This window comes from Musca vetustissima, unplaced genomic scaffold, assembly GCF_032173495.1.
Source record: "Musca vetustissima isolate MV318-11 ecotype Yass unplaced genomic scaffold, APGP_CSIRO_Mvet_v1 utg109025, whole genome shotgun sequence".
Taxonomy (NCBI): Eukaryota; Metazoa; Arthropoda; class Insecta; order Diptera; family Muscidae; genus Musca; species Musca vetustissima.
In genome coordinates, this window is record NW_026876482.1 from 8,189 (window position 1) to 152,367 (window position 144,179).

Sequence of the window (144,179 nt, forward strand, 5' to 3'; positions counted from 1 at the left end):
AACAAAAAACTAAGGGAACTGATGAGGATCAGTGGCGTGATCCGAAACTATAGTCTTTCCTGCCTTTCCCCTCGGCAATCAATGCCATACATTCCCCACTAATAAATAGTTGTTTTTTATAAAAGCAAATGGTATCCCAAATAAACCGCCAACACTACTGAAGTACTGAATTAAGTGTAAAATGATGTTGCTAAGCTGCGTAAAAAGATCCATAGCAAGGCCGAATGACACAACGTACTGAAGTAATATAAATTAGTCTCTGGCAATTTTCCCTGAAATCGGTTCAGATATAGATATATAACAAAACCGCGTCGTCTGTTGGGATACATATGTAGAATATACCCAAAGTGGTGAAGGGTATCATATAGTCGGCCCAGCCCGACTTTACTACTTTCCTTACTGGTTAAAATATGAGGAGGGGTCTCGTATGCCTCCTTTTTTAGAAATATTCGAAAACCACTTTAAAATAATTTTTCCTCCTCGACTGGGACTAGGACCCGTTCCCCTCAGTTTATAGTCTGGCACACTACCACCCCAAACTTAAATTTAGAAGCATTTAAATTAATTTACTTATTAAAGAAAGGAACGTTCACAATATAAGCCATATCTGCTTGTCTCACCACACAATAAATAGATTTTCGGAACCATGATATATCCCCGGAGTCTAAAACGGCCTTTGAACATTTCCCCTAAACTATATTTCCAATATTCTGATAATCTATTTTATTTTCCAACATGCGGCCACAGACAAACTTCTTGGCTTTGATTACCAGTTTTCTGTCCTGGGAAGCACATAATATTAAACGCAGATACACGTCTCTGAATGAACTGGCCAGAGGATATATCTTTTATTTTTTGACATTCAAGAGCCAGACAGATAAATAAGCTGTCTGTCAGATACACTGATGTTGAGCTTTGGCATCTGGGGTAATTTGTGAAATGAGGGAAAGATATTTTCGGTAAAAAAATTGTTTTCGTCGAGTCGATTAATAAGGTCGCGTCGAATAGTGCTAATAAATTAAAGAAATACACAATGATGGACAAAGACATTTGAAAGGTTTTTACAGTTGACAAAATGTCCGTGTGTGTCATCGAAGATGAGCCCAATTCAAAGAAAGTGGTTTGTGGAAGAAACACTTCGAAACTAATGGTCGCCCGTTACTTCGTCAGAACTGCTTTTGTGGCAACTGATACATCACAATGTCTTTGCCTAAAGTTTTCGAAGGAGTTCGAAAGTAGCAGTCCCTAACATATCGGCTCAAACCAGCGCCTTTTTGGCCGGACAAAAAAAAATTGATGTATAATCCGCCGTAAAACCCTGATTGGGTCATTGGGTACAAATGACTTATTTTTATTCCACCACATCAATGTCACAAAATAGAAAGTGCGCCATTTTTTGGTCCATCCATTCCTCGGAATATTATACATATACATTCTTGCACCGCCGATTTCAAGGCATTCTTCTGATTTAAGAAGTTCAATAGGTCCACCCCATCCACCAAGCTTTGAGAGGTCCGGGAAAGTTTTTTTTTACTTCGGAGGACCGCCTCACATATGTATATTTAGAATTTTTTCTTCCTCATTGCTCCTGTCCTACAAAGATTTACATTTTTGTGCATTCGAATACAAAGAAGGAGAATTGTATTGTTCTTGGTCTCAGATCTAGATCAAAACTCCTTTGAATTTATTACTTTCACTCTATAACGTACAACTGGCGCCCAACATATAGATGAACACTTAATCCATCAAACAGAGTCGGAGAATAATATTTTCCAAGTCGATGGTTCTACCGCATCCACCATGCCTCGAGTGGTCAGGGCAAAAGTTCCTACATCGGCAACTGGTATTTCTGAGATTTCGCTCAGAAATCTTCATGTTACAGAAAGTTTTTTACTGTTACAGAAAGTTTTTTACAGAAACCTTCATGTTACAGAAAGTTTTTTACTGCTATAGACAGCCTCAGATACGCCTAGATTTTTTTCTTCCTCAAATAAGTGCTGCATTGATCCTGTCCTACAATGATTTAAATTTTTGTGCGTCCGAATACTAAGAAGGAGAATTGTATTGTTCTTGGTCCCAGATCTAGACCAAAACTCCTTTGAGTTGATTGACCTCACTCTATAACGTACAACTGGCGCCCAACATATAACTGAGCACTTAACCCATTGAAAATAGTCGGAAAATAATATTTTCAAAGATTTCAAAATTTGTTTATAGAGCCACCACCCACGATGGGAAGCACATTGTTACCTGCATGAATTTTGTATTTCAATGTACGAATGGCGCCCAACCTTTGTTATACTAGCGACATAAAAACTCGCAGATTTGCAGATCAATATTTTTTTACCTTCTGTGGGTTCATTTGTTGTTGCCGTATTTAATATGTCCCCATTTAATTTCCTAATGTAAACCCTTTCCTTTTAACTGTAACCCAACATTGTATTATTTCCAAATGACTATGTAAAATATGTATTTTTTATTTAAAAAAATTTAACTATTTTATTTTCTAATGAAAAAAGTCATCCGATATTCGATTTGAAATGACGAAATAGCGTAAAGTTGTACTAAAATTCGTATGTAAGACAAAGCAAACAGAACGAAGAAATAAATCTTCTGGATATAGATAATATAAACAAAATAGGATTAGAATAAATTAGAATAAAACGCCCTTTAATATTAGGTTAATATACTAATAATTAGATGTTGTAAAATACACTATGATGAAAAAAACAAACGTTTTCCAGTACCAAGTACTCCTGCAAAAAATACTTCTAATAGTTATTCTATTTTTTCTAAAATTTATATTGAATTACGATTATTGAGGTGATTTGTGGAAAGGAGAGGTGATCTGTAGGAGGTTGATATCACTTTCACTGAGCGAGCAAAATATTTATTTTTTTTTTAATTTTACTACGATTGCCAACAATTTGAAGATTCTGGCATTAGTGAAAAATATAAGGCACCATTAACTTTTGTTATTGACCTAAAAACTTTACTATCCTCTACTCACGGTGGATCCCGTGTCTCATACGGCACCTAAACGGTGCGAATGGCTTAAAACGGCAACCTCACTCGTTGGTGATCCTAAAACAACTGAGCATGTTGAGAAAGTAGTGGGCGACGTCCTACGTAAAAATAAATCCCAAATGGTTGACAAAGAATATGTTTTTTCGACTTTCCTTCATAAATCGGAAAATATTACCAAGTGTCTTTGGGCGTGATCTGCAGAACCTCACCTCACAACTACCTGAGTTGAATATGGACTCACATAATATATTAGTATCTCTGCTCACCCAGTGAAAATGATGCGCATTCGTGTTACAGACCATGATTATGTCAGCAATGCCAGCCATATCACCAAAACTTTACTATTCTACACTCTCAGTCGGTCGGGTACCTCTTACGTCAGAGAAATGGAAGATGTAAACACAGTTTTTCGTTGTGCTCTGTCGAGACTCACCTCATTATTGCTAAAATTGGAGAGAAAGGGTTTAAATTAGCTTACCTTCTCTCCGGTGAAACCCATATAGTACTTGCAGCTTTATTCAGTTATCACATTCTTGTTCTAGTATGGATACTAGATTAGTGAGATATAGATTTTTGTGAAAGAGAGGATGAGGAGATGTTCAGATGCATTCTTACAATGAAGCAGATTAATTTGCATCACGTTTGGCGCTTGCTCCAAACGGACTCATAATTTGCCATAGATTAGTGAGATGTCGATTTTTGTGAAGGAGGGGATGAGGAGAAGTTCAGATGCAGTCTTACAATGGAGCAGGTTAATTTGCATCACTTTTGGCGCTTGCTCTAAACGGACGCATATATTGTAAACCACTTGTCCCTGAAAAACTTTACGACAGTACTGTCATCCTTTGTGAAGACCATGCCAACCTATTCGAAGACTATCTTTAAGAGGGGCCTACGATTCGAAATGACCCTAGTCTTACTCGACTACCATCTGTCACCTCAACCCAGTTTGTAAAAACAGTAGTCCAGTCCCATACGAAGAAGTGCAATCGATAACGAATCGGTTGTAATGCAACTCCACAACGAACCTAAACTCTACTCGCGATTCGATGCTCTCCGAAGGACCAACACCAATCGCCAGGCTAGATCCGCAAACCTATGGTCTGACACCCATGCTGCCGAAACTTTTGGCCAGTTTCATAGTCCAACCTAATATTATTAGAACCCCAAACAGTTCAACACTGATCACCCACAGACTATAGCCTCTGCCCAGCTTCATAGCCAAAGTTACTACCATTAAAACTAATATTTGACATCCTATTCACAGACTCATGTTGCGAAAGAGGTTTTCAGCAGCTTTAGATGTCGACACTATTATTGCGAATTCATTCAGCTTCGCGTTCGTCTCTTGGTTCATTATATGGGACCGTGGACAGTTCGTGGATTATTGGCAGTGGGCTTTTTATCCGAATGAATTCGTTTCGTTGGCCGCCATTCCAGAAGCTTTTTTACGAGCTCTCCTTCTGGACGATCTAGACACTCCGTTGTCTTTCTCTGCAATAGTAAATGGTACCTCGCTTATTTCTTTATCCGAAGAATCTCTGTAATGCTCTGGTTTGAGTAGAGATCCCTAACATCATTTTCCCAGCCGTTCCCGGGGTAATTATAGTCAGAAGCTTTGCGTTCGTCATTTTGTTCATTGTTTGGGACCACTGAAGAGTTCGAGGATTATTAGCAGTGGTGGACAAGCCATTGCCTTCCTCTACAATAGTTAATGGTACCTCGGTTCTTTCTCCATCCGAAGATCTCTGTAAGGCTGTGGTTTGAGTAGAAATCCCTAACTCCATTTTCCCAGCCGTGCCCAGGGTACTCATAATCATCTCCCCGATCCCTCTTAATGTCTCTCACAATATTATGCATGCAACTTCTGTAAACTTCAGAAGGTACTTGAGATTCTGCTTGATAAAAAAACGAAAGTGATGGTATCCCGTTAGACAAACTGGTTACAGAAATTAGTCGCCTTCCGTTATAATTGTTTTATCGAATTTGCACGGCAACCTCGTGCAACACTCTAACTTTAGGGAGGCTAAGACATGATCTAAGACATTATATGGAATTGCTTATTTAGGAACGCAAATTCCGCCTCTATGATTTTGGGTCATTTTGTCATTTGGTCCGAGACTCTCCCAAAACCCACTGATTATCAGCGACTACATTTTGGAACCAGCGGATTTTGTTGGGCTTTCCACTATACGCAATCTGTAGCCGCGTTCGATTGCATTTAGTTCGGCGAATTCTCAGAATATCAAGTTGACCCTGTCAACTGTACATAATGGTTATTACCAACACAAATTTGCAAATTTGTAATAACTCCTGATGCCCCAACATAAATCGTCTACATTTCCAGTAGTCATATTAGTGGGATAAGTCCTCATCAATAATTACTTAGCAGACTTGAGACATGTGTTCCATAAGCCGGACTTAAAAAAGATTTCTAGGCAAATTGGTCTCGCGCCTGGAAGAAAGACTATGTTTCGATATGTTATCTTCTGCTTGATCTTTCCATCGAATTAGCAACCTTCTGCGTGAACCATCAGTAGGCTCGTTTTTTATGCCTTTTGAGCTGGCATCTTCATTCATTCTATACGTCTGACTATGTCGATGTCCGAGTATAGTTGGTACTCGTTGTTCATTCGATGGTCATAACCACAACCCGTACATAATTCTGCTTGCGCAGGTACCCATGCTTCAGATCCATACCAGTTCGGGTAGTATCTGCCTATTGTAGAGTGTGAGTTCGAATTATTAAATCGAACCACTCCAAATCACCTCCAATAATCTCATTAAAACAATTGGCACCTTCATATAAAAATAGCTAATTACTAATAAAAATAACAACAACAAAAACCAACAACACACTCTATCTGTATCTCTGTACCTTCATAATGAAACCTTATTATAAAAAACACACAGCTAGTAAATATAAATTTAACTAAACGACGAATAGACAAATTTAGATTACAAAACAAATAACTTTAAATTCCCCCTAAAAATAGCTAAGAATTTTATATAATAAATTAAATACATAAATTATTTTATAAGAACAAAAAAACGAAAACATAGTTTTTAAGAAATTGTTAAGTTTTTAGTTAAAAAAACAAAAACTATATTTCATAACTTTTTTAAAAAGAGAAAACTCACACTGTCTTTATACACAACTACCACACAAAAACACGAACTTCTAAAGTTAATTTATAAAAAAAAGAAAAACAAAAAATAGGAATGAAAATAATATTTCAATTTCCAAATAATTCTGTTAATAATTTGTAGTTTTAATTTAAATATTTAAATACATAAAAAACTTCCCCTAGGCTAATCCCAAAACATAGGGTGATTGCAACATCTAAACATTGTATAGGTAATTTTGCAACACCCTGTAAAGAAATAAAATATTAAAAATAATTAAAAAAAAATAACAAATACGTATATAATTGTGTATTGTATTTTAAATAATGTAATGTAATTAATATGTTATTTATATATATAGTATATATATATTATATACATATTTATGTAATCTAATCAATAATGACAAAATAAATATTTATGTAGATTCCATATTAAAATAAAATTAAGTAATTCTCATGAAAATAAACCATTAAACATAATTACATAAAAAAATAAAACTTATCATTAAGATATTTAATATCTGAACATGTAAAATCGTAAAAAAAAACTGATAAACAAAAAATATTAAGAAATAGTTAATAATGAAAAACAAAATAACAAATTTAAAAAAATATAGAAAAAAAAAACAAAATAAAATTCAATCCAAAAATGTATTGCATTTTTATGGCAATTTTTTTTGTAATTTGTAAAGAAGCAACAAATTGAAGAACAACAGAACAAAACCCCCATAGGTGGTAATTCCACCCCGAAAAAAAAAAAAACATTTGGAGCAGATTTTTTAGTAATAAATTTTAGATAATTTAATATAAAAAACTAAATAAATAAAGAATACAACCAACCAACAGACACACTTACTTATATATACATATGTATTTACTGATACTTCCACACACAAAATACAACACACGGCAACTTTTTTCTTTTCTTTTATGAAAAAACCCCTTTTTATGAAGAAAAACAAAACGTTAGCTCCTTAATTTTACAAGACAACACTGTGTGTACAAAATGTTTACACAAAAATCATTCTATTCAAGAAGACATGGTAAAAACTCACGATTCTAAAAGATAACCCATAATTTGGCTTTCTATAGATCTGCCATCATTCGATGGCGCCCAACATAGGATATCTCTAGAAAATAAAATCATTGCAATTTCTACAATATTTTCAACAATCTTTGTTCATATCCAGCCAATCAACGCACTATAAAAAATCCATTGCAGAAATAGTTCTCACATAATCGATAATCCACAATCTGCCTATTTGCTATCAACAGGTGGCGCCCAACATAGATCGCCTCAAAAAAATAAATTAATTGCAAAAATAAAATTCTTTTTCCCCAGATCTGCAATCACTAATGGCGATCAACACTAGGAAGCTATCAAAAATAAATTCTTCGCAAAAAATATTTTTCACATCGAAGTTCTTGTGAGGAAAATTTATTCAAATTTTTTTATTATTCAATGGAATTGTTTTCGAAAAGATAATCCATTAAACTCCAATTTCAATTATCTACCTCTCCACAGATCTGGCGCCCAATAAAGGACGTCTCTAAAAAACGTTGGAAAAATACAATAAATTTTCCCAATTCGATTATACAATGTTGTCCATATTCTTCCAATCTAAGGATATTCTATCAACTAATGGCGCCCAACATTAGGAGGCTCTCTAAAAAAATACATTTCAAAAATAGTTCTCATATCGTTTGCATAAACTTCGACGTGCTGCAAAAATTTCAAATAAAAGTCCAATTCCAATTATTTAGCTATCCACAGATCTGCTATTAACCTATGGCACCCAACAAAATTATGCAATATTGTCCAAATTCTTCTAATCTACGAATCTGCAAACAACTAATGGCGCCCAACACAAGAAGGCTCTCTTGAAGAAATAGATTGCAAAAATAGTTCTCATACCGTTTGCATAAATTCCGACGTTCTGTAAAACTACTACCAACAAATGGCGCCCAACATCATAAGGCTCTCTAAAAGAATTGCATTTCAAAATTAGTTTTCATATCGTTTGCATAAACTTCGACGTGCTGCAAAAATTTCGGATTTGACCGAATCTTAGTAATCTTTTTTCAAAGGACATATTGAAAAATAGAATTTTGATATCCTTGTACACACAGTTTTACATAATTTGTTAAATTAATTTATTATCAGCAACATTTTTTTCAGACGAAAATATTTAAATTTTTATTATTGAAATCGAAAACTTTAAAAAATATGTTCAATGCAGGTGTCATGGATCACATTTGCCTTTCCCGCCTATCCCGCTTTTCTACTTTTTCCCACCCTAATGCAATCGATTTTGTTTAGATTTTTGATATTGTTCTTCTGTTTTTTAATGTTTTTTACAAGATATAACAAATAATCTAATTTGTAAAACACTTAAAAACCACAAAAAATAAAATAATAGACAAACAACCACAACAATTTCTACATAGTTAAATAAAATAATAAATTTTTTGAGAACGAACGAAAAAAACAACCAAGAACTCTATACAAACGAACACACAGAAACCCCAATATATCTAATAATGCAACAAATGGTAAAATGTAAAAGATTATTTAAAAAAAGAAATGAATACCAGTCAAGAAAATATATAAAATTTAAATAAAATATTTAGTGAATGACGAAAGAAAACAAAACAAAAAATGAAAAACAAATTAAACTTAACATGTAAAAATTTATGAAATAAAAAATTTCAAAAATATTACAAAAATTGTATTTTAATTCAATTGGTAATTCAGTAAGTGTGTATTTAAATTATTTAAATCATCCCAAACCAAGGCTGTTGTACTGGGTTGTCCATTTCGCCGTTTCAAAAATAAACGTAAATAAAACACATACAAAATATAAAGTTTGAACATTGACATTATGTGTGAAGCACTACATCATTTAAATGTCCTCCACGCGAATTTTGGTAGGCATTGATTCTTTCTTTCTCAGCCATAACATGAAAGTTTGTTCTGAAGTGCTCAAGAATTATAGGTTTATCTGTATAATTAGGTATTTCGCGTAGGCCTATAAAAAGTCTAAAGTCAGTTAATATTACCACGACGAAATATTACGCAGCCATGAAATGTCTCTTGCAATAAAGCCATATTCGCTAGAGCTGTGTGGCATATAGCAAAGTCTTGTAATATTATTCAGTTTTTGCGTGAGCTGGGCTTTATATCGATGTAGGCGTAGATCTAAATGCAAAATACGCCATAATGTGTCATAAGACAATCCTAATTCCTGAGAACGGCGAATCGTCAACACTTTCAATTACAATAGCGAAATTTTCAGCGGAATGAACGAAGCGGTGGTGCTCAGGCCTTACAATATTTGTAACCGCTCCAGTGTCTTTAAATTTCTTCACAATCCCATTGTGTGTCTAGATTTTCGGTTTACATTTTTCTCTTTTAATAGTAAAACATATTTATATATTGGCCTAGCCGAACTTTTAATACCTTCTATCATGAGGTAAACATTCAAAATTCCTAAATTCGGTCGGGATTACCAGGAGAACCAAACTACAGAGACTCAGGTAGTTTTTGATAGGCAGACTCACGTAGAACCCAAAATACAAAATATAACCAATTTGGCTGAAAACCGTGCCCAAAATCCCTAAACACCAAATATTGGTATCATCTGATTAAGTTTAATACTCTCCCACTATTATTTCTAGGTGTTTCAAACTCTCAATGTCATCAGGATAGTTCATAGAGAACTTCCTAATGAGTTTGAGGTTCCTCTTGATTAACAGGAACTCCTTCCCCGTGATGGAGTCGCTGTCCCGTCCGATGTATCGTTTACAGTAGTTAACTGATCTTCGATACATTTTCTTGGCAGCGATCTCCTTGGCATCGGCTTGTCTAGCAGATACTGGTACTGATGAGTCATCCATCTTAACGTTGGGATTATCATCAGTGGCAGCATCTGTTTCGACAGCCAACTGCCTGAGTAGTCTCGCGACATCACTGCAGGCCGTGGAGATCGAGTCCAGATCCTCAATCTCGCCATGGTTTAGTTCCCCAGTCAGCAACTGGGAGGACCCTCCTTGCTTCAGAGGAGACACCATGGTTGCTACTGTGTTTATCACTGAAGTTTCCATGATGTCATCCTCGTCCGACAAGGGCGAGTCGTCCCAGAGCTGATTAGGGATGCTCTCCTGACTAAGACGGAAGGAGCCGATTTCCTCTAGAAGATTGAGGAGAAGATCCGACTGCCTCTCCAGGCTTGCATTAACGTCGTCGAGAGTAGGACAGGTGGCTAAAGAAAGGTCCAGGGGGATGACTTGGGTCGTCAACACTTGAGGGGGTTCATTGATATCACCAGCTACACCAACATCAGTTGAAAAATCGCATAAATTGTTTTTTTTTTTTTTTTTTGGGGGGTGAGGTTATTAAACGATGGCTCCATAGAAGTGCTGTGAGTGAGGGTTTGAGTTCGACCATGGCATAGCCTCTTAACATGGTAAGGACTTGGCAACTAAGCCTGAAAAAATTGTTGAGGCGCCCAGATATCAACAAGGCTCCGTTCTAATACAGTCGGGACCCTGACTGCAAACCTTGGAACGCTGATAGGCACGAGGTCGCATGACAACCCAGCGTTAGGGGAGACACTTTAAGAAGGTAGTGTCCCAGACCTTTGAGATGGATATAAAAAGGGGCGCCATTCTCGCCTTGTCGGCTCAGGGATCATAAGCACTCGGTCATTTCCTCCGAGAGTCTCCCCCTGAACCCGCTGATTGTCCGCGACTGTTTATTTGTTATTCAAAGTTACCTAACGAAAGGTGATGGGCTTCCCACTATCCGCAACCTGTGGACGCGTCTGTTAGCATTCAGCTCTGCGGAGCCTACGGGGAGCAGAGCTTATGAAAAAACCTTGATTTTAGTCGTTTTCAATTGACACACAAGAAAATAAAATCCTTACATATTTGGGTAATACGGACATTTAACAAACCCTATAATGGTGAGAAGGTGGGTATTTAAGTACGCAACGCACTGAATTTAGGTACGGGCCTCATATATCAATTTCAAATATAATAAAAAAATTCCATAAAATTTATATATTTCGATTGGCATATTTTCAATAAATTAAACAAAATATACAGCTGAATATTGCTCTCAAGATTGGCTGCTTGTTTCAACTTACAACTACCTTGAATAATTATGCCATGGCAAAGAGGTCAAAATACAGTTTTTTTTTTTTTTGAACCACTATATTCTTTTAAATTTATGTTTGCTGGGTCATTAGCGAATATTTGTAATTTTAGTACCATTTAGTTCCATTGTTCTCTTATAGTACCTATTTCCACAACTACATCCATATCTCAACACTACTCATCACATCAATTCTGATCCCAACAGAAATCTGGCTATATACTAATTTTGGTACCATTTATTACCTTTCGACTCTTGTAGTACTTATTTCAAAACTAATCCCAATTTTCATTATTCGCGTTCTATAGGTTCACCCAAATCTTAATTTTACCAAATTTAGTACCATTTAGAACACATTAATGCAAATTCAATAGAAATCATATTTTCCAATTTCAATTCCAGCCCGATCGCTTCACCGAAATATAATTGTACCAAATATAGCAGAATTTAGAGTACATTACATAGCATGAATTTCTAAAACACCCTACATATCCCAATCTTACACTCCAATAGTAATTTTAAATCCAAATTTCAAGATTTCAGCTCTATCGGTTCGCCCAAAATACAAATTTTACCAACAACATTAATACGAATTTCTAAAACTTCATACAACCAAACAGCGATCATAACTCCAAAATTCTGGATTCCCGCTCCATCGGCTGACCCTATCCATTTCTCCAAATTTAAATTGTACCAAATTTAGAACATTTTAGTACTATTCGAAAATTTAAGATGGCACATATCTGTAAAATTTCAAATTAACACAAAAGTAAGCTGACTTGCCTCTTATTATAGTATATGTGTTAAATCGCTGAAAACTGGGTTTTTTGTATAGTTCCACGCCATGTTATTTCAATTGCTTTTTGATCACTTATAACAGCTTTAATTGCTAATTTAACAAATTTCTCTTCCCCCAACACGATTTATTAATATTTTCTGTAAAAAGAAATTGTATTTAGAACGGTGGCAGAAATTATTATAAAAGTTATATATTATTACCAATTGATCCCGAACTTCATCTTCTTTTAGAAGTTTTGCATCAAAATTTCTAAAATCGTCGAAAACATAAAATGGCAGCTATGGCAACAATTGCAATTATTTTTCTAAGGAAGTGGGCATTATGGAATGTCTTATCTCATTCTTTAGAGTAATTAATTGCTCCGTAAGTGATTTAATTAACATCTGTGTGGCCATTTGATTTTTGTTAGTTTCCTATCCCTAGTCCCCATAGATCCTTCGATTTGCACGAAATTTGGCACAACGTACTAAATTAAGTCTAGAATGATATGTGCTAAGTTTCGTGAAAATCGGTTCAGATTTAGATATAGCTCCCATATATATATTTTCGCCCGATTTTAGGTAAATTGTCCACTAAAGTCCCTGGAAATCTTTTGATTTGCACGAATTTTGGCATAGTGTACTGAATTAAGTCTAGAATGATGTGTGAAAAGTTTTGAGAAAATCGGTTCAGATTTAGATATAGCTCCCATACACAGCTTCGCCCGACTTTAGGTAAATAGTCCGCTAAAGTCCTTGGAAATCTTTTGACTTGCACGAAATTTGGCACAGAGTTATGAGTAAGATCGAGAATGATGTCTGCCAAGTTTTGTGAAAATCGATTCAGATTTTGATATAGCTCCCATATGTATTTTCATCCGATTTAAGGTAATTGGTGCACCAAAGACCCTATATATCTTTCGATTTGCACGAATTTTGGTATAGGGTACTGAATTAAGTCTAGAATGATGTTGCTAAGCTTCGTGAAAGGATCCATAGCTAGGCCGATTGACACAACGTACTGATGTTATATAAATTAGTCTCTGGCAAGTTTCCCTGAAATCGGTTCAGATATAGATTTATAACAAAACGCGTCGTCTGTTAGGATACATATGTTAAATATACCCAAAGTTGTGAAGGGTATCATATAGTCGGCCCAGTCCGACTTTAGTACTTTCCTTACTGGTTAAACATAAAAATGATTATTAATCAATTTGGCCGTTTTATGTACAGATAATCGCCGGCAGCGGCTTTTAAAAAATTATATAATTAAATTAATTAATCTATCTTCTATATATATATATAAAAAAATGGAGCAAGAAAAATGTATACTATCGCATCAATTGGGAACGGCTGGACGGATTTGACTCAAAATTTCTTCCATTTGTCGGTAATTACAGTGCTAAGGTTTTTATGAATGAAAAATTTGAGAAAAATCCGCGAAAATCTTGCAAAAATTATTTTATAGAAACGGCTGGACCGATTTGACTTAAATTTTCTGTTAGTGGCCTGTAATTGAAGTGGAAAGGTTTTAATGAATGGACATTTTGAAAAAAAATCAGCGAAAATGTTGCAAAATATATTTTGGAAGATATGAGCATTTCCACACATTTTATATCGAACCTTTATGATTTCATCTCTTCGTAGTTCTTTTTGGACATATTTTGGGCGAAAATGGACAGCGTATAACTTTATGTAATTATTAATTATGGAAAATTCTCAAAATATGTCAATTTTCTTCAATTGGATTTTCATTACCTTGAAAAAACTATTGTATATAAATTTATATTTTCATTAAAGTTAAATTTAATAATAAGAAATCGAAAAGAGAGAGTGAGATTCATCGCTATCATTCTTTGCTCACGTTTTCCATAAAATCAAGATTTATTTTGTTTGAAAATATAAGTTATGTTATGTGAAGAAATTTGCATGTTATGTATAGGTTGTGAAATTTTTCTCAAATAAAACACAGTAAGACATGGTAAAGTAAAGATTCAGCGGTTCCATTATGTGTAGCCTATACCAAAAACTATCTTACCCTATAGAGAATACCGAATAAAAGGCAATTAAATTGATATTTTGTTACTACTTTCCAAGTACTTTAGGATAATAATGCTTAAAAGCGCACAATAATTAAACAATAATAATAATTTTTTTTGTATGTTTTAATAAAAATGAAAACGTCTCAACAAAATACGAAGGTATTATTGAATATTTTCTTATATTCGGGAAGAATGCATTTAAATTCGAATCCTACATGGAGGCAAATCCTGTTTTTGTCTAACTTATATTTGCCTTTATGGTTCCTCAAATGTATTTTTAAAGATGTGAATAATGTTTCATTGTGTATTGACTGGACCGACTTCACTCACGTTTTCCTTCGGCTGTTTGTAATTGCACTGGGAAGGTTTATACGAAGAATAGGTTGAGAAAAACATCAAAAAGTCGGGAAATTGGAATAATCGAAAGTTGTGTTAGTTACATTGTTTATAACTCAAGAACTCTACACCGATTTTGACGATTCAAAGGACTTATAAATCGTATGTGGTCAGAATAGGAAAATATGAAAACTGATTGTGAGATTCCGCCAAAACAAATGTATTAAGTAATATTTACGATTACCCAATTTTGCTATCGAGCTTTAATGTTTAAATAAAAACAAAAACTTATTATTTCTTAAGATAATTTCAAAACTTATAATTTCTTAAAATATGTGTATGTTATAATACTAATAATGCTATCGTTAACATCGACGAAAGTAATGGTATTAGTATTCCCGACAGACATTTTAAGTTTTGTCTTATTTTACAATGTTTCCTTTTTTGGCCGACAACTTGAAGTTTGGATGTTTACTTATGTAACCTTAAACAATAACTTATTCAAATGTTAAATTAAAATCAAGTTATTAAAAAAGTGAGGATATAACAAATCCGATTACAACCTTTCACGATTTAGAGTTAAGATATAAAACAGGCATTTACAATTAAAATAAGGTATACGGCGTCAACATTGGCCAAACTTTTCCCCTTAACTGTCAGAAACTATATATAGAATATATAGCAAATATATACAAATCTATAACGGTAATCTGAAAACTAATTATCAATTTGTTTAAAAATTAAATAAACCTATAACTGAGCAAAAACCACTAATTTTCTATGCCAAATCTAAAATTTTTCGAGTTATATACTGATTTCAATATAAAAATCAAAAGGTCAGTTGGACATGAACAAAACTATATTGTAATTAAGGGACAAATAAGAAAATGTATAAAAACGTTGGAGCAATAACAAAACATGATCTTAAAAATAATAAACTGTTATGTGCTTGGGCCTGCATTGGGTACCAGTTAATACTTTTTATTGACATATACATAGTGGCAAATGTTTTTTACCAATCTTATATTGATGCAATATTGATAAGCCAAAACAATGTTTGCCGGGTCAGCTAGAGTTCGGTGTAGAGTTCTTGAGTTATAAACAATGTAACTAACACAACTTTCGATTATTCCGATTTCCCGACTTTTTGATGTTTTTCTCAACATTTTCTTCGTAAAAACCTTCCCAGTGCAATTACAAACAGCCGAAGGAAAACGTGAGTGATGTCGATCCAGTCAATACACAATGAAACATTATTCACATCTTTAAAAATACATTTGAGAAACCATAAAGACAAATATAAGTTATACAAAAACAGGATTTGCCTCCATGAAGGATTCGAATTTAAATGCATTCTTCCCGAATATAAGAAAATGTTCAATAATACCTTCGTATTTTGTTGAGACGTTTTCATTTTTACTAAAACATAAAAACATATGTCTATGTATATTCCCGGAGTTGTTTCCTATTAAGGACACGATCAAGTTTCGATCAGTGGCCCAGATATCACATGGGATATGTGGTGTATTTATATGTTCAAAACAATTTGTTTAATTATTGTGCGCTTTTAAGCATCATTATCCTAAAGTACTTGGAAAGTAGTAAAAAAAATAACAATTTAATTGCCTTTTATTCGGTATTCTCTATAGGGTAAGATAGTTTTTGGTATAGGCTACACATAATGGAACCGCTGAATCTTTACTTTACCATGTCTTACTGTGTTTTATTTGAGAAAAATTTCACAACCTATACATAACATGCAAGTTTCTTCACATAACATAACTTATATTTTCAAACAAAATAAATCTTGATTTTATGGAAAACGTGAGCAAAGAATGATAGCGATGAATCTCACTCTCTCTTTTCGATTTCTTATTATTAAATTTAACTTTAATGAAAATATAAATTTATATACAATAGTTTTTTCAAGGTAATGAAAATCCAATTGAAGAAAATTGACATATTTTGAGAATTTTCCATAATTAATAATTACATAAAGTTATACGCTGTCCATTTTCGCCCAAAATATGTCCAAAAAGAACTACGAAGAGATCAAATCATAAAGGTTCGATATAAAATGTGTGGAAATGCTCATATCTTTCAAAATATATTTTGCAACATTTTCGCTGATTTTTTTTTTTCAAAATGTCCATTCATTAAAACCTTTCCACTTCAATTACAGGCCACTAACAGAAAATTTAAGTCAAATCGGTTCAGCCGTTTCTATAAAATATTTTTTGCAAGATTTTCGCGGATTTTTCTCAAATTTTTCTTTCATAAAAACCTTCCCACTATAATTACCGACAAATGGAAGAAATTTTGAGTCAAATCGGTCCAGCTGTTCTATCGATGCGATAGTATACATTTTTCTTGCTCCATTTATATATATATATAGATTATTTGTGACCATTATTGAATTTAAGGGAAAGCTGTCAGTAATACGTTTCCGCATCTTTCTATATTATTTGATACAGCAATCAAAAATGTTTCAGGCCGAAGATTGTTTATAATGAAAATTCAGTAATATCCAAAAATTTTTATTCAATGACAAATATTTATACAACGACGAAGCTATCGAATTTCCATCGTCTTTCATTTAAGTAAGTAGTTACTACAGACGATAGAAATTGGATAACAATTCATTTGTTATTGTAAAATTACGAAGTATCACCCTTTTACAAAAAAGAAGTGTCGAAGTAGATAATTATTTGGAGATTGAGTTAGAAACTCACTTCCAAATGCTTGCAGGGTATAAATACATGCATTCTACTTTTATGGTCGAACGAGCTAGTTGAATTTTAGGCAAGGCTGTAAAGTTCGAATTAAAAAAAAACCCCTTGGTACACCTATCCTATACTCCATCAATGACCCTCATTTTAAATTGAGTTAGTAACTCACTTCCAAATGCTTGCAGGGTATAAATACATGTATTCTACTTTTGTGGTCGAACGTCGAACGAGCTAGTTGAATTTTGGGCAAGGCTGTAAAGTTCGAATTTAAAAAAAAACCCTTGGTACACCTATCCTATACTCCATCAATGACCCTCATTTAAAATTGAAGAGTTCCAGCTCTAGCTGTCCGACAAATACAAATGGAACTACTTTTTATTACTTTTCATGCTGTTTTAGTACGAATTTCCAAAAACCCAGCCTTATCTGACACTCTCACCCCAAAATTCAAGATTCTAGCTTAAGCTGTCTAACAATACATTAGCTTTATAATATCTTAACGTCTATCCAGTTGGAGGGGTTCAGAACCCCTCGTACTTCAAAAGCATTTTTATTATTATAATTAGATTATATGATATAGCACATTGCAACAAGGATATATTATATTTAGTCTCAACCCCTATATTCCAGGTACAGACATAAATATTTTATATGAAATAAAACTCCGATCAGAATTCCGCTTGACGTGGGGTATCCCGGTTATTTCATATAGATGGTTATCATATTGTACGATGGCATATGGAATTTACATTGGAACAACAGCCAGCTTATAAATCTTATATAAACTGACAGAGAAAATTTCCGTGCGAATACTTTTTAAAATCAGTGTATTGAACTTCCTTTTATGCTATTCACAATGCATTGATAACACACAACATATCAGCTGATTTGTTGCGAAAACATTTGTTTTGCTTCTTCTGCCTTGCTCTTTCATTCGTAACACGGCACATTGACGGTGGTTTATCTTCTCCTTCATTCGTCATAGACAACGGCTTTGTCGATTTCTTCATTCCAAATTCTTTCGGTAAATAAGAAGGAGGTAATATTGGTTTCTTCCAGAAGAATTTTCTTCTTTTTCAAGAAAAAAATAATAATAGAATTTTTCCTTTTCTAGTTATAATAATTGTTAAGAAAACATATCCTGTTGAAAAATGCCTCAAGCTCGCCGAAAAGTTCCCTACAGTGGCAAAAAGAAGAAGGATCAATTGCTACAAAAGCGGCAATTGAAAGGTAAGTGGCCATTGGAATGCCGCCCCAAATCAATTTATTCTAAGTAGATATTATTGTTGTTGTATTTTATAGGCTCGCAAAAATATTTGCGTACACGCAGCGATGATGGTGAAACTACGGAGGACAATGAATTAACCGTACGCAAATTAATGATGCGTTCCCAAGGATCCGGTGGTGGGGGTAATCGCAACGCCAATCGTTACAATTTGTGTTTCTACCAGGAATCGAAAAAAGAAATGGAACGTTTGAAGTTGGAGGGACTGAAACCCTATGCTCCTGCCACACCAAAGCAGCGGGAAATCGATGCTAGTTTTTATGATGGTTATGATTTTCCAATAAGACCCGAATGGAATTATGATATGGATAAGGCCACATTGGATCGCAATGAAAATAAATATTTTAGGGTGGGTAAAAATGAAAAGGGAAAACAATTGTTGTTTGGGAATTCATAAATTTCGGGGTTTTTAGGAATATGTTGAGCATTTGCAGAAAAGACAAAAGGAGGAGAACAAGGAATTGTCCTTGTTTGAACTGAATTTGGAAACATGGCGCCAATTGTGGCGGGTATTGGAACTATCAGATATATTACTGATTATTGTTGATGTTCGTTATTCGGTAAGTAGAAAGCATTGAGAATTTTTGTCAAACCGGATATATTTATTAAAGTTTACATTTGCAGACCTTAATGTTTCCACCATCCTTGTATGATTACATTGTAAATAAGATTGGTAAACATGCCATTTTGGTTTTAAACAAAGTTGATCTGGTGGCGCCTGAAGTTGTGGTGGCATGGCGTTCCTATTTCAAGGAGACATATCCCGGTTTGCCAGTTGTTATATTTGCCTCAAATCCTCAGCAATCAAAGAAAGGTAAACGATTCTATCCAATATTCACAATATTGAGGCTATTTTCTTTTAAGGAACCCAACAAAGCCGCCGTTTAAATTATAAACGTGGCATTGAAGGTGTCTACAACATCTTTAAGGAATGCCAAAAAATTGTTCAATCTGAGGTAGACCTTACCGGTTGGGAACAAAAAATTCTGGAAGATATGGAAACAGATAATGCATTTCTGGAAACCGAAAGCGACACGATAGTAGAAAAGACTTCCGACGAAGCCGAAAGTACAATGCCCCATGAGAGTGATGGTGAAAAACGTGAAAAATACTATAAAGGCATATTGACATTAGGCTGCATTGGTTTTCCTAATGTTGGGAAATCTTCCCTAATTAATGCCCTCAAGGGTCGTAAAGTGGTCAGTGTTAGCCGTACCCCGGGTCATACAAAACATTTCCAAACAATATTCCTCACGAATTTGGTACGTCTTTGTGATTGTCCTGGTTTGGTATTCCCCTCATCAACATCGAAATATTTACAAGTCTTGCTGGGCAGTTTTCCCATATCCCAGCTGCAAGTACCCTATCGTTCCATCCAGTTAATGGCTGAACATTTGGATTTACCGAAAATATTAAAAATTCATTTACCCGAAGATTATGATGAATGGTCACCGGTGGCCATTTCTGATGCATGGGCATTTAAACGTGGTTTCATAGTAGCCAAATCGGCAAGACCGGATCGCTATCGTGCAGCTAATCACCTTTTAAGGTCCTGTGTTGCAGGCCAATTACAATTGATCTTACAATTCTATCCACCCAAATTCAATGATCAAAAAGAAATGTGGCTTCAACATCCCGATGTGGAAGAGGTTAAGAAATATCAAAATCTACCCAAAACTGAAAATGAAAAAGAAGAAGATATACAAGATAATGAGGATACATCTTCGGTTAATTCGGAAAGTAAGTCCATATTCTTACAATTTCTCTTAATTATTTTTATTTAATTTAAAAACATTTCATTTCACTACAGGTGCATACGAAACCGATGAAAATAGTTCATCCAATGATGAAACAAATGCCGATGAAGATGATGAAGCTGCTGAAAATGCCTATCTTGCTGGTCAGGCCTCTACATCTCGTAATGCTTTTGCCTTACTCGAAGATGATTAGAGAAAAAGAACGTAAAACAAAAATTGATTTGGATTTGTTTTAAGAAAATGGTCAATGATACCCAGTATTTCTGTAGTCCATGTGGATTGCATTTTTTCACAGTAGGAAGCATTGGCTTCTTTTAGTAATCTTCGTTATCATAATCGTCCTCTTCATCTGTTGGATATTGATCTACATATTCAACCATATCATCCAAAGAAAGTAGCAAGTGTATGGCTCTGCAAAAAGAAAAAGAAACAAAAGCGAAGCGAATTTTTATACGTCAAAATATTTAACAAGGAAAAAACAAATATGTATGTAAAATTGTTATTGATTAACAATATATCTGAAAAATAATAATAAACACTACATTTTATATATGCAAAATAATTCTGCAGAAGCCCTTTATACGAGTCTCCCATTGGGTTTCTTTCCAAAGAACATCTATTAATTAAATACCTACAAAAGATCTATAAAAATAAATACTCCAGAGATCTATAAAAAGGGGAAACTTAAGGGAACCGATTTTAATTTTTCAAGATTTTCAATGGGCTGGTAAATCAATACCAACGCTTGTTAAGGTTTGTAACTTTGCACATATATAATTGAAGATTTTAAAGAGAAGAAAAATAATTTACAAAAAAATTTTGTTATTGTTTTGTTGTTGTTTTTTTTTTTTTGTAATTAAAGAAAAGTCCTTATTTTTGATGGCGGGCATGATAACTCCTCACTGGAACATCGAAATCAGAAAATTACAACGGTGTTAGAAAGAGTACATGTCTGGCTCTCGTATGAACTAGGATTATTGACTTCGCTCTAAAATTAACAAAATGGTAAACCTTTGAAAAATTATTTTTGGAAAATCGCCGATTTTTACCAAAAACCAAGTTAAAAATAAAGAAGATCTTCACTGACGTTGCAAACGTTGCAAAATTTGGAACCGATTGGATTATTAGTTTTGGAGTTATCGTGCCCGCCATTCGCAAAAAAATGTTTAGAGAAAAACGCGTTTAAAGTTTGAGAAGCCCTTCAGCCGTCACTTGATGCTGACACAATAAATCGGCTATATCTTCGAGAGTTCTTGAGATTTTCACTTGAAATTTTGTAGAGACATTCTTTAATCAGTGTAGATTCGAATTATATCAACAAAAATTTTGACCCCGAAAATGGGGGGGTCCCCTTAAATGATTTCTATATATAGACGTCCCTTCAAAGACATATATCTGTACAAAGTATCCAGTAATTACAATAACATGCAGAAATAACGCCGACTTTTTTCTTTTACTTACTTTATCAACTGTTCGTCACTGCTATTCGGTTCTATGGGCGAGGGATGCATAGCCTTTTTCCTTAACAAAACACCAAGGAGTTGTCGCAACTTTAATATCACATGAGAAGATTCGCGATCGCATTTGAAACTATAAAACAATCATGAGAAAAATCAAAATCTGATATAGAAAAATCTTTACTCACAAATAAATATCTGCCACACTTATATAAGGTTCACGTGGTGACAATTCACCCTGTTTAACACCATCACCAAATATCAGCAAAGCCATGGGAAACACCATTGTGGCATCTAACAGATATACTTTTGACGTCCGTTGTTTTTGGAAATAAACAAAGTAACTATAAAAGAAAGAACTTTAGAAATGTATTTAAAATAGAGAAAAAATTCGGCTTACTTCGCATCAAAAGATCCTTCACCACTGTTTACCGATGACGGATGAAAATTGACTTTACGATCCACGGGTGTTGACATACTGTGTATGGCATGGACATGGCGACCAACACGTTTCACCTTTCTATGCCGGCGAGGAAAGATAATTACTATTACAATAACAATTTTAAATATTCCCCTTACCTTAAAAATGCCAAATTTGGATATAGACCTGATGCAATAATTGCTCGAAGCAAGGGAATATTTTCCGAATTAGTATTGGAAATTCGGGCACAACAGTCGGCCGATTCCAAAAAGCTATTTGGAAGAATAACAATTTAGATTAGAAGTTCAAAGGTTTCCATTACAACTCTCCCCATTTTACTACACTTTCTTTCAAGAAAATGCTCAATATTGGTATTTAAAATTTAATGTAATTCACCTTACCTTGAATTTCTTAAAAGTTCAGCAAATTGTTTCTTCATATTTTCAATTTGTGTCACGGTCGATTTACTTAAAAAGTTATTATAGCAATAATTCGAATCTCGTCCTTGCTGTGAGGCAATACGATAGCCTTTGATGACATTGTGAATCAATAGGTGATCACTTTTGGAATTTTCAGCCAATTCCCGTTTTATATTATCCACCTTTTTCTCCAAACCCAATGGTGTATAAAAGGGACTTTTGAAAGATATTCCAGCAGCGGCAGATGTAATGGGATCCAAACAACGAAATAAGGCAGCCATTAAAATCATTTTACCCATTTGTGGATCAATAGGTAAACGGGCTAAATGTAAACCCAAGGGTGTTAAATTCGATTCATTGTCTAGGGCATCTATACTATAATATTATACAAAAATATGTTACTGGAAACTTAAAGAAGTTTTAGAACGTTTACCATTTCAAAAGTCTTAAGCCATGGTTAATTGCCCGAATGTCGGGAACATTTATCAATGTCTTTAGAAAATCGTACGGTTCCTTAATGTGCAGTAGCTTCAAATGCAATATTATCGATTCCAATTTGGTTCGCAAAATCTCCGGCAATGGAATCTCACTCATCGATTTCTCGCGTACTCTATAATAGAAATAGAAAATCCGAAATTTATTAAAATCTAAAATAATTGATGGTTCCGCATTACCTTGTATATAAATTATAACACACGCCCGGTTGAACACGACCAGCACGACCCTTACGTTGTTTCGAATTAGCCAAACTAACCCAATCTTCTTGCAGTGTTTGGATATTTTGTTCGATATCATAATCATTGACTTTGGTACGTCCTGTATTTATAACATAGACCACATCTTCAATGGTCACGGATGTTTCAGCCAAAATTGTGGATAAAATTACCTTACGTATACCCGGTGCCGGGGGTTCAAAAACATTTCTTTGATTGACCGTTGGCATCATCGAATGCAAGGGATATATTTGTATCGTCTCAGCCAAACGTTGATGCCGTGGATTCGATGGCCTCTGCAGTTGATCATTTAATTTCGAAATGCGTTCATAACCTGGTAGGAAAACTAATATAGCCCCTGGCGGCTTATTTTCACATATATAAAATATTAAATATTCTAGAAAATTTAAATTAGCACATCCTTCAGAATCTGAATAACGTCGTAATGTGTCAATAACTTGTCTATCGTATTTATCCTTCATTGTCGAGACATACGAATCAATCATATGGGTGTATTGAAAATTCTTTTCCGATACTTGTTTTTCATGTTTTCGCCTCGGGTTATGGCCCCTCTGGGGTTTGCCCGATGCCAAGCAGTCATTTTGAAAATTTGTATAACCTGTTTCTTGTAATATATCTTCTAAATATAGAACATCTACCGGGAATAGGGTACCATGTATATACAACGTATGACAATTATTAAAATATTCACAAAAGGTTTGCTCCGATACGGTGGCACTCATTAAAATCACTTTCAGATCTGGACGATATGGTAAAATCTGAAAAGGTAACAAGTGGGGAGTTTAAAAAATGAGAGGTGAGTAATATGGGATTTTTTTAATATTACAATTTTTAAAAGACCCATTAGTAGATCCGTTTCAACACTACGTTCATGTATTTCATCCAATATAATTGTGGTTAAATCACTCATCAGTGGATCTGTTTGCATCTTCTGCAGCAAAATACCAGTGGTGCAGTATAAAATGGAACCATTTTCACGTGGCATGCGACTTAAAAGAGATAAAATAAAATTAATTTATATTAAAGACGGTCAAAAATACATCAAGGTCAAATTGTATAAAAAATTGTTAACATCTTGAGGAGAAAAAGAACAATTTTCTCTTATAAGGAGGAACTTTAACCCGGATCTGCATAATTATACTAATTACCACTCGATACCACAGATCATTTCTTATTAAAAATGTCTTGAAACACCGTTTTCATTTAATCAGTAAAAACCAAATACACACCTTTCCAAACGAATTTGATAGCCTACCGAACTTCCCAACGATTCATGACGTTCATATGCCACACGTTCGGCCACCGATATCGCTGATATCCTTCTCGGTTGGGTGCATACAATGCGACATGTGTTACCTTTATTTGCCGCAATAAGTTCGTCCAATATCAGCTGAGGTATTTGTGTTGTTTTACCACAACCCGTACTGCCCACAACCAAAACTACTTGATTTTCTCGTATCGATTTTAAAATATTTTCCGACTGTTGCATGGCCGGAAGTTTTTGGCGCATTTTTAATTTCTTTAGATATTCTTCATTGTCATTTTTACTTTCCAATTCCAATTTAAGGCGCTGACTATGTTCCACATTAGATTCGGGTTTTAAATCAAAATTTGCCTTAGCCTTTTCCAAGAATTCTTCAAAGCTAACATGAAGTAAATTGTGAAAATGTTCCTGGAATTGATGACAAACTTGTTCATCTTGATTTTGTTGTTCAAATGCTTCCAAACATTTATGAACTTGACTTAGAACACCTGGTGGTATGTCCACAGAGGGATTAAGACGTATGGCCCCGGTACGTTGTTCCTCATCTTTTTTCCGCATGCTTAAATTGCGATAATACATGCCGATTTCGCGGCCACTTAGACCAGGTGGTCGACCGCCACCACCGCGGCCATGACCACCATATCCGCTTGCACCATCAACGTCTCCACCATGGCCATGACCACTATAGCCGCCTCCATAACCACCACCTCCTCCACGACGGCCACGACCGTGACCACGGTTGCGATTCATTTTCTGTCCTGGTATAAATGTATGGGAGCGAATGGGGGAGATTTGTATTATTTACGAACAGCTGAGTAAAGAAAACAAAAAGTAGGGTTGCCATGTATACTTTACTTTACGGATATGACAACGTGTATAGATTCGAGAAAAATTGTGAACAAAATCGCCCACTGAATTTGGAATTCTTATAGTTTACTTTTTTTCTACAAGAACCCATGGTACCATCCAAGAACCTATGAGATATACTGCAGAATTTTATAATTAAAATATCTTACGATATCCTACGATATGCATTCTTCTTCTTTTTCTTCATGTTGAAGCTAGTAAAAGGCGAATATTTCAAAATCGCGCACAGAGTACCAAATAAAAGAGAAAGTTTTGGAACGGAACATTTCTATATACCATTTTTACTCGATCGATTTCTCGAGTATAAAGTTTACAAGGAGATTTTGTGTTGGTTTGTCTTCTCATAAATTTGGTTGGACGTTTTACTAGCTTTGTAGGCAATACAGGGACAATCCTCGAATAAAAATTTGCCAAATTTGTATTCTTTTCGATACCAGAACGGAACTTCAGAATACTCAATACAAGGCCTATGATTTGAATGGAAGGCTTCACTTCAAAAGTACTTTTTCGTACGTTTTGTTCTCATATCTCTGTTACAATATTTTCCAACCCTGTTAAGATTTACGAACAACTGCCAAAACAAAATTTTGCAAAATAGCTGCGGAGCTGTGGAGGAAGAATAAAAAACAATTCATTTGTCAATCCAAAACTCAAAACGATCCCATCGATTTCATTACACATTGGAGCTTCAAACTCGAAAATAATGGATCATAATTCATACCAGGATCAAATGTCACCGCCCTCTTGTTCCTTTTCAAATCCATTTCCCAGATATTTCAATAATAACAACAACAATCGTAGTCGCGCCACAAGTGTTTGTTCTTCATCTCTGGAGGTGATGGATGGAAACTATTTAAATAATTGGTTATTGAAATCGGAACTTTTGGAAAAGAATAAATGTGATGAATTTCAAGAAATATTCGCATTACGTCGTCAGCTGCCGGCTATTCAGCGATGTCGTGAAATTTTGCAAGCCATACGACACCATCAAGTGGTCTTATTGGTTGGCGGGCAATTATGTGGCAAAACTACTCAAATACCACAAATGGTATTGGACGATTATATATTCAATAATTGTGGAACTGAATGTCGTATTGCGTGTGTCCAAACAAGAAAACCCAACGCTGTTGCGGCGGCCGAACATGTTGCATACGAACGTTTAGAATCGTTGGGAAATTCAATTGGTCTACAAGTTGCTGGGGAAATGTAAGTGTTTAAACAATGATTGATTGGATAGGGGTGTGTGTTTTTAGCAATAGTAGCGGGTAGAAATGAATTGGTTCTGAAATTTGGATATCAGGTGGATTCATCAATTTCGTATGAATAATTTAGTAAAAGAATATAAAAAATGTAAGCATTGAAGCAAATTGATGTGATCAACATCGGATTAATCTGACTATGTACGATTATTTTAGTCAACTCCACAACATTCCACTAAAAGACATCTGATCTGATTCCTATTTAAATATTCCTCTCTCTTGAGTTTACGACGTGAGATCCCCCAACAGATGCTTTTGAGTGATGTATATCCAAATTAACATGTTGTAGTTTAATGTTGAAATAACAATTTAATCGATTGGTCGACTGAGAACCTCGTCGGACAAGTTCATTCCTCCTGATATTATATCCAGGAATCTAACAAGAATTATAGAATTGAAATATAATATGCAAAGCAAATCTACGATCATTTATCCCTTTTATCCGTATTGGATGAAATTTGGCCAAATTTCGAATTTTTGTTTGGCCAAAGGACGAATGAAAATTTATATGTAACTCCCATATATATTTTAATCCGATTTTATGTAAATGGTGTCCTTATATATCTTTCGATTTGTACGAAATTTGGCATAGCGTACTGAGTTATGCTTACAATGACATATGTTAAGTTTCGTGAAAATCGGTTCAGATTTAGATATAGCTCCCATAAATAGTTTCGTCGGATTTTATGTGAATGATGCACCAAACTCACATTATCTGTCCGATTGAGACAAAATTTTGCACAGCGCACTGAATTAAATCCACACTTATATATGCGATTTTTTTTTTAATCGGTTCAGATTTAGATATAGCTGCATATATAGTTTCATCCGATTTTATGTAAATGGTGCAACATAGTCCCAAGTTTTGTCCGATTGAGACAAAATTTTACACAGATTGCTAAATTAAGAACAGATTGACGAATGTGAACTTTCTTTGTAATCGGGTCAGATTTATATATAGCTCTTATATATATTTTACGCCCGATTTTATGTAAATCGTGCACCAAAATACCAAAAGTTTGACCAATTGAGAAAAAATTTAGCATAGCGTACCAAATTAAGTGTAGAATGGCATGTGATATCTTAGCATAAAAAATAGGTAATCAAACCACATGATTCTTGTACTGCCGACCACAAACTTTTATAGTGGCAAACATAGAACTAGGTACTCTGAAACTGACATGCTATGGAACATCCAACCTTATGGATATCAAATTCTTCAATTTATTATATATTTTAGGATCATATGAGTGTGATAATCATTCTTTCTATCGTGAAAGCTATTTTCTGTAAAAACTTTCAAAAATTGTCCTATTAAACTGTATTTTTATAATGATCAATCATAAGAATATAATATATAATTTAACATTTAAATACCCAAATAAATTACTAACTACCGCTTGACTATGTTATTTTCAGCAACATGCCTCGTGAAACAGGTTACATTTTATATTGTACTGCACAAATATTAATTGGTAGATTTAAAAACGATCCATTACTAAAAAATTTCAGTTGTGTTATATTGGACGATATACACGAACAAAATCCGGAATATAATCAATTAATGGATAATTTGAGAATTGTATGTAATTCAAAAACAAAATATTCAAATTAATTAATTTTTACTTGTTTATTGTAATATACTTCATAGATTTTACCCTACCGTTCGGATTTAAAAATAATATTAATGAGTAATACTGCAGCAGAAGATACATTTTGTGATTATTTCAAAGAGTATCATGCATTTTTTATACATGCAATTACGTCACAACCATCGCCGTTATCTAGAGCATCAAGTTTAACGACAATATACGATGTTCTACAACAGAATGGTGATGATGATAACAATGATGTTATAACAATTTCGGATAACGCATCGTCAATTGTAACAAATGTTGTGCGCGTTCAAAAGAATAATTATCGGAAATCCATGGCAATTCTAAGTAAATATGATGGCATGGATATTAGTCAATTATCGAAAAGGGAACAGAGGCTAATAAATAAACATAGAAAGAGGGTGAAGCTGTTTGAAAAGATGCATCCGAATGCTCGCGATGAACTAATGTCAGATAATGGTCACGGCTCGAACATAAAATGTGCTGCCACCATTAAACAGAGAAGGCTCAGTAGTATTTGTAACAACTCGGAGTTACAAGTTGCTATTATCGATAAATCAAATCCCCATGGAAGAATTAGCAATGAAAAATGGTTCAACCTCGAGGAAATGCTCATTAAAGAAATGATTTCCAATAAGTGGTCTGAAAAAGGTATATCATTTGAAGGTGCAAATTGGTCAAGAGGTATAAAAATAATTAAATGTGGCAATAGCCAATCACTGGAATTCTTAAAAGCTAACATTTCTAAAGTTTGCCAATTTGGACAATATAATCAAATAGAGATCATACCCTATTCCAATTTGCCACCACGTATATTTGCTAAAATGTGGATTCCACCACCGGTACCACCAACTGATGCCATTCTCACCTTAATTGAAAAACAAAACCAAGGTATTGACACAACAAATTGGAAAATACTTAGTTGCAAACCATCCAAAAAAAGCTTTGGTACTGATTATCGTATGTTTATTGATGTCAATTCCTCGAAAGTTTTACAAGAATGTCAAGGTCGCATCAAATATGGTTTGAATTTTATTAGAATTATTGTAGCAAATAAACTATAAAACAACGCATAAACTAATCATAATTTTATTTGCTAACAATAGCAAATGATCTCAAAAAAGCTTCCATTTAATGAAAATGCCCAAAATGAATGAATTGAACTGAAGTGAAGCGGGCCTTCAAATTTGTTTTAATATTTTATACAGTATTTCATATACACAAAGAATTACATTTTAGTTTGGTTTTTATGTTCATATTACTTTTTTATATGTATACTATATACATATGTAAATAAATATATTGAATTTTTTCATTTATTAAAACAGTTTTTTTGTGATTATTGTGTATCAATGTCGGAGGTAATAAATAATCTGTACTTAAAAGTAAAACTATATAGCAAAGGAAAATTTGTACTGAGCGAAACTTAAATAAGTTTGAGAATCCTGCTTATAAAGTGGCTTAACTGATCTTCCATTTCATTAACAATGCGTTATATTTTTCGATTTGCATCTATCTTGAAAACATGGATTTTATCCCCAAGGCTGGGATACCGTGTCATAAATAATTGAAAGATTGTAGAACGATATTCATAACTTTTGAAAACAGTGCAAATATTACTGGAGGTTACAATAATCTTTTCAATCATCTCTAGATCCAGAAAATATCAGCATGATCAGCAGACACCGTTTTGAATGAAGTGGTTGGCCTCATTGAGATGAATTAATGGAGTTTTTCACATGAAGATAAATTAATGAAGCTTTCAACAAAGTCAACGTTGTGTAATGTTTGAAATCGTGTGTTCCGTTCGCTTCATTTTAAATTTAAAATATACGATTTTTGAAGGATGTACTCGAAGGTGTGGACCGATCTTCAAACAGGCGCACATTTGTCAGTCGACTCCAAATTGATTGATGTTTCGTACAATGATCCTCGATCGAAATAGTGGTTTCATTGGACGAAACCTTTCCACGACAGAGGGGTCTACGATCCAAAACGATCCGAGTCTTACTCGGCCAACGTCTGTTACCTCAGGCCATTGTGTAAACGCAATAGGGCTGCTACAACAACAACTATATCGAGATTTCGTTCCGACGACAATAGGATCTACGCTCCGGAACGACCCGAGTTCTACTCGGCCAGGGATTGTCAACTCAACGACAGCTGTACCAAATGAAACGAAACGTTATGTACCATCGCGAACGCTATGATAAAATACGGTACCAGCACACCAAAAGGTTGGATATTAATTTAAAATATCGCGTGGTGCGATTTTTGGTCAATGCCTAAAGGGGTCATATTCAGCCAATTTTCTACAAGTGTGGATATACATATCGGCGAATTAAATAAAGCAATTTCGGTAGTTTTTGTTTTCTATATATTTGGTCCATGTAAGATTTATATTATAATAGGCCTTGGGGCCCATGGAACTTCCTTTCAGCCATTGTGAACGACCAATTAATGTTTGACTTGTAGAAGCCGTTTATCGAACTATAAAACCCTATTATCCCATTTGGGAACAAAACAACCATTGTGAATAATATTCACGTAAGATTTTGCTTGCCGATTTCAGTTTGGAAGAATTAATTTGTTTTGAATTAAAAATATGAGAAATAAAGTTATCCAGTATTCCGTTAGGAATTTTATGCAAAGGTTCAGTAAAAACAAACCCAACTTTGGCACATGCAATGCAGTGGAAATTGGAAATGTCTCCGAGGAGAGAAATGTACCGGATCACATCCCGAAACCCGACTACTATTATAAACCAATGCCGCCCGGCTTTACATTGGGCGAACCAGAAATTAAGAACGAACAACAAATTGAATGTATGCGGAATAGTTGTAAATTGGCGGCCCAAGTTTTAAAATCGTGTACTGACATTATCCGAGTTGGTGTCACTACCGATGAAATTGACAACTTTGTTCACAATCGTATTATCTCGGCCAATGCATACCCGTCGCCGTTACGTTATGCTGGTTTTCCAAAATCCACCTGCACTTCGGTAAATAATGTGGCCTGTCATGGCATACCGGACGATCGCCCCCTCCAAGATGGTGATATTATAAATGTGGATATTACCGTCTTCCTTAATGGTTATCATGGTGATTGTTCGAAAACATTTATGGTCGGAGATGTCGATGAACGAGGACGTTATTTGGTGGAGAAAACTGAGGAGTGTTTAAATGGATGCATTCAATTGTGCCGACCAGAGGTGGAATTTAAAGCTATCGGTAGTTTTATAGCCCGATTTTGCAAACAAACTGGACTCAATACAATACCGGCATTTATCGGCCATGGTATTGGTAGTTATTTTCATGGACCACCTGAAATACTTCATTTTAAGAATAATGTTCCGGGTGTAATGAAATCCGGCATGACCTTTACAATTGAACCTATTTTGACATTGGGTGGTCCCGATATTGAAATACAGGAAGATGGCTGGACGGCCATGAGTGTTGATGGTGCAAGAAGTGCACAATTTGAACATACAATTTTAGTGACTGACGATGGCTGTGAAGTTTTAACAAAAGCTGATTAGTATTAGAAATGATGTGTTAACAGAATAATAAAAATGCGATGTGAGACAGAATTTTGTAAATTGTATTGGTTTTGAAGAGGTGAGTGTCAAACACGTAGTAAACGTTGATTGTAGATCATGAAGTTCCCTTGATCGAACCATAGTTTGTCTATTACTGTTAAAATATAGTTCCTATGTATATTCATACGTTAAACTCATTTTTTAGTTTATGAACTTTGGCGAAGTAATAACGACTTTACTTTTAAGGATGTTGGTATTTGGATTTGAAGCACATATGGGCAATATTGCCAATTTTTTAACATAGCTGAAGCGGAGGTTCACCCCTTTATAACTCGGGAACTACTTAAGTATATGAAACCAGTAAGGAAAGTAGTAAAGTCGGACGGGGCCGACTATATGATACCCTTCACCACTTTGAGTATATTCAAGAAATGAATCCTAACAGAAGTCGTATGTGTCAGTCTCGTTTCCTACTGCTGTGCCAGAAAAAAAATTGGTTCAAGAACCTCAAAACCTGGGGGCTACCAGAAAAAATTGACCACTATTTATAGTGTAGAGATGTGCTACCTAATAAGAACTCGACGTACTAAATTAAGTCAATTTGGTTGAAAAATACGATCAGAACCCCCAAAATACCAAAAATTTGGGGTACCGTTATATGGGGACTACCAGAAAAACTAGACCTATATTTATAATTTTTAGTGGTGTAATTTGGTACCCAATAAGAACCCAATGTACAAAATTTCAGAGAATTCAGTTATAAAACAAGCCCAAGAACCCGAAAATACCGAAAATGTGGGGTACCCTTATATGGGGGCTATCCGAAAAAATTGACATTTACTTTTAATTTTTGGTAAGGAGATTTGCTACCCAATGAGAACACAAAGTACCAAATTTCAGCAAATTCGGTCGAAAAATGCTATCAAAACCCCCAAAATACCGAAAATTGGGGGTAATCTTATATGGGGGCTATCCGAAAAAATGGACCTTTATTTATTATTTTTGGTAGGGATATTTGCTACCCAATAAGAACTCAATGTACCAAATTTCAGCGAATTCAGTTAAAAAATTTGGGGGTACCCTTATATGGGGGCTATCCGAAAAAATTGACCTTTGTTTATAATTTTTGGTAGAGAGATTTGCTACCCAATAAGAACTCAAAGTACCAAATTTCAGCGAATTCAGTTAAAAAACGCGCTCAAGAACCTCAAAATACCGAAAATTTTGGGGTACCCTTATATGGGAGCTATGCCTAAACGTGGACCGATTTTCTCCAATTTCAATAGGTTTCGTCCTTGGGCCAATTAAGTGACCTGTGCCAAATTTCATCCAAATCGGATCATAAATGTGACAAAAATACATGGACGGACGGACAGACGGACATGCATAAATCGACTCAGAAAGTGATTCTATGCATATTCTCAAAAGGAACCATGGGTCTATCTCGATTATTTTTGCCTGTTACAAACATATGCACAAAGACATAATACCCTGTACCACAGTGTGGTGAAGGGTATAAAAAGTGAATAGTTTTGGGTTAATTGATCTCTCGTTGCAAACTGTTCATGATATTGACCTCCAAACTTTATTTTGGTGGAAGCTGTGTCTACTTTAATGTAAAAAAATGTGTAAAAACAGGTTGAGGCGAATCAGTTTTTTTATGTTCTCCATCGATTTGTGACTAATCCACTCATTGCACGGTCTTCGTGTCAAAATAAAACTAGAAGCCAACAAAATGGGGACTACGCCCCTTATGTATCATTTTTCAAAATTTTCACTGCATCTACCTTTAAATGATGCTGAAATTTTGAAGCTCGATTTTGGGTGTTTTTTTTTTTAATTTTACTTCTAGCTTTAATACGCAAACAGGAATTTATAAAAATCGATTATAATTTGATATGTATTTTGTGTATGTAGTATGCACAGCATCAGAGTAATACTCATCCGAAGGTGAGAATTTTGTGCGATCAAATTTCTAAAAAACCTATTTTCAGTGCGACCAGCCTTTAATTATTTTTTCGGGCCAAATTTTTAGATCTGTCAACTGAATGATATGGGTACCCGCGATCAATAAGGTTATTTACGTTTCGGATGATATAAAATCTTCTTCGTGAAAATCCATCTACTAGAACGGCGGGAACTGGCCTTCCAAAAACACGAAATTTGGCAAAAAAAAATGTTTTTGAAAATATCGCGGATTTATTTGCGTTTTCTGTGGATCATTTCCGCTCAATAAATTACCTCATACGGATTTTGATCTTTTTCGAAAAGAGAACATTAAAAACTTCAGCCAAAAGAGAGATGTACCCAATTTATCTCAAAAATAGATTTTGCTGGCACATCCATGGTTCTTAATGGACCACATTATTCGCGTTTTACGATTTTTTGGGTACTTCAATGTAACGTGCGGCACATCTTAGCCGTCAAATGAAATTTCGCAAAATATACAAGGATTGGAAGATAAACTTCAGTACTTCCTGGAAACCGCATGCGCATCAAATGATTTTGAGAATTACGCGATTTACACGCAATTTATCGTGATTATTATAATATATTCATATTCTTATTTTACGGAGGAAGATATATATCAACGTTTTTCGTCAATATAATAAACGGCGTAATTTTAAGATTTTTTTCTTATGCCCAAAATTAAAACCTCGATAACTTTTGCGCGCATCAACCAAAAATTTGATCGCGAACGGTTTCGGAGTCAGAACATTTTTCTCTATATGTGTACCAAAAATCATTGATGTGCCACAAAAACAAAAAAGCTGATTTTTTGAAAATGGAATATTAAAAAATTGGCAATATTGCCCATATACATTTTTTTCTGAAATTTCTTGCATAAAATTAAAAAAATAAATATGATGACATTATTTTTTCGAACCAAAAACAAATATTTTTCCTCAATATCTTGTTTTGTTATCGCTGTGATTTAGAAACCGCTACACGGACTTGTGTGATTTTGACATCATTTGATTCATCATGGTGTTTAGATTATGTAGATATTTTTAAATTAATTTTTAGGTGTGTGTATGTAATTAATATAATGAAAATGTTGATGTAATCTGCTATATTTTTTTATTTTTCTCATATTTCGCGAATATGTGCAACTTTATCGTGATTATTATAATATATTCATATTCTTATTTTACGGAGGAAGATATATATCAACGTTTTTCGTCAATATAATAAACGGCGTAATTTTAAGATTTTTTTCTTATGCCCAAAATTAAAACCTCGATAACTTTTGCGCCCATCAACCAAAAATTTGATCGCGAACGGTTTCGGAGTCAGAACATTTTTCTCTATATGTGTACCAAAAATCATTGATGTGCCACAAAAACAAAAAAGCTGATTTTTTGAAAATGGAATATTAAAAAATTGGCAATATTGCCCATATACATTTATTTATTTTTTACTTAACGTTACGATACACTTTTGTGCAACGGACCGAAAAGCTGTATCGGCTTCTGCTGATGGAAGCGGGATGAATCATTTCACATCATTATCGGCCGGAACTGATAACCAATTACAAATTAAGATCAGGATAGTGTAGCCGCCTCAATCCGTATTGGGCCCGAATTGACAGCGCGGTACCAAACACATGCCCTGCATGTGGACTTGGACCTCACGATACGCTGCATCACTTTAACTGTCCTGCTAAACCCACTTAACTATCTCCGGAATCTCTTTGGACGCAGCCGTTATAGATTGCAACCTTCCTGAACCTGGAAACAGAGGAGTCAGAACCAGAATAATTAAAATACAACAAACATGTAGACAGAGGCTACAACAACAACACCATAAAGTGCCAAAACAAGAGAAGCCATGCACAAAAAAATATATAGAAGAGGTATCAGTCCCATACAGCCAGCATTTGTCTCCGAAGTATTCAACGGAAGGAAGTGTGAAGGAAGTTACACTGAGACATCAAAAATGACTTAATTTAGATCACATCAGTCGGAACCTGAGATTTTGTGTAGTAGAAAGCCTGCGTTCTGTTCAATGGCTTCGATTTCAAAGAAACCTAATATGATATATGTATTTGGTAACTTCACCGTCAATGGGAATAACGCCTTCCTCTATTAGAAGCAACAACAACAATACTGAAAGGGACACAGTGGGACACCATTTGATATTTAAGATATTCGATAATCGATATTTAAGAAGTTGGAGGAAAGAATCCGACCGAGAGAGGAAGTTTATCCCACTTCAAAGAGGTCAACGGTTACGCACGTATTGACGACTTTATAAAGAAATCAAGCAAAAACCTTCAACAATGCGGAGTTGGAAATCTCGACCGATTTAAAATTTTGTTGTGAAGCCACCTCAAATAGAAATGACACCAATCTCCAGAAGAGACAACAAGTGAAACTATACTGATGTAGTAGGTAAATATATCGATGTTTTAAATAAAGAAAAATATGGCTGGCGTAAAAGGAACAAAAAGGGTCAATAAAAAATTCGAAAGTTTTCTCTAAATAAAAATCTCTGTAATCTGGCTCTTTTAATATACCCTGACGAATGTCAGGTTGCAGTAAATGACAAATCTCATTCCGAAGGAAAGGTCAGTCGTTAATTCTCTCTGACGATGTTGATTATAGATACTTCATATTTGAAAATAACGTCCAATAGGATCACCAGCGTCACCTATTATTTCTGATAATTACTATAGGAGTAATTGGCCACTTCTGGGAAATATGTCGACGAAACCGAGACAATAACTAAGTACGTTGATGATATGCTTTGTATAATGTATGCCCAAATATGTCGGTTATCATTCAAATCGTGATGGTAACCAATGCTTGACAACATGCTCTCAGACAACATTCCAAGCTGGGAGTCCGATGTGAGTGGACTTTAACCTCTAGACGGTCTGTTAGGTAAACGGCCCAAGTGCGGGGTTTTCCGACAAAAATATTCTTTATAGAACTCTTATAAGTTAAGGGAACCCCCCCCCCCCATTCTCGATTTGAATTTTTTAAGATTTTCAATGGGCTGGTAAATCAATACCAATGCTTGTTAAGGTTTGTAACTTTGCACATATATAATTGAAGATTTAAAAAAGAAGAAAAATAATTTACAAAAAATTTTTGTTATTGTTTTGTTGTTGTTTTTTGTAATTAAAGAAAAGTCCTTATTTTTGATGGCGGGCATGATAACTCCTCACTGGAACATCGGAATCCGAAAATTCCAACGGTGTTAGAAAGAGTACATGTCTGGCTCTCGTATGAACTAGGATTATTGACTTCGCTCTAAAATTAACAAAATGGTGGACCTTTGAAAAAATATTTTCAATTGGCTTTATCCTAGTTCATACGAGAGCTATACACTCCCAGAGAAACGATGCAAAATTTGGAACCGATTGGATTATTAGTTTTTGAGTTATCGTGCCCGCCATTCGCAAGAAAATGTTTAGAGAAAAACGCGTTTAAAGTTTGAGAAACCCTTTAGCCGTCACTTGATGCTGACACACTAAATCGGATATATCTTCAACAGTTCTTGAGATTTTCACTTGAAATTTTGTAGAGACATTCTTTAATCAGTGTAGATTCGAATTATTTCAACAAAAATTTTGACCCCGAGAATGGGGGGGTCCCCTTAAATGAATCTTTTCAAGCCGAAATTCTGGTAATCAATGACTCGCGACCAGTGACATATCTATTGTGAAACAGCCTTTAATTATTTAAATCACTGATTTCTCTCAGTATGAAAAGGATGAAACTAGTTGTTGGATACATAACATAATTAGATCTCTCCATTCCAAGTAGGAAATCAATCAAGTGAAATTCTGCTGCCTATGCGCGGATGATTATTTTCTTTTCAGTCTGAATACAATGGACCACTGGTCTCCGAATGAAACGACTGCAATAAATTCATTATAAACATTTGATTATATGAAGAGAATGGAGTATCGATTAAACTTTGTAAACCATAACATTTTACCAAGCCAATGTTAAATCCTACTACTTTAAAGCAGGGACAGACAGAGAACCGTTCAAAGAGAGCATGCGTGCGGAGATTTGCCTGATGCGGCTTTAAAGATCTATCGATACACTTTTTCTAGTTAGGATAAACATTTCGGAAATAAGACTCATATTTAGAGCTGATTGAGAATCCGAATTGATACAAATTTTGCAAATCGTAATAATGTAGATTAAGTCCAAATATGATATACATCGGTCCACTCTTTTAGGCGCCTCTTCCACAAACAATAATCGTTCTGAAAACGTATAAATTTCATTTGAAGCAAATGGAAAGAGTCGATTGCAAATCTTAATAAGAATTTTTATGGAAAATTAAACGAACACGCCTATAATTGTTTTATAAAACACACCTAATGTCAAATTCGTTCGCCATTGTCTACAAAATGTAGTAGTCACTATTCGTAGTTACGTTACGTTAGAAACTAATTGCTGAGTACGTTGTGGTAAACAACTATCGACCATTGTGAATGATCGTGGTGAAATTGATCACCGACTGCATAATTGTGAATGCGCCACTGTTGACATTTGAACCAAATAACAGATAATACTCAAACACGCAAGAAACACGACGGACGAGTTTTTGTTGTCGCAGAAAGAATACTAAATTAATATTGTTAACGCAAACAACGACGACGACGTAACAAGAATAAAGTTATAACAATTAAATAAAAACGAATGTAAACGAGGTATGGCAAAAATGTGATTATTACAAAAGCAATTCTGAAATTGCATATTCATAATTAATAAAAAAATTTACAAAAATCAACAAGTGGTGTTATATGTTTTAAACAAAATAACATAGCAATTATACACAAAAGTAAGCTGGCAAGCAAAGTGTGTGTGGTGTGCGAGTGTGTGGAAGAAGCAAGGAAAAAAAGCCAAAAGAATTTGCAATAATGAAACAAAATACAAACATAAAATTGTGATTTGGTGATAAATGTGAATTTGCCGATAAGAAACCGAAAAGATATTGAGTGTTGTGCTGAAACAGCGTAATTTATAATTTTAGAAAAATGTGGAAGTTTGGTGTTTAAGAACCAAGTTCAGTTTAATTTTGTTTGTTTTTGTTCAAACAAAAAAGCAGAAGAAGAAAAAAAACAGGCTGCCTGCCTATGCCAAACCAAATACAACGAGTGTTGGTGTTTGTTGATGGCTGACTGGCCGTCGAGCCTTGAGTGTGCATGCTGCTGAGTTTGTGTGTGGAGAGTAACCAAACAACAGTCGACAGTCATCACTTATGACTTTTTCTTTCCAATAATTTTTCTTTTTATTTGGTGTAGTTTTTTTTTCTGAAATACCTTGGGTAAGCTCTTTGACAGCAAAATACCAGGCATAAAGCCACAACAAATAATAATCATCAACATCATTATAAGATCTACCACTATGATTTCTTGAGAGGAGGAGAGAGAGCCAGCAACACAGATCCGATTCGTTTTGACGTTGTCATTGTTTTTGTTGTGTTTTGTCTTTTTCTCCTTCTTCTTATTGTGGTTGAAGAAGAATTCCAAGACAAGCTTATTTATTGTTACTTGTGTCATAAATTCATAAAAAGAAAACATCCATAAGAATCATCGATTTCATAGAAGAGTGAGATGAGAATAAGGAAAGACCAGGGAGAGAGAAAGAGAGCGCGCGCAAAGAAAAAAAAAAATACTGAGTATTATGCAAACAAAATCAAAAGTCAAATAAATTTGAAAAACCCAAAGGAAACAAATGTTTTTAACATATCTCCAATTTGTTATTGAAACCTAGGCCAAAAAGGTTTTTTCCTCCGACATCATCCCCCTCTGCCGTTGTTAGCCTTTTGCAAATAGCAATCAGTCCCCCATAAGATTTTTTCTGCCTTTTTTGGGTTCAATATTGCCGCAGAGTACCCTCTACTAACAAACGCGGTGACTGATCATGCATTCAACCGACCAATCGACCGGTTTTTGTGTGCAATATTCAATGTTTGATTCTTGATATTTTTGTGTCTATGACGTAAACCCTGAATTTTTAGAACAGCAATAACAACAACAACAAAATAAAATTTATTGACAAGATCAACCAAAAAAAAAGCAAGCAAGCGTTAAAAGGCCATAACACAAACAACAACAGCAACAACGGTGGGTAAAACGAACAAAAGCATCTCGTAGAGGTAAGCCAGTTAGAATCTTTGGTGGGGACTTACACACAACACAACACAAACTAAAATGTTTTCAATCTTCCTTTCCTTCTTTAGTTTGCTGGACACTATTTTCACTAGCAAATACAAATCCAAACATACACTAAGTATAAAAAGTCAGCATACCAGAAAAGGGTAAACAATTTTGCAAATTTATCACCGTATATAGATTAGAATTGAAAATATGTAGGCAAAACAAAAAAGTGATAATAACAATAATGGATCAATGGAAGTGATGGACATAACGAAGTTAGAAAAATGTGGAATTAAGTGCTGCCGAAGATGATTAAAATAATGTGCTAGTCTAAGGACCAATTGCGGATCGTTTTGATATTATTGCCATAAGTAGTTCTAGAGGTCCTGATTACAATGACATATTTTCTTTTTATATAAGAATGGCTACCAAACACAAAAAATATTCTATATAAAAGGAAATTCTGTCGCGTAGCCGATTTTGACATCCATCCATAGGTGAAAGTCTTAAATCCATTTAAAAAGGCCGTTCAGACACAGTCTATTCTATTTACAATGAGATTATGTCTCGTAGCCGATTTTGAAATCTGCCTCTATATGGGCCCAGGTGGATAATTTAGAGTGCATGACTAATAAATGCATTACATTTTTGTACTCAGGACTTCAATAACACAATTTAAATAGAATTACAAAAATAAAGAAAAAGAAGAAAAAAGTATACCGCTGTAGACCCATAGGACTACATAAGGTATTTTAGAAATGCTTAAGAACGGGCTTTTAACTTGACTTAGGTTAGGTTAGGGATGTACGATTGTTAGTAAAAACCGTTCACTCGGAGACTATTGTCGATAGTGATCATCCTTGATACCTGAAAAGAAAAGGGAAAAGAAGAGAGCCAAGAAGATGATGGTTATTTTAGCCATGGCAGATTTTTGAAGAAGCCTAGGATATGATTGGGGTCTATTTCGGAGAAGAAAGCTAGATTATCAATTTCAAATCTTCCAAACTGTTTATGTCTTCTGCCAATCAGCGATGGACATCTACAGAGGATATTTTCAATTGTTTCTAGCTCTTCTTCGTCCTCACATAGACGACAGTAATCCTCTCCACCGGAGTCCCATTTTGAAGTGATAGATCGAATCTTGCAGTGACCTGTTATGATCCCCACAATGATTTTGATCTCTATCTTATTATGTGCCAGCAGCGAAGAAGTTCTTTTGCGAAAGAATACAGGCCAGATAGATTTTGAGATTCTGTAACCAGGTTCTCTCGACCATCTGCGCCGTAGAACAATCGGATTTTGCCAATGAAATAGCCAATGGGTGGTTGCACAGACCTCTCAATCGGTAGATTGGACGACTGTGAACACCCTCGAGCAAGCTCGTCGGCTATATCGTTACTATGTCTTGGAAACCAACATAAAATAACTATCCGTAATATATCATGCAGAGCGGACTTCCAATCAAGAACTGCTTTTGAATTCTTAGTGCACGACTTCAAAGCCTTGAGGGCTATCGGCTGCTTGAAAAACGCAACAAAGATTGTTAAATTTATATGAGTTGTATATTTCTAATTCCCTATTGCAAACGCCTGCATCAGTGCCTTCCTCCATCTTTGACCCGTCTGTGAAAAATGACAGACCTGGCAGAGATAAGGGGCCAATAGTCCTACTAGGAAAATCTACTCTGATGTCATTGAAGTCTCTATGAGAGAGAACATAGTCACTAATGTGAGTAATCTACTCAAGAAATCAAAACCTGGCGTTATGTTGAGAATACTAGCGTGACCATAGTTCAGCGATTACCATTCATCCGTCTCTCGGAGCCTCAGGACACATCTAGCAGCCTGGAATTGGATATTCAAGATCACATTCATGGCTGCCTGCTGTGTGCTTCTTAGCCCTTCGGTAAACAGGAAGCGATCGCTGTGCAAATCGCTGTATTAACTTGACTTACTCTTATTTCTTTAAGTGTTCATATACTATTTTGTAGGATTTACGTCTACACCAATAATAAAACTTGGGTGTTTGGCAAAGTAGAACTAGGGCGCTGAAAACAATGACATTTTTTATATCTATATAAACGAAGTTCATATGAGATATGGACTTCTAAAATTCTGCTGCGATTCTTTGGGTATCATTTTGAAGCGGGCAAGATTCTGAATACCAACGTGTTTGCATATTTGGGTCCCGTGGCAAACTTACTTTTGCCACATTTACCTCAATTTCAAAAAATTAGAAAACCAAAATTGTAAATAAATAAATTTGACATTCCGAGGATAAAATATTGGCTTAATCTTGTGGCTAAATGTTTTAACATAACTCACAAAGAAATGAACCGCCCTTTTTTATGTTTTTCGATTGGATGGCTATTTGCCATGACATATTAGGGTCCTGGTAAATGTTCGGCCAAACCTTGAACATTTTTCTCGTATAATAAGCTGACATGACTAAAGATTCTATACAATGTCACTCTGCAGGGCTTAAATAATATTGGGAATCATCCATTTCCGGATATATCTTGAACTAGGACTTTTGATTTTGCAGATAGTGATGGACTAATAATGTTGTAATATTTACGAAAAACCTGTACGTTCTACTTTCTGTGCTACTTTTAAACTTATTTTACCAGTATTATGGGGATATTCCAGCTATATACTGCTTGTTTTCATATGACCAGTGTCTTTCAAGATCATCTTCTTTAAAAAACAAGACAATATATATGTGTGTGTGCGTTTCCTAAAATGTTTCATTGGCTCAATAACAGGAGAAGGGTTGAAATGTGCGCGCTCACACAAAACACAACCGATCATGAAACTTTGTGTTTACATGCTAAGATAAAATATTACCGACCCTACACAACGTTACGGATCCTTTTAAGAGTTTCAACAGTTTTCGTGTTTACCTTTTGTTGTTTGATTGTTTTTGTGTTTTAATTCTTCTTTTTTCTCTTTTTCATTCATTCATTCATTAATTTTTTTCTTGTGTTTCATCTTAACCGTTCTTAGTTGTATATAAAGGGCATAGGGCGTAGACCCATTAACGCCAGGCAAATAAGAATTTTCTTGTAGATGTTTCTCTTACATTATTCGTACACGGAGATACGTGTTTTTTGTATTTTTGCTTTGCTTTTATTTTGTTTTGCTTTCAGTTCGTGTTCTGTATATTATCAACTATCGCCAACAATTATAATGATAATAATTGTAACAACTACAACAATAAGAAAATAACATAAATTACTCGTCAAGGTACTTTACACTTTGGCATCTTCCAAAAGGAGGTATAGTAAAGTATGGTTATAGCAAACTAGTAGGGACCAAGCAAATAAATATAAATAAATGAATTCTGAAATTAGACAACAAAAAATTAAATCGTTATAAAAAATGTTCGTTTTATACGTAATTCGCTATAAAAGTTTGTAGCAAAATCTGCCTCGGAACCATAAAAAAAGTTCGTCATAAATCTAGAATTTTATCGAATCGATGTCAGACTATATTTCGAAATAGTGGAACAACCAAAATATAAAATGGTAGCACATATATTCATGATATACGACCTGATAGGTGTTGAGGTGCCCTTGTCGACATTATGTATGCGGAATCACATGAAATGTGTCGTTAGGAAATGTCAAAAGAACAGTCGATGTCCAGAAGGGTCAGAAGTATCTCTTTGTACCTTCCCACATACTGCTCGGGGTCGTATTGAAGAACTTGACAACTTTTCAACAGATTTGAAGAATTTTTAAGGTTTATAAATGTATCCTTGCATGTTGAAACGTTGTACTGACTCTGGTTTTGATGTTTAAGTGCCGTTTAATATACTTAATATCCATGAAGTGAAGATGGTTGCACCTCGATTTTTCTGAAGCTCTCAGAAAATCAGCATCGCCGGATGCCGTATTTGCTCCATAATTTTTAATGACCCCCTATTTAGTTTCTTTCTGCCGAATTTACATCGTCCCATGCGATCACTCTACTCTGCATTGATGGCCCTTGCACAACAACTATCTCAATTTACACTCTCTTTCCCTGACAACAGCAGCAATGTCAGCCACCCTCACTCTATTGTTTATTTTGTTTTTGTTGTTTGTTGCCGTTTGCCGGCTACCGGCACAAAAAAATGTAAACAGAGATGCAGTTCGTCGTTTTCAGATTCTCAATTGTGTAAATTGTTCTATCTATCAGTCAATGTACTTTTAAGGGGTAATGCAATTTGTACTTATCCCTCTCCCACCTCCACAACACCCGTCCTCGTCAATGTATTCATGTTTGAGTGGCATTCTGAAATATTGCATTCAAACTGTAAATTGAGATGTATTGTCTGCTAGATGTGGTGTCTAGGTTAGCTTAGTCATGGATAGTTGTCCGTCGTCGAGTTAATTTGAGTCATAGATTTATGTTGATACAACAGCTGCTAGGGCAAGATACTACTAATTATTCAATTTCTCAAATCGAAGACAAGTGCCGGTGTTCACATATATTTCGGGATTTGTTCAATGCGTCTAAATGATTGGGTTTTATATCAGAAAGCCTTATTAAGAGGTTGCTGTAGAACTACGAAATGAATTTACGATGGTGATTTTGATCATACCACAATCCGATATCGTGATATACACTCGTCCGATTATATCTCCTGTCTATTCTATAACAAAATTTATTATTAATTACATATTAGGTCTGATGTCATCAAGTTAGAATTAGCCAATCCCTAATATTAACTAGTGCGATAACTAGTAACCCGAACCTAATGGCCACTTTACATATAATCACATATTCATAATGCATTCGCAGCATAATTTCATTTGAATTACATAAATTAATAATATTAAATTTAAATTAAATAAATTTACCATTATTACGAATTGTTAAAAAGCCTCATGGAAATATCAAATAATTAAAATAAATATAAAGTGTATAAAGATTATCTGCATAAATACGGTCTTTCGCTTAGCCCCATTGAAAAGAGTAATGGTGTCAAATCACATGATCTTGGTGGCCAGTTGATATCGCCACAACGATATATTACGTGGACAGAAAATTTGTATTACAATTAAGCCATATTCGTTCATGTTGTCTGGCACCGTCTTGTTGAAACCACATATTGTCCAAGTCGTATTCCTCAATATCAGGCAATAGTCGTTTTCGTTTTCACACATTCGGACCAAAGAGCACAGCGATATAAAGTTCAGGGCTATTTGTTTATCGACCTTTAAGATTCTTGATTTTTGGAAGGTGTACATAATTTTTTTAAAGAATATTTTTTTCAATGATCCGATAGGAGGTGGATTTTTTCAAGAATATTTTTTCAAGATTAAGATTCTGCAAGCAGGGTTTCTCAGTCATCTGTTGCCGACTACCTCGCAGTAGATCGAACGGATTCTACCAATGAAATAGCCGATGAGAGGTTTCACAGATCTCTCAATCGGAAGGCTGGACGACTGTGAGCCCCCTCGAACAAGCACGTCGGCCGTTTCCCGGAGCCTAAGGGCAAACCTGGCCGCTTGGAATTTAATCAAACTGTCCAGTGGTTGGAGATTCAGGATTGCATTCAAGGCTGCCTGTGGTGATCAGAATTGAAGCTGTACTAAACCTTATTTTGTCAGCAGCATCTTTTTGTTGACCCCCTGCCACCAAACAAGGCAACCATAAGTAAGAATGGGTAGGACGGTCGTCATATAAAGCCAGTGTATTATCTCGGGTCTTAATTCCCAGCTTTTACCTATTGGGTTCTTACAAGAGTAGAGTGCCAGCAGTCCTTTCTTAGAGCGTTTCTCAAAATTCCTATTCCACGTTAGTTTGCGGTCAAGGATGGTGCCAATGTATTTTGCTTCTTCAGAAAGGTTAGAGTCACTTCTCCCAGTGATGGCAGAAGGAAACTAAGAATCTTACGTTTGCTAGTGTAGAGCACCAATTCTGTCTTAGTGTGGTTTACACCAAGACCTTTGGCATATGCCCAGCTAGACAGGGAGGAGGAAAGGGCACCTTCCAGGATGTCTGCAATTGTCATTAGAAACTTACCCCCAACCAGCAGAACTACATCATCGGCATAGTCCACAACCTTTATTATGAGATGATTGAATTTCAGAAGTATCTCATTTATCACCAGAAGCCACAAAAGGGGAGATAATACTTCTCCCTGTGGTGTGCCGCTGTTGACAGATTTCCTCACGGAACTCTCCCCTAAGGATGAGTTGATAATTCTGCTTTCCATCATTCTATCAAATCATTCCGTTAGAAGTGAGGGGATACCGGTGCTTACGAGAGCAGAATTGATGGCTTCCAGCTTCACATTGTTGAAAGCTCCCTCAATGTCGAGGAATGCTAGCCAGAGTACTCCCTATTCTTCTCGATTCAACAACCACCTCATGCAGGGATGTATTCACTGATCTGCCTTTGATGTATGCATGCTGGGAGTTGTTACGTTTACTTTGGTCAATAGTGTTCCTAATTTCTGAGACGCTGATACTACCCGTGCTGTTATATGGATCTGAAGCATGGGTACTTACGCAAGCAGATGAGGCTGCTCTTGGAGTGTTTGAGAGAAAAATTCTCCTAAAAATCTGCGTTGACAGTGAATATCGCCATCGAATGAAACATGAGTTGTACCAGCTATTCTCGGACACCGGCATTGTCAGACGTATCGAGCTGCAGCGACTACGTTGGCTAGGTCATGTAGTGAGAATAGATGAATATGCCCCAGCCAAAAAGACATAAAAAAACGTACCAGCTGATGGTTCACGCAGAAGGGAAAGACCACGAATTAGATCTAAAGATCAAGTGGAAGACAACATTGCCGAACATGGTCTTTCAATTTGAAAACTGCGCAAAAGACCGACGAGTCTGGAAATCTTTTTTTAAGCTCGGATTATGGAACGAATGTTCTGTCATAAGCCAGACAAGTAAACAAGTAAGTAATATCTTGATCCAATATGGTGTGGAATTGGTAAGGAATACCTACACAAGCGTCAAATATTCATATTTTCATCAATTAATAATTATTTTATTTGGTTGATATTTTTGGTGGTGCTTTAAATTCGAATCAATCTCTACGGATATAAAACATTATTAGATAGATTTCATGGAGGATGCCCTAAAGACAAAACTAGGGGGAAAATGATATGAATTCAGCAATAACAAATATTTGTTTTCATAAAAAAATGCAAATGATATTCCAAATAAACCGCCAATACTAATGTTCTATAACAAAATTATCTATGACAAATTTGCTGCTTCTATTTCCAACAATTGAATTACTTATTCTTAGCAGATAATATATAATATATTCTCTATAAAATCAAAACCTCAACATTAATTCAAAATGAATGAATCCATTAAGTAGTATTCTACGAATTCCAAGTCGTGTATACACATGACCCATTATGACAGTCCATTATTATTCGAATGTGATGAATCATGGAAAAAGTAAACCATCAACCAAAAAAATCTCAATTTATGATGCTGATGGTGGCTGGCTGTCTTGCCGCCTTCTGTCATACGAAAATAAAGTAAACACACACACCTTTTTTATTTTAATTTGCTGTTTTGTTTTGTGTTTTTTTTTCATAACATTTCCCTTTCTTTTTTCTATTCCTATTTCGTTTTTGACCAACTAACATTTATGGTTAAGTAGGTTTTTCTATTTTTATTTGGATCCCCTTTTTTATTATTACTACTCTTTTGTAATATATTTATGTTGTTTTGTTTTATTGTGCTTTACCTTTTGGCTTGTCGTCGTAATTCGGGCGCTCAGTTTTATTTTCGTTTCAAATACCAGCAACAGTTGTTAACAACATTTCATACAACCAGGCAAACAGCCAGCAGTCAACTAGCTTTGCCAGTTAACCCACCACCACGCAATTCAATTTTACTTTTAGAGGAGAAGCTCATTACGTATATTATTGTGAACGTGTTGTTTTTTCTAGCATTTCAATCGACAAAGAAGAAGTCTATTATAATGTTGATAATTAAAAACCAGTTATGTTCACAATTGGCCAATTGTTAATAAACTAGAAAGGATTAAGTCCAATAATACGAAATTATATTTTGTTTTTCTGTTAAATGTCAAGTCATTTAATAATTGAAAAATTGTTAAGGTGGTCATGCAGATTTTGATAAGGTGATTATATTTGGGGAAGACTCACAAAAGAATGTAAAGTAAACATTAGTTATCGTAATAGAAGGCCTTATCTTCTTTTCCAAAGGACTACCAAGTGTAATCTTCACTATATCGTTGAAGGTCGGTGATCCAGTTCGTAACTCTTCAAATATATTAGATTCTATCAACAGTCCTGAGATTTGACGATGTAGATGTCGCTATTCCTAGTAGAGACGACTGGAACCGGAGTAACCCTCCTCGGGACGATCCGGCTTTCTATATGGACGGATCCAATATGGAAGAAGGTATAGGGCTGACGTCTACTGTGAAAGGCTAGGCCTTGAGCTTACCTTGAGACGAGGGGAGAGACAATTGAGCATCTCCTGTGTCGCTGCCCAGTCCTGGCCTACACACGGCACAGACTAGTGGGTACTCACTTTCTTCTCAACAACGGAAATGCTCTAATCTACAGCATCATTAGAAACCTGAAGTGGTTGGGAAAGTGCAACCTTGACACGTAATATATGTTCTGTCCGATCTCTAAAGTCATCGATACTATCTCATACTTATCAACTATGTCTCAATATTAGATACGCATGAGAATAACACATTATAGGAATGGCAGGAGATAGCGACACCCATAGGAAAGTGACAAAACTGACGCTGCACAAAATTTAAGGTGGCGTTGTTTCTAGGCAACGATAGATGGCAGTCCCACTACCTAGGACAGGCTACAACAGAATAATTTACCGTTTCAGAACCTAAAAGAATCTACTAATTTTACAAGTTTTGCAACTTTTTACTTTGTAAACTTTTTACTTTTTTGTCCGAGTAAAAAATGGTAAACAGGAATGCCTACTTCTCATTGTCTGTTATGTGGATTTTGGCATATTTACTAGATTTTCGTTCCCGAACTTTTCAAATTATTTTGTGCACGGAGAGTGATTTTGACAAGCTTCCCTTTTACTAGCTTAAAGATTAAAAAAGTACTGGAACATACCATTAGATGAGATGTTTAACGAACGTTTTGGCCAAAAATCTCTGTTGGCTATGTTGTAAGCCAAGAGAGATTTTTGGCAAAGCTATAAATTTTTGTGGAACCTACTACCAAGAAAAGGAGTATATCGTATCTAACTCTTTTTCAACCTCAGATAGATGAGACCAAGAGTGATTTTTTGTAAAGCTATTAATTTTTGTTGGGTTCTATTCCAGAGAAAATGGCTTGTGTATCATGAAAATAAGTTATTTGGTTCCAAGTCAGGACTGTATGGCGTATGTCTAACTTATTCCATATTTTGGTCGGCCAATAAGGCGCTGTTTGAGTCGACTTGTGAAAACTGGCAATGTCATGGTGTTTGTCTTTTCTTGTTCGTTTTTCCAACTAATCGGAAAAATACAGGCAACCAAATTTGTGGGGTACCACTCAGAATTGGCCGCCCTAAACCAATTTTCAATTCCACATTTTAGACAGACAATAAGGCTCTGTTTCATCCGAAATGTGAAAGTTTGCTGCTTTGTATCGGAATCATTCGCATAGATCCATGATTTACCACCTGCGACTATCACCAAAACGGGTTTTGATCGGGGTTATGGGGACATCTGTCATTTTTGACCGACCCCGACCTTCTTCTTTGGAGGCCTAATTTTGAAATGACCTGTTAAGATCCAAACAATAAGATTAATCTCTTTCTCCACTGACGATAGGATTACATCGATCTACATAGATAGTGAGCTTTCATCGATGAATGCTCTCTGCTTCAGTAGCATCCGCTTCTCAAGCATCGATGTTGAGCTGAGCTTTTCATGACCGCCATGCCTTGAATTGGCGGGGTAAAATCTATTACCGAAGTGTCCATGGCGTCACCTTCGTCCGTCAGGGGAAGTTATCTCTAAGGTAGGTTGATTGCACTAAAGGGCACGATATCGCCTAACACCCCATTGTCATCACTTTATTTTGAAAGTAACATAACATGACCTTGTATTAATTCTTTATTTCGGGATATTCGGCAATCATTACATCTAGGCGCTCTTTTATTTTCTAGGAGACTCTCTCCAAAGAACCGCGGACTATTGCTTTTATAGTTCAAAGCTACCTAAGGATTTTTTAACTTTTCGCTATCCCAAATCTAGACGCATTCGGTAGCAATCAGCATTGTTCCCCGTAAGCGGATTAAAAAAAGTAATACTCTTTAAAAAAATTAAGATTGGCTGTATAGGTCTATGTTTTGGTATATTTCCTACAGAACCGCCCAAATTAAAGGTATTCTCTCTAGATCCACATTTCGAACATAGTTTTTTGTCATAAGAGTGGAGGGTACAACAGCTTCGACTCAGCCGAAATGTATTCAATACAATTTTGGTCATGCCTCCATAAAACACCGCCATTGAACATTTTTGGCAAATGAGTGATTTTTCTTTCCTCTTCTACGTCTACTTTGATTCGATTTTATTTATTTCCTCAATTTTGTTTTGTGACGGAATCTACGTTGTTATTATTTTTTAATTTTATTCAATACTCCAATCACACACAGAAAAGTATGTCTGGTATATTTTTTTCGTTTCTATGGCCTTTGAAATTTAATTACTTTTTCTTCTGTTTTTGCGCTTTAATGATTCATTCTTTCGTTATTGGTTTTTGTTTTTATTATTTTTTGTTTGTTTTGTTTTGTTTTTTTTTTTTGCATATAAAATTTTTATAGTTAAGAGATTATTTCATGATCGTTGTAATATTTTTCTACTACTAGTACGACTACTAGTCGTAGTATTGAATGAGTATATAAAAATCAATCTAGTCTTATCTTCTAAGTTCCACACGATGCGGCTATATAGACGTTGAGGAAAAAAAAACAAATAAACAAATGTAGTTCAAACTGATAATCAATGATTTCTTAAATGAAGCAAGCGATCGTCTGACTAATTTAATTTAAAACAATACTGCAATTCAAAGGGCGGGAAAAAGGAAAATAAAATAATTGAATAAATGGTAATTGTTTTCATTGAAAGGTTTTCAGGTCGATATTCAAACTGATTTATGGTTTAGAATTAATTTTCTTATTTCCCGATTCCATAGATATTCAGTCAAATAATAGGCTTTTCTCTTAGTGAGATTAATAGACATAATTTTATTTTTTATTAATTTTGTAATTCACAAAAATGCGAATGAAGTGCAGAGAAGAATTAGTCAATGAAATGAGCATAGTCTTGTAAATTAATATAAAATGGATATGGTTACGGCTTTACTTTGGATGTTAATGAAAACATACTCTGCCTGGCACATTCTCATTATTCGCACGTTTTTTAATCTAATCTAAGATTTGCTGGATATATGTTTATAAAGATGCTGGCGAGATTGTCTTTTTTGAGTCATCCTGTTGCATCGATGGCCCTCAACCTGACAATTTTTTGTTAGAAATCTCAAATAACTCACGATCTGTATCTACTGATGTATGAGTCAATAGATCGGTGCCCTAAAAAATTAATGTTGCAGCTTCGGCAATTCTGATTGGAGATATATCTTTTCCTTTGAGAGCTTTTGGATAGTCATTCAGAGCCACATATATTTCTTCGGAAAAACTGACTACTGAACCAATGATCTACCCACGATTAAGAAATGAACGAACAGTTTTTATGCAACCCGGCATCATAACAAAACCCAAGAAGATCTAGAATCGCAAAGAAGTTCCTGGGCGCCTCAACAAGCTTATTCAGGCTTAGCTGCCAAGTCCTTGCCATGGTAAGAGGCTATTCCATGGTCGACCTCAATCCCTCACATACAGCATGGTGTCTCCTCCGAAGCAAGGAGAGTCCTCCCAGTTGCTGACAAGGGAAGTAAACCCTAGCGAGGTTGAAGATCTGCAATCAATTTCCACGGCCTGTAGTGATGTCGCGAGATTACTCAGGCAGTTGGCTGTCGTAACTGCTAGGCAATCGATGCCAAGGAGATCGCTGCCAAGAAGATATACCGGAGAGAAGTTAACTACTGCAACCGATTCATCGGACGGGACAGCGACTCCATCACGGGAAAGGAGTTCCTTTTAATCAAGAGGAACCTCAAATTTATCTGGAAGTTCTCCAAGAACTATCCAGACGATATTGAGAGGTACTTCTTGATTGAAAGGATCCCCCGACCCAGTACTAAGATCACCACGGTAGTCCCTTCAAAGAAGGAGAAACCTGTCGGGGGTTCTAGTACACCTAGGAAACTGATGCCTGAGACTTCTAAGCCCTCAGCACCGCCCAAGGGTAAACTGAATACTGAGACGTCCCAGACACCAGCATCCACAAAGACGGAAGGTAGGGGACTGTCAAAGTCGGCCCGAAGGAGAGCCCGTAGAGAGGCATCCAATAAGACCGATAAGACACAACCACCCTTTGTCGAATTGCCAAAGCCGATAGCCAAGGCTTTGACAATTGGGCAGTTGCTAGTGGATGCACCGAAGGTAGCGAGCGCGAAGCAGGTGCCTGCATCGGCTGGGCATATCTCTGCGACGGTTGCAACCTTGGGTGCCAAATCTAGGCACAGCCCACGGCTGTCAAGAGAATGAGGTCCTCGGAGGAATAACAACCTGCTGCAAAGATACCCACGCAGTCGTCGGCTGCCCAAAGCTCGATCGATGATCGATTTGCAAAAACGAAACTTAGCATACATTATTCTTGACTTAATTCAGTACCAAAATTCGTGCAAATCGAAAGATATATAGGGATTTTGGTGCACCATTTAAGTTAAATCGGAAGAACATATATATGGGAGCTATATCTAAGTCTGAACCGATTTTTACGAAACTTAGCACACATCATTCTAAACATAGTTCAGTATGCTATGCCGAAATTCCTGCAAATCGAAAGATTTACAGGGACTTTAGTGCACCATTTACCTAAAATCGGGCGAGCTGTATCTTAATTTCAACCGATTTGCACGAAACAAATTTCGTGCAAATCGAAATATAAAAAGGGGCTTTGGTACATCATTTACCTTAAATCTGACGAAAATATATATGGGAGCTATATCTAAATCTGAACCGATTCGGATTATAAATGCGTACAGGTCGCATTTATAATCCGATTTGTTTACAATTTAATATCAACAGACAGACGGACAGATCGACTCAGAAAGTGATTGTATGCATATTCTCAAAAGGAACCAGGGGTCTATCTCGATTTCTTTTGCTTGTTACAAACATATGCACAAATACATAATACCCTGCACCACAGTGTGGGGAAGGGTATAAAAATATTGGCCTTTATTTGGTACACCAAATTCTATAGAGAATTCCAAGAGGGTATGATATCAATAGGGGTCACATTTAAATTTTACCTATATATTACATTGTAACCACATATCAGGTATTTTGGATTGAAGGCCAACGTAGCATATCTTTCTATATTTGGAATCCGCTTGTCATCACTCAAATAATATTATTAAAACAATATTTCGGCAAAAAAAAACTAATTGAAGAACATTACGAAATTACACCGACAATCCCCAATCTCATTTATGCCGCCCCCATATGAAATACATTCGTAAATCGATTACAACATATGTGTGTATGAAAATGCATTGTAAATATGTGTATATTTTTTATTACCTCATTAATCATGCGAATTAAACAACTTTCAAAAAACAAAATTTTGATTAGGTGTCGGTTGAGTCTCGTGTCTGTACATCTGGCTGTCTGTTGATCTATCAATTTGTAGTAATTGTTTGATATCGATATTTGAACACCAATCATTTTCAACAGGTGAGCTGCAGACATCAAAGAAAATGTTGTGAAAATTTGGAAAATTTTGATTGAAAAAATGTTGAAAAATAAAAAAAAAATCCGTTAAACAATGTAAAAATGCATTTTCACTTTACTAAGCTTTTTCCAATAATTGATTTGTTGACTGGATAGCTGGATATTGATGACGATCTGTAATAAGCTTTATGATGTTTATCACACCTATTTTCTGATGCCTGATTGGTTGCCGAAGTTGAATTAATTATTTGTTTATGATTGATCATCGTCTCACTGCTGCTGCAAGGCAACAACAGATGGTGATGATCATGGCGATTAGCTGTCATTATCACCGTCATCGTTTTCCTTGCAATCATGTGCTGCTGATCTGCTATTGCTGATTTTGTCTGGTTCTCCTCATGACTTACTTAAATGGAATAAAATGAATTCATCCGATGTTTATTTGTATGGATATTCGTATTTTTTCTTCTTCTTTTGTCTAATATAATTTGCACTTTTGTTTATTTTTTTATAAAAACATTTTAGCTGTTGTGGTTTTCATCAAAAAATATTCTCTCTCTCACACTTATCGCTACGATTATGATGTCATTACCATTAATTTAAGTTCTAATTATTGTTGTTGTTGCTGTTTAGATTTCTTTGAATCGACTATATTTTTAAGGTTACGTGAGGAAGAGTAGAAGGGGGATCGTTCCACGATATCTGTACGTTATATTTTCAAATTCATTATCGCTTTGTGTTTATGTTTGGTTTTGTTTATTTAGAACTACAAAGCCACAGACATTTTGGAGCAGGGTATGGCTGACAACATTTTATACGGTTCATCTATTAGTTTCAAAAATAAGGAATGGACGGACTAATAAGGTTATATAAAATAGTATCGTCGATCGATTTTGTTTTTTTTGGGTATTTTGATGACACATCTGTTTTAGACGTTGACATATGCATAATTATTTAGTGGAAGGAATATAAATCCTAATTTGGTTTATACAAGCCTTTTTTTTGCTAGAAAGCCAGAGAGGCTTGTCGATCGAAGACGAATTTGTAAGGAATCTAATGCCAATTAGATTTATACTACTTCCAATAGAAATAAATCAAATATGCATTATCAGAAGTTCCGAGAGAGGCCCGGCGATCGGTAAAGATTTTGTTCCTATATCGACTTTGATATGTAATCGTATTTTCAAACTATAATTAATATCAAGCGGACAATCTTATTTATAAGTAATAAAAATTTTAAAATGATAATAACACAAAAATATTAAGCCTTATAATATAGACGAAAAGTCAAAAATCCTGCCAACAAAAAACCAGTGAGGAAAGTAGTAAAGTCGGGCTGGACACAAAAATATATATGTGGAAGCTATATCTAAAAATGAACCGATTTCAACGAAACTTGTCGGAGATTAATATATATTAACTTCAGTTAATTGTACAAAATGTTGTGCCATCCGGACAAACTTTGAGTATTTAGTGCACAATCTACATAAAATCGGAAGAAAATATATATGGGAGATATATCTAAATCTGAATCGATGTTCAGGAAACTTTATACACTTTATCATTTTGTGCAAATCGAAAGATATATAGGGACTTTGGTGCACCATTTACATTAAATCGGATGACAATATATATTGGAGCTATATATAAATCTGAACCGATTTCCACGAAACTAAACACACAACATTATAGGCTCAATTCAGTACACTATGCAAAATTTCGTGCAAATTAAAAGATATATAGGGACTTTTTTGCGTAATTTACTTTAAATCGGACGAAGCTATATATATGGGAGCTATAAAAAAATCTGGACCGATATTCAGGAAACTGTACACACATCATTCAAGACTCAATTTAGTACGCTATGCCAATTTTAGTGCAAATCGAAAGATAAATAGGGACTTTGGTGTACCATTTACATTAAATCGGACGAAAATATATATGAGAGGTATATCTGAATCTGAACAGATTTTCACGAAACACACAGTAGGTTATACCAACTTCAGTACGTTGTGTAAAATTTTATGCGAATCGTTCATATTTTGGGTCCATTTACTGAAAATCGGACGAAACAATATATGGGAGCTATATATAAATCTCTACCGATTTTTCCCAATTTAAATAGGGTTCGTCCTTGGACCGAATAAATGAGCTGTGCTAAATTTCATCTAATTCGGATTATAAATGGGTTTACTTTGTTTACAATTTAACATGGACAGACAGACAGACAGGCGGACGGACATACATAAATTGTCAAAAGGAACCATGGGTTTATCTCGTTTCCTTTTGCGTGTTACAAGACGTTAACCCTGTACCACAGGGTTCTATTATGGTAGCTATTCATCTGCATATAGACAACTGTGTGAGAGGTATTATAACTATAAAAGAATATGAGAAGGGGTAAGAGGCCACACCTACCAATACAATATGGCTGAAGGTAATAAGTTAACATTTCCAATAATAGGGCATACACTTAATCCAGTGAAAAGGCCTCTTATGCGAGAAGTAATGTTAGAATCTCCTATCGCGAGATTTTGTCTCCGTAAGCTACTTGGAATACTGTTTCCTTCTGTCTTTTCTCTTTACATCCAATAGGTCTCTTATTTCATGAATAGTATCATTTTCCATAAATTGGCTTTTAAGGCTTTCATATGCTGGGAAATGTTTCAAAGTTTCGTTGTATTTTCAACATTCTCTGCATCTTCTGCCAGGTACCCTATTTCTTGTAAATGCGTCTGCACACTGAGATCTCCTGTGAGAGAACCTGTCACTCTGCTAACATCCGTTTATTAAGCGGAGAGGGGATAAAACAATGCAAATCATTCGAAATATTTTTTTGCCAATGACAAAAAAATTCCGGGAGAAATAACTATTCCAAACACATTTTGGATTTTTTTTATAATAAATTTTGAATTATAGTTAGGGATTTTCAGAAGAATTTCAATATTTTTGTAACCAAAGTGATTTATTTTAACCCCAAAATGCCAATAATTCTTCCGTTCTTCAGTCCAAAATTGAAACGGTATTTTTTCTGTGCATGGCTTTCTCTCTTCCATGTGGTGGATATTCAAATGATTTTCAAGCACACATTTCCCCTCTAAGAGGAAATGCTAGTCGCCCGTATTGTTTTTCACGTCAGTTCTTTGCTGGTTTTTTCCACTATAATTTATTTGAATTTTTTATCGGCCAATTCCGTTTTGTTTATATTTACAGTTTAGATGGGTGGTGAGGAGGGAAGTTTGATGGTTGGTAATGCACCGGTGAGCGAGAGCACACTTCTTTTTTTTTTGTTTTGGAATATTAATTCCACCGAATAGCCAAGCTAGTCGGGTTGGGTATTAATTCATTGGTTCCGAATAAGGCACTGTGTTTTGTGTTGCAACACACATGTGGTAAATTGTAATTATGTGCATTAAATTTGTTATGCTCTTATAATTGTATTGTTGTTGTTTTTGGTGTTTGTTGCTGCAATATCGTTCCATTCTACCACATCTAATAAGTCGAGCTAATGTTATTTATTGCAGTAATATTAATATGTAATTTAATAAAAACTATAAGCATTTTTGTTGTTGTAAACACAAAAATTATATTTAACAAGAAGAAAAGACGAGAAACGCAAGGTAATATCGACCATGGTGTTTAGGGGGGGTGTTTATCAGCAGCTCATAACCGCTTAACCACCCACCTCAACCATTGAAAGGCCGCAAGGTAGGTAGTGTTGTAATTTTGTGGAAATCTTTGAAGTTGGTGGAAGGTCAGCCAGAAGACTGACTAGTGGAAGTTTTTTCAATCTTGAGAAGATCTGGGTAAGATTTTTTAATATTTAGAAGGCCCTGAAGATTCGAGGAAGAATTTATATTGACAGAAAGGTAATGTAAGTCGTACATCTGTAGAAGACTATTAAATATCTTATATATAAGGCCTACTATATTCCGGAAACATGGTGATATCATCTGAAATTAGAAGAATCGTCTAACAAAATAAGAACCCTGAGATATTGAACATTTTCTCCGAAAAGATTCAAGGTTTCCAATCTATATACAACCTCGGAAGGTCTTCTTCCAATTGAAGGCCCATCAAAGGTGTTATATCTAAGTTGGTTGGACGGGAATAAGAGATATTAGAACGATCGAAAAGAAGACCGGCAAATGTATCTCTATAGAGAACACAAAGAATATTTTTTTTCTATAGAAGAGCTGTGCTACCTTACACAAGTTAACATTAGCTATACTACCCGGGAAAAGTTTTTTATACATATACAAGTCCCCAGGAAGCTATTTGTTCTACAGAAGATCTGGGGAATGTCTTCCGTTTGTTGAGAACCTTGAAAAATATATACACAACTTTGGAAAGGTGTTCTAAATATAGTAGAATATGAGAAGTGAAACGAAGCCTACACCTCTTAGCTATATAATACTTGTGGAGGGACTTCTAGCTGCAGAAGACACGGGACGGTGTTCTAAATATAGACGGTCCTTCTATAGATATTGTGACTGTAGGACCTATTAACTACGTCTGTAGAGAACCTTGAAAAATACATACACAACTTTGGAAAGGTGTTCTAAATATAGTAGAATATGGGAAGTGTTACGAAGCCTACACCTCTTACCTATATAATACTTGTGGAGGGACTTCTAGCTGCAGAAGACACGGGACGGTCCTTCTATAGATATTGTGACTGTAGGACCTATTAACTATATAGAGAACCTATAGATCCGGATCCGAGTTCTATGGAGGGCCCTTTTAATCCTTTGGAAGGCCATTTAATATACCAATAAGGCATTTGGAGGAGTTTCTACTATCATTGGCGGATCTTCTTAAGACCTCTACAAGGATCTCCAAAAACTTTGCGCTGCCTTCAAGACCTTTGTTGGAGTTTCTAAGACTTTTTATATAATTGAGACCTTTAATCGTTAGAATATTTTTCTAAGACTTTGGGAAGGTATCTTATGTCCTTGGAATGGTCCATTAAGACCTTTATATTGCCATCTAGGGATTTTGGCTGGTTTTTGAAAACTTTTGAAGACCTTTGACCTTTGGTGGAGTTTCTAAGACTTTTTTTATATAATTGGGACCTTTAATCGTTATAACATCTTTCTAAGACTTTGGGAAGGTATCTTATGTCCTTGGAATGGTCCCTAAAGACATTTAGATTGCCTTCTAGGGATTTTGGCTGGTTTTTGAAAACTTTTGAAAGATTTTCTAAAACTTTTGGAAGGTCTTTTAGGGGCTTTGGAAGGTACTTGAAGTACTTTTGAAGAACTTTTAAGAAATTAGGAATTCCTTCTCAGACAATTGAAGGGTTTTTAACCCAATTAAATTATTCGGAAGGTGTTCAAATACTTTTGGAATTTTTTTTACGATCTTTGGAAGATGGTTAAGACATTGGAATGATCTTCTATGTACCCTTTATAAGGTATTTCAAAGTCTTTACATGTCTTTGGCTGGGTTTTTTTGACCTTTACAAACTCATCCTAACCTTTTGAAAGTTTTAAAGGCTTTGAAAAAGTTTCGAAGACCATTGGTAGGTAATTCAATCCCATTTAAGATCTTCTAAAACGTTTGGAATGATTTCCAACACATTTGGCGGGCCTTCAAAAACCTTTAGGAGTTTTCTAAGGACTTTGGGGAGCCTACTAAAGCCTTTGGATCTAAGAGCTTTGAATCCAAAGCCTTTTAATACCTTTGAAGATTTTTAAGACATTTCGAAGTTCTTCTTAGACATTTGAAAACCTTATTAACTTTTTGAAGATGTTCAAAGATATTGAGAAGCCTTTCCAAGACCTTTAGAATATATTTTAGGATCATTGGAAGGATTTGTATTAACTTTGACGTTCTTTTACGATATTTTCTAATTTGGATTTTGGAAGGTCTTGAAAATCTTTGGAAGATATTTAAATGTCTTCTAATACTTTTTACGTTTATTTATGACGTCTTATTCGAATATCTTCTAAACCCTTTGGATGGATTTCTCAGACCTTTAAAATTCTTTTAAAAATTCTGGAAGGTTTTCTCAAATCTTTGGAAGTTCTTTTCAGATGTTTGCAAGGGCTTATAAGATCATTATTATTTTTAAATCCCGGAAAGTTAGTCTAAGTAGTTTGGAATGTTTTCGAATATCTTTGGAAGTCCTCAGACTTTTTTTATTTTTTAGCAACCCTTGGAAGATCTTATTACCTAAAAAATTTAGCCTTCATAGGTCTATGACTTTGCCCGTCCACCAATTTCGTTTGTTATCCAAGGTTCGTCTCTGCCGAACTTGAACTTTTTCCTAAAATGTTTACTTCAGATTAATTTTTACACTCATGATTCGATTTGTTGCTTCTATATCTCCAAAAAAATCCCCTATGTGGTTTTGTTACACAGCTGATAAGGCAACTCTGTATTCTGGATGTAAACAAAGATTTGTTCATTCTCGCATATGGCTGTTGTAGATTTTTTTGCATTCGCTGCTCCATAACACCGCAAACGCTCATTCGCTCTGTCAGTCAGTTCCAGATGCCCGTCATAGTAAAACAGCGGAATATAAGAATTGTGATAAAAGAGAAATGAAACATAAATTGCTGCAACAGGGCATTGGTTCAATGTTTACGTAAAGAAATAATGAATGAACAGTGGCAGGGTATAGGTCCTGACCGGCTGGCTGCCATTCAAAATAAACAACAAACTTGGGAGTTCCTTCTACTCCTACCAGTAACAAAAAGGAAATTACGGAGGGAACTTTGGTGTAAAAAAAAAAAAAAACAAATAAAATGTCAAAAACGTATGACGGCGACTAGACAACGACGACGAATATGGCTGTTGGCTAATATCTATCAGCTGTGAATTTTCGCCACTACAACCCACACTCACACTCCCATCCACGCAAGCCAGTCATAATAAATAATAAAATTTGCCGGCCAGGATTTACGCCTAATCACGAAAAATTAAATTCAATAAAAATAAATTATTAAACTATTTAGTTAAAGAATCCAAAAAAAAATTAATTTAAAAAAAAATTATGCACATTTTTGCTTTTAGAATGTCCAAAAATGACAAAAATAAATCGGGCGGCGGCCTCTTGGAAAGTTGGTTTGGCCGCCCAAAAGCCAAAGGCAATAACTACAGTACGGGCACATTATCGGGACGACCCACATCGGCAGATGGTGATGCTGCCTTCGATATACAAGAGTTGGAAAAGACAGTACGGGCACTAAGCGACTCCGAAGTGGATGCAAAATTTATGGAAATTTTAGAAGATATGAACATACCCAAGGACAAACGGGGTCCGCTTTTGGCGAAATCGTTAACCGAGCGACAGAAAATGATTTTTATGCATTTGAAAGGTAAGTTTCGAAGTTTTAGTTTTCCGCTTATTTTTTATTTTTATTTTTATCATATCTCTTGCATATAACGTTGATGTGATGTTCCAACATTCCATAGATAAGATTATATGAATTCTATTTATATTTCGTCACTTCGTTGCTGAAAATAATTATTCTCCGGTTTCATTTACGTTTAGGCGCTTAAAGAAGTAAATTAAAATGGAAGTGCATGATTCATTATTCGTTCATTTATGGAAATACCATTACAGTGGAGATTTGTTTAACCATAAAGGTCATGAATGTTTGTATTTACAATTATGTGTAGCGTTTTTAAATTACAACCAGATTGGGTGTGTAAGACCACGTGATCATCTACATTAATAGGCGATGAACAGGAATTCTGCTCATAACATAACAATATTTTTGGAGAATTTTTAAATTTAAGCGGCTTTAACAAAAAAAAAAAAAAAATAATAATAATAATAATAAGATAAATAAAGAAAATAAAACAAGCTAAAAACACAGTCCGCGAAAAGAATTAAAATTTCATAAAGTATCTGGTCCGTTATTATAAACTTCATAAGGATCTACACCCAGTGGAAAAAAGTATACGATAATAATACATCAATGATTTTTGGTATATATGTAGGGAAAAATGTTCTGATTCGGAATCCGTTGGCGATCAAACTATTGGTTGATACATATAATAATATGTAGATAGTATAATAACCGTGAAAAAGTTGCACATTTTCGCGAAACATGCGAAAAATAATAAAAATATAGGAGAGAAATATAGGGAAAAATAAATCCATTAGTTCTTCGGCAGATGGCTGTACTGATAGATTTCTCGTAAAGCGTCGATCAAACAGTTTCAGATTTATGCTCGTTGGAAGGGTGATATTTCGCAGTAAAAAATTATTTTGCTTTTTTTATTTGGTGCATTCAATTGTGAGTTATTCAGGAAGTGAACAAAAAGAAAATTCGGTACATTTTACAGTTTTTCTTTGACAAAAAAAAAAAAAAAAGAATGCAAGCCAAGCGCTAAAATGGTGAATGGTGTTTATTGTTCCGATACTGTAACAGCCTATTATGTGCAATTTTGGTTTCGTATATTCCGTTCAGGAATTTTTGGTTGTTGAAAATGTCGATAAAATCGGATAAATGATCGAAGTTGACTAGAATGTTGGCAGTCGTAACATCGCCCAGGAGCTAAAAATCGACATAAAACTGTTTTAAACCATTTACAATTCACCAGAAAATATAGTCCGGACTTGGCACCAAGCGATTATCATATTGTTCTTCCATTGCAAAATTTCTTTAATGATAAAAAAATTGGTATTTAGAGAGAATTGTGAAAATCGACTACTAGAGTTTTTTTTGCAAATAGAGAGCAGGATTTCTATGAGAGGGGTATTATGAAGTTACATTTAAAATGGCAACAAATCACACAACAAAACGGTGCATATTTGGCCCAAATCGGAAATTCCGAATCATGTTAAATAAATTCCTATTGTTCATATAAAAATATTGTTGTTAATGTTTTTTTTTTTCATCTATATATAGCTATTTCAACACTGTCCATCAAGAACCATGGATTTAGTAATTCACATTATTTTTGTGATAAATTGGGTACATCTCTCTTTTTGTTGAAGTTTTTAAAGTTCTATTTTCGCAAAAGTTCAAAATCCGTATTAGGTCTTTTATTGAAACTAAAATGATTCACAGAAAAAGTTTTAAATCCGCGATATTTTCAAAAACACTATTTTGCCAAATTTCGTGTTTTGGCAGACCAGTTCCCGCCGTTCTAGTAAATGGAAGAAGATTTGATTTTATCCGGAACGTAAAAAATCTTATCGCGGGTACCCAATGATATACAAATTTTGCCGGAAAAATAAGTTTTTTTAGAATAGCACAAAATTTTCACTTTTGGATGAATGTTACTGTGAAGCTGTGTATTACATACGAGAAAAGTTTATCAAATTACTCAGATTCCCTAGTACAACAATCCTGTAATTGATTTTTGGAAATTCCAGATTGCGCCTGAAACTAGAAGGTAATTTCAAATCGAAGGTAAAATCAAAATCGAGCTTAAAAATGCCAGCATCGTTTAAAGGTAGATGCAGATAAATTTTCGAAAAGCGATATATAAGGGACGTTGTACTCATTGTGTATGCTTCTACTTTTAATTTAAGACGAATGCCGTGAAATGAATGGCTTAGTCACAAATCGAGAAAAAAACATAAAAACCTGGGTTGCTACACCCTGTTTTTCACATTTTTTACGTTTGTTCCCACGCCTACCACACCCACCCCTGCCGACCGATTCGCAAGGAGCACGTACACCCCAAAGACCGAACTAAGATGAATGATTCAAAATACGTTCTTTTCGTTTTGGATTCATTTTACGAATGAATTTATCACGATAAATTCTTTACCAAATGATTGTTCGCACACACATAACAAATGAGTGAGAACACACAACAACGATCCTTCGTTTCTTTTATCGGTTGAAATTCTTTGTGACATTCGCTCACGAATGAAAACAAACAGTCGCGAATGCTCGCGAATTTTCAAAACAGCAACAAGGATAACAACAAACGTTCGCGAATTCAATAGTTGTTGGGCATGTGTTTTGTTATTCCACACATGCTCAACCCTTTCTGCTACACACACATTCATTCGCTGGGTGTGTTTACTTTTTTATGATATTTTTGTTAGTTGCGGTTTTGAACAGCGCCCGCTAGCATTACCAACTTTTGCATCCCTGTGCTCAACCCTTTCTGCTACACACACATTCATTCGCTGGGTGTGTTTACTTGTTTATGATATTTTTGTTAGTGCGGTTTTGAACAGCGCCCGCTAGCATTCGCGAACATTTGTTTTTTTTTCTTTTTCAAAAGAATGCTCTTCAGCAACAAAGGCTCGCGAAAGAACAAATCGAAGACGATTGCAGCGAAATTTTATCATTCGTGAATTTTTCGTACAATGCGAACATTCGCGAGAGATTGCAAATGCCAGTTCATTCATTGTAACTTTATTATTCGTGATAAATTGAAATCATTCGAATTCTCGCCGTGAGCATTAGTGAGAAAGGACGTATTTTAATCATTCTCCGCACCCTGGTCATGGCTCATCATTTTTATTCTAAAATATGTAATTATGTATTATTTTACGCAAAATTAAAATGATCGGTTTTATTTTAAAATCATACTTTTGTGGTTATTGAATGGAACTCAATAAACTTGCCACATTATTCGTTATCAAATCTATGAAAAAAGTGAATTTTTAATGAATAGAAAATATATTTTAATTTTTCAAGATTTTCAATGGGCTGGTAAATGAATACAAATGCTTGTTAAGGTTTGCAACTTTGCACATATATATTTGAAGATTTAAAAGAGAAGAAAAATAATTTACAAAAAATTTTTGTTATTGTTTTGTTGTTGTTTTTTGTAATTAAAGAGAAGTCCTTATTTTTGATGGCGGGCATGATAACTCCTCACTGGAACATCGGAATCCGAAAATTACAACGGTGTTAGAATTATATCAACAAAAATTTTGACCCCGAGAATAGGGGGGGTCCCCTTAAAAGACAATTTCATCCATAGAAGAATATTTAGAAAGTAGAATTTCTAATATTATCTTACGAAAATTAAACCCATCTCCATTTCGTTCATAACTCACGCTGTTTTATCTTTTACTCGATAAACCGTTAGCTATTTTTTATTTTGTCAATTGGCATTGAAATTTATTTTAAAAAGTTGTTTATTTATATTTAAAAAAAAATGAATGTGTGTGGTTAAAGCAAACAAAATTTTTGATAAGAATATCACATCCAGAGTTTGTTCGAGTAGAAGAGCAGTGGCGGAGGTGGTGTTGTTCGTGCAATAAACACATGTGGGATTTTAAAAACCTCTGTCTGTCCACTCAAATCATGTGCTATGCTGTCGTTGCTACTACTTCATAGAACAAACACTTAACATAAATATGATTTTCGAAATTGTATATCTAAAAAAACGGCCATGACTTAGGTGTTAGGTATGTGGTGTCAAACAAATTTTGTGTTTATTTATTTTTTAACTTGAATTTTATGTGCATATAAATTATGTATGTATGCCGCGGGGAAATGTTATATTGTCTAGAGGTCATTTGTCGCAAAAAATTTTTGTTTTTTTTTGTCTTTTAAATAATCGTATGGTCTATGCTAAGTATTTCAATTAATTTGTATAGCACAATTATTTAGCTCAAGTTTTTATATAAGTATGGATAAAAAATCAATCGTAAAACACAGTTGAACGTTTTTCTAGAAAGCGCTGATTTGTGAAGTCCATGATGATGGACCTTTCGGCCACTGTGAGTCTCAAAGGACCTTTGATATACTATTAGAAAAATTGTTTCGATTTTTCGTTTTCTCCCTTCGATTTTAGGTATTTTAAATTTTCGCCGCACCCTTTTCCATTTTTTAAGTTTACATATTACATATTTCCTGTCTAGACAATTTGTTTGTTTCTGGTTACCTGTCGGAAGTCATGATCATTCCGACTTATGCAAAAGTTTCATTAAGTTTCGTTAAAATTCTTAAAAATAGAAAAAAGTGAATTCCAATTGTCAATAAAAAAATATTTTTTGTGGAAATGGTCTGTCAATCAAACTAAGAAACATATTCATATGTACAATGACGAAACTGGCACAACGATTCCAATGGTAGGAAATTTGTTCAAACACTATTCACCAGTACAAATGCTTGGACGGTCTATTGAGGTCAATGCACCAGGAAATGTCGAACGCAAAGTAAATTGCGTTGTATGGAGCCCTGGAGTTCCTTACTATAACAAATTCATGCTTAGAACTCAGCTGGTCCTAATTTTTTTTTTATAAAATTCTTGCAAATGCATGCAAATTCATAATAATGAAGAAATCTTGGGAATATATGTTTTAGTGACTGTACCAAATCCGTTTCAGCCAATTTTTAGACTTTTTTTTAAATGTCAGTCCGTCCGTCTTACTGCTGCACACGATAACATTCGAAGGGTGTAACTAATTTGGTGCAAATTGTGCACATCGTAATATTTCAATTCAATTCAAATTATTTTCGTATAAGAGAATAAAGCCCAAAGGGCCATGAGCGATAAAAAAACAACAACAAAATTTAGACTACTCCAAAAGCTTAAAACTAACAGGGGTCAGAACCCTGCACTTCAAAACATTTGTTTATACCCTCCACCATAGTATGGAGGGTATATTAATTTTGTTTTTCCGTTTGTAGCTCATCGAAATATTCATTTTCGACCCTATGAAGTATATTTATTCTTGATCAGGGTAAAATTCTAAGACGATCTAGCCATGTCCGTCCGTCTGTTGTAATAACTCTATCTTCTGAAGGAATTGAGATAGGGTGCTAAAATTTTGCATAGTCTTTTGTGTGCAGGTCAAGATTGAAGATAGGCTATATCGGTCCACGTTTAGTCATAGCTCCCATATATGGGTACACCCCAAATTTATTTTTTTGGGGTGCTTGAGCACGTTTTTCAACTGAATTCGCTGAAATTTGGTACATTGAGTTGTTATTGGGTACCAAATTTCCCCACTAAAATTTATAAATATATGTCCAATTTTTCTGGTTTTTTTTGTGGTTTAAGTTTATTTTTCGACTGAGTTAGCTGTAATTTACTTTGAGTTCATATTGGGTAGCAAATTTCTCCGCAAAAATTATATAGTTCCATTTTTTCGGTTAGCCCCATGTAAGGTACCATCGAATTTTCGGTATTTTGGGGTTCTTGAGCGCTGTAATTTGATATTTTGTCGTCGTATATGGTAAAAAATCTCCCTACTAAAAATTATTAGTATTCGCAACCTTTTGGGGTGGTCCCCCTATAACCCCTTGTTTTATATTAAAATGGTTAGCTGATTTGTTCCGTGTGTTGGGGTTGTCCCCATATAAGCGTATTCTAACATAGTAGAGGGGATAAGACGATTTAGCCATCTGTTGTAATCATTCCGTCTTCTAAGGATATCGTGATAAAAAACTCGAACCTGACGATAATGAAATATATAGGCCAGTCTATAGGCATCTCCCCCATATAATGATACCTCCAGAAAAAAAGAATTGGCATACAAAACTAAAATATTGGGTTCGCAGTTGCCATATATCGGTCCTTATTTAGGCATAGCCCTTATATAATGATAACCCCAAATATTCGCTAATCCCTACACACTGTAATCAACATTGGTCCCCCTTTAGGCATAGCCCCATATAACTTTGCTATCTTAATTGCAGTTCTTTTAGGATTTTATGCTCTACCAGTATCAGTCCATGTTTTGTGGTTTCCAGATTTTAGGAAAACCCCATTAAAAATTGCTGAAATTTGTATTTTTTGTACATAATTGTTTTGTAGAATTATTGGTATGTTTCCCATATTTTTGGTATGTTTCCTATAAAATTCCTGATAAAATTTCTTCACTGATTTTTTATTCGGTAAAAGAAAACAAATATTGAAACCTCATTTATTTCTACAATTGGAATGCATTATTCAATTAAATTTATTTTTATATATAAAATGAATATTCGGTTCCAAATATGGATTTCCCATTTTTTCGAATTTCAAAACGAATATCCGTTATATTATAGATACTAAAAGCGAACAACAAATCACAAACATTTCTAATATGTGGAAGGAAAACAAAAATAATTAATAATTTTTTACGTGATGTCTGTCTTCTACCTGTCACTTTGTCGTTAAACATCTTCCTAATAATATTAGTCGCCTCTGTGTTAGATAAGTGGTAAAACGACATTGTGTGTGAGTGTGTGTGGGGGTAAAGTAAATAAAAAAAATATTTATTAAAAACACTACAAAAAATGCAATAAAAATTAAAATAATGCCAAAACGTTAATAGAATACTAAGTGGGAAATATTTGTTTTTATATATATATTTTATTTTTTGCTATGCCAGTTTCTTTTGTCTCTGTCATTTTGTCATTGCATTTATTATTATATATTGTTCACAAAGTGAATGGACAAACGCAAAAATAATATAAACAATTATTATTTTTTATATTTATTATTTATATTAACTGCTGTTCTTTTTGTTATTTGGAGATGACATTTTTTCTTTATATTTGCTATTCGAATTTTGTGAGGTGTGAATTAACTTAATTTGGAACAAGGCGATAAAAACTCACACAAATTGAAAAATACTTGACGACGACATTTATTTATCAGCAATTAATTTTAGAACAATGTTTTCATGGCGATTTTTAACGACTTTATTACTGGCAATGACATCGTCGTAACAAGGTGAATTGCGTATGGCGGATGGACAAGAAAGAAAACAATATTTTATTGCTGTCAGCCACCAATTATGATAAAATAAATATTTTGTAAGAAAGTTATGATTAATTTATTACTTTCAGTAATTCGTACATACATAAATAATACGAAATAATTTTTCACAGCCCATGAAATCACTGCACACCTAAATGAATACCTAAAACTATATCCTTTGAATGCGACGAAATTCGAAGTACAGCAGGAATATTCTTCCCTTATTCACATCCCATCCCAAATTTTCTTTACCATTACACCCCAATATATATGTGTATATATGCTCACATTGATTATCCAATGGAATATGTAAAACATATGTTTGCCGTTACCGCAGCACGACGCTTCATACAAAATGATACCGCCATTTTCAATGACCTTGACTTTTTATCGCCCAAAAATAAAGAAAACAAAACAACAATGTTTTGTATTTTTAAACATTCAACACACGAGAAAGAGAAATAAACATTAAATAAAAGAGCAATTTTCAAAACTGAAAGAAATACAATGAGAATTTAGTTCATTCAATAAACGAGAGAAAGTCATAAGTTTCATTATGACGGATGAAACGTGCTAATTCTATAAATATTTTTTATTCAAATGATGTGTTTTTCTCCTTTCTGCAAATTTGGATTGGGTATTCGTACGGACAAAACAAAAACGTGAACTACGTTGTATTAGGAAAAAATATTTCTATTATGACCATATTTGAAATAGAACAGTGCATATTTGGTAGAATAAATTTTTCGAATTAGACACACACAACACAGTTCATATTTGTGTGAGTAATATAACTACAGTGAATCTAAAAGTATTCCATTTACTTAGACTTGTATGCATAGAAAAAAGTTTTTGAATTAACCCTTTGAGCCCCGAATTTTTTCCCGTAATCATAGAACAATTTGCTGTTCACAGATTTAATGCAACTATCCTAGATATGATATGGACAAAATTTGACATCGCTACATCCTTGATTTCGGGAGATACAGTACTTTCTTTCTGAAAAATAAAAGCCCAATTTCTAGAAAACCAAATGCAAAATGGACGAAAAAATCATTTTATAGTATTCTCTATATTCTGTTTTAAAAGAATTAAAAATAATTCTGATGGCAGAATTTGTACATTTCGAATACGAAGCGATTTAAATAATTTGGACTGTATACACAAATTAGTACTGTACACATTTTTGACCTCTTCTCTATATTAAAAAGCTTATAACTTTACGAAAAATTTGAATTTTTTAGATTTTTCTTGTGATATGTATCGTCCATAATCAGGACTTGACATATGAAATCCAAAGAATATATATCTACTAGCAGCATTTTAAATATAAGCTCTAAAACATTTTGTTGCCTGTGGGCAACATTGGGCCACAAAGGGTTAAAATCGTGGTTTTTCATTTTTTTTTTAAATTTTGTATTTTGTAAGACATTTACATTTGTGACAAACAAACTTGTCCATTCCAAACATGCTGAACTGAATTTCATGCAAACGTACTTGGGTCTAAACCCGTTTTTAGAATATAGGCATTCAAAACTAAATTTTCTAAAAATTAACAATACACATTTAAAACAAGTAAAAAGATCGCACTCCGTGGGATGCATTCAAAATTTCTTAAGTCTATCGGGATATTTATATGGGGAATATGTTATGAAAACTATACCCTTGACCACACTGTAGTACAGGGTATTATGTCTTTGTGCATATGTTTGTAACAGCCAAAAGACACGAAATAGACACATGGTTCCTTTCAAGAATATGCATAGAATCACTTTCTGAGTCGATTTATGCATGTCCGTCCATTCGTCCGTCGGTTGATTTGAAGTTGTAAACAAAGTGCAGGTCGCATTTATAATCCGGTACTGCTCATTTGTTTGGCCCAAAGACAAATTTTATTGAGATTGGTGAAAATCGGTTCAGATTTGTATATAGCTCCCACATATATTTTCGTCCGATTTAGTGTAAATTGTGAACCAATGTCCCTATATATCTTTCGATTTGCACGAAATTTGGCATAGCGTACTGCATTAAGTCTCGGATATTATGTGCTAAGTTTCGTTAAAATTGATTCAGTTTTAGATATAGCTCCCAAATATAGTTTCGTCCGATTTTTGAACGAATTTCGGTATAGCGTACTGAATTAAGTCTAGACTGATGTGTGCTAAGTTTCTTGATAATCAGTTCAGATTTACATATACCTCTTATATATATTTTCGTCCGATTTGAAGTATATGGTGCACTAAAGATCCATAGCTAGGCCGATTGACACAATGTACTGAAGTTAATGTAAGTTACTTCCATATATAATTTTGATCTATTGATGTTAATTGTACGCCAAATAATCAATGGGTGTCTGCTTGATATTAAATTTTAAACAGTGCAGCATGCCAAATAGTGTGTGTCAAATTTGCTTTTAATCGATTTACAAAATTTACATATAGATAAAGATCACATATATCATATCACATATATATATATATATATATATATATATATTTCATCTCACGTGAATGTTTCTTTGAACAAACGACGTCTGTTAGGATACATATGTTGAATTTTACCATTGATAAATCAAATTAGAGCGAATTCGGTTGAAAAGTATGTCTAAACCCCCCAAAATATCGAATAATTAGAGAGATTTCCTACTCAATGAGAATCCAAAATATAAAAATACAGCTAATTTGGTTAAAGCATGTGTCCAAGCTCCCTATAATACCGAAATTTAGGATGTTGCGTTATATAGGCGAAGAGAACCTCGAGAACACTTAAAATCAATTTAAAGTCAATTCGGTTAAAAACGTGCCCAAAAAACCGGGTACCCCATTACATGGTAGCTACCTGGAAAAATGGGCCAATATATAACATTTTTTGATGGGAGATTTTCTACTTAATGAGAATCCATCCCCATCATTATTGGAAAGGAAATTTGATACCCAATAAGAAGCAAACGTAGCAAATTACAACCAATTCGGCTGAAATATTTGTCAAAAATCTCTATAATACCGAATATTTTGTGGGGAAGATACCACTTATGGTGGAAGTAATTCATTTATTTAATTAACTAATTATTTTTATAATTTTGTGTTCCTCCTCTACAACGGAAACACCTCATTTATTATACTAGGCGGAATTTCCAAACTGAGAAGCTGCAATTTCATCACATTTCCAAATTTATCTCAGTCCACTTATATATACCTTTGAAACCAGCTTTAACTTTATTGTCAACATTTTCAGTTCGTTCACCCAATGCCATGCGACTTATTAAATTATTAGCGTGAATATGGATCGAAATGGCCAACCATCGGATGAAAGTGATAATGTATTTGTTTTTCGGTCCAAATTTGGTCCGAAATGTCCAAAAACGGCAACATTGCACTTCAACCCATTGTGTAAAAGCAATGGGGCTGCTACAAAAACAATGTCCTGCAACTTTCTATTCTCAATCCTGCATTCTCTACACATCCTTGCCTTCCGACATCACATCGTTATATTAACTCAGCACATCAACATCGAACTCCACATCAAAGAATCTATCTCCAAATTAAGAATCTATCTGCACAATTTCATCACCTAATACAAATTACACCTAAAACCAACTGAATTTAGTACTATTTAGTGCCTTTACATTATGCACAGCTATCTCTGGTTTCCTCGACAGTGGAATCTACAATTCGAAATGATCCGAAATGATAATTCATAGGCAAAATTCAGGATACTAAAAAAATTTAAAACCAGTGAGCGGAGCAGTATAGTCGGACGGGGCCGACCATATGATACCCTACACAACTTCCACGAAAACTAACTAACTTTCTGTGGTTATATATTCTGAGCATGGAAAATATTTCCATATATTTACACCCTCTTGACCGACTAGAGGTCAACAAATATTACTAATATTCAGTAAATCCCTTCTCAGTACTTGTCCAGATTCCCTTCACGGTGGGTTGTGTTATGATGTTCGACTTTCAATTGTGGACTATATATGGACTAGAAAAAACACAAAAAATTAAGTTTTCGGTCCACCTCATCCCAATATTATTATCTGATCATCACCGAAAATTATAGGCGTTATCCTTGACCATTCCTGGATCCTCATGGAAATTTTCAAAGCGTTCCGCGCTGTATTTCCGCCTCCAGTGTGGTAATGTGTAACTAAATAATATCTAGTACATAAGCACCTGTAAATATTTAAATGTAACTCCCGCATCCGAGTACATACCACAATCTAATTGGTATCAATTTAAAGGTCAACCACTGCTCTTGGATATACTAGGTCATTCAGGAGTAAATATATACGCTATAGAATACAAATTTTATCATTTTTCACACAAAAGTTAGGGTCCATTTGACCCGCTAAATATTGATCGATCTTTATCAAAACAGGCATGCTTATTCTTTGGCCCAATCCCCTTCTCCATGAAAAAATTCGCGGTGTTTGGGCCATAATTGCGGCCTCTGGAGCGACCAGAAAATCAGACAACAATTTAGTTTTTTTGGTCCATTTCATCCCCTAAATATTAACCGATCTTTACCAAAAACAATAGGGGTCTTCATTGGGCAGAACCCATCCTACATGCAAAATTTCGTGAAGATTGGTCCATAACTGCGGCCTGTATCGTGTTTACAAATTATAATGGACAGACGGACACACATGTCTAGATCGACTCAGCTAGTCGAGATATGACGATCGGTACACTTAAAGATGGGTCTAGGACCAATATTTCGCGGCGTTACAAACTCTTGGGGCTGCACAAAGCTATAATACCCTGACAACATAGTTGTGTAGGGTATAATTATTACACAATACAATTATTACATAATTTTGTACACCGATATTCCCCTTTTGATTCGTTCAGTGATTCCATACGTGCCTCTGTAATAATTCAAACATAAGCACACTAACTAAAATTCAATAAAAATGCTTTATTAGTTTTTTTTATTATCAATAATTTTGGTAGACTAGAAAGTAATCTTCTGTAAAGAAAATATTCTGTATTCGTTGAAGCTGACATAAAATAAAGATATACACAGAAAGTATTTATTGCACACTTTTAGTTCAAAAAGTTAAAAAAAACTATTTTTAAGCGGCATTATTATTTATTTATTTTTTGTAGTTTTTGTACCACTTGTTTACAAATTTTCAAAAATTATTATTGTAAAGCATCCCATATGTAAAATTATATACTATATATATGAAATCTTTGGTCCATTACTCTCCTCTCCATAGTTACTTGCCAAGAAATATTACTGTATTATCTGTGGTTCCGAAATATCTCACTTAGGTCCTCTTATTTTTCTATAAATCAATGTTATTCGTTTTTCCAAAGTACTAACGATGTCAATCTAAGCTTTTACAGTTGGACTTGCATTCGTTGGCTATTTGGTAGCTCCAATAAAATATCTTTAAATCTTAAAAGATGCTATAACTATTAAGATCTCCTACGATCTAGGAGTAATATTAGACCCAAACTGAGTTTTAATGTTCAAGTAACATATTCTCTAAATTACTTAATTGATTTCTACATCGTGGTTTTATTTTGGTTTATTTATGTGATTTAAAAATAATAACCGATATATTTCCATCAATATTCTAAATTAATTAAATCAAGTCATCATATATATTCAAAATAAATCTAAAACGTACAATACAATTTTACACACTGTGTGCTAACTAATGCATTCTGATTGCATTTTTAATTTTAAACATTTGTTTTATATACATTTTTGCTTAAAATGGAAATGACAACACCAAAGAATAGCAGCAAACCAAAATAAAAATGAAAACAAAAATAAAATTTCTCACACAAACCAAAAATCCATACAAAAACACCTTCTATACGTGTGGTATGACTAATATTGCAAATTTATGAAATCTTTTTTTTTTTTTTTTTGAGAAGTGGGTATAAAAGATAAAACTGCATTTTACTGATGAGATACTACATGTAGTTGTTGTGCCGTCCAAAGGCTTTTAACGCTTTTCTGTTAAGTGTGATGTCATAACATCTACATTTTTGTTAATTTCAAATCGATAACAATTAATAATAGTGACGCAATGCCACTCTATAATCGTAATATTATTTAAAATGTACACTAATTTTATTACAGTCATAAAAAAAATACTACAGACAACAAATTGTATTTTCTTTTCCCACTAAAAATGCAATTACTTTTATGATTATGATTTCTGAATTTACTCCCTAAAATATTCTCAAACATTTTTCCTCTAGTATAAACAGACTTTATCTTTATACAAGGCAAAGAGACTCACTTTGGATATGACCTCCCATTAACAAACATAAAATCTCAACTTAACATCTATTCAAAAACGATTACAGGGAAAATTCTGTATAGAGTTTTTCCAATAAAGAATGTTCTGGGAAAACGAATATTCAACAAAAGTTTCTAGTTCTGATGGGGTATATCTATTGCTGCGGTTAAGAGTTACATTTTTCATAACGGGTTTCATCAGTACATCTTTAGTTCTTTAACGACTTATCCGATTTAAATATTGAAATTTGGTCGATTTTCCTCTCAAACTCTGTCGCTTTTTCTTTTAGTTGTTGTGTCGGGAGGTTAATTCAATTAAAAGCGAAACGGATTTATGCCGCTGAAGCAAATGTTAAAAGGAACGCCAAGTCTTTTTGTAGGCCGTGGCATTTTAATTAAAAATCCTCGTGATCAGTTGCCTGGATGCACCTCAAGATATTGCACTTTACCCCGAGGTCCATTCACAGCGTCCTCAATTACTTAAAATTAACCTCATATTTAAATCCCAGACGTTTTTCCAACTCATTAGAATGTTGAAACTTGTGCTACTACGCAACAATCGTTTCGAATTTAGTCAAGAGGTCGAGACAGAAATGTAAAAATACACCTTAGCCAAGACAGCTAAACGTAAACAGTGACAGAGTTAGGGGTTCATAGGCAACTCTTCAAGACAATCTTCGACATAAACTATCCGGCAGTACTTGAAAACTGATAAACAAAATTTGTTGACAAACTATCAAATTTTTTCACATTTTCAAAATATTCAATAGTTGTTGCTAATGATTTAAGTATTGTTTCTAACTCAATTTTTTTCTTCTAATTACAGGTAAAAATTCCCTGGAACATCGAGCCAATTCCAAATTTGAAAAACCACTCGACTACATAGAGTACCTGCGTAATGGCGAACACAGTGAACCAAAAATTTATGCCTGCCTTGAAAGTTTACGTGTTGCCCTCACAAATAATCCACTGTCGTGGATTAAGGAATTCGGTGAGGAGGGTATCGATGAGATTATCAACTTGATGCGACGCTGTAAAAAGGAACAACGTTCCATGGATCGCATTGAACTGGAGTGTATACGATGCCTTAAAGCCATTATGAATAATACATGGGGTTTAAATTTGGTTCTAACGCCGGATCAACATACTGTGGTACTGCTACTGGCGCAATCTCTTGATCCCCGCAAAGTGACTACAATGTGTGAAGCTGTCAAGCTACTGGCCTCATTTTGTTTGGTACATGAACGTAATGGTTACGATAAGGTGCTGCGGGCCATAACAACGGCAGCCTCAACATCGTACAAGTCGGGAGAACGTTTTCGACCCATTGTCGATTCGCTGTTTATATCGGAAAAACTGGATCCACGTCGTGAATTGGCCTGTCATAGTTTAATTTTCATCAATACCCTCACAAATACGCCCAGCGATTTAAATTTCCGTCTCCATCTGCGCTGTGAAATCATGCGTATGGGTCTGTACGCGAAATTCGATGACTTCAAGAAAATGGTGGAGGTGAGCAACAACGATTCCCTGAAACAGCACTTTAAGATATTCAACGAGATACGTGAGGATGATTTCGAGGAGTTTATCCAGCGATTCGACAATGTCATCTATAATATGGATGATGTGACGGATTGTTTTGAGGTTGTAAAGAACTTAGTTACCGATACCCCTGCCGAACCCTATTTCCTGTCGATAATGCAGCATTTGTTGTATATTCGTGATGACTTCTATTACCGGCCAGCATATTATCAATTGATTGAGGAGTGCATATCGCAAATTGTCTTTCACAAAGGTTACTGTGATCCGAATTTCGAAAATCGAAATTTCAATATTGATACCTCACTGCTGCTGGATGACATAGTGGAAAAGACCAAGGCCAAAGAGTCACAACGTGCTGAGGAGTATGAAAAGAAAATTGAGCAGTTGGAAAATGCCAAACAGGAGGCTGAGGCGAAGGTGGCCCTTTTGGAGGAGAAAATCAAGGATATGGAGAAGAATGGTATTGTGGCACAATCGCCAAGTAAATTACCAAAGGTGAATATTCCAATGCCACCACCACCGCCAGGCGGAGCAAGAATGCCGGGTCCGCCACCACCTCCTCCGCCACCAGGTATGGGTGGTGGCCCAGCACCTCCCCCACCACCACCTCCACCGGGTATGGGTGGTATACGTGGTCCACCACCGCCCCCAATGCCTGGTATGGGAGGTGGTCCTCCACCACCACCAATGCCCGGCATGGCTGGAGGTCCCCGACCACCACCACCAATGATGATGCCAATGGCGCCGGTCTTGCCACATGGCCTTAAACCCAAAAAGAAGTGGGAAGTTAAAAATCCCATGAAACGTGCCAATTGGAAAGCCATTGTTCCCCAAAAGATGTCGGAGAAATCATTTTGGGTTAAATGTGAAGAAGATAAGTTGGCCTCGGATGATTTACTTGCCGAATTGGCTCTCAAATTCTCTTCCAAACCCATAAAGAAGGATCAAAAGGATTCTGTGGATAAACCCACAACGTTAACAAAGAAGACAATTGACTTGAGAGTTTTGGATGGTAAATCGGCACAGAATTTGCTAATTCTATTGGGTGGTTCCCTGAAGCATTTGTCATATGAACAAATCAAGATTTGTCTGTTACGCTGTGATACTGATATTTTGTCTTCCAATATTCTGCAACAATTGATACAATATTTGCCGCCACCAGAGCAATTGAAGAGATTGCAGGAGATCAAGGCCAAAGGTGAACCTCTACCGCCCATAGAACAGTTTGCAGCAACGATAGGTAAGTGAGGGCAGAGTAATATTCGTTTTCCAGGATAATAACGTTTCCCTTCCATTTTGCAGGTGAAATTAAACGACTCTCGCCACGTCTACACAATCTCAACTTTAAGTTAACCTTTAACGATATGGTTCAGGACATTAAGCCGGATATTGTTGCGGGCACGGCTGCCTGTGAAGAAGTTCGCAACAGCAAAAAATTCTCCAAAATTCTAGAATTGATACTCCTTATGGGTAATTACATGAATTCTGGCTCAAAGAATGAATTAGCCTATGGCTTTGAAATATCCTATCTAACCAAATTGACAAACACCAAGGATGCGGAAAATAAACACACACTGTTACACTATTTGGTTGATGTGGTGGAGAAGAAATTCCCTGACGCCTTGACATTCTATGACGATATGTCACATGTCGATAAGGCGTCACGTGTCAATTTGGACACAATACAAAAGTCAATGCGACAAATGAATGCTGCTGTTAAGAATCTTGAAACTGATCTGCAAAATAACAAAGTGCCACAATGTGAGGATGATAAATTCTCAGAAGTAATGAGTAAATTTGCTGCTGATTGTCGACAGCAGGTGGATGTGTTGGGTAAGTGGGAAGGGGGGCAGAGTGTGAAACATTTTAAAAAACATGTGATAAATGAGTGGGACTTCTATACGAAGACCTCTTGATCTTCAGTATTATCAGTACCTCTGGGTCTTTTGTACGAAGACCTCTTGGGTTTCTATACCTATAGTGTTTTCTATACGAAGGCCTCTTAGTCATATATATGAAGTTCACTTTGTCTCCTATACGAAGACCTTTTGCCATCTGTGGAAATATCTTTTGGTCTTCCTTTGGAGGATTTTTTGGGAAGACCATTTGGTTTTCTATTGAAAGACATTTTGGTCTCCTATATGAAGGGCCACTGATTTTTTATGATACACCTTTTGAACTTTCTATACGTAGACTTTTTGATCTTGCATATGAAATCTTTAAATTTTTTATATGATTTTTTTATAGGGTACAGTGTTCTATATTTTCAGAACTTTTTTCAAATAATTCATATTTTTTCATTCTCAATTCCAGGTAAAATGCAAGTACAAATGGAAAGACTATACAAAGAACTTGGCGAATATTTTGCATTCGATCCGGCCAAATACACGATGGAAGAATTCTTTGTCGATATTAAAACCTTTAAGGATGCCTTCCTTCAGGCACATCAAGAGATTCTGCGGCAACGTGAAGAGGAGCAAAAGAAGCGCCGCCTACAAGAGGCACGCGAACAATCGTTGCGTGAACAAATGGAAAGACAGCAACGTAAATTGGCATTGGTCGATATGGATGCAGCTCATGCCCAGGAGGGTGTCATGGACAGTCTGTTGGAGGCATTGCAGACTGGTTCGGCCTTCGGTAGTCGAAACAATCGTCAACAGAGAAGACAACGACCGGCTGGAGCCGAACGTAGGGCACAATTAAGTCGATCGCGGTCGAGGACAAGAGTTGCACCATCCGGTTTAGTGTCACGAGAACTGCTGGCCAATGAAGCATTAATGGGTTCTGCTTAGTTAAACAAATTGTGTTTCCTAAACTCGTGAACTTTGTTTTTGTGTATATATGCATATATATAGATTTTCTTTTAATGTTTTTTTTCTTTTTCTTTCACTTTTTTAAGTTTAACTAAAAAAATCGAAACAAAACGAAAAAAATGCCGCTTGTTTAGTCATTAAGTCATAAAAATAATGCAAAAAATACATTTATTATTATTCTATTATCATTTTTTATAACGACGTGAGATCCTACTATCTACAAAGACCGAACATTGAGATAACTACTATACTTAAATTCTAAACTATTGCTAACTATTTAAAATAAACATTATTTTTATACATCGAAAAAAGAATGTAAATGTAAAAATAAACAGAAAAATAAAAAACAAAACAACAAACATAAAATAATAAATAAATTTATGTTACTATTCTACAGGATGACCAGGACTATTCCGATTTTAGTTAAATGGTATCGAATTTGGCTATTGTGTGACATTATTCATACTAAGAATAACAGAAAAAAAAACTTGTGGGTCAATGTAACACTGATGGTCAGGTCAGTTATAGCAAAATTATCGTTAACAGAATCATGTGACAAAGACAAGATTTTTAATATTACTTTATTGGATATAAAATAAAATTAATATTGGCTACATCTAAACATCCTACAAGAGTTAAGGTCCGTTGGAGCAATATTTTCTTAATCAGTAGGTAAAATACTAAGAGACTGCTAGTTTCATACATACATAGTGCTAGGGCTTAGGCCAGCATCAACATTATTAAAAAAAAATATTAATGAAAATAATTAACACACAATTTTTAAAGCAAATATAATTTAAAATTTATACACAAAAATAATGTATCCGATTTAACGATTATAAGAAAACAACTCCGTATGAAAAGTGATCAATTTACGTTGACAGATTTGTATGCCCTCCACCCACTATATTAAGTTCCGCGTGTCTGCCTTTGGTAGAGAATCCATATTCCCAATATAGCGGTTTCCTCAATTTTCGATGATTTGGAAATTTACCTAAATTTTGTTTTTTTAGATTCTCCCTAGGTACTAAATATTATCAAAGTGGCATACTCTTTGGATGGTATTTGAGAATGTCTGTCAACGCAAATGGGTGTAACTCGATATTTGAAACGCATTTCGCATGGAGCCGATCATATGATCCCTTAAATATTTACCGATCATTACCAATTGTTACAATAGGGGTCTTCTTCGTCCAAAACCTATCCTACATGCAAAATTTCATGGCGATTGGTCCATAACTGTGGCCTTTATCGTGTTTACAAATTATAACGGACAGGCGGCACACAGGTGTAGATCGACATGGTATATCCTCCAAAAATCCAGAATTCGAAATGCTAATTTCTTCGATTGGAATATGTAGCTATATACGACATTTAAAATACGAAAAATCGGGCGATGTAGTTATAATGGAGCTATACACAGACATGTAAATATATTGAAATTCCTGTACAAATACCCATCAAGAAGAACGTGGGAATGTTGAATTACAGCACTTCATTGGAAAATACACCATGAACCATAAACATTGGGTGTGAAGGAGGATTTAACATTTTCAGCAAATAAGTTTTTCACTTACTCAGAACCCGTGGTGGAAAGTTATACCCACTTATTGGCAAATGTGCCTAGGACAATGAAAGAATTTGGCCCAAGGACAAAACCTATTGAAATTGATGAAAATCGGTTCAGATTTAGATATAGCTCCCATATTTAGCTTCGTCCGATTTTATGTAAATGGTACATCAAAGTCCCTATATATCTTTCGATTTGCACGAAATTTGGCATGGGGTACTGAATTAGATCCAGGATGATGTGTGCTACGTTTCGTAAAAATCGATTCAGATATAGATATAGCTCCCATATATAATTTCATCATCCGATTTTATGGAAATGGTGCACCAAAATCCCTATATATGTTTCGATTTGTATGAAATTTTGCACAGTGTATTGAATTGAGTATAGAATGACGTGTTTTAAGTTTCGAGAAAATCGGGTCAGATTTAGATATAGCTCCAATATATATTTTCGTCCAATTTAAGGTAAATGGGACACTAAAGTCAATATATGTTTCGATTTGCACGAATTTTGATATTGCGCACTTAATCAAGCCGCGAATGATGTGTGCAAAGTTTCGTGAAAATTGGTTCAGATTTAGATATAGCTCCCATATATATTTTCGTCCGATTTTATGTTAACTCCCCGAATTCCAATTTTTGTCCGATTGAGACAAACGTATGGCATAGCATGTGAAATTGAAAGTAGGATAGAGTGTGTGAAGTTTCATTGAAATGGGATCAGATATATATATATATATTCGAAGTCTCCCCGATTAGCCAGGAAATTTTCATAGATGTAAGGATCGTATGTGCCAGATACTACAGTATCTCAAAAAATTGTGGTATTTTAAGGATTTTGGACACGTTTCAAACGAATTGTCTGCAATTTCATGTTTTGTTTTCTGATTGCCTATTAACAGTAATCAAAATTGGTCCACGTTGGCCAAACTTAATGTCTTGTTTTTTGTTGTTTTTTTTTTTACTTTGGAGAGAAACCAATTTCCAAAAATAAGGCTTTTTCGTCACCGCGACGCCATCTATTGTTAGTACAAACAACTATAAATTACGTATACGCATTCCTGTCCGAGGTGATTGTACTGACTAAGCAGGAAATGATTAAATAATACGATTACTACTGTTATCGATTATTTCATTTTTTATTTACAATCGTTTTGCTATTTTGGAAATTATCGATTAATTCCAACCAACTGTTTGCCGGGGTACGACAGACGGGCCAACAACAACACACAACAACATTGGCTGGCTGGTTGGCTGTTTGTATGGGCCAGCAAGCAAATGCATGTGCCAATGTAGTAGTAGTTCGAACAGTTCAATCGTAACGATAAGAACAAAACAGCGACTTTACGGCTGAATGACGGTTGGGGTTGTCGGTCGGAACGGTCAAAATATCAAAACGAAAACAAACATAAAATAAGAAAATAAAGTTTGGTTTATTGTTTTGAAACATAAAACAACAAGAATTAAGAATTCCAAAATCAAAAATTAAGTCGGAATTTGTGTTAAACGAAAATAAGAAGAAGAAGCGTTATTGGTAAAAGAATTAAAAAAATAAATCAAACAAAAATCCGATTGGAAGAAAATTGAATTGAAAAGAATTGATGGAAAGGAAGGGAGAGAGAGAGAACGTAAAAAAGAAATTCAAAATTTTCGGCGGTCAATGGCATTGAGAGTTGATATGAAACACCTTTACCACGAAGAAGAACAAGAAGCGGGTCAAATTCGAAACAACAATTAATTGTTCTTTGTTTGTTGTATTGTATAGCGCGTTTTGACTTTCAAAATGATTGTGATTAAATCATCAGAAAATATTAAAAAATAAAGCAGAATGAAAGCGAAAAAATGTGATAAAATAATGTCCAAAATATTAAATAATCAACAGGTGGTTGCTAGGTTGTCTAATTTTTTCTGTTAATATCTCTTATCAAATATAATAAAAACATTTTTGAAAATAACTAACTAAACAAAAATTCCTATATATTGTGTGTGTGTTTTCTTTTTAAAAAATAATAAATATTAAAAACAAAAAAAAAAAAAAAATAATAATAATAAAAACACGAAAACTACGACACAATTATAATTCTCAATAAGTCTCCATTGATCGCTGCTGATAAAAAAGTTTTCTAACGTCGCTCTTGTTGTTGTTGTACTTTCTTAACCAAGTACAAAAACAACAACAACAAGAACGCCGCCGGATACGTTGAAAAATTCATAATTATCGTCGTCGTTGAGATACAAAAAAAAATACCAACCAGTTGGTGACGTTGTGAATGACGCTCCCCCTCCTCGCCCCCAACCAACCCGCCGCGAACGAACGTGGTATGAGTGATCACAACAAATATTTGTTGTTGCTGTAGTTGTTGTTATTGCCGCTGCTGCTGCTTCACCTTTATAATTTGCTCGTTTTGAATGTTGGTGTTGTTGTTGTTGCTTTAAACGTGCTGTTGCTGTTCGGCTGTTGTTGTTTGCTGGTGCCGTTTTGAAGCCAAGGAATCACCACAGCTCAAGTATGAATCATCCAAAGGTGTCATTCATTAAAAAGAAAAAAAAAAACGTAATATAAAATTCTTAATTTATTAATTTTTATTTTAAGAAAACAAACAACAAAACTTGTTTATTACATATGTTGGATTTCAATAAAAAAAACTGCGAAGATTGGTTCATTTTAATGCGGAAATTTTATGAGTGATCGGGTTGAGAGTGAATTAAAACTTTAAATAGTTTATCGATAAGAAATTTTTAAAACGAGTAAAAATGACGATAAGTCCTACCAAAATTCGGAATCGGGATTTAAATTGATGACAGTCCATGGTAAATTGCTGGCAATTGGAAGCGATATTTCAAACTACATACTCTCAGGTTGGAGAATTGGACTAGGATGTGGGCAGATATAAATAAGTTTTGATTAGCACGACTTGACCCCCATGAGAATCAAAAATATCAAACAAGAAAAAATTCTGTTGAAAACTAATATACATTTCGTAAAATACCGAATAATGGGGTGGTACACCATTATATACCCTGAAACTTGGACCAATAACTACCCAATGAAACCCCAAAATATATAACTGCAAAAATTTCGGTTATAAACAAACTCTCCAAATTTCGGATTTACTCTAAAAATGGGTCAATATTAATAATTATTAAGAAAAAAATTTGCATCTTACAAGAAAATAAAATACAAAACTAAAATCAATTCGAATAAAAAATGAACTTTCGAAAAAGCCCGACATGACTACTCTAGATAATAAAACAATATGAAGAGAACCCATGATACATAATTTTTGCGAATTCGATTAATAACCTTGACACAATACCTAATAATGGGGAATATTGTTGCATGGGGTCTACCTTGAAACTTGGACTAACATTGATAATTTTTGTAGGGAGATTTTCTGCTGAATGATAATCCAAAATATTATATTAAAGTCAATTTGGATGAAAAACGTGCCCAATCACCCGAAACGACTGAAATAGGGAATGTACGCAATATGGGAGCTAGTCTAAAATGTGGATCAATATTATTTTATTTTTGATAGGAAGAACTTTGCTCATTGGGCAGGAGCAAAGCTCGGGTTCGGGATTTCAATAGACGGACAGGCGGGAAATGCTTATTTAAATCGTATTGTAATCAAGACATTCAAAATATCTAAAATCGGGTCTCGTATTCGATTGACTGTGTCATGTTTTAAAACCTACTTATATCCATATCGATTGGAAATTGTAGCTTAAATCTTCAAAATACAAAAAATCGACAGGAATTTCGTTAGGTCTATCTGAAAATATCGTCTTAAAGACTTTGCGGAGAGCTACCAGAATTCGGAATGGCAAATGCAGTCGCTTCGACAGAAAATCCAATTATCAGCTATACCTTAAACAGGTATAAAATAATGGTCTGAAACGTAATCCTTATCAATGAAGGGTCGACGAATCTTTCGAATTTAATATGCACTTTACCATATATGGAAGGGTGAGATTTACAATCCGTGTCTAGTCTTTCATTAGTAGTAATCTTATTTTCCTACTTTGATCCGCTTTAGCACTATTTGCGTTCATTTTTTTCTCTCTTTTTCTTTTGACAAAAACAAATGTATTCCTCCAAAAAAGCCACCACCATTTATTGTTCGGGTGGAATCGTCCACTGTCCCTCCAATCACTAGGTGTTTGTTACTTTTGCAACAGTTTCTCTGCGGCCTCTCCACTCACTCGATTGTGGTTAGTTTTGCATTCCATTATTTCTTTATTTCAGACACTTTTACCGACCTCTGTATTGATGTAATTAAATTCGCATATGTATTTTCCAATTTTTTTCGATATAAATACCAATAAATAAATAAGTGTTGATATGAACAACTGGCTCACCCGAAACTTTAACATTGTATAGGATTGTTAGGTGTGTATATCGCTTGTCCCACGTGGAAACAAATTGCGTTTTGAATTGTTTGTACACAATTTTTCACATCCTATTGTGAAATTGGCAACCATGTCTTTCTGGGGTAGACATGGAGATTCGTACTTCTTCACATACGTCTGCACAATTTAACGCCTTCCAAAAATACTGAAATTTCAGTGTACTGTTATACTCTGAAACTTGGACTAATGCTGATAATTGTTGGTGGACAGTTTGCAACCAATTGTAAATATAACGTTTTTATACCCTTCTCCACACTGTGGTACAGGGTATTATGTCTTTGTGCATATGTTTGTAACAGACAAAAATAATCGAGATAGACCCATGGTTCCTTTTGAGAATATGCATAGAATCACTTTCTGAGACGATTTATGCATGTCCGTCCGTCCGTCTGTCCGTCTGTCAGTCCGTGTTAAATTGTAAACAAAGTACAGGTCGCATTTATGATCCGATTTGGATGAAATTTGGCACAGCTCATTTGTTTGGCCCAAGGACGAACCCTATTGAAATTGGGAAAAATCGGTTCAGATTTAGATATAGCTTCCATATATATTTTCGTCCGATTTAAGGAAAATGGCGAATAAAAGTTCCTATATATCTTTCGATTTGCACGAAATTTGGCACAGCGTAATGAACTAGGTATAGAATGATGTGTGTCAAGTTTCCTGGAAATCGGTTCAAATTTAGATATAGCTCCCATATATATTTTCGTCCGATTTAATGTAAATGTCCACCAAAGTCCCTATATATATATTTCGATTTGCTAAATATCTTTCGATTTGCACGACATTTGGCACAGCGTATTCAATTAGGTCTAGAATGATGTGTGTTAAGTTTCCTGAAATCGATTCAGATTTAGATATAGCTTCTATATCTGACCATATGAAAAATTTAGTATCGGTTGCAGAATGACTTGGTTATGGATCCAATTTCATTTTACTGATCCTTTAAAAATGCGACGTCTGTTAGGATTCATCTGTTGAATATACCCCAAGTGGTGAAGGGAATCATACTGTCGGCCCCGTCCGACGTTACTACTTTCCTTACTGGTTCTAATGTGTGGAAATAAAAATTCGATATCTGTAGTGGTTTCACAGTCCCTGACCCATATAGTTGTTTTGATTGAATTCGTATATTAAAAGTTTCAGGCGTATTTTCCCATCGAAATGGAAGTAATTTGGCATTCCGTATTCTTGCTGAACATATTAACAATGTTCAGCATGTTTAGGCATAACCTCCATATGGAGGTCTCCACTGATTTTCGGTACTTTAATTTGGCATTTACATTCTTGAAGAGTGAAAATATCTCCGAAATTTTTCAATATAGCTTCATTTTTATAAATACCCCCAAAAAATTCCCACTTAATAGCTTCATTTTTGTAAATAGTCTCCATAAAAACGTCCCACTTAATTTTCAGTATGTGTAAGTTCATAGTATTTAATTTTCTCAAACCATAAACCACCTACTAAAAGGCAATTTCCAATCAAATTTGACGGGAGATCAAAAAACTTCGCCTGCTTAATCTTGAAAAAGCTGTAGTTGTTTCAATATTCATATATTATTAAAAAAAAACTTAGTTATGTGGACCATTTCCTTAAAAGTAAGTCCATATGGAAATTGTTCCATAAGCTTCTAAGTTCCATTCTCCAGATCATTTACCACATATACACCTATTGCTACATGTTTGTATGTATCCATATTAATAAAAAACAATCGCATAGCTTTCTAAATGAATTACTCATCTAATGCTAAGTGCGTTTTGCGGTTTTTTGTGGTTTACATAGATTTTTGAAATTAAATCTTTGAAACATTGTGAAATAGTAAAAAAATACAAAAAATGTGGACTATGTGGATACCCTATAAAAGTATTTTTAAAGTGTGATTCCACTAAATAAAAAAAAGGCATTTAGAGCGGATACATCTTAATCATATATTTAGCGATGACTCAATAAGAAATTATAATTTTATTTTATAATAAAATACATTCAAAACAAAATATAATAGTCCACTTTAGCCCATAAATCTCATAACAAAATAAAGAACAAAGCCCCAAAAAACATTTATCATCTAAATACTAAATTGCCACACAAATATTTTATCGTGTAATTGATAAGAGAATGATAATGAAATACTCATTATTTACAACACACACACACTCAAACTGACAATGATCGATTTTTATGTTGTTGTAAATTTTAGTCTAAACAACATTAACTGCTAAACATTTCAACCCAACTGGATGTTGACAATAAATTTACATACATGCGTATGTACTTTTATATCTATGTAAATGATTATGCAATTATATACCGGATGTTACGGTTTAAACGAAGGTTATTAATGAACTGTAAATGATTATATAGCTACAAGTAGAACGTAACACCGTCACTAACCCCTTCACGTGAGGGGGAACATATGGAATCAATTTTAGCCAGATTTTATCTATAGATAAGAAAATACAAAAAAATGTGGTGATTATTTATTTACTTTCACATAACTACATTGAGAGGGAAGTATAGGGGCATGTTTCTGTGTACAAAATTTAGATATTTAAAAGTATTTTCTTGTATATTGAGTATACATTTTTGAGCACCTGAACCCCATCCTGCAATATTTTTTTAACTTTCTATCAAACCTTAATAGTATTTTTTAACAACTAGGTTTCTTCTAAGAATAGGGCTACCAGGGGCTCGAATAGTTGCCGTTATTTTTGCATCTTCCTATTTATGGTTATTTTGTCTCAGTTCTTGGTATTTCCGATAAAACGTCATTCTGTTTATCCTATGAAGATGTTTACCTTAAGGTTTGGTCAATTCACCTTCAAATTTTGGCTGCCTATATCAAGTTAATGAGTTTATATCCAATCTTTAAAGTATTGTAAAACTATCCATTTTAAATCGATTTGATAACAGAAACCCGGAAATAGGGTGTAAGAAGTTGTATTATTGATTATATAGTAAATACCCAAATAAATACCCGCCAATGGGTATTAACGTTACCCGGTATATACCATCTCGTTGCGTAATGAATGTCCGATTTGAACAAAACTTTGCGCAGCTTATTATCTTTTACTAAGCCTAGATCAACTTCGAAGGTGGGACATCACAAAGGGTCAATATTTTAAACATTTTTAAATTTAACTTGAAGCGAATTGAATAACCAATTTGATCAACATTAAATCCCAAACACCTTTGATAAAAACATATACCTCTTTTAAAGCGAATAATTAAACCCTGTGTGTAGTTCTGAAGTCCTTCGCAAACAGGCGGAGGGTATATATCTGTTGGCAACACCAACTGACCCCTTTTTTATTTAAAAAATCCCAATTATTCTGAAGGTTATCAAAATTAACAATATAATAAACACTTTAACAGCATAATTTTCGAAATTTGCCAATTTAACAAATATTCACCGATACAAAACATTTCTGATGATCTCATACAAATTGGTGGTGGTCGATGTTGTTGTTATTTAGTGAATAGTTGTTGTACTTGTATTTGTAGTGCACGTTTTTGGTTCTGTTCAATGCAAAAACTCATTTCAACATACTATAACACACAAGCTTACAAATGTTAACTGTCACTAAGAAAAAGTAGCAGTAAGCTAAAGTTATGCGAAAGGGACCTGAACATGAACTTTAAGAAATCGACGTTGGTTCTTATAATGCATGAAAATATTCCAATTTCCATAGAAATATCAATATATCAAAATATTTCCTCTAACGGCATCTACCTATGATTGTACATATTTGAGCATGTGATATTTGGTACCCATAGATAACTCTTTGTGCCAAATTACAGCCAATTTAAATGTGTCTAATAGACAAAAAATACCTTAAATCGGGAAGTACGGTTATATGGGAGCTATACCAAAACTTGAACCCAGAGACCCTATTTTCCATACCAATATTTGCTTTGACATTAAAAGTATCTGAGTCGAATTTTGGCAGCCTACATCAAGTGGTCCGCCAATTAATGAGTTTAAACACAATTTTTGGGGTAAATATTCAAAATAGGGGTACCTTTGTATCGTGGCTACCAGAAAACGTGGACCAAAATCTACAAATTTTTTTATGGATATTTGGTACCCATAGAGAACTTTTCGTGCCAAATTACAGCCAATTTAAATGTGTCTAATAGACAAAAAATACCTTACATCGGGAGGTGTAGTTAAATGTGTGCTATTTCAAAATCTTTTAAATTCCTTGAAGCTGAGATTTGCAAGGTTATAGCTCGCGAAATATGAACATATTGCATATAATTTAAATTCATTTCTATAAAATGAAGTGTTCTTGTTAAAATCTTAAAATATTGGTAATAAATAATAAGTTTGGTGGAAGCTTTGATGGTGGTAATGTAAAAAAAAGGTGAAAATGTGTTGAAGCCAACGAGTTTTTTTGTGTTCGTTCCTGATTTGAGGCTAAACTACACAACGGACGCATATGTGATCAGTGACTAAGTTGCAGAATACCCTATGGACAATATGATTCTAATGTATGATTTTTCGATATAATCACTGCATCCACCCAAAAAGGATGCTGACATTTTGAGGATGCGCATCCAGATAATGGACTAAACTAATTATAGGATTGTAGAACTCGTAATTTTGCTTCGTTTAGTGTATATTTCACGAATGTGCTCACCGTAGCTTCTTTGCAATTGGGTTCCAAAGACGAGTCTAAAATTAAGAATGTCCATTCAAATTCCGTGGAACCCCGCGTGATTTTAGTTTTTTTACGTGCCGGATCTAATGAGCCCATCCATGTTCAATTCCGCCCAATAAAACGGCGGATAAAGGTACCTTGAATGTGGGAAAAACTTCAAAAACGTATTTTGACAAATTCGCGTATATAATCGCGTTTTTCTTCCAATTGATTTCACATACATTCATTCTTGTGTTATCATAGGTCTTGAAAATAGGTCTAAAATATATCGATACGCGAATAATATGCGTATTTTATCAAAAATCGATTGTGGAGGCACATCCGCGGTTCTTAACCGATCCTTTTAAAATAGGTGTCCTTTTGTGTATTTTCGTAGGAGATTACTGAAATCGGATGCGCATAAAAATCGTATGCACGTTGCGTGATTTTTAGCCATTTTAGGGTTTTTGCATAATAAAGTGCATCGAGCGGCACACTTTGACCGCTAAATTAAACATCGAAAAAATCATAATTATTGAAAGACATTGATTTGGTTTATACAAAAACCGCATGCGCATCAACTGATGTCAGCTAATACGCGAATTGCATGCTTTTAAATATTGGTAATTTGTATGTATTGTAACTGCAATAAATGTAGTCATTTTTACAGTCGAAACTATTATCAGATGGATATATCGATATTTAACAATCATCTAAAAGAATTTGAAGAAGAAAGTGTCGCATATTTTAGAAGATTATGGCAAAACCATATTCCCTTAACCATACTAAAAAATCGAAAATTCAAAAACATTTCGATTTTATTAAAAAATTAATTTATTTTATTTTCAAATATCTTCATGCTTCTATTTGTTTTTTGCGACAATTTAACCGTAATTCAATGTTATTTGACAAGTATGCAAAGAAAACAAATGTGTTTAACCATTTGTGAAGAAATTCGCGAATTGCAACAAATAGGAATTAATTTAATTTATATTTGAAATACAAGATTTAAAACCGCTATAACTTTTGTGCGCAGCATCCGAATTTGTGAACGCGTACATATTTCGAATCAGCATATTTTTCTTAACCTATGTACCAAAAATCATGAATGTGCTCGCAAAATTTTTTTTTTTAGAATTTTAAAAGAATTTTGCAATTAATTTCCCATATGCCAAATAAATCCTCATAAAGTAGGTTAACCCGGTAAAAAAATTCTAATGTAATGATAGACGAAAATCCCTACCTGGGTTATGAATTATTAACTAAGGTTGTATATATTTTAGATTTCAGAATGATATTCCTCTGTCTGTTTATTTGTTGCCTAAATTAACGTTTCATGAATCCAAAACTATGTGACAACTTCTTCGCAAAATAAATACCTTGTATACCTGTGTAATTATAATATTGTGTAAAAACGGACAAAACGCTATATATCATCAGCACAAATTGAGTTTTTAGTTGGATACATTTTCACAGTCTCTCTATAATCAATTCGTATTTCGTTCTGTCTGCACTTTTATACTGGACGTTATCGTGTTTGACCAATTATGGCGCTGTGTAAACAGCGGGCATTCGGTTCGGTTCATTTTATCGGTTTGTATCTTCTATTTCGTTGACTAACAGCAACAAAGTACAATTAGCATTTTTCCCAAAAAATTGGGTAGAGCTATTTGACTAGATTAATATAATATATGTGATGTATGGGATTATGGAGATCAATATATTGGCAATGATAAGAAATATTGCTTTTGAGGATCTTCCACAACATGTAATTCACATGTGTAATTATAAATAAATTAATTAGTTTTTATTTATAATCGTTTAACAGCTTTAAACATAATCGGAGAGTTACTATTAACTTGTTTGTATAAAATTTTATAGACTGGCGTAACCAATTCAATAACTATTTATATCCTCAATTTATTTAAATTAATTTTCATATGTCCACACATTAAATGTTATGAAGCTATTTTGATATTTTTTTATAATTCATTTCTTTATTTGCTCTCTTTCACACAAACTGCTGGATGACAATGCCATCATCGAAATGCAGACAATAATGAAAATACGCATCATATGACAGCAATTAAAATTAGTAGCAGCAGCATTTTAATTGGCTTTGATCCAAACTCTAGGCATTGTGAGTGTGTGTGATCAGCTGAATATCCCAATAGGTAAAATGGTTAATGACAATTAAATTTTGCAAATACTGAGAATTTGAGAATAGAGAAAAATTCAGTAGTGTTGGCGGTTTATTTGGGATACCATTTGTATTTTTTTTTGCAAAATAGTCAGGCTGAATCCCAGTTTGTTGTTTTTACAAAAAACAACTATTTATTAGTGGGGAATGTATGGGATTGTTTGCCGAGGAGTAAGGCAGGGAAGACTATAGTTTCGGATCACGCCACTGATCCTCATCAGTTCCCTTAGTTTTTTTTTTGGGATATTCACCCCAGAAGCTATTGCTTCTATACGAAAAAAACTTACATACCCAAATGTCTCTTGTAACAAAGCGAAGTACTTAGCTGACCAACGACATAAACTGCATGAGAATTTCGCTGGAGCCTCACTACGAGGTTAACAAATTAACCCTTTGTGTCCACAGGCAACCAAATGTTTTAGAGCTTATATTAAATATGGAGATAATAAATACAGTAGATATTTGGTATATGAAACTCTCGTTTTTCTTATATGAACCAATTTTTACACTGAGAAGATGTAAAAAGGCTGGTTTTGACAATGTTTCATTAAGATCTAATGATGGACGAAACATTGGTCAAGTGATGCGTTTTTCAATATATATTTGGGAGCAAAAATGTGTACAGTACCGATTTGCATATACAGTCCAAATTGTTTAAATCACTTCATATTCGAATTATATCCTCAAAATTATTATTTTTTATATTTGTAAAAAGGGACCTAAAACGACATGTACATTATAATTTCAGTGATTAACATAACACATGGTTGTACGACTAACCACACTGAATACTTGTATGCTAAAAATGTCATATTTTAAAACGGAAATGTGAATTCTGCAAAAATACCTTTTGTCACATTTTTCCTACTGGGATATTCCCAATTGATTTTGCGGCAATTTGTTTGTTTATTATGTTATGTTATGTTTTTTTTGAAACGCCTTGACTACGTAGATAAATGGATCTGTCATATTGGCGCAATTAATAGGTGTCCGAATTATTTTGGGACAAATACATATGTTCGATTAGTTGTGTTGATGTTTACACTTGTTTTGTTTTGTTTGTTATTTTGGACATAAACACTATTCACAACAAACAAACAATGTCTAATGCGAACATCTGAAGATTTTCCGGAAATATACGATATAACAACAACAGAACAAATTAACAAATTAGGAATCAAAATAAATAAGTTAAGTGTTGTTGTTGCTATTAGTTTGTTTTCAATAGATTAATTTATATTTTTCAATAGAAAATGTTCAAAATGACAAGCAGGCTCGTAAATATTCAAGTATTTTTGAAAAAACAAAAAATAGAATGAAAAGCCAGCCAAACATTTTTTGAATAATATTCATTTTCGAAGTTTAGTTTTTTTGAAATGAAATAACAAGAAAAAAATTTATTTCCAATTTGTTGAAGGAAAGGCATTTTGGCTGGCGAAATGTTCAACATCAAGATCGTATAGCTGCTAATGACGTCGGCAGTAAGTTCGTTGATTGAATATTTGATTGAAAGTGACTTTTAATAGATGCGAAAAATATTTTATTCATTTGTGTAGAATTAATTTGTTGGAATAAATATACAATTGGCCTTGAAGAGAAAATGCGAAATGAATGAAAGGAATGAATATTGAGATATTAAAATGGTCCTACATGAAGCAATGTGGTGTAAGTTTTTTTCATTTAATTGTTTCAATATCGAGTTTAGGTTAGGGCCTTGAACATATCAAAATCTTCTAAATACCAAAAATTTGAAGAACCGTTATATAGTGCTACCCCGGAACTTGAGTCAATATTAACATTTTTTGGTAGGTATATTTTCTACCCAATGAGAATCGCACATATTTTGTCTTTCTGTTCTTGGATCATTGTTGCTTGGGGATCGTGATCTTGGGGATTCCATCGGAATTCATTCCGGTTATGAACCTATTTTCTTAAGGTGTGGGTATTCCACTACAGATTTAAATATATCATCCGCACACTCTAAGTCTTCGAGTTGTCGGGAGAGACTGCATTTCATCCAGTTCATTTGTGGTCAGTAGAGGTGACAGAGGGTATTCTTTCTTTACTCCCGCTTTGGTGGGAAACGATTAACTTATGTCCCCGTTGTGAAGAAATGCGTGTTATGCCGGCTACTTCCTTTTTGTTTAATACGTTCCAATCGGAAGTACGTCTGATGTCGAAAGCTTTATTAAAATCGACGCAAAGTAGATACAGGGGTTGCGTCATTCTATAGTTTGTTCTGTTATGACTCCTAGGGTATTGGCCTGGTCCACGCGGTTTCTATTTGGTCTGAAGCCAGCTTGTCCATCTATCAGAGTTGTTAAACCCTTCACTACAATGTTATACAGGTTATTATGTCTTTGTTACCGACGTAGACAGGAAATTTGATTGTTTTTTTTTTAATTTTTATACAAATGCGACTTTTCGTTATCATTAAAATAATTATGTATATATGCTATCCAAAAAATTTATTTCGAATGCCACTCAAATTGAAGACGGAAACATTCGAGTATTCGATTTTTTTTCTACAAAAGTATGAAAATTGGAAAAAGTTAAGTTGTTTTTGGTATGGAGAATCATGAAGCAATTGAAAAGATTTTATTGCATCCAGAAAAAATCACTGCCCGAAGTTGTGATTGGACCTTTTTTTGAAAACGACGGAAGAACGGCTGTTATTGCGCAGAGGTCATTTATGAACAATAATGCAGGCCATTATGTCTTTGTGCATATGTTTGTAACAGGCAAAAGAAATCGAGATAGACACATGGTTCCTTTTGGAAATATGCATAGAATCACTTTTTAAGTCGATTTTTGCACGTCCTTCTGTCCGTCCGTCCATCCATGTATGTTTGTGAACAAAGTACTGGTCGCATTTATGATCCGATTTGGATGAAATTTGGCACATGTCACTTATTTGGCCCAAGGACGACCCCTATTGAAATTATATGTTCGTCCGATTTTATGTAAATGGAGCACAATACGTCCAATATGAATTAGGTCCAAATTGATGTTTTGTTGAAATCGGTTCAGATTTAGATATAGCTCCCATATGTAATTTATTACGATTTTTTTGTAAATGGTGCACCAAACTCCTAATATTGGTCCGATTGAGACAAAATTTTGCACAGCGTACTGAATACGGTCCAGATTGATGTATGCGATTTTTTTGGAATCGGTTGAGATTAGATATTGCTCCTATATAAAGTTTCGTCCGATTTTATGTAAATGGAGCACTATACAGTCAATGTTTTCCGATTGAGACAAAATTTAGCATACCGTATTGAATTTACTACAGGTTGGTATGTGTATGAGTTATTTTAGTTTAGTTCAAATATCTATTAAATATCTTCGCGGAGTTAATTTCGTCAGATTCCATTTCGATGGTCCTCCAAACATGCCATGTCTATTCTATCTAAAGGATTTTGTACATATGAGCATCTCTTGTATGTACATATAGTCGTGTCCGGTCGACTTTCCTTCTGGTTTTTTTCTGTAAAGAATCAAAAAGACAGATTGGATTTCCAAAAGCTCATATTAATTGGAATCCGACTCAATAGGGAAATATAGTGTTCTCGGATGAATTAAAGAACATTAAAGATACCATAAGAAGGTCAACAAATTAAAGACTGAATTCTTAGTATTGCAAGAGTACTGGGAAGTATGGAGGTGGGTCAATAATATTATTGGACTGTTTTTGTTTTTATGAAGTTCGATCTATTTACGAGATATATCGCACCGAAATATGTCAAAAATTGGTAACAGGCGTCAAAAATCATGGTTTTATAATGGTCAGCACAATCATCAGATCTTCACCCCATAGAATAATCTTTGGAGTATCATAGATATCAAAGGAAATTCATAAAGAAACATAACCTCTTTCCAATGGTTCAGGGTGGGAGGAATAGTATTTCTAAGGATCAAATTGATCGTCTTATGGATTCAATGTCTTGCAAAATGTAATTGTTTAAAGAAGAATAAAAAGTTTATTTAGTTCTAACCAAGGAAATGTTGGGTTTATTTAGTTTTTCATAGTTTATTTTTTATTTCAAAATTAATTTTGCGTTTTTATGCACGAAATTGGGAATACCATGCCAGATTTAGATATAGTTCTGATATATAGAAAGCTCCTATATTTCTTCCAATTTCATGTGTGATAAGTTTCGTTGAAATCGTTTCAGATCCCAAATATATTCGTCCGATATGCTCCCATATATATTCGTCCGATTTCAAATAAATGGCTAAAACGTTTCATATGTATATACTACACTAACCACTAAAGTTTCGTACCCCATGTTAAAATATTAAATTTTCAGTTTCAACTCCCACAAAAATGCTTCAAATTGAATTTAACAATATTGATTTTAAAGATAAAGGCATGCTTAAAAATATGTAAAAACTGTTATTTTTAAAATTATCGATTATTTCAAGTCAAATAAAAATTAAAACTTTTTCGTTTCTTTTTAGGTTGTAAGTATCATCCTCAATTTAAAACATGATCAGGCAATATTACGTAAGTACACACCCACATCGATGTCTATATCAATTTAAAGATTATGCTTATAGTTTATTCAATACCAACGGTACTAAATATTTAGAATTTTTGTGAACACTAATAATTGGGGTATTATCAGCTCTTTACTCCATCCTACACAATAATAGCTATCCCGCACAAAATTCCAAGATTCAAGCTTCATTCTTTCTTGAATCCTATACACAAACAGTAATCCGCATATCAAATTTATTTGTTCACCAAATACCAGCGTTTTTCTTTATGTATATCGACACTTCGCGTCATCAGGTCCTTAATCCAAATTTTATTCTATGTATATCTGTTCGCCCAATCTTATTTTTTACTAGGAAATTTCATTTGAGAAATTATGCTGCTTTTTAGTAAGATATTTTGATTCTTCCTTTCTCTCACCTACAAAATGAAAATGTTAACAATTAAAATTGCCAAATTTAAATCAGGACCAAATGTCAACAAGTTGGCGGATGAATATGTTAAAAATTGTTTTCCAATTATACAGAGCTCATATGTTATGTTCTTGATGTGTGTCTGTGTCTGAAATTTGAAGATAATTATTTTAAATTCCCATTATTGTATATTTATATTACAGAGGCTGACACAGTTTTTTCCGAATTCGCCTATAGCTTTTCTTCTTCCTCATTATAAATACATTGTGTCATTAAATGTGCCTTTTGCTGTCATCACGAAGTTCCATTGCGGCGCGTCTCATCCCATTGCCGTTGTTTTGTACTTCGAACATCTGTTTATCGCTACCCATTCGGGCCATTGAGTCTGGTACGTGCCATTAATTTATTTTTACACGATTACACGAACAGAGAATTTTGTTCATGAGATTTCATTTAATTGTCGTATTTACTGGTTTTGTTTTTTTGTTTGTCTTACAATGCCTGGGTATTCCTCAATGAAAAAGTTCAGCATTTATTGTTCCCGTTTTTGGTTTTTATCACCTGCGCAGGGAATATGATGCGTTCCATATGCCTGGCAATGACTGGCATACCGTATATAGATATTTAATTGTATGCGTTCTTTTAGATTGCAGCAGCAAATGTTATTAAGGTGAAGGAATACGATTTGTGTACCAGTCGCCGAATTGGGCGGAAAATATTCAGACATGAGTGAAGGATAGTGAGATTTTTAGGAGATTTGTCAGAAGTAAGCGACATGCAAATGTACACAGAAAAAATAATTCGTGTATTACATGAATAGTTTTCAAAAAGTGTTGCCGGGATTTCTGCATTTTATGAATGCAATTCATAAACAGGAATTCTTTGTCGTTAAATTTTTTTTCATTTTGATTTTATGTTTTCTTCTTCGTAATGTCTTGTCTCTTTTTCCTTTTTAACTTACATGTTCATGTTTGGCATCATTAGAACAGCCATATACAATGTTAAACATTCGATTGGGATTGTGGTTCGTATCAAGACTTGTTTGATAGGTTGTATTTAGTATTTATATCAAAATAATTTGGAAAATACATATGCGAATTTTGCAACTTTAAATAAGAGTGTATGAAATAAAGAAACATTGAAATAAAAAACTAGTCAGTGAGTGGAGAGTTGGCGGTTGTTACCTACATAAACAGTAGTCAAGTAAACGGTTGCAAAAATAACAAACATGTATATATAGAGAGAGAGAGGCGTAGAACGATACCAAAACAAAATATAGCCGAACAATGAATGCGAGGAATACATTTGTTTTTGTCAAGAGGGAGAGGAAAAATTAGTGCAAATAGTAGTAAAGTATAGCGAAGTAGGAAAATAGTTATGATATTAATGAAATTTTTACATTTTTGGAAAAAATAGTGGCGTTTCCATGATTATAATAGTTTGTACATGCATTTAGAGCGATATACATGTACAATGTGGAAAAAATTAACTATGAATGAAATTATGAAAGTGTTTATTAAACTTTTTTTCTGTATAAAAGAGACATTAATATTGAGGTGTGCTTTCAAAATACCTATACTCGATTGGAACATTTAAATGGTCATTGGTCCATCGGAATTTTTTTCTTTTTAATTTCTCTTTCGAAAAAGAAAGCCAGAGAGATACTACATTCCCACCACTAAGCGACGCATTTCGCCGTTGGTTAAGCGGCTCATCAGGCATATTGGGCAATGTGGCTTACAAATGTCTTTACTTGATAAGTTGTATTTATGTCGACTATTGTTGCGAAATTGAATCTACGAATTAAATTCAACCGTGTCAAGGTTCGGACATTTGGCATCACACCAGAACATTCCTTTTAAGAGCAGATTTTTCTTGTAGTGACGGACTTTTTTCCATACAGACTACAATATTTTTCTTCAATGGTATGCAACTGCATATTGTGCAACCTTAAGAATATAAGGAGGTGGCTTTGAACGCTAAGGCGCCGGACACCAACAGATGTCATGGGAACCAGGGTTCAAATCCCAGCCGGGCTCAAGCTGATTTTTTGAGTTTTTGTTTTTATGCCTTTTTAGGGCGAAGATCATTCATGTAAATGTTTTTTTTATTAATTTCTCTTTCGAGATGAGCTACACGATCGGAATTGCAATGGAATTTTTTTCTGTAAGAAAAATGTATACCAAATAATTGACTCTGGTTGGAAAATTCGACTAAGACATTAAGCATACCAATAATGGGACGGGCTATATCAAAACATACACAATTTTGGCGAAGAAGTTTTGTATGTAAAAACTATTGACATTTTTCTACAACTGTTGTATGGTGTGTATGTAAAAACTAATAAAATTTCTGCAAAGATTTTTATTTATAAAAATCCGGTTAAAACTTTTAAATTAACGAAAATAGGGCAGTGTCATTATATATGGGGTATAATAAAGCGAAGACCGATATTGAACATTTTCTGCGAAGGAGTTTTTTACTTACCAACCCCAATTAAAACCCTTTCGTTTGTGAAATGCACCTAGGGCCATCCAAATTCCTAAAATGAGAAGGGGTCTATGTCAAAACATGGACCTATACTGCAAATATTTTGCAAAGAAATATGTTACCCAATAAGAGCTACTTAATTTGCAAAATTCGTCCGGAGCAATCATAATACCTATACAATATGAAAAAGGATGGGTCATGGGGCCTTTGCCATACATGGACCTACATTGTAATTTTTTTGTTGCACATATATTTTTCACCCTACAAGAACCCGGAATGCCGAATTATAACAACATCGATGGACGTTAGCAAGACCTTTTAAACGACTGCGACTTTACATGAGAGCTGTGTCAAAATATGAACCTATACTGAACATTTTCTGAAAAGAAAAGTCACATCGGTTGAAGTGACTTTAATTTAGCCATACAAATAAAAATGAGCATGAAACATTATATGGGGACCTATAATGACAATTTTGTCCAAAGAAGTTTTTTAACCAGGTTTTTTCCTAGGTCTACCAATTTCCGTTGTACGGTCCTAGCTCCCAATGGCTTCCACTCGGAATTAACGACCACCAATTGACTTGGTACCCAGTGACTTCTTTTCATTCCCGCACTCCATGGTAGAGGGCATAAAAATAAATTGTAATATTTTTTCCAGACTGATCGAATGATTGACAGGCAACGGTATATCATGGTCAGCATGATTGTCTGTTCTTGATAAGCATTCTAACATATTAATACAATACTATATGGAAAAAATACATTTTCTTTTTTTAGAATTTATTTGTAAGTAGATGGGAAGTACAACTCCCGTCCTGCCAAAATCTTTGGCAGCAAAAGCAACATCCATTGAAAAGTTATTTATTTGCGGAAATTGAAATGATATCATTTTTTCCTTCACATTTTTTATTATTTATCTTCATTTGTTATTTATATCCTCAGCAACAATAAGTAAAAGCCCACGTATTTTCCACCAACGAAACGGAAAAATCATATTTAATTAAATTCTTGCCCGTATTTCGTTTTTCGTTACTTGTACAATCAGTGTGTGAGACAGCAGTAACATGTGTTTGCTGCTGCTGTAGTTGTTGTCGGACACCACTACCAGTCATACCAAATGAGAGCTGTTGTCATCGGTACTTGATCTTAATTAAGTTGGCTATTATCTGCCACCACTGTTCACTGTACAACTTGCCGGTTGTCTGTTAGCTGCCACATCAATTAACATACTCTGGGTATTCCAAAAATATATACAACAACAATGACAACCTGCTACAACATTTGAATTGCACAATTTTTTGTGGGAAGGCCTTTTGGGGCCAAATATCAAAATATTTGACTTCTGTGCCAACAACTATGTCAAAGTGTCTTTCAGGAGTGAATGGGGTTAGAAGGATAGGTGAAAGTTTTGTTCAAATGTCATCAACAAAAGGGAAATTGTTTGGTAATTTTGGCATTGCATTATTATATGGATAAGGTTTGTATGGCATTTGTAAACAAGGGCAAAGTTTAAAGATTTTTGAATAAGTTAACAAAACTAGAAGGCAATTGATGCCTAGGCGATATAAGCTGATGAAGAATGGAGAAAGAAGAATTCTGGTAGAAAAACTTTTATGTAGGAATACACGAAAAGATCCGATTTAATTGAAGTGAAAAGTAGACAAATGGTTCCCTAATATATGGATGGTCAGATAAAAGGTATCTTTATGAGGGCTGTTCATAGATGATCTGAAGGTAGTTTTAAAGACCTATCTGGTGAGAGTTCTAGTAGACAAGATGAATGTAGTCTTCATAAATAAGCTAAATTGAGTCTTTAAAGACGAATGAACGAAGAGAGGATTTATAGACGAGCTGAAGACGGTCCTGAAAATGGCTTTATAAACAAATCTGAAGAGAGTCTTTATAAACAAATGGAAGGCAGTCTGTAAATGCGAGCAGGAGATATTCATTTAGACGACTTTAAGACTGTCTTTATAAAGGAGCTAAAGAGGTTCTTTAAATACGAGCGGAATGATTTTTATAAACGAGCTGAAAGGAGCCTTTAAGATGAGCTGATTGGAGTCTTTATAAAAGAGCCGAGGAGAGTCTTTAAAGACGAGCGGAAGGCAATCTTTATAGACGAAATGAAGGGAGTCTTTTATGACAAGCTGAGCGAAATGGAGACTTTGCAAATTAATGTGAAGAGAAGATTTAAAGACGAGCTGAAGATGGATCTTTGGCGACCCTCTAAAGACGGATCTGAAAGTAGTTTTATAAATGGATCTGAATAGAGTCTTCATATACCAATGGAATGCAGTATATAAAGACGGGCAGGAGAAATTCGATATGGATGACCTGAAGGCTGTCTTGGTAAACGAGTTGAAAAGTGTCTTAAAATACGAGCTGAAAAGTCTTTATAAACCAGATGAAATGAGTCTTTAAGACTAGTTAAATGTAGTCTTTATAAACGAACTTAAGGGTGTCTTTAAAATATTTACAGGTCAACTTTACAACCCTTGCATCTGTGAAAACTAAATGTTAGTTTACACAAAATATATAAAAACCAGTGAGCGGAGCAGTATAGCTGGACGGGGCCGACCGTATGATACCCTAAAAAACTACCTCCGAACTGTAATTTTCTGCGGATCTATATTTCGTGCCTATTGGCCAAAATCTCCTCTTTCTTACAGTGGTATATTTTACAAAACATGTTTTCCCGTAGTAACCATTTACAGCATACGATTCAAAATAGGTATTTTACACACAAAAATCTTGGTTCACTTGACCCTAAATAAATAGTTTTCTTCGTGTAAGACGTCTGATGTTCCGCTTACAATAGTGGCCTCTAAAGTGACTAGAAAACCAAGGTCCATTCCAACTTCTAAATATCATCTGATTATCACCGAAATATGTAGGTGTGGTTTCTGAACATAACCGGAACCTCGTGTATGATTTCATAGCGATGCGCGCGACATTTTCATCTTCTAGTGTGGTATTACCATTACCACACTAAAATGTGAGCTGTAAATATCTTTGTATAATTCCTACATCCGAGTACATACAACAATATAATTGTATATCCTCTTGGATATACTATTAACTTCTTAGGTCTATGTTCTTCAGGAACATAGAATACAATTGTCATTTTTCACACAAAAGTCTGAGTCCATTTGACCCATTGAATATTGACAAATTTTCATGAAAACAGTCATACATATTCCATGGTCATACCCTTTCTCTGTGTAAAATTTCGTGGTAATCGGGTCATAATCGACTCTGCTAGTCGATATATGACGAACGGTATACAAAATGGTGGGTTTAGGACCAATATTTCGCGGCGTTACAAACTCTTGGCGATAAAAAAGCTAAAAAACCTTAAAAAATTGTTGCGTAGGGTATAACAAAACAACATTATAACATTATCCCCAAAAATCTAGAATTCCCAATTTACATTGGGAAAATTCTTCTAGAACCTACAAAATTCCGATTATAGGACGGGATCGTTAAATAGCGGCAATTATAAAACATGCACCCATATTGATAATTTTCTACATAGATATATGTCACCCCCTAAAAACTCGGCCCAAAATGGCGGTATGCCAAAATATTGACCTCTATTGAATATTGTCTACATAGATGTCAGTCTTCAAAATCCAGAATGTCAATTTATAGTCCTTTCTAATAATTCGCCCAGTGCACCAATACACATGCACTCGACACACAGAATATCGACCATTTATGAAGATAAAGGATAATTCAAATAAAATAAATGGAATCAGCTCAAAAGAAATATCTTGATAAAACTAAATTTAGAATAGGATTATATCCATTCTGATGGGTTCAGAACAACCATAATACCTTTATTAGCTCACTTAGCGAAGTTGTGTTAGTTCATAATGCAAATGAATCTATTTTCGATATACGTGAACATTTGTATAATTTTTGCTTTGGACGAATTTGGAAAAGTTTCACAATATAAAAGAATGCGATTTGTTTTTACTTTTTTAATTGACACATTAAATCTCACTCGCCTTTTTTGATTGAGATAAGAAAGTGTAATTGTGTGCATCTACTAATTGTGACTTGGTATCTTTGTTTTTACTTTTCTTATTTACTTTAGTATCCAAGGTGAAGATACAAACTAGAACGAACACGATAAGGAATCTAATAAAAATATTTTGTTTTGCTTTTGTAGAATGGTCAAAATTTAAAAGTGACTTAAATAAAAAACTTTGAGATATTAATAAAATTTTTTTGGAATTTTGTTCCTTCATGTAATCATCACCTTCTGTTCCAGAGAAATAGTTTGGCGCAGTCTTTCCAAGTTCTTGGAGAATACTCGTAAAAAAGAATATGAGTCCATGTATATTAAATTTGTCATTCCGTTTGCAATATCACCTGAGGATAAAATTGTATATCGATTAAGCCATGTCCGTCTGTCTGTCGGTTTGCCCCTCCTAAATGGTTGGTATTAAAAATGGCATATCTCGGTCCATTTTTAGGGTAGCGTCATCTAGCGGTACACCAAATATTTTTAATGTTTTGGGCACGTTTTGAAATTGAATCAGCTGTAATTTAGTATGTTAGGTTCCCATTGGTTAAAAAAAACTTCCAAATAAAAAATATAAATGTTGGTCCTCTTTTTGGGGACTGCACGAATTGGGTGTAAATGGGGTTACCCAAATTGACTGTCATTTAATATTTTAGATTATCATTCCCCTAAAGAGCAGTGCCCCTCATTATTGGGGACTTTGGGCACATTTTTAAACCGAATTGGCCCCAGTTTGATATTTATGTACACATGAGGTGTCAGATCTTTGGCTCCAATATAAAGTAACACCCTATTGTTGGTATTTGGAGGTTCTAGTCATCCATTTAAATGTTCCGTCCCATTAGCATAATTTGAAGGTTTTCCCACAGAAGTGGTTGTAATTTGAATTTTCGGTACGCTGAAGTGGCCGTAATTTGTCATTTCGGATTCCTGGTGAATAAACCACTTTTCCAGAAAGTTTTAAATTTTTACAACAAATCCGCCTTATTTCGGTACATAGATGTTTCTGGCTCAGTTTTCCAACATAGGTACCTGTAATTTGACAAGACAATTTAAAAAAAAAGGAATGCACACCGGACAGTATAAGAAGTTTGGCCCGGAAGACGACAACGAAGTTTTTAGTCGTTTTATTATACATTGATTTAATATTCCAGAGTTTTGGAGGGTAATTCATTTCTTTGCAGAACATTTAAAAAATATATCTATACTATTATATATCTATTTTTAAAATGCTCCGATTCAGCCACTTAAAAATTTATAATACTTCTATTATTCTATTTTTTCCTAAATTCTACAAACTTAGCGCGAAAGGAAATAATAAAATAATACCGCGAGGGGGAGATATCTGTGTGTAGCTTTTTTTGGTTGACCAAATATTTACAGTTAACGCTCTACCAAACTACGCAGCAAAACCATACCTACTTAAGGAGGTTAAACAACAAAATACGAGTGTGGAGGCCTTTTGTTTATTTTTGCTGCTGCCGCTGGAGTATGAATACGGTGACGGTATAGTTACGACATAGCTAAAAAATGTTCCTTGGTAATGAAAGACAGCTGTTGGTTTCAGCGGTTTTATATTGTCATTTTTTCTTCGTTGCTTTTGCAGTCTATGTCGCCTTTTTTGAGGGGTTCGCTGTTATCTGTTGGCATCGCTCGTTAAAAAAAAAGTTTTATTATTCCGTCACTGCTGCTGTTGTTTGGAACCTTTCCCTAGTTGTTTGCTATTTTTGGCAAACGAAAACATTTTCTTCAGTAATGAGATGATTAATTAATGTTGTTTCTTTTTTCAGTTGTTTTTTTTTTCTTCTTTCGTTTGCCACGAACTGTTGCAGTCATTCGAATGCCTTTGCTTTTAGTTTTTGACATTGCCGGTAGCTTCTTCTTTTGACTTCGATGCTGTCTGTCGTTTTTCTTTTACCGCTTAAAGTGTAAATCTTTAAGATTAACTTTAACATTTCTCCAGTCATAGGCCATCTTGCCGACACTTTAACATTTAAAATCTGCAAATGAATTATTTTTCTTTGTGGTTTGACTTTCACTTGTAAATCTTACAGGGGAAAAGTGTACTCAAATTAATAAAATGACATTTTAAACATAAAGGTCGAAAATGATTAAAAAGGGTGAACAAAGAAATTAATTCCTCATTTTAATTTGACTACTAAACATCAATTAGAGACTTCTTAGAAGGGTTTCGGTTGCGGTTTCTTATTTAATTTTTTTTATACCCTCCACCATAGTATGGAGGGTATATTAGTTTTGTTTTTCCGTTTGTAACGCATTGAAATACTCATTTCCGACCCTATAAAGTATATATATTCTTGATCAGCGTAAAATTCTAAGACGATTTATGCATGTCCGTCTGTCCGTCTGTCTGTTGTAATCACTCTAGCGTCTAAACGAATTGAGATAGAGCCCCAAAATTTCGCATAGAGTCGTCTTTTGTCTGCAGGCAGGTCAAGTTCGAAGATGGGCTATATCGGTCCACGTTTAGGCATAGCTCCCATATAAGGATACCCCCCAATTTTCGGTATTTTGAGGTTCTTGAGCGTGTTTTTCAACCGAATTCGGTGAAATTTGGTACTTTGAGTTCTTATTGGGTAGCAAATATCCCAACTAAAAATTATAAATATAGGTCCATTTTTTCGGACAGCCCCCATGTAAGGGTAACCCCAAAATTTCGGTATTTTGAGGTTCTTGAGCGTGTTTTTTAACAGAATTCGCTGAAATTTGGTACTTTGAGTTCTTATTGGGTACCAAATAAACCTACTAAAAATTATAAATATAGGTCAATTTTTTCTGGTACCCCCCATATAACGGTACCCCTCAATTTTCGGTATTTTGGGGTTCTTGACCGCGTTTTTCAACGGAATTTGCTGCAATTTGGTATTTTGTAGTCGTATATGGTAACAAATCTCCCTACCAAAAATTATTAATATTCGCCCCCTTTTTGGGGTAGTCCCCATATAACCCCATTTTTATACCCTCCACCATAGTATGGAGGGTATATTAGTTTTGTTTTTCCGTTTGTAACGCATCGAAATAATCATTTCCGACCCTATAAAGTATATATATTCTTGATCAGCGTAAAATTCTATGACGATCTAAGCATGTTCGTCTGTCTGTCTGTCTGTTGTAATCACTCTAGCGTCTAAACGAATTGAGATAGATCGCCAAAATTTTGCATAGAGTCGTCTTTTGTCTGCAGGCAGGTCAAGTTCGAAGATGGTTCGAACGTGGACCGATAAACCACGTTTAGGCATAGCTCCCATATAAGGGTACCCCCATATTTTCGGTAATTTGGGGTTCTTGAGCGCGTTTTTCAACCAAATTCGCAGAAATTTGGTACATTGGGTTCTTATTGGGTACTCAATGTCTCAACAAAAAATTATAAATATAGGTCCACTTTTTCTGGTAGCCCCCATATAACGGTACCTCCTAATTTTCAGTATTTTGGGGGTTTTGAACATATTTTTCCGCCGAATTAGCTGTAATTTAGTATTTTGAGTTCTTAATAGGTACCAAATCTCTCCACAAAAAATTATGAATATAGGTCCATTTTTTCGGATAGCCCCCATATAAGGGTACCCCCCAAATGTCGCTATTTTGGGGTTCTTGAGCGCGTTTTTCAACCGATTTCGCTGAAATTTGGTACATTTGGTTCCTATTGGGTGTCAAATATCTCCACCAAAAATTATAAATATAGGTCCAATTTTTCTGGTAGTCCCCATATAAGGGTACCCCCAATTTTCGCTATTTTGAGGTTCTTGAGCACGTTTTTCAACCGAATTCGCTGAAATTTGGTATTTTGTAGTCGAACATGGTAACAAATTTCATTACAAACAATGTTAATATGCACCCCCCTTTTGGAGTAGTCCCTATATAACCCCTTTTTTATATTAAAATAGTTATGAAATTTGTTCCGCGTTTTGGGGATATCGAGATAAAAAACTAGAACGTAAGGTTCGATAATGAACTATATATGAACTATAACCCGTATTTAAACCTAGCCCCTGAGTGGGAGGTACCAGAAGGAGTGGACCGATATTCCCTATCTTCGAATTTAAACTAAGTTTGGAAGAAATAATAAGATTGGCAAAGTTTGGCAAAGAAACATGGGGTCTAGAACCAATATTTCGATGAGGCACATTTTCACGGTGTAAATTGTATACACCCTCATTAGCCATAAGGCTGAGGGTATATTTATCCATTAAAAATTTCTGAAATTTGTATTATAGTTTACGTAGAAATGTCGGTATAGGTCCACTTTTTGGTATGTTCCCTATATTTTCATTTCTAGTACCTGTCAGTATATCTATGGTGGAGGATATCCAAAGTTCGGCCCGGCCGAACTTAACGCTTATTCACTTGTTTTAATTTCATTTTCTATGAATTTCCACAAAAAAGGGTATCAACCTAGGATAATAATGAACAGGATTCCATTGTGAGAAATAATAAATATGAATGATTTTCACCAAATCATAGAAATTTTGAATAGAAAGGAAAGTTCAAAAGTCGGACATGCCGACTATATGATACCTTTCACCACTTTGGGTACATACAAGAAATGTTAATATCTACATTATCCTGTAGATAGAACAGACATAGAATCTTTGGAGGACCATTGAGCTGGACGAAATTCAAAGTGCTATCTAGATAGATATTTGAAACAATTGAAAAAATCCCATACACATACCATTCTGAAATCAATGAAAAATTGCATGTCAAAAAAAACTGCTAATGCATTATCTCAATTGAATTAGCTATGCAAAATTTTGTGGTGAAGGGTATAAATATGAAATTCCTTTCACCACTTTCAGTATATTCAACAGATGAATCCTAACAGACGTCGCATTTTTAAAGGACGTCGCAAACCGAAAGATATATAGGGTGCAGCATTTACATTAAATCGACATCAGACATCAATCTTGACCTAATTTGTTACGCTTTGCCGAATTTCGTGCTTAAATCGACTCAAAAAGTGATTCTATGCATATTCTCAAAAGGAACCATGTGTCTGTCTCGTTTCCTTTTGCCTGTTACAAACATATGCACAAAGACATAATACCCTGTACCACAGTGTGGTGAAGGGTATAAAAAGAATTTGGTTCAAGAACCTCAATATACCGAAAATTGATGGGTACCCTTATATGGGGGCAACCAGAAAAAATTGACCAATATTTATAATTTATAATGGAGAGATGTGCTACCTAATAAGAACTCGACATACTAGTTGCAGTCAATTCGGTCGAAAAATACGATCAGAACCCCCAAAATACCAAAAATGTGGGAGAAACCACAGTTTTTCTGGTAGTCCCCATATAGTAATTTGGTACCCAATAAGAACCCAATGTACAAAATTTCAGAGAATTCAGTTATAAAATGAGCCCAAGAACCCGAAAATACCGAAAATTGGGGGTAACCTTATATGGGGGCTTTCCGAAAAAATTGACCTTTATTTATATTTTTTTGGTAGGGAGATTTGCTACCCAATAAGAACACAAAGTACCAAATTTCAGCGAATTCGGTCGAAAAATGCGATAAAAACCCCCAAAATACCGAAAATTGGGGGTAATCTTATATGGGGGCTATCCGAAAAAATGGACCTTTATTTATAATTTTTGGTAGGGAGATTTGCTACCCAATAAGAACTCAAAGTACCAAATTTCAGCGAATTCAGTTAAAAAACGCGCTCAAGAACCTCAAAATACCGAAAATTTGGGGTACCCTTATATGGGAGCTATGTCTAAACGTGGACCGATTTTCTCCAATTTCAATAGGGTTCGTCCTTGGGCCAATTAAGTGACCTGTGCCAAATTTCATCCAAATCGGATCATAAATGCGACCTGTACTTTGTTAACAAAAATACATGGACGGACAGACGGACATGCATAAATCGACTCAGAAAGTGATTCTATGCATATTCTCAAAAGGAACCATGTGTCTATCTCGATTATTTTTGCCTGTTACAAACATATGCACAAAGACATAATACCCTGTACCACAGTGTGGTGAAGGGTATAAAAAACTATTAAGGAAAGTTCAAATATATATCAGAACTATAACGGAATCTAGAGTATGTGAGATCTGAATCTGAAACAATTTTAACAAAACTTAATACACACAATTTGGCTAAAATTCTTTTTTCAATCGCAGAAGGACGTAGGGTCTTTTGTGTATCTTTTACCGAAAACCAGACGAAAATCTTTATGAGATGAACAAATCTTGGCATATAGTTTTCTGAGCAAGGATCGAATAAAAAGCGAAAACGGGCGATGAAAACCTATTTTGAAAATAGACCTATTTGAAAATTTCCTGTCACGTTAGCATTTGTCCTTGGAAAAATTCCACAAAATTCTTAAAAGTAATGAAAATGCAGCGATACCATTATCTGGGGGGAATTTCAAAACATTGACCCATATATCATAGCATAAATCCTAACAAAATTGGCAATTTATGCAATGTGTTGATTTTTCAATTGATCTGTTTAATTGTCGTGTTTGCGGATCTTCTGATAATATATTTTTGATCCCAACCCTACACAGAAAAAAAATCGTATATTATATGAATGGTGTTCAGAAAATGCTTCCAATGTCGGGATTTTTGCATTTTATGAATGCAATACATAAAATTTTAAATAATGGTTTATTGTCGGAGAAGTGAGTTTGATGGTGGTGGCGGTTTTTCTATCCCAGTAGAAAATACTCTCTTGCATGACAATTTCATTGACGAAACGTTGACGAAATTTTCGGAATTGTCATTCATGACTAAATTCATGATATGTCGTCGAAAATGTCGTTCTTCTCGAAATATGAAAACAAAACAAAAATAGTCTGAATCGAGTGTACTATGAAATATTGACAGAAACGAAGAGAAAAATGTTTCTGAAAAAATTTAGGTTAAATTTAAATATATAAGAATTAAGAATCTCGGTTAAAATAAGTAAGTTTAACTGAATATATAATTATTTGTATCATTTCTTAATTACTTTCTTTTACTCTTAGGATGGGGCAAAAAAATGACAATTGGTGAAATATTGTAAGTAATATCTGAAAGATGTTTCATATTTTAAAGCGTTTTAATGTTGCTGTTTCTCTACAGATGATGTTAAAATGGAGAAAATCATCTCGACAACTTATCATGCAATGTGTTTATTTATATTATTATAAACGTAAATGCAATGTATAATTCTTGTTATATAATAAATTACATGCTATAAAAATATAAATTGAAAATGTATATGTATATTTTTATTTGAATTTTTAATGGGGTATGATTGATGACAATGGGTATTCAGTCGTCAAAGACTGTGTAAACGACATAGTCGATGATAGTCGTCAACGAAAAGTAAGAAGTTTTGTCGCCGAAGTTGTCGTCAACGACAACTTCGCTTACCTTGTCGCCCAAGTTGTCTTGCATGAATACTGCGACACTTGTGTGAAAATTTCGTCAAGGATCTCACATTGTTGTCTGCAAAGTGTCTTCAAGGAATTGCCATTGTCTTGCACGATTCGTTAATGTTGTCTGCAAGACACTTTCTACTGGGATGGCACGAAAATTCTTTGTCGTTTTACTTTTTTCGGTATCTTCTTATTTATTTACATGATTTTCATGTTCTGTGTCATTAAAGCAACCTTGTACAATGATAAACATTCAGTTGGGCTTATTGTATTTAGCATCCATATCGAATTAATTTGGAAAATACATATGAGGATTTTTGTAACACAGGTTGGTAAGATTGTCGGCGGCTGTTAGCAACAGAAACAGTAGTCAAATAAACGGTTAACAAACACGATGTAAGGGAAGGGCGGAGAACGATGCCACAGTGTCACGACCGCGGCCAAAAATGGTCAAAACCAAGTACGACGGAGGACAAATTTTTTGATGAGGATTGATAAAAAAACACTCCAATTAGAATAAATATGAAATTTTATATCGATATGTCGACTAGTTTTTTCTCTACAAAGGTTCAAATCTGATAATTATTTATAAACTGATTTTTTTCAAAATGGGTGTGTTTTTCTGATGCTCAAATATTTGAATATTAAAATTAAGGGTTATTATAAAAGTGTTTCTTTTGGTTGCTGAGGATGTAAAAACTACGATTCGCTTTAGTTTGTATGTATATAGATATCATATGGTGTCCTGCGGTCCTAAGAGTTATTTAACTTTTTTGGTGACCACCTTATGAAAAAATATGGCATATTCATGAAATGGTTACAAGCGAATGGTCAAATATGTTATGTATACAATTAAATAAGTTATTGAGGGTCAAATAGGAATGAGAAGATGGATTCAGAACATATTAATAATATAATATTTTACATAAAATATGCAATTAAGTGGTAAAAACGTTATTCGAAGCGGAGATATGGGAGAATTGGTTTTTTAAATAAATGTTCAGTCAGTTTGAAGATTATACTTATTTATCAGATCATTTGAGACATAATCTTATAATCTAAATTTAGAGGTCGCACATGAATTACCTTTGTGGAAATTTCATACAGAAAAATATTAGTTCATGGCATGGGATATGCAAAGTGCAGTACAATACCTTTTGAGCGAATTTTGGGCGACAAGATACTAACAAGTCATGCCAACAAATAATTAGTAGCAGCCCGAATTTTTGTTAAAGCCGAGTTAAATAAGGATTTTATTTAGTATTTTATATTACAATTCGACCTTGTAATATCCATAAACAGCGATAAAGTAAAGGCCCGAGATTATAACGTGAATGATACTAAATCGTACATTTGGGAAGACAATATTTTATATATATCTCTGATGTGTGTTTTATTTTTTTTTTCAATAAAATAGTAATTTATTAGTTACTAAAGGATATCAAATATTTATTATATTATAATAAAAATAACAAAAAAATACTACTACTACTACTTAATTTAGCTGCATATAACAATTTTATAGTACAGAAAGTTAAATTTTTAGGGACTTTTGGTATGGTAGGTACCTGAAAAATGGGCCAACAACTAAATTACAATACCTATTACTTTCTTCGCCTAAATTTGATGTAATTTGGACGAAGACATGAAAATTTTCATGGAATTTGGATGAATATAAACAATTTATAGGTCCAAAAAGCGGATTTTTGAAGACCCTTTGTATGGGAGGTATATCAAATCTTGGTCCAATCTACCCAGTTGTTGGTCCGTTGCTTTAGAGGCCTAATTAAATGTACATTGTCAATTTTCATTGAATTTGTTTGAATATTAAAGATTTTATAGGCCAAAAAGTGTGACATTCTCAAGACCCATTATATGGGAGGTATACCAAATCTTGGTCCGATCTATCCAATTTTTTTCAGTTGCTCTTCAGACCATAATAAGCTCATGTACCAAGTTATTTAATCTTATGTGATAATCCTCTTCGAGAAAGGAAAGAAATACAATTCGACGAGAAATAGGAGCCATTTCGTATAAGATGTCAGAGCCAAATTTCATTGTCTGTATTTGAAAAACTATTTTTGATTTAAGGAAGACCCCCTAACATTTGCCCTTTGCAAAAATGTGGCAAAGGAATCACTCAAATAATTTCCCAAATGGCAAGGGAACTTCGTTTGACTTATTGCTACCGCAAAACCCGAATTATATTCCTTGTCCATATTTACCATACCAACCTAACCTCACTATCTGTACAAACTATGACACCTGGCTGCTGGCCTGGCTGTTCTCAACTATAAAACTTGTTATATTTCAACCAACAAATTACAGTTTATTACCCACGTTTAAAAGCAAACCAATTTTAATAACACCTCTGCGTAAAATTACAGATTTTTATCACAGTTGCCGTTTGCAAAAAAATTTTAACATTTTTCGCAATAAAAAAGTGTTCTTTACAATCTATTGGGGGTTCCGGTCACCGGTTGGATGGTTGGTTGGTACAACAAAGTTGTTTCTATCTCTTCGTAAAAATCTTTACCGCCTAGGAATGGCAACTATTTGCAGCCACAAAAAATGAAAGGGAGAGCACACACACATACAAAACTTTATCTGCATATTGGACATGGAATATAAATAACAAAATAAATAAAATTGTATGAATTTGGTGAAATAAACAAATGAAAGAAAGTAGAGAAACAAAAAAAAAAACTAAATTAAATTTATGATGTTGTTATTAGGGTGTCTCTTGTTTGTTAAATGTATTTTTTGAAAACATATTATTGTAATGATTTATTATTGTTTGTCCACACTATGTCATTATTTCTTGTTATCACAATTTGCCTGATACACTTGAGTCCAAATAATTGGAAATGTTGGACAATTCCTGAAGTTTTTTTTTATTGTTACTTTAGGTATGTAGTAGAAATAGGAGCATTGATTTACTTATTAAACATCGAAATTCTGATCGTCGTACATATTGAGTGCCTCTTCAATTGCAATTATCTGAAATGCATTGTAAAAGGGGATAATTTTGAATTTTTCTAAAACATTAGATTTTAATTTCCCACTTAAATTCTGATAACACCGAAATTCATTCATAATAATTTCTTTAATGTTATAGGGGTTAGACAGTGATTAGTTATTAGACCATATGGTCATAGTGAGATTATTATGAGATTTTCTTATCATGATTTATGTTTTGTGGTAGTATTTTGGAAAAAGAATTGTTGTTGTAATATTAGTGTGTTCATTTCATAAAATCATATTTTTCATGAAGAAACAAATAATTATAGAAACTAATAAATGGAAGATATTTAGGATTACTGAACGCAATATTTGGTCATTAAATTTGTTTTTTGATATTCGAATTTACTATCATTGTAAACCAACCTTTACACGAGGAACAGTGGGGCAAATAGGTCAATATACTAACAAACGCAACTAGAATTTGAATTTTTCTGACATCATTTTTGATTCATGGGAGTTTTAATACTCTATCATGAGGTGGAGTGGAGTTAAATTTACGGTGTTGAGTTTACCGAAGTGAGCCAATTTGACTCATACCAGAAAATTTTGTTTGGGAAGACAACTGTTTCAATTCAATTTATATAAAATATTCATTATCAGAAAACTTATGAATTTCTTTTATGTATAAACTCAAATATTATATCCGCAGCCTTGACGTAGAAATATTTGTTACCAAGTTCCAAATTATAAGGTGGAGAATATCGAATCACTCATTCTATAATAGTACAAATTGCTCTGAATATCGTAATATATTTGTCAACATTTCTTTGAATCTGGAATTTAGTACCTCCTCCATAGAGGGTCAACATTTTTGAACATGTGTAAATTTAATAAATCACTGAGTATCCGATTTGATCTCAAACATTTTTGAACATGTGTAAATTTAATAAATCATTGAGTATCCGATTTGATCTCAAACTTCGCATAAAGTAATGCCTCAAATGTTTGAAAAACAAATTAAATGATGAAATAGATCCATTCCGAAAATGGTCCCTATAGATTTACTTCCCCAGGTAACCATTCCACAAATTGTCAACATCTCGACTATTTCTCAATTTTTATGTTTTTAAATATTGTCCATGCACAATTTACTTTAAATCGGACGAAATATTGGCAATATGGTACTCCATTTACATAAAATCGGACGAAACTATATATGGCAGCTATATCTAAATCTGAACCGATTCCAACAAAATTTCGCTTTCATCAGTCGGAACCAAATCTAGTATGCTGTGCAAAATTTTGCTTCTATCGTACCAATATTGGAAGTTTGGTGCACTATTTACATTAAATCGGACAATACTATATATGGGAGCTATATCTAAATCTGACCCGATTTCAACAAAATTTCGCATTCATCAATCATGACCTAATTTAGTACGCTGTGCAAAGTTTTGTCTCAATCGAATAAATATTGACAGTATGTTGCTCCATTTACATAAAATCGGACGAAACTATTTATAGCATATTTAGATATAAATCTGAACCGATTTCAACAAAATTTCTCATACATCAGTCGGGACCTAATTCAGTACTCTGTAAAAAATTTAGCTTTAGTCGGACCACTATTGGGAGTTTGATGCATCAATAAGTTAAAATCGGACGAAAATATATATGGGACGAATTTTTGCACAGCGTACTAAATTGATTCTAGAACAAGTAAAAACCAGTAAGGAAAGTTCAAAAGTCGGACGGGGCCGACTATATGATACCCTTCACCACTATGGGTACATGCAAGACATATTATTTCTCCAATTTCAATAGGGTTCGTCCTTGGGCCAATTAAGTGACCTGTGCCAAATTTCATCCAAATCGGATCATAAATGCCACCTGTACTTTGTTAACAAAAATACATGACGGACGGACATGCATAAATCGACTCAGAAAGTGATTTTATTCATATTCCCAAAAGGAACCATGGGTCTATCTCGATTTTTGCCTGTTACAAACATATGCACAAAGACATAATACCCTGTACCACAGTGTGGTGAAGGGTATAAAAAGGGGGTTATATGGGTACTACCCCTAAAAGGGGCGAATATTATTAATTTTTGAGAGGGAGGTTTGTTACCATATACGACTACAAAAAACCAAATTACAAAGAATTTGGTTGAGAAACGCGTTCAAGAACCCCAAAATACCGAAAATTGGGGGGTGCCCTTATATAGGGGCTACTCGAAAACATGGACCTATATTTATAATTTATAGTGGAGAGATTTGCTACCTAATAAGAACTCGACATACTAAATTACAGTCAATTCGGTCGAAAAATACGATCAGAACCCCCAAAATACCAAAAATAAATGCGACCTGTACTTTGTTAACAAACATACATGGACGGACAGACGGACGGACGCACGGACAGACGGACATGCATTAATCGACTCAGAAAGCGATTCTATGCATATTCTCAAAAGGAACCATGGGTCTATCTCGATTATTTTTGCATGTTACAAACATATGCACAAAGACATAATACCCTGTACCACAGTGTGGTGAAGGGTATAAAAATAAAAATGCCGACAGCTATACCCCTAATCTACGGTTTGCAAAGGTCTTCGGAATTACACAAAGATTTTATTATTAGCTTTATATAAGAAATAGGTTTTTATCAAAGAGGTTTCGGATTTATTGTTGATCAAATTTTAAAAAATAATTGGACCAATGGGTGCCATTTGTCCTATTTCTGTACAAAATTTCGTTAAATACAGATAGTCCGTTTGCATGTTATTTTAAAATAATTGTTAGCACAATTTTGACAATTTTGTGGAGGAGGTACCAGAAGGAGTGGACCGATATTCCCCATCTTCGAACTTAAAATAAGTTTGGAAGAAATATTAAGATGTGCAAAGTTTGGATGAAATCGATTATTCTCTTCGAGAGTTATCGTGCGCACCAGTCAGCCAGCCAGACAGACGGACAACGGACGGGCATGTGTAAATCGACTCCTAATTTTCTGAAACAGATATGGTCCAAAGAAGCTTGGGGCCTAAAACCAATATTTCGCTAAGGCACATTTTCACCGTATCAAAGTGTAAAAACCCTCATTAGCCATAAGGCTGAGGATATAAAAATGTCTCAACTCTTGTCGGTCCGTCCGATATTGGTTATTTCCTAGTTTTCAAATATGGACACTTCCGCGGCCACTTTTACGATTTCAGAGGCAAATTGCAATCACCAACAACGTTATTGTGTGCATTCTTCGCGATGTGACGACACACAACAGTGGAAAAATTGTGGTCTTGTTTACAAATGCCTTGACTTTGTGTTATTTCGTTAAACATTTTATTGATTTCATTATTGGTGAACTGCAATATATTCTAGGTGAGGGGGTGACATCTATCGTTGCATAGAAACAACGCAACCTTGTATTGAGGACCTCACTTATTTAGTGTTGCCCTCTTCTTCTAGGTGAGACTGTTATCTTCAGTTCTCTTTCTCATGTGTTGGGTCGTTCCGGAACGAAATAGTTTAAGGAGACCCCCCCATTCTCGGGGTCAAAATTTTTGTTGATATAATTCGAATCTACACTGATTAAAGAATGTCTCTACAAAATTTCAAGTGAAAATCTCAAGAACTCTTAAGATATAGCCGATTTATTGTGTCAGCATCAAGTGACGGCTGAAGGGCTTCTCAAACTTTAAACGCGTTTTTCTCTAAACATGTTTTTCGGAATGGCGGGCACGATAACTCAAAAAATAATAATCCAATCGGTTCCAAATTTTGCAACGTTTCTCTGGGAGTGTATAGCTCTTGTATGAACTAGGATACAGCCAATCGGTGAAGATCTTCCTTATTTTTTAACTTGGTTTTTGGTAAAAAATCGGCAATTTTCCAAAAATATTTTTTCAAAGGTCCACCATTTTGTTAATTTTAGAGCGAATACAATAATCCTAGTTCATACGAGAGTCAGACATGTACTCTCTCTAACACCGTTGGAATTTTCGGATTCCGATGTTCCAGTGAGGAGTTATCATGCCCGCCATCAAAAATAAGGCCTATTCTTTAATTACAAAAAACAACAACACAACAATAACAAAAATTTTTTGTAAATTATTTTTCTTCTCTTTTAAATCTTCTAATATATATGTGCAAAGTTACAAACCTTAACAAGCATTGGTATTGATTTACCAGCACATTGAAAATCTTGAAAAATTAAAATCGAGAATGAGTGGGGTTCCCTTAAAGGGACGATCAGTAAAAGGTCCGGTCTTTCGTTCATCTAGTTCCTATTGCTTCAATCGTTATTTTTGCTCTCGCTCACCTAGCTCGAATCGTCCATCTAGTTCTTCCCTTTCCGAATTAACAATTGAACTAAAATAGACTATGATACTAAATGAATGGCATAGTTGTTTTTGCGAAGCGAACCGAAAAAGATTGAATCGCTTCAGAAACGAGATTGCCCAACTGTAGTGGCGATATTGTTACCCGGGTGTGATATTAGATGACAAGGGTCTTCGGATGCATTTCATCTGGTGTAAGCCTTTTTTGCAAATATTTGAAAACATCCCTTCTCTGTTGAGATTCTACATCATTTCAAATTACTACATTGAACATTATGAAACAAAAATTGCAACCAGTTGTGCCTTCACCCACACTCAGGAGCTTATTCTTCCAATTCCAAACTTCAACATAATCTGATTGATAACCGCACAACATTGAACGTGGTACAAGTGTGAAACTTGCGTCATATCCGCTACCAATGCACACACATATTATATGGGTAAATATTTGTCATGATTGCAGTGCAGCACCCAACTGAACAATCAGCCAACACGTACCAAAACAAAAAATGCCATGTGTTTTTCCTTTCTTGTCTATTTGGAGGAAACATTTGTTTAGAGCCGTTAAGCAGGTAGGTAAATATCATTGGCATTCCAATGAAATGAAAATCAAATGCGCTAAATTTCCAAAAAACAAATGAATTGACAACAATTCAAAATAAATCGACAATACACCCAAATCGATTGCAACGATTTACTTGATACTCGTACTTGTTGTAATGGAACACACAGTGCGTTGGACGATGATCGCTGCTGTACGGAGTGACTGACTGACGAATAGAGCGTCCGTCCGTCTTGTGTTTACACATTACACGCATATCTTAAAGATATGGTTTGTGTTACATCGACATATTGGTGTCAATTATACGACGTAATGTAAACATAGCCCGCATTTGTTGCTTTAGGAAAATGAAAACTAAAAAAAACAGTAAAAAAGAAAACGATTATGAAAACAAAATTGTTGCAGGCTTGTTGTTGTTGCTGTTTTTGAAAAACAAAAAGAAAACTGAATTATTTACTGATAAACTGCCAATATGAAGTGTTGAATGGTGGAGTGTTCGTAAAAGACATACTTATCTATAAAATATTAACTAAACATCGACAATGCTGATGTGGATGATGCTTCTTAAAGGCTCATTTACACCACTTGGCTGCTGATTATAGTCCCATGTAAACAATTCTAATAGTCTGTGGATATAAGGAAACTTCAAATAATTAACACACTTTAAAATGCAAACAATCGCACACACACTCACATGCAAACATATTGTACCCGACTTCTCTATTATGGAGCATTTTCCTGCACAGGAAGAAAAGGGTGTAATTGAAACATTGTTGAGCCACAAAAGAAATAGGTGTGAAGAAATCCATTCAATGGTTTCACAAAGAGTGGATAAAGATAATTGATAGTGTAGGATTAATATGTCGTGAACATGCAAATGAACATATACACACATACATATATAAATATTTGAAAATTTTACCTAACCTTATCTTTATATATTTTTTAAAGATAATGTATTATGTGCAGAAAAGCTGTATGGCCAATTATTACCTAAATATTATCTTAATCCAATTTAAAATTTCGAAAAACGTTTTAGTCAGTTTTTTCTTTTTTCGAGTCATGTTTATTTTCGAGTCAGTCTGTCTGTTCAAATCACGATCGAGATTGCAATATTTCAGACGGTGCTCTTAAATTTTGCACGGACATTGCTAGGATGTTTGGTATTGCAAATGGCATATATAGGTCCACGTTTTGTTGTAGCCTCCACACAACGGTACCTCCCAATATTCGGTATTTTAGAGATTTTGGACACGTTTTCCAATCGAATTTGTAGTACTTTAGTATTTTGGGTTCTCATTGAATAACACATATCCGTGCCAAAAATTATAAATATTGATCAAAGTTTCAGGGAAGCCCCCATATACCGGTGCCCCCTTTTTTTGTATGTTGGGGATTTTGCACATGTTGTCCAATCAACTTAGCTGTAATCTTGTATATTGGGTTCTCATTGTATAGCACATATCGGAACTAAAAATGTTTAATTTATGACATGTTTGGGTTCTCATAAACGCTTACCACATCTCCGTACAAAAAACTATAAAGTCCCAAGTCGGTTTTTTGAGAATTTTGTACACGTCTTTTAACCGAATTGGTTGTAATTCGGTATTTTGTATTCTTATTGACTGTTAAATCTTACTACCAAAAATATCAATATTAATCTGCGATTTATTATAACCCCATATAACTTTAGTCCCACTATTAGATATTTTGAAATTTTCAATAATCTTTTTCTCACGTACTTTTCGGTATGTTCAATGTCCCTAGGAGTCGCCATTAATTTTAAATATTTTGATTGTGAGGATGTAGAAAGTTCGGCCGGGCCCAACTTAACTTCGTTTTTATTTGTTTGAGATAACATGTCTTTCGAATTCCCCACAGGTATATACTGAATTTGTTCAGCAACACATCTTTGTTTGGTTTAGAAGTTATGAATTTAGCGTCGCTAAATCAGCGATTTCGACCACTGTGTTCCGCACTGAAACCTACAACAGTGTGCCTCCTCATGACACCGGAGGACCATTTACATAGGCAGTTGAAGATTATTCTCTTATGTCATTCTCTTATCGAAATATGTTTTCTATGCAGCAACTTTTTTGATGCTTCTGAGAAAAACATACTAAGCATAATATGGTTAGGCGTGTCAGAAAAGATCTGCAAGCTTATCGAACAGATCTTTAAATTAAGTCAGCTGGAGAACATAAAAAGCCTACACAAACCAGAGTAGTTTGGATTCAACTGCGATGCAAGATACTGCATCCACATTATTGTAATTTCGTGTTTCCAGAGAGGATAGGTTTTCAGGAGATAGTCGCGGAAATTTTTCAACATCATAAACAGACCTTCTCCCGACCAATTTTCTGTTAAAATCGGTTCAGATTTAGATATAGTCCCCATACATATCTCGCCCGATTTTATGCAAATGATGCACCGAGGACCCTATTTTTGTTCGTCTAACATGAAATATTATATAGCGTATTGAATTGCAACGGGTTAGGTTTAGATATAGCTTCCATATATATTTCATCCGATTTCATCTAAAGTGTGCACCAAATATCAACGTAGCAAATTGAACTAGAGTAACGCGTATCTGATATTGTAAAATATATTCAGATGTAGATATTACCGCTTTATATTTTCTTCTGAGTTCAGGCAAATTGTGCACCCATATGTAAGTTTGCTCATACAAATGGTACACCAAAGAACCCAAGTCTGCCCGATTGACATGCAATTTTTCATAGATTTCAGAATAATATTTGTGTGGGATAATTTAAATTGGTTCAAATATCTATGTAGTTCACACATTTAACTTCGTCCGATTTCATTTCAATTGTCCTCCAATGATGCTATGTCTGTTCTATCTCTTCTATATACTCAAAGTGGACGTACGGGCCGATTTTTGAACTCTTGAACTGGTTAGTAATGGCGTAGCTTCTTCTTATTGAATTTCAAATATCGAGTAATTCAAAGTAATACCTCTTTTTAGAAAATATAATATTAAATTATACTAAACTTTCACATTTTATATATCAATCTTATTTTATTTATTTCGCATATAGGGTTGGAACTTGTTCGTTCCAAAGGTACGATCGATATTGGCTCCGGTTCTTTCGCTCGTCTAGTTTCCTTTCCTCCAGTAGTTCAATTTTCCTTGATAGAATTTATTAAAGAGGTTCTCTACAGGCTCAAGAATTTTCATCTCTGAACCTATAATAATGTGGATATTCTTTTATTTATGAAATACCCTTCTAACGTGTTATAAAAAATGTACTTTAATTTTCTATAAATTAATAATAACCAAATTATCCTTTTCAAAAATGTGTTCAGAATACAAAAGTTCTTGAAAATCGTATTTACTAATCTGATACCTTTTAATATATCATAGACTACTAAGACTCCCTTTAAAAAAACAGCAACATTTTCTATAAAATACTTCATTTGAGGAGCACATGTCGATATACATAAATCTTATTCTGGGTAGACTTTGCATACCAACTGCAAATTTTGTTCCATTCCATTGCTACAATTTTATTGTGTCATAATATTAGCAAATATTGCGACTGCATCCATCAATGCTATAATGCGGATGATAATGAAGGTGGCATGACATTATCGTCATTCCTACATACATGCGTTGCTATTGAGTTCTGTTTGTATATCGGTTTATGTTGTTTGTTTGTCATTTCGCTGGCTAAGTATCCATAAACAAGCTGAAAAAGAAACAACAGAAGTGCCAACAGGAATACTAACTAGCAAACAAACACTTTCGTATTTAGCTATTCGATGCACACATGTGTATATACATAATAAACATAAATGTAGTTAGATAAATTGTCTATTGTGAGAGGAACTAGTTTGGTACTAAAATCATATAAGATAGTAGAAACTGTGTCAACAGAGTGAATCGAATTTGGTTTTAATTTAGTTTGAATGTCTTTTGAGAAAGTAGTGAATCGAATTTAGACAACTTTTCCAGAAGTCTTTACGTAAACCCTAAAAAATTTTAACAATAATTGAAAAAAATTCTGGAAGCAAATGCTGACAGTCGATATGGAGTTTTTATAACCTTCACTGTGGTACAGGGTATTATGTCTTTGTGTATATGTTTGTAACAGGCGAAAGGAAACGAGATAGACCCATGGTTCCTTTTGAGAATATGCATGGAATCACTTTCTGAGTCGATGTATGCATGTCCGTCCATCTGTGCGTCCGTCCGTCTGTTGATGTTAAATTGTAAACAAAGTACAGGTCGCATTTATCATCTGATTTGGATGAAATTTGCCATAGCTGATTTATTTGGCCCAAGGACGAACCCTATGAAATTAGGAAAAATCGGTTCAGTTTTAGATATAGCTCCCATATATATTTTCGTCCGATTTAATGTAAATGGTGCACCAAAGTCCCTATATACCTTTCGCTGAATTAAGTCTAGAAGGATGTGAGTAAAGTTTCGTGAATATCGGTTCAGATTTAGGTATAGCTCCCATATATATTTACGTCCGATTTATAGTAAATGGTGCACCAAAGTCCCTAAATATCTTCCGATATGCAGGAAATTCGGTATAGCGCACTGAATTAAGTCTAGAATGATGTGTGTAAAGTTTCGTGAATATCGGTTCAGATTTAGGTATAGCTCCCATATATATTTACGTCCGACTTATGGTAAGTGGTGCGCCAAAGTCCCAAATATCTTTCGATATGCACGAAATTTGGCATAGCGCACTAAATTAAGTCTAGAATAATGTGTGCTAAGTTCCATGGAAATCGGTTCAGTTTTAGATATAGCTCCCATATATAATTTCGTTTCTATCGAAATTTTTGTCAATAGTTTTCGTCATCAGAAGGTGATGGTAAAGCGTTCAAAGAATGAATACTATTAGCCCAGAAATGTGTATACTAGCCATTATATAATTGTATCGACATTTATTTTCGAACAGAAGAATTAAATGTGCCCTCTGAATTCACATTTGAAAATATAAATCATCAATTCTCTATATATTCAGGATAATAGATCACTTTAAATTAAAAAAAAATATATTTACATTTCTGAAGCAATTTTCTAAAACATAGTTAGTAACATCCTTAATCTTAATTTTAAAAATTAGTATATTAATTGCCTTGTATAGTCATTGAATCATAAAAATAATTGTCAATTTCCTCTATATATCTCCTTAATTAGGATTTTCCTCAATTATAATGATTCATTTAATTTACCTGATTACTTTAACCAATAATTACTCTAACCAACAATCATAGCATAGTAACATACGGTTGATAGACATTTTCTCCTTAAAACATTTACCCATTGAAAGGACATTGTTTACCGATGGCTAATAAATGTCAATTGAAAGTTTCCGTAGCAGCAGGTTGGAGCAGACCAGACAAGACATTAGATGCACTATTAGTTTTAGTTTGTTGCAAAAACAATTATCCGCACCACATTTTCCTTAGGAAAATTGAAAAGATAAGAAGTTTTCAATGGCAATTGTTTGGCAGAGAGATTGAGACAGAAAAATAAAATAGAGAGAAAGAGGAGATGGTGAATAAGAAAATTGAAAATTGCATTCCATTTAGAGACAGTCTAATTGACCATAATCGTTGTAGGTGGACAAAACACAATCTAATCCAATTAAATGAGTTCAGGATAAAGTTCAAATGTCAAAGTACTAGGTGTACGCATTTAAAGAAAGTGTGGGCAATGAGAATATAATGGGATGTAGGGAACTGAACAATTGGATTTTATTTTGCGTTGGCAGTGTGGACAGTTTCTATTTGCTGAACGAGTGTGATTTTAAAATTTTATTACTTTTAAATTAATTCTCAATTAGGTAAAACTAGGTTATTTCATTAATGTTATATATTATTAATATTTTTAATGTATAATAGTTGATTAAACTTACAAGTTTTGGAAAATATGATCTATATTGGACAAACAATTATAATGCAAGAGCTTTACATAAAGTCCACAGAACATGCTCCCTATGTGGGGTAATACGGACAATACGGTGGGACGCCGCAACAAAATATAGTGCAGGTTACAATCGGATCCTCAATAAACATTTTTGTGTCCGACGTTACCTAAAACATGAGTTGTTTCAGCTCTGATAGCGGGAATGGATGGTACTGAATTAGGTCCAGTTTGATGTCTGTGAAGTTCCTTTGAAATCGGTTCAGGTTTAGATATAGCTTCCGATTTTATGTATATGGTGCACCAAACTCCCAATATTTTCCGGTTGAGACAAAATTTTGCACACAGTACTAATTAAGTCCAGTTTGATGTCTGTGAAGTTCGATTTTATGTAAATGGTGCACAAAACTCCCAATATTGAGACAAAATTTTGCATAGCTTACTAAATTAAGTCATGTTTGATGTCTGTAAAGTTTTGTTGAAATCGGTTTAGATTTAGATATATCTTCCATATATATTTTCGTCTGATTTTATGTAATTGGTACACCGTGGAGCCTACGTCTGCTCCATATATACGAGATAAAATTGTAGACAGAGTACTGTGCTACAGCGTACCAAATGGTGTATGTAACGGTTGCTCAATTAGGTCCTGATTTACACATATATCTCCCATACATAATTTTGTTCGATTTCACACAAATGGTACACCAAGTGTACCAAGTCTGCCCGATCGACATGCAATTTTTCATAGATATTAAATTTTTATTTTTATGGGTTTTGGCCAAATATGCACCGTTTTGTTGTATGATTTGTTGCTATATTGAAGGTAACTTCATAATGCCTATCTCATAAAAATCCTGCTCTCTATTTGCAAAAAAAAAAAAAAAAAAAAAAAACTCAAGTAGTCTATTTTCACAATCCTCCCTAGATACCAATTTTTTTTTTCATTATAGAAATTTTGCACTGCAAGAAAAAGATGACAATCGCTTGTTACCGAGTCCGGACTGCCTGGCGGATGCATTAAAACTTCCCAACCAAGCTCCCGATGTTTCTGGCGAGTCACTGTAGATGTGTGTGGCCTAGCGTTGTTCTAGTGGAACGCGGCACCTCTCCTGTTGCCCAATTTTGGCCGTTTCTCGTCAATTGCTATCTTCAAACGGTCTAGTTGTTGACAGTAGAGATCAGAATTTAGCGTTTGGCCATATGGAAACAACTCATAATAAATAATCCCCTTCCAGTCCCACCAAATGCATAGCAGAACCGTCCTGGCCGTTAGTCCTGGTTTGGCCACCGTTTGAGGTGCTTTACCGCTCTTTGACCATGATCGTTTTCGCATCGTATGTGATCTCTCATCTCGAGTAACCATCAGTTTATGAAATGGACCTATCTCATTCCGTTTGGCCAAGGCTTTGCAGATCCATCCTATGTTTTCTGTTAATTGGTGTGGCACCCAAACATCGAGCTTCTTTTTGAATTCAGCTTTTGTTTTAAGCTCCTGGGCGATGTTACGACTGATGGTCAACTTCTATCATTTCTCCGATTGTATCGAACGAAAAAATAATGAATTTCTTTTTCCCCAAATCAAATATATATTAGAATCTCTTGTATGTACCCAATGTGGTGAAGGATATCATATAGTCGGCCCCGTTCGACTTTACTACTTTACTTACTGGTATTAAAGTCGAACTGTGGCTATATCAAGACCAAAACGTAGACGGATATAACCCATTTGCAATACCAAACATCCTAGAAGTACTAGCAATGTCTGAAAATTTTGTGATCTCTATTGTGATCAATCAACAGACGGACGGACAGACCGATGTAACTAAATCGACATAAAATGTTATTCTGATCAATAATATACTTTATGGGTCTTCGAGGTGGGTTATTTTGAGGGGTTTAAAACAAAATGATAAATTTAATATACACTCCACCTTATGATGGAGAATGACACCCTTTTTTTATCCCGCATATGAAGAAAAAAATGCACATTGGTTTGAGCAAACATACGCTCATGGACTCCCATTGTCATGATGCAAAAAAAAAAATTCAACTTCTCTTAAAGAAAACAGTTTTGTTAGAACGGGCGTCCATTTAATTTTTTACTTGAACAACTTTTGTAGGATTGGCGAGGTCGATTGCTGTTTTTTTGAGATTTTACCTCTAGATGTATGATTAGTGATGATATTTTGAAGCAAAACGATCGATTTTTTTATTAATGCGGGATCGACGAGAACAAACAATGCCCAAGGATGCCTCTATCTCAAGGTACGCCACATGAGAATCTGCAACAGAACGGCGGTTTTTGGACAACATTCGCCACCTCTTACTTTAAAGCCACGATTAAATTCATGAAAGTAATTTTTCATAGCGACAAAAGGCGGTTCTTCATTGCCGTACACAGATTTAAAAACACATGGTCGTACGTCAAACTCTACAGATCACGTTTTTTGGAATTGACAGAAGACGCAAGGCAACACTTAACGTTTCCAGAATAGATAGTGCCACATTTTAATATAGACCTCTAACCGGAGTCGATTGGATCATCCAAATTCATTACAATCATTTCCTTTGTATCCAAATTGTATATTCGTTGTTTGTATCTGTAACACATAAACCATTACATTTATTTCCCCTGACGAATATACCATATGGGAGTTAATACCACATAAATTCTATCAAATTATTGTCACACATACCCACATAACTGCTTTTGAATGTTACCAAATCCGAACAGCAAACATAAAAAATTCATGACGCCTGTATTTACCACAAAATAAATTATTCATTGGCAATAAACTCTAACCACATTAAAACAATATTTTGGTCAACAATTTATAACCTACATAAATGCATACCAATATTACACAGCTCGTGGGCAGGATATGTGCTGGGTGTACGTTTATTTTGGAGGCATGGAAACCATTTTTTTTTACATCCGATTGGTTTTAGCTGAAGTGAACGGTATTCACAGTGAAATAAGAAAATTTTTGTTGATATAATTCGAATCTACACTGATTAAAGAATGTCTCTACAAAATTTCAAGTGAAAATGTCAAGAACTCTTGAAGATATATCCGATTTATTGTGTCAGCATCAAGTGACGGCTGAAGGGCTTCTCAAACTTTAAACGCGTTTTTCTCTAAACATTTTTTTGCGAATGGCGTGCACGATAACTCAAAAACTAATAATCCAATCGGTTCCAAATTTTGAAACGTTTCTCTGGGAGTATATAGCTCTGGTATGAACTAGGATAAAGCCAATCGGTGAAGATCTTCCTTATTTTTTAACTTGGTTTTTGGTAAAAAATCGGCGATTTTCCAAAAATATTTTTTCAAAGGTCCACCATTTTGTTAATTTTAGAGCGAAGTCAATAATCCTAGTTCATACGAGAGCCAGATATGTACTCTTTCTAACACCGTTGGAATTTTCCGATTCCGATGTTCCAGTGAGGAGTTATCATGCCCGCCATCAAAAATAAGGACTTTTCTTTAATTACAAAAAACAACAACAAAACAATAACAAAATTTTTTTGTAAATTATTTTTCTTCTCTTTTAAATCTTCAATTATATATGTGCAAAGTTACAAACCTTAACAAGCATTGGTATTCATTTACCAGCCCATTGAAAATCTTGAAAAATTAACATCGAGAATGGATCCCTTAAAGGATCCGATAATTGGGCATTGATTTATTGTAACAATTTAAAAAAATATTCTACAAATGTTCTTTCTGTAACACAGATTTTTGCAAACGAATTAATTCCTTTATTTCGGTGTACAATGGGAAGGTCTGCAATATAAATAACATTTATTTTATTGTCCTTGTGAAGTTTATGTTTTCCATCCACTTCACATAATAATTTATCAATGTTCGCTAGTTAGCTCGTTAGAACACAATGTTGTTGTTTATACCCTTCACCACACTGTGGTACAGGGTATTATATCTTTGTGCATATGTTTGTAACAGGCAAAAGGAAACGAGATAGACACATGGTTCCTTTTGAGAATATGCATAGAATCACTTTCTAAGTCGATTTATGCATGTCCGTCCGTCCGTCCGTCCGTCTGTCTGGCCATGTTAAATTGTAAACAAAGTACAGGTCGCATTTATGATCCGAATTGGATGAAATTTGGCATAGGTCACTTATTCGGCCCAAGGACGAACCCTATTGAAATTGGGAAAAATCGGATCAGATTTAAATATAGCCCCCATATATATATTTAACCGATTTAATGTAAACGGTCCCTATATATCTTTCCATTTGCACGAAATTTGGTACAGCCTAATCATTGAGGTCTAGAATGATGTCTGCCAAGTTTCGTGAAAATCGGTCCAGATTTAGATATAGCTCCCATATATAGTTTCGTCCGATTTCATGTAAATGGTGCCCCAAAGTCCCTATATATCTTTCGATTTGCACGAAATTTGGCATAACGTACTGAATTGAGCCAAGAATGATGTCTGCCAAGTTTCAAGAAAATCGGTCCAGATTTAGATATAGCTCCCATATATAGTTTCGTCCGATTTCATATAAATGGTGCCCCAAAGTCCCTATATGTTTTTCGATTTGCACGAAATTTGGCATAACGTATTGAATTAAGCCTAGAGTGATGTCTGCCAAGTTTCAAGAAAATCGGTCCAGATTTAGATATGGCTCCCATATATAGTTTCGTCCTATTTCATGTAAATGGTGCCCCAAAGTCCCTATATATCTTTCGATTTGCATTTGCATAACGTACTGAATTGAGCATAGAATGATGTCTGCCAAGTTTCGTGAAAATCGGTCCTGATTTAGATATAGCTCCCATATATAGTTTCGTCCGATTTTAGGTAAATGGTGCACCAAAGTCCCTATCTATCCTTCGATTTGCACGAAATTTGGCATAACCTACTAAATTGAGCCTAGAATGATGTCTGCCAAGTTTCGAGAAAATCGGTCCTGATTTATAAATAGCTCCCACATATAGTTTCGTCCGATTTTATGTAAATGGTGCACCAAAGTCCATATATATCCTTCGATTTGCACGAAATTTGGCATAATGTACTGAATTGAGCCTAGAGTGATGTCTGCCAAGTTTCGAGATTGATATATAGATTGATTTTAAGTAATATCCCAACGGATGACCTAATTATATTTGTTTGAAGTCGATTTACATACTTTTGTCCCATTGTAACAAACGAATGACATTTTTATGGATAGATCTAGGTAGATTCAAATTTAGATTAATATCACATATTTTATTTCATCCAATTTCATGTTAATGGTCCTGTTTAATATACCCATAGTGGTGAAGGGTTTCATATAGTCGGCCCCGTCCGACTTTACTACTTTCCTTACTGGTTTTTCTTTTGTTTGATTGCTATATTCGGGTGAATGAATTTATTTGTGCAAACCATAATAACTGGACAAGGACTCCAACAGTCAGACAATGAAATATTACCAAATAATAATGGAGAATGGTTTCATAGATTTGAGAACAATATAAATGTGTGTTCATTCCGAACAAGCATTGGTGTGTTAAGCATTGGTAGCGAATTTTTTTCATGTTCCCTAGATGGATGAATTCGTGAGGATGTCCTGTCACACATACAAGATATAAAAACTATAAATGTATAAATATAAATAAAAAATGTGCGAGGGAGTTGTAATGAATCTGTTAAAATTTTGATTACATTTTGAATAATTTATTTATAATTATTGCACCATTGTAACATATAATAATATCTTGTCAATCAATTATATCTTCCGAATGTTTACCATCATCGTAAATTATATCCACTAAATTATATCCACTATAAATCATACAATGAAATATGGCTATTGTACAAATTTCACAAGGCAACATTTGTAAAAAAAAGTTTAAGCATTTCAAAAACACTTATCATTGAATTTTTCGAGAGGTCCTAAAAAGGAAAATTACCTGGGAAAATTTGTATTGGTGGAAAAACGATATAAGTTATAAAATAAAGGAAAAATAAGGAAAGCAGCAATGTCGGACGGGGCCGACTATATCATACCCTTCACCACTTTTGGTATATTCAACAGATGAATCTTAACAGACGTCGCATGTTTGAAAGATCAGTAAAATGAAATTGAACCCAAAAACATATCATTCTGCAACCTATAATGTTTTGGTGCACCATTTACTTCAAATCGGACGAAAATATTTATAAAAGCTATATCGAAATCTAAGCCGATTTCATCGAAACTTGGCACAGAATATCGGCCACATTTTGAGTTTTTGGTGCATCATTTACTTAAAATAGGGAGAAAATATGTATGTTTTGTAGCTCTATCCAAATTTGAGCCGATTTCAATAAAACTTTCCACATGATAGGTTATATAAACTATATAACTTTGGGACTTTGGTGCACCTTTTACTTAAAATCTGACGAAGCTATATACAGGAACTACTAAGTTCAGTACGAAAGATATATCTGGACTTTGGTGCACCATTTACATTAAATCAGACGAAAATGTATTTGGAACTATATCTAAATCTAGACCGATTTTCAGGAAACCCACATCATTCCCAAACCTATGCCAAATTTCGTGCAAATCGAAAGATATATTGGGATATGTAGGGACTTTAGTACACCATTTACCTAAAATCGGACGAACATATATATGGAAGCTATATCTAAATCTGAACCGATTTTTACGAAACTTAACACACATCATTGTAGGCTTTATTCAGTACGCTGTTCCAAATTTCGTGGAAATCGAAAGATATATAGGGACTTTGTACACCATTTTCCTTAAATCGGACGAAAATATATATGGGAACTATATCTAAATCTGAACCGATTTTCACGAAACTTAACACACATCATTCTATACCTAATTCATTACGCTGTGCCAAATATCGTGCAAATCGAAAGATATATAGGGACTTTGGGGCACCATTTACATTAAATCGGACGAATATTTATATGGGAGCTATATCTAAATCTGAACAGATTCTTCCCAATTTCAATAGGGCCAAATATGTGACGTATGCCAAATTTCATCCAATTCGGATAATAAATGCGACCTGTACTTTGTTTACAATTTAACATGGACAGACAGACGGAAGGGCATGCATAAATCGACTTAGAATGTGATTCTATGCATATTCTCAAAAGGAACCATGTGTCTATTTCGTTTCCTTTTGCCTGCTACAAACATATGCATAAAGACATAATACCCTGTACCACAGTGTGGTGAAGGGTATAAAAATGCATATATATATATATTTTTCAAATTGTAATAAATAGATTTATTCTGTATTAATCACAAAAAATTAATTTTTTTATTTTACAGATTGGTGTAATAATGCAAGGAAATTTTTATTGAAATAAGGTAAGTTAAAAAACACAAAACCAGTAAGGAAAGTTCAAAAGTTGGACGGGGCCAACTATATAATATTCTTCACCACTTTGGATACATGCAAGAGATTCTCATATTTACAATGTTTTGTCGAGAGAACAGACAAATCATCTTTGGAGGATTATTGGCATGAACCACTAAAAGCAACACAGCGATCTGTCCTGTTGAGGTTCCATCGGTAATGGGACAATGCCACCCCTACAAGCCCATACGACTGTATGGGAACTTGTATATGTCCAAATCTCAGTCGGACAAATAATGATTATTTGGTAAACAATTTGCATGAATCTACATCTGAAGCTATTTCAACCAAAGTCATTACACGTAATTCTAAGACCATTTTTGATACTCTATGCACAATTTCGTCGCAAACTGAGAAGCATTGGTTATTCAGATAAAATCGGATGAAAATATATATTGGATCTATATATAATTCCGAACCGAACTTAATACACTTCATTGTAGCCTCAATTAGCATAATCGGACAAATTTTGGATATTTGGTATACTATTTAGATGACATCGAAAGGAAATATATAAATGGAACTACCAATGAGCGCGCAGTTTTTACGAATGAATCTCATGCAAAATTTTCTAGCTATCAGCGCTACTTTTCCGCCCTCTAGTGTTGTAAATTTTACCATTTTTCACTCAAAAGTCTAGGCCCATTTGACCCGCTAAATATTGACCAATCTTCACCAAAACAGTTATGCTCAATTTTTGTTTAGACCCCCTTCCCCATGTAAAATATTCGAGTTATAATTGGAGCGACCAGAAAAACTGACAAAAATGAAGTTTTTGGTCCATTTCATCCCCTAAATATTAACCGATCATTACTAGAAACAATAGGGGTCTTCTTTGGTCCGAACCGTTCATACAGGCGTGGCCTGTAGCGTGTTTACAGATTAGATCGACTCAGCTAGTCGAGATAGGTATAGTTAAAGGTGGATTTAAGACCAATGTTTCGGGTCGGTACAAACTCTCGAGGACACGCAAAGCTATTACACCCTTACAACACAGTTCTTTAGATCCTTCAGGACAATTGTCTGCCAAAATCCCTAATAACAAAATATAAATACCAAAAATTAGTATCTTAATAAAATTTTTCTGCAAATAGTAGTATCTTGGGAAAACCCGAAATGCTTAATTGGAAATTGTTTTCTAAAATTTTAATATTACTTTCAGATTTTCCTTCACCGACTGAAAACTTTAAATGCCAAATTCCAGCAACTTATGCTGAAAATCTATATAGGGTCTTCAACATACTTAAAATGGAGCGGGTCGTTTATATGGGGACGCTTTGTAAAAAGGGAGGATTTTAAATATCGACTACTAGAGTTTTTTGCAAATAGAGAGCAGGATTTCTATGAGAGAGGCATTATGAAGTTGTCTTTAAAATGGCAACAAATCATACAACAAAACGGTGCATATTTGACCCAAATCGGACATTCCGAAACATGTTAAATAAAGTGCTATAGTTCATATCTGATTTCTGATCTCTCTAGAAGACACAAATATGATCTGAACTTTACAACATTTTACATCGGAAAGGGGATCCACCCAAAGAATAAACAAGACTGATTTTTAAATTTCTCAGACCTAATGTTAAAAAAATCTAAAAGTTTTTGTAAGCATTTTTATACGAATTTCAAATTTTCGTGGTTGTTTAAATGTTCTTATAAGTAAAAGAACATTAAATTCATTAATTAAATGCTTTGTAACCCCAAACAACATATAATTATCACTTTGCAACAAGTTGTCATGCTTTGAAATTTTGTCATCGTCTGCCACAACATAAACAAACAAACCAATACACCCACACACCTAGACACAACCAACCGAGTATGTAATTATTTACTGTCCACAGATGTCAGAAGAAATTAAAAGCATAATTCTAGTTGGGGGAAAAGCAAATTCCGGACAATACTGCCACACCGGACATTTTCAGCAAATTCGGAAAGCCGCATAGTTAGCAGTGGTCATCATTGTTGCATGTTTTATGGCAATAATGACCGAATGAATAAACGAACACGAACGACTGAATATGAACGGCAACTATGTACATTGACATTTTTTGTACTGTGGGTCGGTCCACAAATGGATCATTATAGCAAACCGTAACTAGCCATATCATTTTGTGTTCAGGCCCATTAGTCGTTTGTTAATGACTGGAAAAAGTGTGCTAAATGCGGAGCTACTTGAAATGGGTATGTCTGACGGACAAGTATGAATGAAATGTTGACTTGGAACATTTAATTGTTTCGGAAGAAGAAATAGAACAATATTCATATGAAATTCATTTCAAAATTCTTTTATTAATTAAAAATTTCTGTTCTAGTAGGATTACGGGGTGAATACTTTTAGACGTCTTTTATATTTGATTTTACACAGACTTTTGCTTGACAAAGAGGTTAAATAGGTTAAGTGTAGGTAGTGTCTTTCTATAATATGATTTAAAATATTTTTATAGAATAATATTTATAACTATAACTATGCGGAAACATTTTTTAGAAAATAGGCCAAAAAGCCATAACCCTAATGCCTTTTTGGCCTTTTTTCTCAAAAATGTTTTCCGGGAGCCGGAATGAATGAGCTGTTGCCTATTAATGACTAATATAAAGTTTAATTCATTTTATTATTAAAAAACTGTTTTTGTTCGCGGTGATTTTTTTAAGGCTTTTAAACCCAAGATAGAAAAAAGTAACAAGTCTTATAACTTCCAGTAAAAACCACATAACCTATAAACAAACACATGTCTTTATTCACAATTAAGTGTATAGAGTGAATATAGCCGTGAGTTTGTGAAGAGTTTGAGAAGCCGTGAAATTTTGGTCTTTGACCCACCTTTACGTATACCGATCATATCGTATCTCGACTAGCTGAGTCGATGTAGACATGTGTGTTCGTCCACTATAATTTATATTAGGTTGGGGAAAAATAAACCCATTATTTTTTCGGCAGATGGCTGTATTAATAGATTTCTCGTAAAGTATCAATGCTCGTTGAAAGGGTGACATTTCGCAGTAAAAAAATAGTTTGCTGTTTTTTGTTTGGTGCATTGAGTTGTGAGTTACAGGGTGCTAAAATTGAAGTGTTCCGTTCAGGAATTTTTGATGTTAAAGATGCACCTCGAAAATGTCGATAAAATCAGTAGATGCCTTTAAAATGGCAACAAATCATACAACAAAACGGTGCATATTTGGCCCAAATCGGACATTCCTAAGCATGTTAAATAAAGTCCTCTAGGTCACATAAAAATAATGGATTTTTTCCCCAACTTAATACAAGCCACAATCGTCACGAAATTTTGCATGTTTCCTTCCAAAGACGATCTCTATTATTTTTGGTGTTGACCGGTTAATATTTAGAGTACCAACAACTGTATTTATAGCCTTCACCACACTGTGGAACAGGGTATTATGTATTTGTACATATGTTTGTAACAGGCAAAAATAATCGAGATAGACCCATGGTTCCTTTTGAGAATATGCATAGAATGATGATAACTACTCACTGCAACGTCGGTGTTAGAAAGAGTAAATGTCTGGCTCTTCGCACAACAATTAACAAAATGGCGGAACTTTGAACATTTTTGTTTGTTCCTAGTTCATACGAGAGCTATACATGTGTCAAAATTTGGAACCGATTGGATTATTAGTTTTTGAGTTATCGTGCCCGCCATTCGTAAAACACTGCTTCGAGAAAAATGCGTTTAATGTTTAAGAAGCCCTCTTGTCGTCACTTGATGCTGCCACAATAAATCGGCTATATCTTCAAGAGTTCTTGGGATTTTCACTTGAAATTTTGTATGGACATTCTAGAATTAGAGTAGATTCGAAGTAAATCTAAAAATTTTTGACACCGAGAATGGTGGGGTCCACTTAAGATAATTGGTGCAACAAAGATCCTATTTATCTTTCGATTTGCACGAAATTTGATATAATATTTGCGTCTATAATAATGTGTGCTAAGTTTCATGAAAATCGGTGCAGATTTAAATATAGCTCCCATATATATTTTCGTCCGATTTACGGTATTTGTTGCACCAAAGTATAGGGTACTGTATTAAGTCTAGAATGATGTTGCTAAGCTTCGTGAAAAGATCCATAGCTAGGCCGATTGGCACAACGTACTGAAGTAATATAAATTAGTCTCTGGCAAGTTTCCCTGAAATCGGTTCGGATATAGGATCTGTCGTCTGTTAGGATACATATGTAGAATATACCCAAAGTGGTGAAGGGTATCATATAGTCGACCCGCTCCAGTCCGACTTTACTACTTTCCTTAGTGGTTTTGTCTGTTTTTGGGGTCTCTAGAGGGGAAGAGCATCTGACCAAAGAATAAGCATGACTATTTTGATGAAGGTCGCTCAATATGTTTAGTACTGCAATTATCACATTAGATGGTGGAAATATGGCGCTGATGCCTAGGGAATTTAGCTTGATCAGATGATATTTCGGGGATGAAATAGTCAGAATATTGAATTTTCATGTGCTTATTCAAATCGCTCGAGAGACCACAATTATAAGCTGAACCTCACAAATTTTACGATCAGCTTGTTTGTCTTGGTAATGAATGGTAAATATTTAAGGAGTAAAAAGAACCAAAACTTTTTGTGTAAAATAACAAAATTTGAATATTATGGAGTAAATTTTTACGCCGGGAAAAATGCCGCAGAGTAGATCTTCTAATCGGTCAAGAGAGTGCAAATATCGTTAAATATTTCCCATGCACGGAATATAGATCCACTGGTTTTTATACCCTACACAACTATGTTGTCAGGGTATTATAGCTTTGTGCAGCCCCAATGGTTTGTAATGCCCCGAAATATTGGTCCTAGAGTATACCTTTAAGTATACCGATCGTCATATCTCGACTAGGTGAGTCGATCTAGACATGTCCATTATAATTTGTAAACACGATACAGGACACATTTTTGGACCAGTCTTCACGAAATTTTGCATGTAGAATGGGTTCTGGCCAATGAAAACCCCTATTGTTTTTGGTAAAGATTGGTGATATTTAGGGGATGATGGACCAAAAACTTAATTTTATGTCTGATTTTTATCGCCAATTTTTACATGGAGAAGGGGATCGGACCAAAGAATAAGCATGCCTATTTTGATAAGGATCGGTCAATATTTAGCGAGTAAATGGACCCTGACTTTTGTGTGAAAAATGACAAAATTCGAGAAGTCGATTGTATATCCAAGAGCTGTGGTCGACCTTTACCAATTATATTGTCCTATGTACTCGGATGTGAGAGTTATATAGCGCTGATCGCTTTGAAATTGTCCTTTAGGATCCAGGTATGGTCAAGGACAACGCCTATAATTTGCGGTGGTGATCAGATAATAATATTGGGATAAAGTGGACCGAAAGCTTAATTTTTTTGTGTTTTTCGAGTGGATACAACCCACGTTCTATACAACCCACGGTGAATCTGGAGAAGTAAGTAGAAGGGCTGTACTAAATGTTAATAATATTTGTTGACCTCTAATCGGTCAAGAGGGTGCAAATATAGCGAAATATTGCCCAAGCTCAGAATATAGAACCACACAAAGTTAGATTTTCATGGTCGGCCCCGTCTGACTATACTGCTTCCCTCACTGATTATAATTAAATTCACAATTAAAGAAACACCAGAACTCTGATACAGTGATGTCGGTTTCTGTTGTGGTTGCTACTCCTTTCCGTTAAAATTTTGCACAGACAGTGGTATGGCAAATTACATAAATGATCCACGTTTTGGTGCAACCATATTTTCTCACGTATTTTTCGGTATGTCCTATAACATGAGTCATACTCATGGGGGAGGGTATTAAAAGTTCGGCGGGGCCGTATTCAATATCGTTTTTACTTGTTATCGATTTCAACTCGTCTCAATAGTGCTATTATTCTTAGTAATGGTTATAACCTGTTCTAGAATTTTTAAATTTTTTATTATTATTTCGAAAAAATCATTAATAAATCGCATATTATTGTGTAGGATTTGATATGATTCAATTCCTAGTCGCATTGTCTATCTCCAGAAGCTATGTACTTATCCTTTATATGTGTTTTCGTTTTTATTGCCACGTGAATGACTTTTCATTTGTTTAAATGCTATCTGACATGTTTATAGCTGTCAAGTGACTTCAACGTGAGTTGTGTAGATTTTTTTTGTGGTGAGTGTAATTTTTTTACATTTATAATAACGGCACGATGGTAGATATCAGTTTTTTCCTATTGAAGAGTAACTTTTTTGGGTGAACTTTAAGTTTTTTATTTGAAAAAAAAACTCAGGAGTGCTGTTTTTCGTGATCTACATTGCTAACTGGAATTTTTTTATGACAGAGATGATACTTTCCATTCCGCTACTTTGGTCTGTGGCAATTGGCAAACATTAGTTGTTCCTTATTCTTTTTTTTTTGCTCAATGGCTCATAGGATTGTTAGAGTCATGCTGCTGGTATCTGTATCCTCCTACGCTTTATCTATTACAAGATACGTCTACTGGATGCACATTAATCATGCCGGTGATACCGTTTGCTTTGTGTTTTGGCAATGATGTCGACTTAGGGATGCCAATCGAGAAAAACAATTTTAAAATTTCTGAATTTTGAATTCCTTGACCACACTTATGATGTGTACAGCCATGTAAGTTATAGCATATTTTTATAATTGGAAAATTTCCCCAACATGTTGCTATAAATTCTTATATTTCTAAATGTTCATCCCTAGTCCCAATTTCCTTTAAAAAAATCATATTTTACAACTTCTTGTTAGTTTTATATGACAATGAATGTTCAAAAAAGTTTATCTTGTTTCAGATTTTTTAAAAATAAGCGTGCATTCATATTTTTTTTGTCTTACTACCTAACAAACCGTCTGTTTGTTTTTTCCTCCAACTCCTTGTTAAGATTTGAAAAATATCGTTTTGTTAATGATATCATTTTTAAAATGCAAATAAATTTATTACAATGTCTGTCTTTTTTGCAGAACATACACACATCCTCTGCTGTGTCTCATATGCTTAGCATATGCCAATAATTGTCGTGTTGTCTAGTTTGAAATTTTGACACAGATTTTCAGAGACTGGAGATTTTTTTGTTACCATGTTGGCCAATTATTTTTTGGTATAATAAATTATGACTGTTATCTGCTATTAAAATGAATTATGAATATTTTATTTTGATAATTTGTCTAGAGTGGTGATATATGCGATTTTTGTGGTCATCTAGTTAGTATTGTAGATTTCGGTTTTTATGCCTAAAAAAATTGGACAAAACATTTACAAACTTGAAATTGATCGACTATCGGTAACACCGACTGACAATACATTTTGAACATTTTGTGTAAGGAATAGAGGTGGAATAATTGTTTAATACATTTATAATTTTTCAATTAATATAGGTCCATCTATGGATATAGCCCCCATATAAAGATATATAAAGCTCCATTATAGAATTTTGAGTTCTCTCTATTTTGGCGATATATTACCATTGTAAAACGCATAAAAAATCTTCGTTCCGGTATTTAGAAGGGGTTTAACCCTTTTTTTTTTTGGTAATTTCACATTCTAGGATCTTGTTGATTTGATATTATCCTCAGGGGTCCTTACATGCTTCGGTATGTTGAAGATCCTTGGCCAATTGTCCAACTTGTATTTTTCTGTCCGTAATTGGTACTTCTATGTATACCCTCCACCATAAGGTGGAATGCTTAAAATGTAAATTTGTCATTCCGTTTGCAACACAAACGAAATATAGAAATATCAAAGGGTTTTTTGGATATTCGAGCTATAAGTATCCGAAAAGTACTATATTTGGTACAATTTCGTATTATGTGAATGGATAGAGGTAAAAACTTGAAATTTGAAATGCGAATTAGATAAGGTTGAGAAGTACTGTCGATATGAGGAAATGATTTTAAAATGATGATTTTAAATTTGTTCTTATATGTACGAAAAATACTAAGTGGTACTAAATTTGGTACAATTTGGATTTGGGTAAACCGATGGAGCTGGGATCCTGAAATTTGGAGTTAGGATCATTGTTGGGGTGTAGGATTGGTGTATGTAATATAATAATAATAATTGCACTAAATGGTACCAAATTTGGATTTAGGTGAACCGATAGAGCTGGAATCTTGACATTTGGAGTTAAGATCAATGTAGGGGTGTTGGATTGGGGTAGGACTTTACAACAGTTATTTATTTTTATATTTGATACCTATGGATCAAAGCTAGTGATATTGAGAGCTTCGATGGCAAACGCCATCGCCGAACGTGCCCCAATGCCGAAGGTGCCCCAGTATCATCTATTCTTTTGATTTGGAATGCGAATCTAGTAGAGTTGATACAAGAAGGTGGTTTTGGAAGTGTGTACTCAAATATACGAAAAGTACTAAACAGTACTAAATTAGGCACAATTTGAATTTGGAGGGACCGATGGAATAGGGATAAGTAAATCGACTTTCGACTAATCGATTAATCGACTTTTTGTACTGAAAAGTCTAAAAGTCGAAGTCGACTTTTGATCTTTGAGAACATCGCAAAGTCGACTTTTGATCTTTGAGAACATCGCAAAGTCGACTTTTCAAGATCGACTTTCGATTTTCTTCATAAATAAATGTCTATTGGATTATATGATTTATGTAATAGTGGTACTGGAGATGGTGATTACGTCAGCAATAGTTCCTTACTATTTTCTACATATGACAACCCACACCCATGCTTAATAAGATTATAATATTGTACAACAAAAGTAAGCACGGTATTCAACGTGCTTACTTTTGTTGGCAAGGAGGAGGGGCAGGAAAGTATACAGGATTTCATTTCGGGGCCTCAGGGCCCACCTCTGGCTGCGTCGTTGGGGAGGGGGCATAAATAATTGCAATAAATCTGCTTACGTAATACTTGAACGGCCCCAGAGATAGATTTCTGTGCAGGTCAGAATTGGATGTGTAGTGTTGAGATATGGAAAACAAAGGTACTAATCTGAATTATAGTCGATATTGCTGTTTTAAACACTAATTCCCCCATTAATTAACAAAATAGCGGACATGTGGTAGTTTGCACATCGATGTTAAGTATTGAGAATCGGTCCACTTTTTAGGGTAGCTTCCATATAACGGTATCACACAATAATCGGAATTTTGGAGTTTTGGGCACGTTTTTAACCTAATCACAAGTAAAAGTCCATTGTTGAGTATAGATCCCAGTTTGAACATATCTCCCATTACTACTGTCATATTCCCGGTATTTTGTATTCCGCGTTCTTGAATGGTGAAAATGTGTTTGCCGAAAATTTAGAGAGGAATGCGACACATTTTCTGTACTATAACTATAGCCAAGTGGCTGCAAAGTTCCATTTTTGATTTCTGGTAAATAAAAAAACTTCTTTCAAGAAAGTTTTTCATAAAGGTACATGATTTTATGTACCTAGCCCAGTTTTCCAATTTGAGTTGGTTCTTCATTTTCCTGAATAAACAAATTATTAGCAGACAATTAACAATGACATTGTCATCATGTTATCATGTCATGCTTCCGACCTTTTGAAGAAATTTTGAATGCACTCCACATGGGTATAAAAATTTCGGTCCATCGGATTCATGATTTGACATAGCATATGTATGTCGAATGTTCGTCTCATGGTGGTGGCACATTATGTTCCAATTTAATATCTACTAGTCTTGGTATTAATTGGTTTATGTTGTTTCTAAATAACACAAATCTAAAAGTACAACACTACTCTAAGCAGCAATCAAAAACAGATTATTCTTAATCCGTTTTCCATTACCATATTTTGCAGTTCAAATTAGAATAAATTTATGTACATACATTTACAAATGTATGCATGTGGCATAAATTTGAAAGAGATAACGAAAAGCTATTTTTATATATTAATTTTTAAATTAGCCACGAAATAAAAAGTGTGTTACACGTAATTTACAACAAATGCGATATCAAAAAATGCCAAAATAACATCCAACTAGTTTGGAAATAGTATATACATAAATTTATTAACAATTAATTTTGTTAGTTTTGTCCACTTCAAAATTTTTAAAAAAATCCTTATTTATTTAAATTGCAATGAATTTCCTTGCCATATTAATTTAAATAAAGCAGAATAGTGTCATAAATTCATCTAATAACAATTGTTTGTAATCCAAACATATCGTAAAGGCTTTTTATGAGTAACATTTTTATTGCATACTTTTAGTAACAAATAGAAGATAAAGCGTTCATTTCGGTACGGCAAACAGGGCAATTAAGACATTTTTATTGTCAAGTGTTATGCTAAAAGCCATGTTGCTACTCATAAACTTGTGAGAGTATATTGTACTAGCATACCTTAAGGCTCTCAAACAATTTCTTCTAATCAGACAAGTGCACAGGTAATAAAAATTCTCATTTTTCAATTTCGGAATAACGTATATCGCCCTACTAAAATGTGCGTTCATTTTAAAACAATCACGTGATACACTTCGTACTGGAAAATGTTTCGAAAATAAATTTGTCATATCCTAAGGCGATTAATTTGAAAATCATTGCGTGCATATTTTAAGGAGGTCATCGCGTAAATAATTTTCCCCCCATTTAACGATGCAACACAAAATGTTCATAAATATGCAAACAGACTTCTATTTTACCTTGTTATAACAGAACATGGTGTGTGGGCTATAAGTTTTGCATATCTCTTAAGATCCCTAAAACAGAAACTTGGCATCCAATTGCCGTAGAAGTTAGCGAGTAAAGTAATTTACACTTCATGCAAATAAATCATGAGAACAGTAAATCCATTACGTTTAGGATTACTTTGGAAGAAAAAAAAAACACAACAACAACAATAGAGCTTAACACCTTCCGTTTGCCGGTCAAAAAGTAAGAGAAATGTTGTGGACGAGTGGTAACGGAAACGGGAAGTAATCTTTTGTTCAGCCAGGTAAGCAATGGTATTAGTAACGCAGCATGTTACATACCACCAGAGTAGAAGAAAATAAAGAATAAGATGACAAATTACGCGAACTTTAATTGGAGAACAATACAAATGCAAAAACTAACTGGAATAATAGAAGAACAACAAGAGCTTGGATTTATTTCATTTTTACATCCTCAGCGCTGGCTAATGAGGGTACATACACTTTGATACTATGGAAATTTACCTCATCGAAATATTGGTTTTGGACACCTAGTTTCTTTGGACCTAATGCATTTCAGAAGATTTGGGGTCAATTAAAAGTCCGTGGGTGTGTTGTTAACTCACCAAAGAAGTCACCGATTTGATCTAAATTTTGAAAAAATTAATATTTCTTCCAAATTTAAATCAATTTCGAAGAAAGTGTGTCTCTCCTACAAAATGCTAAATTAACCCTTTCAGTGTCAAAAAAATTTTTTGTCGGAATAAAAATCTAAAATTTTGTACTTAAAATCATATGAAGGCACAGAGTTTAGAAAAAAAGCAATTCTTATTTTAACCATCGGACAGTTTTGTCTGTCTTTCAGCAAAAACAAAGACAACAATTGTAACGGTACATAGGATAACCGAAAATTTGCAAAGGAAGAGAGTAATTTTAAATGTCGAATATATTCGACAAAAACACTGAAAGGGTTAATATTGTTATTTTCCAACAGAAGTAGACTTTAGGTCCCATATAAAGGACAGTTCAAAAGTCGGGGCCTACTTGATGATACCCTTCACCATTTTGGGTATATACAAGAGATACTCCTAAGATTCTTTTTGTAAGGTACAGTAAGATATATACCGATGTAAACCAAGTACAACATTTCCACGAAACTTGCCACAGGACAGGCTTTACACACACATTTTGGGTTTTTGGTGCACCATTTACTAAACACCGGACGAAAATATATATATATATATATAGGTGCTATTTCTAAATTTGAAACGATTTCGACAAAAATATGTATGACACACATCATTATAGACACAATATGGCACGTTATTCCAAATTTCGTCTCCATCGGAAAAACCTTGGGAACCTTAGTTCCCCCTTTTTAACTATTGGATGCACTTATATATGGGAACTTTTTCTAAATCTGAACCGATTTTAAGAAAACTTAGATCGCATTGCTCTCAATTTAATACGCTATGCACAATTTCGTGTAAATCGCAAGATATATAAGGGGCTTTAGTGCATCATTTACATAAAATCGGAATACATATGGGAGCTACATCTAAACCTGAACCGATTTCAACAAAACTTGACACACATTATATATACCCGTATTAATAGGTTTTGCAAAATTTTCTGCCGCTCGGTCATATTTTATACCACAGTGACTATATTTTGACAAAACTCTGATCCTGACCCGTTTTCATTATGCTTAAGGTCTTTGCGTATTTTCCAACCTAA

General features: G+C 34.4%; 5 protein-coding genes and 1 long non-coding RNA gene across 7 annotated transcripts; 5 read left to right on the forward strand and 1 right to left on the reverse strand.

The window, feature by feature from the left end:
• Window positions 1–18,345: 18,345 nt before the first annotated feature.
• LOC133321046 (guanine nucleotide-binding protein-like 1) lies at window positions 18,346–20,433 on the forward strand. Its single transcript, XM_061530148.1, has 6 exons — window positions 18,346–18,424; window positions 18,497–18,828; window positions 18,893–19,039; window positions 19,104–19,293; window positions 19,344–20,219; window positions 20,290–20,433. The coding sequence occupies exons 1-6, from the start codon at window positions 18,346–18,348 to the stop codon at window positions 20,427–20,429; spliced, it is 1,764 nt and encodes a 587-aa protein (XP_061386132.1). The 3' UTR covers window positions 20,430–20,433.
• Window positions 20,434–20,549: 116 nt separating this feature from the next.
• Window positions 20,550–25,281, reverse strand: LOC133321044 (ATP-dependent DNA/RNA helicase DHX36-like). Its single transcript, XM_061530146.1, has 10 exons — window positions 24,497–25,281; window positions 24,094–24,256; window positions 23,208–24,025; window positions 22,967–23,143; window positions 22,516–22,908; window positions 22,273–22,386; window positions 22,094–22,213; window positions 21,882–22,037; window positions 21,698–21,826; window positions 20,550–20,647 (listed from the first exon to the last, which is right to left on the reverse strand). Exons 1-10 carry the CDS (start codon window positions 25,279–25,281, stop codon window positions 20,551–20,553), a joined length of 2,952 nt encoding a protein of 983 aa, XP_061386130.1. The 3' UTR covers window position 20,550.
• Window positions 25,282–26,515: 1,234 nt separating this feature from the next.
• LOC133321050 (uncharacterized) lies at window positions 26,516–28,386 on the forward strand. Its single transcript, XR_009753999.1, has 3 exons — window positions 26,516–26,604; window positions 28,077–28,239; window positions 28,309–28,386. It is a non-coding gene; the product is annotated as an uncharacterized LOC133321050 (long non-coding RNA).
• A 201-nt stretch (window positions 28,387–28,587) lies between these two features.
• LOC133321045 (uncharacterized) lies at window positions 28,588–29,337 on the forward strand. The gene has a single exon (XM_061530147.1). The coding sequence runs from the start codon at window positions 28,588–28,590 to the stop codon at window positions 29,335–29,337; it is 750 nt and encodes a 249-aa protein (XP_061386131.1).
• A 1,542-nt stretch (window positions 29,338–30,879) lies between these two features.
• On the forward strand, window positions 30,880–31,811 carry LOC133321047 (methionine aminopeptidase 1D, mitochondrial). The gene has a single exon (XM_061530149.1). The coding sequence runs from the start codon at window positions 30,918–30,920 to the stop codon at window positions 31,809–31,811; it is 894 nt and encodes a 297-aa protein (XP_061386133.1). The 5' UTR covers window positions 30,880–30,917.
• Window positions 31,812–38,435: 6,624 nt separating this feature from the next.
• Window positions 38,436–79,069, forward strand: LOC133321048 (protein diaphanous-like). 2 transcript variants are annotated; one of them, XM_061530151.1, is made up of 6 exons: window positions 38,436–38,487; window positions 60,786–61,090; window positions 75,487–76,827; window positions 76,909–77,442; window positions 77,505–78,035; window positions 78,516–79,069. In XM_061530151.1, exons 2-6 carry the CDS (start codon window positions 60,787–60,789, stop codon window positions 78,992–78,994), a joined length of 3,189 nt encoding a protein of 1,062 aa, XP_061386135.1. In that variant the 5' UTR covers window positions 38,436–38,487; window position 60,786; the 3' UTR covers window positions 78,995–79,069. The 2 variants fall into 2 exon arrangements, with proteins under 2 accessions (XP_061386135.1, XP_061386134.1); XM_061530150.1 differs by having other exon boundaries at window positions 75,487–77,442.
• Window positions 79,070–144,179: the final 65,110 nt, after the last annotated feature.

What these genes read in the sequence shown, in the direction of transcription:
- LOC133321046 (XM_061530148.1), top strand. Translation starts at nt 18,346, where the DNA reads ATGCCTCAAGCTCGCCGAAAAGTTCCCTACAGTGGCAAAAAGAAGAAG. An exon ending in TCCTCAGCAATCAAAGAAAG is followed by an intron (nt 19,294 to 19,343) that starts GTAAACGATTCT and finishes TTTTCTTTTAAG; the next exon opens with GAACCCAACAAAGCCGCCGT. An exon ending in ATCTTCGGTTAATTCGGAAA is followed by an intron (nt 20,220 to 20,289) that starts GTAAGTCCATAT and finishes ATTTCACTACAG; the next exon opens with GTGCATACGAAACCGATGAA.
- LOC133321044 (XM_061530146.1), bottom strand. Translation starts at nt 25,281, where the DNA reads ATGAATCGCAACCGTGGTCACGGTCGTGGCCGTCGTGGAGGAGGTGGT. An exon ending in CCAAATTTGGCATTTTTAAG is followed by an intron (nt 22,214 to 22,272) that starts GTAAGGGGAATA and finishes TCGCCGGCATAG; the next exon opens with AAAGGTGAAACGTGTTGGTC. An exon ending in AGTGACGAACAGTTGATAAA is followed by an intron (nt 20,648 to 21,697) that starts GTAAGTAAAAGA and finishes TTCTTTTTGCAG; the next exon opens with AGCCATACACTTGCTACTTT.
- LOC133321045 (XM_061530147.1), top strand. Translation starts at nt 28,588, where the DNA reads ATGGCAATTCTAAGTAAATATGATGGCATGGATATTAGTCAATTATCG.
- LOC133321047 (XM_061530149.1), top strand. Translation starts at nt 30,918, where the DNA reads ATGCAAAGGTTCAGTAAAAACAAACCCAACTTTGGCACATGCAATGCA.
- LOC133321048 (XM_061530150.1), top strand. Translation starts at nt 60,787, where the DNA reads ATGTCCAAAAATGACAAAAATAAATCGGGCGGCGGCCTCTTGGAAAGT. An exon ending in ACAGTTTGCAGCAACGATAG is followed by an intron (nt 77,443 to 77,504) that starts GTAAGTGAGGGC and finishes TCCATTTTGCAG; the next exon opens with GTGAAATTAAACGACTCTCG. An exon ending in ACAGCAGGTGGATGTGTTGG is followed by an intron (nt 78,036 to 78,515) that starts GTAAGTGGGAAG and finishes TCTCAATTCCAG; the next exon opens with GTAAAATGCAAGTACAAATG.